This window comes from Sphaerodactylus townsendi, linkage group LG01 (genome assembly GCF_021028975.2).
Source record: "Sphaerodactylus townsendi isolate TG3544 linkage group LG01, MPM_Stown_v2.3, whole genome shotgun sequence".
In the NCBI taxonomy this organism is placed as follows: Eukaryota; Metazoa; Chordata; class Lepidosauria; order Squamata; family Sphaerodactylidae; genus Sphaerodactylus; species Sphaerodactylus townsendi.
In genome coordinates this window covers 164954048-165068586 of record NC_059425.1, presented here as the reverse complement: position 1 = coordinate 165068586, position 114539 = coordinate 164954048, and the positions used below count along the sequence as shown (strand labels likewise).

Genomic DNA, 114539 nt, shown 5'->3' with positions numbered 1-114539 from the left:
TACCGAATTTTTTTAGTATTGACCAACCCTAATGCCAAGAGCTAGAAGTATTGCAGAGACATTAATGCCCTCAGATGATAACAGCCTCTTGCATTACAGAGACCTCTTCAGTTGGCAGTAACGTCCCAACATTAATCTTCTCTGATGAGTTAATAATCCAGTTAAGGCAGTAAAAGGAAATGCCTTAAGTAAAGTGAAGGGAAAGATATTATTGCAGCCGACTCAGGGGTCAGCAATGACAGTTAGCAGCTAACAATGGGGGAAGGGGGAATCGAATGATGGATGTTACTTTGCAAATACCCACAGCACTTGACCTCAACTGGTGAACAGTTAAGGATCGATGGTTCAGGTAATCAATTTATTATTTGCTTCAGGAGGTCCTAGTCACTCGATTTGCAGTAAGAACTTCAAATGTAGAACTTTGGGGATGCCAAGCAGATAGTGAGAATGAAACCACTGGCTGGATTGGGAAAGGGAAGAGGGCTTTGGTTCAGCAGTAGAATATCTGGTTTGGACAGTGGTGGGATCCAAAAATTTTAGTAACAGGTTCCCATGGTGGTGGGATTCAAACAGTGGCGTAGTGCCAATGGGGCTGGGCGGGGCACGACGGGGGCGTGGCCGGGCATTCCGGGGGCGGGGCATTAATAATTTCTCTGTTACTGTAAAAAAACCTCTTACTGTAAAAAAAAAAAGTTCCTAATTTCCAGCTGGTCTCTTTCTGTCCATAATTTAAACTCATTATAGCAAGTCCTCTCGTCTACTGCCAACAGAAACAACTGCTTCTTCTCTAATTGACTGCCTGTCAAATACTTAATACTTTCAAATACTTAATTTTGTTTCTAGAAATCAAAAGAAGGATACTTTCCTTAAACAAGGAACTTCACCATATTTCTAAAACATGTTTTCAAAACAGCCCAACAGGGAGAATTATCCCGTTTTCTACCTTCCTTAACCAGCCACACAGGAAGTAACAGGACTTCATGATTTTTGGACCTAATGGAATTTCTAACGGAAAAGCAGACCCAATTAGTAACCCCCTCTCGGCACACACAAATAATTAGTAATCTGCTGGATCCCACCTCTGGTTTTGGATGCAGAGGGGCCCATGATCAGTTCTTGGAAATCGTCAATTAAAAGGATCAGCTAGTAGAGTAATGTGAAAGACCTCTGAGACCATAGAGAGCTGCTGTCATTCACAGGAAATAATTCTGACTGTGGTGGTCAGTTTAAGGTAGAGAGAAAGCCAGTGTGGTATAATTGTTAAAGTGTTAGGCTAGGACCTGGGGAAACTGGGTTCATAACCCCAGTCATGCCATTGAAGCTTACTGGTAACCTTGGGCTAGTCACATATTCTCTGCCTGACCCATTTGGCCATGCTGGAAGGGGCTGATGGGAGTTGTAGTCCATAACATCTGAAGTGCCAAAGGTTCGCCACCACAGTCCTATGGGGTCGCCATACATCAGCTGTAACTTGACGGCAAAATAAAAAAATGAGGCACGGGCATATGTCTGAATCATAACTATAGCTACTGCCAAGCAGCAACAGTCTTTCCTCTGGGAAGAGTCAGCATGTATGTGCATATGCTGATTCCCAGCCGAGCAAGTAAGTGCTCCCCCAGCAGTCTCAGGCTGTTTCAGTCACTGCAAACAGCACAGCAGAGAAGGCAGAAATTCCTCCTCCCATGTAGAAGTCCTGACTTGAATTGAGCTCTGCTGCACATTTACTCACAAGGTGCCACCAAAAACTAGCCAGTACTGTAAAGCTGTAAGTCCCCATAGTGAATGTATGCAGATTGTAACATCAAGTCAGGCTCAGAGACTCCAGCACCTACCACCCTGTTCATTCTGAGGGTCAGTGATTCTAAATATTGTTATGCTTTTCCTTCTGTCCATTAAAGTACTGACAGGCCTACAATTGTGACAAATAATGAGTGATAGAAAAATCTCAGGAATGTAAACAAACTGGGATTTGATATAGATCAGTGAAGCAAGAAAGCAAAAGAATGAAAATAGGGGGGAAATATTCTTTAGGTGCTCCCAATTGTTAGATGCTTTGAGTAAGTGCAATGCCTTTAACAAAGTAAGAGCATACTGACTAACCATACTAGAAACACACACCTTATGCTGTGGTGATCCATGTCCTGAGTGTTGTGAGGATTCAGTAAGAAGCAACACACAAATGTTGCATGAAGTCCCAAATGTGAAAATCCAAATGTTCATAGTAACAGCCAGTCGATGATAACTCTGCCAGTTTTGATTCCAGGTTCAATTACCACCATCCATCATTGATGAAGTCAGTTTGTAATGAAGTCTGGTCAAAGAAATAGCAATCTGTTTCACTTGAAGTGTGGTGTCGTGGTTGAGAAGGATGGACTCTTATCTGGAGAACGGAGTTTGATTCCTCACACTTCCATACAAGTGGTGGAGTTTTATCTGGTGAACGGGATTTGTTTCCCTGCTCCTACATATGAAGCCTGCTGGGTGACCTTGGGCTAGTCCAGGGGTCAGCAACCTTTACCACCCAAAGAGCCATTTGGACCCGTTTTCCACGGCCCCAAAGATCTACCGAGCCGGAGAGGCAGCTCCACATGGAGCTGCCTCCAGTTCGGCCCCTCCACTCACCTTTCCTTCCAACGCTGGGAGGCGGAGGCGCTGGGCAGGGAAACCCCCTCTGCCCGACGGAGAAGGCAGCCACCTACTCTGTGGGGCAGAGGGGGGATGGCAGCTGCGGGTATGGCAGAGGTGGGATGGCGGCTGCTATGCAGGGGTTGGAGGGCAGTGTGGGCGTGTCCCTCCAGCCCTCCAGAGCAGCGCTGGAAGGAGAGGTGAGTGGAAGGGATGCAAAAAGAGGCGCCCTCACACACAGAGCCGCCTCTGGTTCAGCCCCTCCACTCACCTTTCCTTCCAGCGCTTCTCTGGAGGGCTGGAGGGACACACCCACGCTACCCTCTGACCTCCAGGCCACGTGGAGTCACAGTATAGAACTGAAATAGCCGCATGCAGCTCCGGAGCCGCAGGTTTCAGACCCCTGGGCTAGTCACAGTTCTCTCAGAAAACTCTCATTCCTACCTACCTCCCATGGTGTCTGTTGTGGGGGGGAGAAAGGGAAGGAGTTTGTAAGCTGCCTTGAGTCTCCTTACAGGAAAGAAAGAGGTATAAATTCAAACTATTTTTCTTCTACATCCAGTCATATTTCAAAACTAAGGCATCCACTAGTGGCATTGGATCATTAAGTTTTCATTAAATATAAAAATGCTCAATTCCTCTCTTTGAAAGAAAGATGACAGTATTCAACCAGCCTTGAGTACAAACACCTAAGTGTTCTCAAGAACTTTGGGAAATGAGTCATGCATGTCTGATTTTGTTCTCTTTTTATATCTTGATATTCTTCGTTCTTGAAATAAATAGTTGCTGTAAAATCTGACCACCTGTGAAATGGCTGGAAATTAAGGGTCTAATTCATGTCGCAACACACCACAGGAGGTGGTGATGGCCACTAACTTGGATAGCTTTAAAAAGGGCTTGGACAGATTTATGGAGGAGAAGTCGATCTATGGCTACCAATCTTGATCCTCCTTGATCTCAGATTGCAAATGCCTTAGCAGACCAGGTGCTCGGGAGCAGCAGCAGCAGAAGGCCATTGCTTTCACCGCCTGCAGGTGAGCTCCCAAAGGCACCTGGTGGGGCCTACTGCGAGTAGCAGAGTGCTGGACTAGATGGACTCTGGTTCTGATCCAGCAGGCTAGTTCTTATGTTCTTATGTAGAATGTATTTTGAGTGATTATTAACACCTGTGAGATACAACTACCAAGGAAATGTTTTGTGCATCTGCTGTTTTGTTGTTGTCATGATCATTACTATTACCCAAGCCTTGTAAAATATATTTTTATTAAAGGGGTTGTGATGTTTTTGACCTGATGTGGAAACTCTTCTGGCCCTTTACACACAGCACAAGTAAAATGTCTTTTTACTGCACCTCCTGGGGAGGAGAAAAGGGCGAGGTAGGCTGTTGCTGGGCCAAGCAAGACGGTGCCCTGCTGCTTCCACTGCCTTGCTGGGCCCTGCTTGCTCCTGAGGGCGAGGGCAGTCGGCCTGGATGAATGCATCCCTTCTGACACTTCAAATGGCCCCTGGGTCGTATGCCCCCTCTATCCCCCCAGTTACGCCACTGTTCCAGCTAATTCCAACAATCATAAAAGGTAACAGAAAAAAACAATTCAGGCAACACCACTGTCATATGACTTGCTTACTATATTCACACATTGATTCTTGTTATATTCTCACATTTATGACCATAACTTACTTCAGAAATAAATTTGTGTGTATACATTATAAAGGCACAGAATAATCTTCTTTAATTTCCAAGCTTCGGCATTGCATGCAGATGGTGTAGACCCTTCCCCGGCAAATAAAACACAACAAGGACTTGGAAATAGATTGGGCCGCAGCCCAATTTATTAATTAACAAACGTAACACTCAAGAAGCTGGGAGACAAACGGATCGCAACATCAGCAGGTCAGCACCGTTGCTGACCCGACCATGCTGTCCCCAATCCCTATTGGGGCATTGGCAGGAAGCCGGGAGCCACCCGGGAGGTGGATACCCTTGGTGTCAACCCTTTTCCTGCTGGGGTGGCGGGCACCAGCTTAAACCTACCGCGCTTGCATTACCGGCCCGCCCCACCCCCAGTGCCAGCTTCCTGTAAGGGCACCAACCATGGGCGGGAAGACCGGCCGCCCGGCTAGCTTCTCCCCACGAGATGTTAAGCGATCTCCGTTGATACAACCCGGCCGGGAATTTCGAAGGCCAAAGGAGTACAGAGTATAACAATAAAACCATTTATAACATGTCAACCATTAACAATTGTAACTAGGGAGGGTGGGTGGGTCACGTCGCTCTTGAGCCTCGGCTAGCCAAGAAGGCCGAGGCTCGGGGCGTGGCGCTTATAAGCGCTCTGCTGTTCCTGCCTTTGCAGCTCGGGCCAATCGGTGCAGCTCCCTGCAACTGCGCCCTCAGAGCTGGCTGCCCCATTCCTTTTGCCTCGTGCTGCTCACCTCTGCCGCAATGGCTGCCACCGGTGACTCAATGGCTGCTATTTGTTTCAAAGAGTCTAACATGTACAGCCAAAATTTCTTTTTGGATTTTGTTTAAATTTAAGAATACTCTCGCGGGGATCAGAGTTACTGCTAAAAATGGGATATGTAACACTGTATTCCCCCCCCCCCCCGAAAATCTCAGATATAGAAATCATGTACTACAATTTTATTAGGAGCAGCTAAAATATCAATAAAGTTCACTATATCCATTTTTAAAATCACATCATTTCTAAAATTATCTTTGGGTCTATGCATGTTGATATGTCCCTTTCATACAATATGTCCCTGCAAGTGAAGGAGAAGAAAAGCCTTTAAATTATTGCTAGATGACATCAGACGGTTTCCCCTTCACCCTCCCTTTCTTTCTTTTCTAGCTGGCTTCTCAGCAGAAATGCTGTGATGAGGGAAGATGAGAAAGGATTTTTCCACTTTCTAGTTTATTTAAAGACTGAGGGATTGGGCTAATGCACACTTTCTCAGAACTTCTTGAACACTCAAACTAGGAAAAAAAACTTCAAAGGAATAAACTAAATAAAATAATGTTAATAATGCCAGACTCCCACAATCCTTTATTGATTTGCTACAGTCTATAAGAATTTTATTCCTTTAGCATGGTGCCCCATTCAGGAAACTTCCAGTGTTGAGGTTGTGTACCTAATGTTGAAATTGAGAGATTATGAAATTGGGATTATGATGGTGCACTGCCTACCCTGCTGCCTAACAGTCTCCCTGCATGAGTTGACCAAATGCGTATCTAGGGGACAACAATGGGGCATACAAGGCCAGGTGTCACTTTCAAGGGTCACATGGGGGCACATTGGGCCAGTCCCCCCCCCCAATTGCTTCTGCCTGAAGATAGCATGGCCCATCGCTGCTGCAATTGCTTTTGTCTGCCCCTCCCCCCAGCCTGCTGCAATTACTTCTGGTCACCTGGAGCAAGCAGCGGCCACTGCTCACCCCCTGCAACTGCTTCTGCCTATCTCCCGCAATTGCTTCCATCCTCTTGGAGGAAGCAGGGCCCGGTACTCACCCACCACCACTGCTTCTTCCACTGCCCCCTCCACTGCAATTGGGGGGCCCCCCACAATTTCAGTAGTTTCCAGGTTCCATTTTATGCAGGTGCATCACTGGAGCTGACAGAGGGTTTCTTGGGGTGGTATTGATCACCCTTTGGCTTCTTGTCCCTAGGAAGTTCAATCTATCTTGTCATGAGTGACTTAGAATTTCATGGCCTCCATGACAATCATGGATCTGTCTCTGGTAATAACTTGTCTTACACACTGTGCAGGTAACATTCTTGATCTGATCTTTTGTTCTGGGTGAGAGGATTGCAAGCTGAGGATTTCATGGTGGGTTTTGAACAGGATATTGGACTCTTGGGTCCATAGGGAACACCCAGAATCCCCCCACAATGCCAGATTCCAGATTCCAACTTCTAAAAATATATTTTCACCAACTGTCACCACAGTGGGGCACCTTCAGTGAATATTTGGGAGAAGACACCAGATTTGCCTGAGCTTCTGGCTACATCTGACTCCAAAACTGAAATAAAAGTTGATTTCAGATGTTTTTAAAAGCGCCTGAATTCTCAACAGAAACATTTGAGAACAACAACAAAAAATTATATCGGTATTTCCATATTTCATCTAGGAAGATGACATGCTAGAAAATTGTTTTGAAAACAGCCTGTCCACAGTGACCTCAAAATATCTGCTGGCTTTCTAGACTATTTATAGAGCTGTATCTAAAATATAAACTATGAAACACACTTTAAAAACAAAACAAATACATTATGTAAAATGTTTCAGCCAGATGCAGTACTAATTAAGGCAGTGAAGGAGCTTTGGATGAAATCCATATGACCTTAAATTAGGCCAACTTGTGTCTCACATCCAGTGCCAGATAACCTAGTGGCAAAAGTAACATTTTGAAGGGCCCCACACTAAATGTTTGCAAGCTGTGAGGTGAAATCAGCATTCACCATATTCTGATGATCTGGTAACACTGTTGCTTACATGTCAGGGAAGCTGCATGCTACCTGGTGCGTGCAAGTATATGTTACTTGTGTCATGTGCACCGGCATAGTGAAGTATGTGTCATGTGCACCGGCATGGTGAAGTAGTACTATTACTGAAGTGTCACACATTTGGTGTATTATCTGGATGCATAGCAAATATGCAAAAAAGGAGTAGCAGTGGCGTAGGAGGTTAAGAGCTCTTCTTCTTCTTCTTCTTCTTCTTCTTCTTCTTCTTCTTCTTCTTCTTCTTCTTCTTCTTCTTCTTCTTCTTCCTCTTCTAATGAAACAAAAATTGAATTGCTTTACTATGCCCCTACCCTACAAGGATGTTGTTCCCTGTCCTCACACCTGGAACCCCAAGGAACCTTCCTAAAACCTTGACAAAGCCGTTGAGTCCCTCCACTATGTGTTCCAAGGTGATTCCTGTTTATCCAATAACCAAACCAGATATAATACAAAGACGTTTTATTTCTAAAAGTTAAGGAAAGCAAAATAATTAAAATTCAAGCACATCCTCTGTTAGGCCCAAGAGTGAAAAAAATAACAAAACCAAGTCACAAGTAATACATGGGATACCTGCAATGAAGACGGTAAAACTTATGTGAGCAAACGGACAATAGTGAGCAGAAAATAATCCAAATCATGACACAATACAACATACTAGCTTTCGCATCAGGTGCAGACACCAGGTAGGTAGACAAAGGGAAAACAGGAGAGGAAGAATTCACTCTAAACTCGAGGCTGAGAATGGGTGACTGGTCCAAGATCACCCAGAAAGCTTCCATTGCAAAGTAGGGATTCAAATCTGAGTTTTTCAAATGTAAGGCTGACACTGTAACCACTGCACAACACTACCTCTCCCTATGGTTTTCTTTGAAGTCCCCTTTCTCCCCAAAGCAGCATTCTGAAGCATGAAGGGTGGCACAGGAGAAAACACATTGGGTGGATAGACGCCTCTTCCATCTGCAGAATTTTCCAGGGCATCCAATGTCTGTTTCTATCCAAATCACACCCTTTTGTTTGCTATTTCAGATGTGACAATTCTGTTAATGGTTGGGCTCTGCTGAATTTTATCTTTATGCCATAGAAAGGGTTTTGTGAATACTCCTGAGGCACTGTTTTGAACTTTTGCTCACACAGCATCGCCAGAAACCCTTGGCTTGATTCCAGAATTTCAGTACTTCTGCTAGACATTAGACAATCACTGGTCAACAAGAGTAGTTTGCAAACTGGAGCCAGATCAGTTTGACAGGCTCGTTTGGATATATATGACATGAACGAATATAGATAACAGAAAATGCACAGACCCTGCAAAATACAGTCTCGACATATTTGCATTGCAGTGTTCACGGTAAAATCCTACTTGAGCCAGCTCATCTGGATCCACAGACGTTCTTGTCTTTGTGCTAAATCCAGCCATCCTCAAAGCCGTTTCAAAGAGTTGGGGATCATTTTAAACATCTTCCTGTCCCCCGTTCCCCCCACCATGTTGATAATTCTGGTAATCTACCCATGCAGGGTCATTAATTTTAAGCCAGTGCACAGTTCTAAGATATGGTCAGGGAGAATAGCAAGAGACTCCTTCCATACAACTGTTAGAAGAGTGATAAATACCTTTTAAGGTTTCCCATCAAGACAGAGAATGCCTTTCACACGAGAGTATAAAATTATCTTGTGCAACCATAGTTCAAGGTTTCTTAGGGGAGGAGTTTTACCATAGCAGCTACCAGAGATTGGGTCTTCGGGTTTTGGCCCTGGTGTGACAGAGGCCAGAGGGCCCCATTAGATGTAACAAGAAGGTAAGTTTGTGCATCAAAGGAAATAAACCGTGTGCGCTAACTACAGATCCATGGCCTTTACTGCCTGAAATGTGTTTCTCAGATTGGTGGTATGAATGAAAAATGGAAGCAGGGGCAAACATTGGGTTCACTGGTGATCTTTTGCCTGGGATTATCCCAAGTGTCCTTTCATGGAGACTTATCTTGCTTACATCCAACCTATCTGGAGTAGCGCATTAGCATTTGGGGAGTGTTTCTTTAAATATATTCCATTTCTTTTGTAGTTCATCTTATAAAATAGTTAGAGGAAAGGTTAAAATTTTGTGATTGGACAGTTGGGTTTTTTTAACAGCCTTGTGAGACTGAGAGGTTGAAGCCTCCCCATGACGTATCAGAACAGAACTTACTCTCCTGATTTATTTCCCAGAATGCACTGTGATTCTTCATCAGCTTCAGTAAGGATGTCAGAGGCAACAGGGGAAAAGGAGGAGAAAGAGATTCTCTGCCTGCACCATTCCCTTGCCCAGTTTAGCAGGGCTAGACTGGCTATAGTAACAACCTTGACACACAATATAGTAATGGGGAGAGAGGGACAATATAAATAAGACTGATGAGGAAAATAGCAAAAACGAATGCAAAAATTGACACCCTCATGGAGAAATAGCATGGGGTCTGACAATGGAGCCCCTTCCTGTACCAAAAATGCATCCCCAGTTCAAACAGTTCTTCTCCACCCTTGTCCTGCCACGGTAGCTTTTAAATACTTACAAGAAGAAACATAAGGCTATTTTTCATTTCCGAGGCTTTCAGTAGAGTTTGAGGTTTTTCTTAATTGATGTGACAATATGATTGTTGGAAGATATAATGTTTTTGATTGGTGTTTGTGGATTTGAAGGTGATTTTATGATTACTTTTATATTTATGATTGTAACATACCTGGAAAAGACAATAATGCTAGGAAACAATTGAAAACAGTAGAAAAACAGAAAAACCTTAGCATGAGATGGATTGATTCAGTAAAGGAATTCATTGCCTTCAGTTTTCAATACCTGAGTAAGACAGTCAACAATAGGATGTTTTGGAGGCCTTATTTTGTAGGGTTACTATAAGTTGGAAGTGACTTGATGGCACATAACACACACATACTCAAGGTCCCTACAGTCTATTATTTTGGAGCTTTAAATATTTTGAAATGGAAGGAAGGAAGGAAGGAAGGAAGGAAGGAAGGAAGGAAGGAAGGAAGGAAGGAAGGAAGGAAGGAAGGAAGGAAGGAAGGAAGGAAGGAAGGAAGGAAGGAAGGAAGGAAGGAAGGAAGGAAGGAAGGAAGGAAGGAATCTGATCACAGACATCTGAAAGGAGAATCTTATTTGTACAGTTCAATTATAATAACTTATAATGATACCATTCAAGTATTTTCTTGAGTAGCACTTTGTTTCTCATTGCACATCCAGGATTTTTTATTCAGACTTCAATAATAATAATAATAATAATAATAATAATAATAATAATAATAATAATTATTATTATTATTATTATTATTATTATTATTATTATTATTATTATTATTATTATTATTATTATTATTATATTTTTATACCTCCCCATCCCCGAAGGGCTCTGGGCGGTGTACAACATGTAAAACAGTACAATTAAATAGCATTTAAAATAACATTTAAAAGCAGCAATAAAATCTCCTAATACATTTATCAGATATAGGCCCAGATTTAAATTTAATTTAAGATTCAAGATGTGGGTTGGTTGGCGTCCAGCGTTCCAATAATATAAAATCCCTCCCTCCCTACGATAAAGGGAGGCATGGCGAGTCTCAATGATGGATTAGCAGCCCAGATGTTAAGGGCCAATGACGGGGCACTATTAGCGGCTGGATCCGCCAAAGGCCCGGCAGAACAGCTCCGTCTTACAGGCCCTGCGAAACTCCCCAAGGTCCCGCAGGGCCCGGACAGCTGGAGAAAGAGTGTTCCACCAAGCCGGGGCCAGGGCTGTAAAGGTCCTGGCCCGCGTGGAGGCCAGCCGCATTGTCGAGGGGCCAGGGACCACCAGTAAATTGGCCTCCGCCGATCGGAGAGGTCGCCTAGGGACGTATGGGGTGATGCGGTCTCGAAGATACGATGGCCCCAGGCCGCGAATGGCCTAGCAATTACTCACCATTACTAATTTTCCTGAGCTCAGGGCATTCTTAAGGGAAATTTAGAAACTCACAATGTTTATATAGAATATTTCCTATTGTAATGCAAGCTTCCTCCAGTGGAATATCGGTGTACACTGAATTAACATCAAGGGTCACAAGAATTGCACCCTCAGGGATTGTCAACCCCTTAATTTTATTAATAAAATCTGTGCTGCCTCTAATGAAAGATGGAACTTTTCTAACAAAGGGTCCTTGCTGTTAATTGGAAACAAGCTGTGATGATTCTTGTGCTACCACTTACCTTGAATATATTTAAACTGGGTTTAATTAATGTGTTCTCTGAGATGTATATGAGCATTTGAGGACTTCTCTGTAACTACAGGCAGCATATCCCCATATGAGAGATAAGAAAAACATATACTAAGTATGCTAGTTTTCTTTTATTTATATTTCTGAACTATTTATTATTACCCTGCCACTGTATTGTATTATACTTAGAATTACAGCAACCTTGATGAAACTATAAGATGGTGGGTGCATACTCTGAAGGACATTTGCTTGTGAAGCTCTTCCTATGAAGATTTATTGTTATGAAAGAGATGGATATACAACTTGATTTTGATGACCTTCCCTGAAAAAGAATATATTCAAAACAGGATATAACTGGGCATCCTGTGGCAGAATTTGGACTTGGACTTTATATTTCCTTTTTGTATTAGATTTTACTTGTTCTTTTATGTTCTGGTGGTATAAAGATAATAGTACAGTATATTTTAGTTGGTGTGATGTTAATACTACGATATATTTAAATGTTACTGGATATTTCACACACATTTTGTGGACTTCTCATACTGTTTATAGGTGCTTTATTGAATTTTACATTTTAGTTTAGTCCCTTTACTTCTCTACTAATCCCAAGTGGGACCTGGAGCTCTCTTAGAAATTACAACTGATCTCTAGATATAGAAATCAGTTACCTTGGAGAAAATGGCAGGGTGGACTCTATGGCATTAGAAGTTTCTCCCCCATGAACCCTGACCTCCCTAGGCTCCACCCCCAAATTCTAGAGGTTTCCCAACCAGGATTTGGTAACTGTAGCCTCAGTTTTTCTTAATCCACCCTGTTGATTATGGCCTGAGTTCTTCAGAAGCTTTACCTTCTATTTCTTTTACTTTCTATTACATGATATTATTTTCCATAATATTATGAGGCATGCTGCAAACTTCAATACTAACTTGATTGCCAGCTGAACTTTCCTCAGCTCTCTTGATTACATGCCAGGCAAGCTCCCGGTCAGTTAATTTCAGCACTGGTCCTCAAAGTTTCCTGCCACTGCTCCCCCCCCCCATACTCTCCCCAACTGATGCACCTGGACTGCTCACCGAACAGTCAGCTCAGTGCTGAACCCAAGTAGGGCTTGACTTTATCCATCACATTTTAGATTTACTGACACAATACAAACATTTTAATCACTCAAACACTGAACAGTGTTCTCTTTTGGAATTGCATAGTATTTTCTTGAGCAGCACTTTGCTTCTCATTGCATATCTCAATCTTTAAAATAATTATGGCCCTTTCAATAATTCTTCTGGGACTTCATTTTAACCTCTGCCCCAGAATTTGACCAGTCTTTTCTCTCATTAATTACAGTGCTTACACTGGCTAGGATCTAGTCAAAGTTAAGTACTTTTTAAACTTCGGAATTTCAACAAGATTTAACCATGCACATAGTCTCTCCCCCTGAAATCAACACAACCTTAAAATGCCTTTTTAGCCTGTTTGTACTGATTAACATTTTTAAAAGTTCTTTAGTTCAAAAAGAATAAAAGACTGGAAGAAAGAAACATAAAGGCAAAAAAAAAACAGCACTCCAGCTTTCACAGAGAAAAGGACTCTATGGTTGCCAAAGGAAGTGTTTTGTGAAGGTTATAGTGGGTTAGTGGAATTTGCTGACTATGAACTGCCATCCCTACCACCCCCACTGCAATGTGCCAGTGGACTGCAGAGATGAATGATACTAGCAACTACCCATCTAGTGAACTAATTACTGACTTGCTAAAGCATATGATGGTACATTTTTCAGGGAATGATTCATTGGCAAGGAGGATACTGCCTGAGCCCATGCAAAATTCCAGAACTCATAATTGAAGCTATTGACTTCTGTAGGCTTGGAAGGGAGTCAGATACTTGCAGTCTGGATCAGCAGTTATCCACCATGTGCCTTCTGTTTTTGTAGCTTTGGATACATGTAGTGATGTGGCTAATATATATGCAGGTACTATCATTTAAACACCTGCTGAACTAAAATGAAATGAATGTCTATGGGTCCTGTGGACAACTCAAACTGTCAATGAGACAAGCAACACTAATAATTGCATCCTAAGCAAATTTACCTGTCTAAACCAGTGGTTCCCAAACTTATTTGGCCTACCGCCCCCTTTCCAGAAAAAATATTACTTAGCGCCCCCTAGAAATTAATTTTTTAAAATTTTAATAGCAATTAAACAGAAAGATATATGTATTAGTGTTTCTACCTGTGGCCATCACCGCCCCCCTGGATTGCTGCAGCACCCACCAGGGGGCGGTGGCGCCCACTTTGGGAATCACTGGTCTAAACTGTATTTTAATTTTTGGGACACCTTGAGAACACAGCTCTGGTCGGTATTGGATTGTTCTCTGTACAGAAAATAGATCTTCTATATTTTTCTTTACTGATTGCCTCTTTAGGCTCACCTGAAAAAAGAGACAAACACCCTAAAATGGGCTTTCCAACCATTACCTATAAAAGTAGACTTGCGTTACCCACATTTCCTTTCATGTTTTTATCAGATGTTTTTTAAATGTTCTACCAGCTGACCTCTGCATAGCCCCATTACCATCTCATTACTTGTGAATCATCTCTTTTGAAACCTCCATCATTATTTAGGCGTGCATATTTGAATAGCAAATGAAAACTATATCAAGTTACCTTCCATAACAGGCACTCTCTACCTTTCTGATGTCCTTTGCTAAACCATGTTTTTTTTAAAAAAGAGGCCCCCAAATCATAATTTTGTGCTCAAATTGCCTCAGTATTAGTTCACTTAATGTCTTTCATCGTCCCATCATCTTAGTTTAACAAATGGCATTATAAATAATGCAGTCTACCTCAATTGCTCTTATTTGCAATTAGATTTTTCCCTAGGACTTCATTTTATGAATATTTAATATTGCATAACCTTGATGGAGTGACTGTGATCTGGAGAACCATCATAATGAATATTCAGAAAGTCTTCTTTGGCAATATCAGTTTTAGATTTTAAATGAGCATCCAGAAAATCTTTCTATGGACAGCTCAGTAAGTCCTTATTGTTCTTCAGCTGGAAGTTCAGACTACATCAAAATTTTTGTTTGAATGTCTTTAGGTCTCCGCCTCACATTGGTTACTGAACCCAATGTTGATACTTGATATAGAAAAGACAAAATAAATGTGAGTAACTTCCTTTTATTGTTCTTATGCATTAAGCATTTCATTCTGAAAATACTCCTACCTGGTGATATCTCAGACTAGTCATATCCTGAAAACATTCAGCTTTCAAAGGACCACCAAATGCTATAGATATGGGAAATTCTCACAATGGAGAGATGTAGGGAGTGGTGTCCCCCAAGGATCCGTATTGGGACCAGTGCTCTTTAACCTATTCATAAATGACCTGGAAGTAGGGGTGGGTAGCGTGGTGGCCAAGTTTGCAGATGATACCAAATTATGTAGGGTGGTGAGAACCACAAAGGATTGCGAGGAGCTCCAATAGGACCACAACCCGGTGAGAAATTAGGTGGAGTGGGCTAAGAAATGGCGAATACGGTTCAATGCTTGTGGAATAGCAAAATTGATGCACGTAGGGGCAGAAAGTCCCAAACTTCACATGCATTATACGGGGATTAGGTGCTGTCGATGCAGACCAGGAAAGGGATTTTAGCGTCTTAGTTGATGATTTCAGCGGGAATATCCAACTCAATGTATGGCAGCTGTGAAAAAGGCGAACTCTATGCTTGAGGATGGTGGGGAAAAGGAGATTGAGGCCAAAGAGCTGCAAGAGATTTGTGGCCCTTACACTTATATAAAGCTTTGGTGCGACCGCACATGGAATTACTGTGTTCAGTTCATAAGTCGCATACACATCTCCAAAAGGATGTTGAAGAGATAGAAAAAAGTGCAGAGAAGGGCGGCTTGAGGATGATTAGGGGACTGCACGGCACCCAGCCTTCCTTATGAGGAAAGGCTGCGAAATACGTTTACAGGGACTCTTTAGTTTGGAGAGGATATGAGTTGAAGTCTGTAAAAAATTATGCATGGGGTAGAAAATGTTGACAGAGAGAAATTTTTCTCTCTTTCTCACAATACTAGAACCAGGGGGCATTCATTGAAAATGCTGGGGGGAAGAATTAGAACTAATAAAAGGAAACACTTCTTCCATATAGCGTGTGATTGGTGAACAAGGTGCCATGCAGGAGGTGGTGATGGCCCACCTAACCTGGATAGCTTTAAAAGGGGCTTGGACAGATTTATGGAGAGGAGAAGTCGATTTATAGCTACCAATCTTGATCCTCTTTGATCTGAGATTGCAAATGCCTTAACAGTCCATAAGGAGCTAGCAACCACAGAAGGCCATTGCTTTCACATCCTACATGTGAACTCCCAAAGGCACCTGGTGGGCCACTGCGAGTAGCAGAGAGCTGGACTAGATGGACTCTGGTCTGATCCAGCTGGCTTGTTCTTATGTTCTTAGATATTGACATACTGGGATTCATTCCGAAGGAATCCCACTGCAGGAAGATCTATGTGAGTGTGATGGGTTTAAATCTACCTAACTGTGAATATGAAATCATTTATATTATTTTTTCCAGAAATAAATTAATATAGGGTACAAGATTTAACAGTGACATTCATCAAGACCTTTTAGGAATCCAAATCTTAGGCCTCAAATCTAGAAATAAGTCGTTACTCAGTGATGAGGGAAATTCACTTAATAAACTCTGAGAGGAGGAATTTTATTCCACATGTTCCTGAATTAGTTTCTTGCAGTAATAATACCATATATACTCGTGTATAAGTCGACTTTTTCAGCATATTTTTAATGCTGAAAAAGCTCCCCTCAACTTATATTTGGGTTTTATACTCAAGCATATACAGTAACTGGATGTAGCTAAGCTCTGTTTGTGTAACCCAGGGTCTATTAGAGGGAGCTATAGAGCTCAGATTTTCCATATAAGGAAGGAAAGGCTCCATTTCCTCAGAATTGTTAAGAGGACTGTATTTCAGGTATGAGAAATGTTTGTATTAATTGTTGAGAAGGGGATATTGTGTTTATATCGATTGACTATTAGTTTGTATTTTGGCTTCCTGTTATAAAAGGTTATAATGGGTGCTGCCTGTAGCTGGAGCCAGTCAACTTCACAGAGTTCAGTTAAGAGGCCTGGAGCCTGTATACAGCTAGAGAGAACTGTAAAGGACTGAGACCCTGCCAGTCTGTTTTGCATAGCAGGCCAGAACTATTATATGTTGATTATTGTTCCTGTATTGGTTTGCCATATTTCATACTGCACACTATTGTTTATGAAACAGAAAACAGATGTAAAGTTTCTTTTGTTGTAAGTCTGGTGAATGTTAAGGGTCACAAGGTGGGATCACACTGACAAAGACTTGAACTCCTTTTCCATTTCTGATAAGATCCCTCTTAAAATCTAAGTTGGGTTACATTTGGACATACAGATGATGATGAGGAATCCAGTTTTGAAGGATTTTAACTCTTGTGTTTTAGCTTGGTTGCTGATTGAGGCAAGGTTTTTGTACTTTTAAAGTTATTGTTGATACCATATTGTTTTTGTTGACCCTCTTTCCCACTTATAGAGTTAGTTTACTGTTTTTCTTTGAAATAAATGTTCAAAAATATTTAACCTACTGATGCCTCAATTAATGTAATTTTATCGATATCTATTTTTATTTTTGAAATTTACTAGTAGTTGCTGCATTTCCCACCCTAGACTTATACTCGAGTCAATAAGTTTTCCCAGTTTTTTCTGGTAAAATTAGGTGCCTCTACTTATATTCAGGTCGACTTATTCACGAGTATATACGGTAATAGCTTTATGACTGTGTTCTGCTCAAGCTTCCTGGAAGCTCCTTGTTCTCATCTAAATCCTTCATCTTACATCCATTAACAGTCCTTCATTAGTTCTTTATTCTCATTTCAAATACTGGAACTGTACAAGAGAGCAATGAACCAGTGGTGGGATTCAGCAGGTTCGCACCACTTCGGCAGAACCGGTTGTTAAAATGATGCTTGTAATCAACCAACTGTTAAATTATTTGAATTCCAGCACCGGATCCGGTTGTTAAATTATTTGAATCCTACCATTGCAATGAACCCATGAACGATGTGACAGATCAAACAGTTGTATCAAACGCCAGCAAGCTGTTTCATTTTCATTCATTTTTTATAAATCATTTCATTAGTTTTTTTACAACTATAACAAAACTAACATAAAAAGGAAAAAACAGAGGTGATCCAACTACCCTATTCTACTTACACAACAAAGGCTTATACTACATACACCACATATACTACATAACCTACATATAGCCTAATTGACTTCCTGCCCTGATCCTGCTGACAATCTTATCTATAACATTATTTCATTGTATATTTAACCTCTTTTTTTCCAAAACCTTTTCTAATATCAATTTGCAATTTGAGGCAATTTGAAACAAAAAGAAAAAAAGCATCTTATCCTCCTAATCTAATTTCCCATAGTCAAAGATTTTAAAGATAATTTCACCCTTCCCTCTCTTTCCCCCTTCTCTTAACCTTATATCTGAATTTACAGTCCCAACTTTATTTATCATTAATTTCTAATAAATTAATGTTAAATCTAATAAATTAATTGCTAAATCACTAATAAATTAATTGCTAAATCACGAATTAATCTAGCTGAACATTTTTATGCATGATCTTTTTTATCTTCTTGAAGATCTCTTTGTTGTTGAAGTAATTATTTGCTGTTGACTCTTGTAAGTGAAGAAAACTCCTTCCCATCTAAGCCATGAAAATCTTATCTGGTTTCTTCTTAAAATGTCCACCAAAAATGCATAATCTTTCCTTTTCTGTATGACTCTTAAAAGGCATATCCCTCATCATGATAATGGTCTTGTCCTCTATCTTGATTGTTGATTTCCTGTATATTTCCAAGATCTGATCTGCCATTTCTTTAGAATAAAAGTAGATCACAATGTCTTTACACAATCCTGTCATTTCTAGATTTTTTAATGAGACTATATATTTTTTTCAATCTTTGACACTATTTCTTCTTTTTTGATCTTCAAGAGACTGATCAGGCAATTTTCTTGTTTTCTTTTGCTGGATTTGGATCTTTTGGTACCTTCCTAAGTCCCAAGGGTTTTTCTTTAATTTGATACTCCAGTTGAACAATGGTTTGATCATTTATGTTAACCTCTGATTGTACACAGTCCACATCTTCTTTTAAGTTTTTCACTTCCTATTTGGTCTTTTCCATCTTCTCTTCTATTTGTGCTGTTTTTTAAAAAAATTCAACTTTCATTTCTTTAAAATCCTTTATAAACTTAGACATCATCTTGGGAATGTTGTTATTAACAGAGTCTTTCAGAGAGTCTATTTCTACCTCAAGACTCAGCCTACTGGCAGATATACTGAATATTCATGGCCATCTTGCCTATTTCAAGGGACACATAGTAGTTGCAATCCCCATTAAAAGGTGCTGTTTTCACAATTTCCCAAAGTTTCCCCAAAGTTTAATGGAGAGATCAAATCCTTCCCTGGTTGCTGACATATTCAAAGATCGTTTCTTTTCTGGTTTTGTTTTGGCAACCCGGCAACTGAGAGGGGAATCACTCTGGAATCTTTTTTGCCTTATAACAGCTGTCTCACACTGGTACCTTCTCCTCTGGGAATATATTTTAATATAGCCTTATTTAAACTCTTTTTCTGCAATCTACATTTGCTCGTCATTCCATATTTCTTAGAAAGATCTCCTGGTTTTTGTTGGGCTTGTCAGCAGCAGAATATTTATTTGTTTGTTTATATTTTTAGACCGTCCTCCCCTGAAGGGCTCAGGGTGGTGTACAACAAAAATACAATAATTTAAAATATAATTTATTAAAACCTTATCATGATTAAAACAATGATGATTAAAACAATAATATGGACTCCTCTTTCAATCTCTTTATGTTTTCATTCCACCCATAAATGACACACGGCTTGGATGTTTCCTCCCAAGGGGGATGACATGGGCAACTTTAGCAAATAGTGGGCACCGGGGAGGTCTCAAGCAGCAGAAAATGGCCAGCAGGAGAAAACAAAAGTGAGACCTTTTTTGACTGGGACAGAGAAATAAGCCATTTTCTCCTTAGATGCTTTTTTTTGTCCTGTCTGGACAAAAAAATAAGGAGATGGTTTTTTTAAAAGATGTCTCCAGGGCCAGGATGTCTTATTTTGGTTGTGTGGAAAGGGCCATTGTGGTATAATTGTTAGCATGTAAAGAGTGCCCGGTTCAAATCCCCATTCCCCCTCAAAGGCCAGTCATTTCTCTCAGCCAACCCACCTCACTGATTTATTGTGAGGATCAAATGGAGAGAAGGGATAAAAATCTAATAAAATAAATATGAGACATGAACTTTCCCCAGGGCTTGTTACCAGCAAAATAAACAGGAAAGGGTTTGTTATGACAGCTGTATCAGAAGTATTGCTCATAGTGAATGCAAATGCCTCATCAGTCTTGTCTGCATCACAAACTGAATTCTTGTAACAAAAAGTGAGTTTAGGAAAGGCTACAGAAAAGAAAGATTTGTTGCTCTCTGCAAGGAATTTTAAAAAATGAAATGATGCTTCCCTCCAACTTCCAGTGATCCAAGCAGTTTGTTGTAACAAACATTTGTGGTCTGGACAATTCCACCAGCATTACTCCTGTGTTTTCTTTCTGCGTTGTCAGTCACTGGCCTTACTACAGACAAGGGTGCTTGTTACATGGTGGGTCAGTAATTTGTTTTTATGAGGAGGGTGAAGCTGAACACTTAAAAAGCATACGCCCAGTGATGGGATCTAAAAATTTTAGTAACAGGTTCCCATGGTGGTGGGATTCAAACTGTGGCGTAGAACCAATGGAGCTGGGCGGGGCACAACAGGGGCATGGCCTGGCATTCCGGGGGTGGGGCATTCCTGGGCAGGGCTGTGGCAAGGATGCAGCCACTGTGCTGGTCCATGGGTGGGAAACGAATGCACGCAGGCGCAGGCTGCCACGCACGCCGGTGCACCTCCTGCTAGACTGCTTCAAGTTCTGCGCACTACTGCTGAGAGGAGGGGCATAACTAAGGCAAAAATCACGTGGCAAAATCACCAATTAGTAACCCCCTCTCAGCACACACAAATAATTAGTAACCTACTCTTGGGAACCTGTGAAAACCTGCTGGATCCCACCTCTGTATATGCCCTTAGCTAAACATGGTCAATATGCTTCCAGGAGCCATCCAAGCAGGGTGCACAGGTCCCTCACCATAGGAGGAAACCTCCTACTCACCACCACCACCAGTATTCTGCCTCTGCACAGTAGACTGGATAGGGGAGAAGAATGGGAGTAGAATAGCTTATGGCACAAAACTACAGAAGTGACATCATTGTATTAGTGATGCCATTGTGTTGGTGGGATGCCGTGAGGTTCCGGAGGAATCCTGGAGTGACTTGCCAGCCCAGTGATATCACTTCTGGCAACCCCTGTTCCCTAAATCTCCCATCAGTTGCCAGCGCTGCATCCCCTGCATCCAAGATGTAAAATGTATCTGTTTTTATCATATCCATCTTCCAAAGATGCAGTGTCCAGGCATTTCTGCCACCCAAACAAAGCTATGAAATAAATTAGAGAAGGGATCTGGTCCAGTGTGGTATCCCAGTATCCCAGTTCCTGGTGCAACACTATAATCAGGATATAACCTTGGGTCTCCTTCAGGTGGGGCCTGGAGATCTCCCAGAATTATAATTGATCTCCAGGATACAGGCGTGAGCTCTCCTGGAGGAAATGGCAGTGTTGGAGCACTGAGATGCCTTTTCTTTCCTCCCCTCCCCAAACTCCACCCTGCCCCTAAATATCCAGGAATTTCCCAAGCAAGAGTTAGAAACCCAGTTCTTCTTATGTACCGCACACGTACATAATCCTGTGCTTTCCACAGGAAATCCTGAGACCTATAGTTCTAAGGATTGGAGATCTCTAAAAGAGGATTCTTAGCAGAACATGGGAAGAGGAAAACGGTTTGTTAAGTAACTCATTTGTTCTTTCCATTGACATGCTGCATGCAAACAATGAGATCAATATCTACTGTGAAAGTTTATACTCTTAGCTAAGATTTCGATCATTTAAGATTGAGACCATTTTTAAAAAACTTTAAATTTGCTCAGATTTAAGTTGTAAATTCTAATTTGTATTTCTGACCTCACCATATGAAATGTATTTATTTCCAATTTACAACCTACCCTATCCCCACGGGGCTCAGGGCGGGTCACAACTGAATAACAATTCATTAAAAAAACATTTAAAATAAAACCATATGAAAATGAAAACAATTAAAACAGTAGTACAAAACGCCCAGTCACAGTTTTATGATCGTGAGTTGTTCCAAAACTGATGGCAAAGCATAATCCCTTCCAAATCATCCTGTTCCCCCTTTCCACCCCACCCCCCAGAGACCAAGGCCCTTTCTGCACGGGCCATGCGGGCATCCCTGCACCGGTGCAGGGGTGGGGGCCGTTCGCACAGAAGCGTGCGAGTGGCCCCTGCAGAGGCCGGCGCAGGAGAGGTGGCTCTGCATGGAGCCGCCTCTTCCCCGTCCCTCTCCCACTCACCTCGTCGCCTCCGTCGCCCTGCTGGCCTCCGTAGACCCGCCCACGCTGCCCTCCGACCTCCAGGGGTCGGGGAGGGACAGCGAAAGGGAGAGTGTTCCGAGAGCCAGCTTAGGCGACTGAGGCGCATGAAGAGAGTGGGAGAGGCGGCAGCATTCTTCTTTGTCCTGGCAATGCCGCTTTGGCACAGAAGCAGCCTCTGGGAATCGCGGCTGTTGTGCCAAAAACCTCCCTCCAGGAGGGAGGTTTTTGGAGGCGACCTGAGGCCGCCCTGGGGGAGGGGGAGGGGAGCCAGGTCGGCGCTGCTGTGTTTTTGCAGCGCCGCCTGTGCGAACGGCTCCCTGGGGATGGCGTTTTTGCCGTCCCCAGGGCGCCGTTTATGGCCCGTACGGAAAGGGCCCAAAAGAAGATGGATATATTCTATTCAATCTATTATATTCAGTGAAATTATTTTGGTTCTGAAGGAGCACAAACACCCACATTTGCTGAATAAAAACACATATCTGCCCATTTAGTTTGCCTGCACGTAGACAATCACAAAAATATTGAGAGAAGGCCTGTCAGATAACAAAAGCTGCTGCTCGTCAGCTATCAACTCATGTCAAATATCAAAAACCCGATGTCAGTATAATACAATGCAATATTATCAGCTGTCAGGTAAAGGCCATTTGGAGAACATTCTCCATATATTTACATATATCCAATAGCTGTGATTTCAGAGGCAAATGGACACAATATGTTTTAATCCCAACTTTGATAGCACTGACCCCCTGGAAGGCCCTGGCAAAAGCAGAAGCCTAGTAAGGTATGGGATTATTATGTCTGCCTTGGCCTGTTTCCCCACCCATCTCACTTCTTCTTATGTTCTTCTTGGAGCAGCAGTGGCGTAGGAGGTTAAGAGCTCGTGTATCTAATCTGGAGGAACCGGGTTTGATTCCCAGCTCTGCCGCCTGAGCTGTGGAGGCTTATCTGGGGAATTCAGATTAGCCTGTGCACTCCCACACATGCCAGCTGGGTGACCTTGGGCTAGTCACAGCTTCTCAGAGCTCTCTCAGCCCCACCTACCTCACAGCGTGTTTGTTGTGAGGGGGGAAGGGAAAGGAGATTGTAAGCCCCTTTAAAAGCAACATGCTTTTAAAACATCCCAACAGGGAGAATTATCCCGTTTTCTACCTTCGCTAACCAGCCACATAGGAAACAACAGGACTTTATGATTTTTGGACCTAATGGAATTTCTAACGGAAAAGCAGACCCAATTAGTAACCCCCTCTTGGCACACACGAATAATTAGTAACCCACTCTCGGGAACTGGTGAGAACCTGCTGGATCCCACCTCTGCACATGGGGGTAAAAAATGACCTGGAAAATAACATCTCATTGAACTTCTATCCAAGTCTTTTGGTAGCCCTACATTTCATCAGTTCAGGCTGCAATCTTATGTGCAGTCACACAGCAGTAAATACTGTTAGAGTCACATCTGTGAATGGTCAAACTGAACTCCCTAGCCACTGAGTTGAGAAAGCTTTTTAGCAACAAAAATTAGCAATTTTGTGGGTTTTTTTAAAAACTGTTAACTAAGTTTACTTACTATATTGCATAAAAACAGGCAAAATAAGGTGCTTTTAATCTCTCTCCTGTGCTTTTTCTTGCCAGATGAAGAGATACTGCGGAGAGGAAGCAGAAAGAGCCCCCCAAAGGCAGTTTCAGCCTTTAAAAGAAATTGTTTTGGAGGAACATGAAAATCTCCAATGAAAAAGAAAGCTTTTAAAAATTGGCTGCCACCCTGGTGCTGCAGAGCTCTTAAAGGCACAGTGCAGTAAAGTCCCTCTGCCTTATAAAGCACTTGACAGGACAAAAAACACCCAAATGACCCCACTTTAGCTTAATCCAAAATACTGATTCATAATAACTACAATAACATTACCAAGGTTGAACAAACAACGTATACGGAAAGCAAAGCTTTTTGAGGCCCTGCTCTAGTTATGGTTGCCATGTTCCCATTCATTTCCCCATCATCAGCTCCAACCCCCTGCCCTGGAGAAATTGAAAAACAGGAGGGAAAAGTGTCCTGAAATGTCCTCTAAAACTGATGCTCTGGGAATTTCCCCCTATCTCTATTGGTTTTTACTATAAAGATTAGGGGAAATTTCTTCAGCATCACTTGGAAATGATGCCACATCCTTCCCAAACTCCACTCTCCCTAGGCACCAACCTCAAAATCTCCTGGCATTTGTTGAGCCTGTGCTGACAATCCTACATCTAGTTTATCTGTGTGAAGTCATTACGGACGACGCAATGAAGAGACGAGACGCAGCAATATCAGGATCCAGTGGAGAGAAGCCAGTGGCAATCTAGCATGATCTGTGGATCTGGCTAATCTGCCAAACTGGGGTCTTTGGCACCTTTTATTAAGGGTTTGGGAAGGCGGGAGAGCGGGAGAAAGTTGCGCAATTCATGACTCATTGAGGGCTGCGTACCTGCGGGAGGAAACATTCCTGTCTGGGTCAAATCCACATTGGGGTCTTGTGACCCTTTGTCTGGGGCATCTTGTGACCCATGAGTCAGAGGGGTCTTGTGATGGGTATGCGTATGCACCCAGGAGGGGACAGATGGCGCAGGCATTCCTGTGCACTTTCTGAGGCTCTACTGGGTCCGCCGATGCATCCCTACACCTGTGTATAATAATTATCAGTTAAGTGAGATGTCTAGAGATATTGACGTCAGTCCTATAATCAGTTTTCTTGGAGTAAGCCCAAATGAATGAAATTGAACACCTGCTTGGGCTTTCACCAGAATAAGTTCTTTGACATGAGACCAATATTTGCTAATATTGGAAAATTGCCAACTTTTCTACTGTTATTATTCCTTGTCAGTGAATTTTTTTTTTAAATAATCCAAATTTGTCTTTTGAATATGAGCTTTTTTTCACAAGGGCCAGAGTTTTACTGAAGCAACTGAGTCCATGGTGTAGGGGTGCCAGCTGAGTTTGGACAACCAGCAGAAGTTTTAGAGGGTGGGGACATTCACATGGATAAAACCATAGAGGTTTTTTGGAATCCTAGAGCAGTGTTGATGCACCTTTTGCACTGGGCATGTCAAAAATTGAGAAAATGCCTAACTTGACTCTGCTGATGTGTCACAACCCCCCTCAAGAACCAAAGAGAAAACAATTCTTTACATATTCTTTTATTTTAAAAAAATGTAGTCCAATCATATGTGGTGCTATGAATTATATAAAGAAATGTCAAATAATTACAAAAATGACTTAAAACAGGGAGAATAATTGTTGGGTATTGGTGAATGCTGGAGTATTGTCCAAAATGCTATGGCATGTCACTTTTGACACATGTGTCATAGGTTTGGCATCACTGTCCTAGAGCATTGTGTCAACTCACTAACCTCAGTTCTGGGCACCAGGAAGCAGAAGGAGGGGTATCTCTGCACCGACAACATTGCTGAGACCAGCATATCAGCCAACAGCCTAATGTAATGCAAATCCCTGAGATCCTCTATTCACCCCTATTTTGTCTACCAGCACACCAACATCTCCTCAGGAATGCTTTGCAATTTTTTGGCCTTTGGCACCTCTGCTTTACACTCTCCTACATTTAAGTCTTGCTGAACTATCAAATATGATGATGCTGGATAGGAATCAGCTGTCTCTGTAGTGGTGGGTTGTCACACGATTGGCTGTGTGCAAGCTGTACCTTGTAGAGGTGCTATCAACATATCTTTGTAAGCCAGGGCACATTCTCAATTGCAGATAGATGACATGGGTGTACTGTTTCATCAAAACCGAGGCTGCTTTCCCTGATTCTGCACTCATTAAAATTCAATCTAAACTATCACAAATTAAAAGCTACATACATTCCAAGGACTGCCAGGGAGATGAGTCTGATATACAATGATAATATACCATCCCTCTTCCTTCCAAGTCAGGCTCCTCTTTGATCATTAAATTATTGCCTTAACATAGTCAGGAGGGATTCCCGAAGACACAACGATGAACTCAGAACGCATTTTCATTCTGTTTCTGAAATCGCAGCACGTTTCAGGCAGGGGGATGTTGCTATAAGGCTGATGAGACCTTTACTCAACACAGGTAAAGCACATTACTGAAGAACTGTAAAAAAACACATTGATCTAAAGTTAGCCCCTACGCTCAAGTCAGCAAGTGTTTATTTTTACAGATGCAGTAGCCTTCTTCAACCTATTATGGAAGTCAGTGGCAAAATCAGGAGTTTAGTAGACAGAAAGAACATGGTACTTATTTTCAGGACAGGCATTTTGATTCTAAGTAGGTACAGGATTAACCTGTATAAATTAAATGGGCTTGCACGATGCTGGATTGGCTCCAAAGGTCAGGGTCGTCGCCCCCCCCCCCCGCTGTTTGAAGAAGGAGGTTATATCTGCACTGTATTCTTCCCAATGGCTCCTTGTCATTCCAGAACAGCATTTTGGGGATCTCTCTAGGGAGCAAAAAAGAAGAAAAAGAATTGGATTATATCCACCCTTTCTCTCCTGCAAGGAGACTCAAAGAGGCTTACAATCTCCTTTCCCTTCCCCCCTCACAACAAACACCCTGTGAGGTAGGTGGGGCTGAGAGAGCTCAGAAGAGCTGTGACTAGCCCAAGGTCACCCAGCTGGCATGTGGGGGAGTGTTCAGGCTAATCTGAATTCCCCAGATAAGCCTCTACCGCTCAGGTGGCAGAGCGAGGAATCAAACCCAGTTCTCCAGATTATTGTACACCTGCTCTTAACTACTACACTGTGGCAGGAAAGTTCTGTTCCACTGTTAGAAGTGCCCTCCAGTGGAAAAAAATTGGTTTCAACTTTGTATCAACTGTAATCTCATTTTAAACTCTTTTCCTAATCTTTTCCTGATGAAAAATATATGAAGTAGATGACATTGTGTGGTGGCATGGGCTACTCTAAACATCTTTGCCTTCCTTTGACTTCAGCTACATGTTCCATGCATGCCCAGCACTTTTGGACACCAGAAATGCAGTCACAGTAGTTTCCTTCTGCCACATGTAGGGTAGCTCCAAAGACTTATTAGACTGCCCCAGGTTAGCCTATAAATCACCTCTTAAGTGCATGTCTAAGTGAATTTGTTTGGGAGGAAAGGTTGGGATCCACCCCCACCCCCATCTCTATGGGTCGGGAGGATAGCAGTTTTGATTTAATGAACATTTTGCTCTTAGGAAAGGTAACCCATTAAATCTCTCTCAGTCCAAGTACCACCATTTAGAATGGTAGAAAGGTATTTCTGCAGATCAGAATAAGGGTCTTTTGCAGGCATCTAGGTTTGACAAATCATGACCAAGACTTGCTTCTTTGGCATCAATATTTCAGGGATTCTGCAGGTGTGGGGAGTTACTTTTTAGACGGGTTGGAAAGCATGAGGCTTGTTTTCAAAACTCCTACCAAAGGATCCAAAATTAAATGGAATAGGCAAGAAAGATCAAACACTGCATCTGGAATGAAAAACACTCATTTCCAAACCAGCAAGTTGCATCTGCCAGTAAGACTGCTTGGATCTCTGAAAGATATGTCTTCTTTTTTTGTAAAAGGCCTGATGGACTAGAATTGGATTTTGGGAGATGTAAATTCTCACTGAAGTCAACAAGAAAAAAGAGTTGGCAATAGATTTAAAATTGGCTTTTGATTAGCCTGCCAGATTTTTTGAGGCCTGTCTGGTGCATATTACTTATGGCTCTGCAAGAACATGTTCAATTTAAATTAATCCAAAAGGATTACATTGACCTTAAGGCATGTTTCAGAAGACGTGTTTTACTCTGAAGTCCTGCTTCTTGCCAAAAAATCAGCACTTGCTTATTGTTCATTTAAGGCAGTGTTCACTCAAAATCAAGCACTTACAGGACATACCAGCTTCAGAGAGAAACTAACACTGCAGCCCTGAATAGATTCCATCCTTCTCAGACGTCAATAGACTGAGAGCAGAAGTTTAAAATGGCATTGCAGCCCTGGCATCACCACCAGGGGCCAGGCGGAACAGGGGCTTAGCTACAGAATATGGCACCCAGGGCAAACGCTAAAATTGTGTATGCCCCCTGACCCCACTGCCCAAGCACAGCCTCCACTGTAGGGACATGGAGTCTGAGTGGGGTCGATTGGGGGTGCCGAGCTACCCTAATGTGTTAACAGGAAGGAAGGAAGGAAGGAAGGAAGGAAGGAAGGAAGGAAGGAAGGAAGGAAGGAAGGAAGGAAGGAAGGAAGGAAGGAAGGAAGGAAGGAAGAAGAAGAAGAAGAAGAAGAAGAAGAAGAAGAAGAAGAAGAAGAAGAAGAAGAAGAAGAGGAGGAGGAGGAGGAGGAGGAGGAGGAGGAGTTTGGATTTATATCCCCCCTTTCTTTCCTGCAGGAGACTCAAAGGGGCTTACAATCTCCTTGCCCTTCCACCCTCACAACAAACACCCTGTGAGGTAGGTGGGGCTGAGAGAGCTCCGAGAAGCTTTGACTAGCCCAAGGTCATCCAGCTGGCAGGTGGGAATTCAGTTAATCTGAATTCCCCCAGAGCTCAATAGCTATAGGCGCAGAGCTGGGAATCAAACCCGGTTCTCCAGATAGATATCATTCTTAACCCTCCTACACCACTGCTGCTCTTTAATGGAAGGAAGTTAGAAGGAAGGAAGGAAGGAAGGAAATAAAGAAATAAAGAAGGAAGGAAGGAAGGAAGGAAAGAAAGAAAGAAAGAAAGAAAGAAAGAAAGAAAGAAAGAAAGAAAGAAAGAAAGAAAGAAAGAAAGAAAGAAAGAAAGAAAGAAAGAAAGAAAGAAAGAAAGAAAGAAAAGAGCTCAATGCACAGCTCAGTTAAGTCCAAATACCTGAATCAGGCAATATTTAACATTATTTTATCCAGCTTCCCTGTGACGATCCTGAAAAACAATTATCCCCGAATAACAGTATTAAGGAAAGAAAAGGGATGAGAGATAATCAGCTGCTAGTGAAGTCATAAAGAATATCCTATGAGGGGGGTTTCTCAGGTCATCTTCAAAGGATTTATTTTTTAAAATGAAGTGGTGTAGTGGTTAAGAGTGGTGGACTCTAATCTGGAGAACCAGGTTTGATTCCCCATTCTTCCACATGAGTGGTAGACTCTAATCTGGAGAACTGGATTTGTTTCCCTGCTCCTTCACATGAAGCCTGCTGGGTGACCTTGGGCTAGTCACAGTTTTCTCAGAACTCTCTCATCCTCACCTACCTCACAAGGGAGAGGAAGGGAAGTAGTTTGTAAGCTGCTTTGAGACTCCTTACAGTTGAGAAAAGAGGGATAAAAAAACCAACTCTTCTTCTACTGCTTTCAAACACTTGATTTTAACTGGACCAAGCCAACATTTCATACCCACTCACAAACCATATTTTTATCTCTGCAGTGCACAGGTAATCCATGTGGTATAGTGGTTCAGAGTGGCTGGAAGACCCAGGTTTAAATCCCCACTCATACCATGGAATCTTGCTAGGTGGCCCAGCCAATCTATCTCAGCCTAACCTACCTCACAGGATTGATGTGAAGATAAAATGGAGGACAGCCACTTTGGTTCCCCATTAGGGAGAAAGGTAGCATATAAATTCATTTAATAAATTAATGAAATGGTGCCCTTTTGTGCAATTTCCATGCAGAACTGTGTGCAAAGAAGTCATACTATGGCTCTTTCTGCACAGGAGTTTGGCTTCCACCAAGTCTATGCTGGTGGAGGGGTGGGGGCCATTCAGATGGGAGCGCAAGCGGGTCGGCTCCCCGCAGAAGCTGGCGCAGAAGAGGTGGCTGGCTTTGCACGGAGTCGCTTCTTTGCCTTTCTCTCACTCATTTTTCGCTTCTCCAGTTGCCGCCTGAGGCCACGCCGCTTCACTCGCCCCTCCCCACCCCTGGAGGTTGGAGGGCAGCGTGGGCGGGTCCCTGACAGCCTCCAGAGCACGCTGGAGGACAAGGTGAGTGGAGGGGACGGGGGAAAGTGCCGTCTTCCCAGGGGACGAGCAAGGTTATTAGGAGCGGCTTCACGCTGCTCCTGGGCGGCCAGGACGGCGCTGCTGCGCTCCAGCAGCGCCTGTGTGAACAGCTGCCCAGGGACGGCATTTTTGCCGTCCCTGGGCCACTGTAAATGGCCCGTGCGGAAAGGGCCTATGTCAGTGTGATTTCAAGATGAACAACCAAGTATTCTGTCCTAGTAAACAGCAGCTTCGTTTGGCATGGATGTCATGAAACGGTGTCTGCTTCCTCTAGGGATGGAAATGAATTGTAATCTATATGATTTTAGATTGCACTGTATGCAAATGGATAATTTGTTTAAAATCGAGAAAAACCCTTCCATGGCTAAATGAAGGATTGCGTTTAAATGAACTGCACTTATCCAAGGATATTTAATTCATCCATCAGCATTCCAAACGTCAATCCCTGCCTAGTTTCATTATGTAAGTAAATATTCAGTCTCTACGCCACCGATTAAAAATACTTCCACTATTGATGCAAATGTACAGCAATTCATTTCCTTGGTGACTTTGTTAAAATACTGAATATTTGCCTCCTTTTCGATGCTTTACAGATTGGAAGCATATTCCAGTCCACATGCCATATGATTTAATTAAAGGACGTACTGAAAGAATTCTGTGTATCATTCAAGTATGTGATCTAAATATTTGTAAACAAATAACCGGCTTTGCAGTAGTGCATTCCCAAGAGTGCACTACACAATTGTGTGTCCAGGAGCCTGCCAATTGCATCTATGCACAGTTGCCACATTGCCTGCAAAGGGCAATGCTCAGATTTTGTATAACTGCTGAACATTCTATACCCCCACCCCCATTTCAGAGTCTGATGTTAAACATACTGAAGCTGGGTCTGCCAATTCCAGATTGGAGAATTCCTAGAGATTTGGCGATGAAGCCCGGAGGGGCTGGGTTTGAAGATCTCAGTGGGGTATAATGTCATACAGTCCAAATCAGCCATTTGCTCTAGAGGGAACTGATCTCTGTTGTCTGGCGATCAGTCATAATTCTGGGAGAACTCCAGTCCCCTCCTGAAAGTTGGTGACCTTAGATGTTGGAAAACATATGACTGCTAAATCATATGGCATAGTGGTTAAGAGCAGGCGCATTCTAATCTGGAGGAACCGGGTTTGATTCCCCGCTCTGCTGCCTGAGCTGTGGAGGCTTATCTGGGAAATTCAAATTAGCCTGTGCATTCCAACAAATGCCAGCTAGGTGATCTTGGGCTAGTCACAGCTTTTTGGAGCTCTCTCAGCCCCACCCACCTCACAGGATGTTTGTTGTGAGGGGGGAAGGGAAAGGAGTTTGTAAGCCCCTTTGGGTCTCCTACAGGAGAGAAAGAGTGGGTATAAATCCAACTCTTCTTCTTCTTCTTCTTCTTCTTCTTCTTCTTCTTCTTCTTCTTCTTCTTCTTCTTCTTCTTCTTCTTCTTCTTCTTCTTCTTCTAAATCTTTTGGTTAGTGATCTCTGAATGAATGGATGCAAGGTGTAAGATACCTCTGAGCATCCTGAAGAATAATTGTAGCAAACTTTGTTTCATTGATTCTGGGGTTTAGTGTAGGCAAAAGGTCATTTCTTCATAAGTTATCCTTCAAGGCTGAAAACAATGTTAGGTAAGACCATGAAAAATGCCTCAGGTTTACACAAAAATCTAAAAGCAAACTTTCAGGCCCAGACGCGTAGTGGCAATGGGTACACCCAAGGCAACTTGTTCCAGGCGCCACCATTGCCGTCACATGTCAGGGGTGGGCCAGAGGTGTTTTGGGGGTGGGTCGTTTTGGGGGCATTTCTGGGCAGAGCGGGGATGGGAGGGGACGCACAGACAGCTCATGCCGCGGGCACAGTTCCCCCTCCCTGTTCAGGCCTACTGTGTCAAAACCCCCTAAACAGTGATTTAAATAAATTCTCTAACATGTTAAGCCTTTGATGTTCTGTTCCTGCTATTGCTTTCTCTCTCACAGTATCTAGAAATTTACATCAAGCTTCCTTTTTCTGATGGCTTCATTCTTGATGTTTGGATTTTTCACATGGAACCACATGAAGCGGCCTTACGGTAAATCAGACCTGTGATCCATCAAAGCCAGCATTGTGTACTCAGAGTTGCAATGGCCCTCCAGGTTCTCAAGGGGAGGTCTTTCACATTACCTGCTACCTGAGACTTTTTAAGAGAGTTTGAACCTGAGACCTTCTGCACACCAAGTAAATGCTCTACTAGCTAGCCACTGACCCATCTCACAGCCTTTTTCCTGGTGGCCTTTCTTTAACATATTAATGTGTATGATATAATTCCAGAAACACATCCTTAATTCCATTCAAGGGATTCTGTGGATCAGATTTCCCTCAAGAGTCAGCAATATCTTATCGTTATGGCTTCTGGCTCACACCTATTCATTCTGCAGACAGATAAATAAATTTCATTCCTAGAGAAGCTTAAAGCTTCTGAATTCTGAGGTGTTCCAGTTGGTGAAATATAGCCAGTGGCATAAATACAGACAGGAGAGAAGATTATAAATCTCTCCACAAGGAACATGATGCATTTCTTTTTTCAAGAGAAAAACGGGAAGAAGAAAACAAAATATAGGCAGATAAAGTCATGCTGTGCTTGTGTAAGAAAGAGAAGTATAAAATATCATGGAAATGACTGTGATTTCCCATCTACATAGGGTTTACTGGATGTTTTTGTGACTGTGCTCACTTCACTTGGGAAGACTTGGGCAATGGGCTTTCATTTTTCAGACAGCAAGACAGCAACTGACAGGGTTGTCGCTACTGGAAAATTCTCTCTCTCTCTCTCTCTCTCTCTCTCTCTCTCTCTCTCTCTGACAAGCATAATTTATTGTATTGTCGAAGGCTTTCTCAGCCGGAATCATTTGGGTGCTGTGTGGTTTCCGGGCTGTATGGCCGTATTCTAGCAGCATTCTCTCCTGACGTTTTGCCTGCATCTCTGGCTGGCATCTTCAGAGGATGAAGATGAAGATGTCAGCCACAGATGCAGGCGAAACGTCAGGAGAGAATGCTGCTAGAACACGGCCATACAGCCCGGAAACCACACAGCAGCCATAATTTATTGTGTTGGATTTTACAAAGTACAAATACAATATGGAACTCATGGATCCAGATCTTCCTTGTTTCCTCTTGTCAGCAACAGTCTCCTATGACTGCTGAAAAACTGGAAGACCGAAGAGGGAGTGATTTTGGCAGGTTCCCCTTCAATGCAGCCCTCACATCTGCATAGCATTTTGTCTGTAAGGCTTTGGTGATGTCGGCTCTTCAGAGATCATAAGGTATCACTCCCATTCCTGGGAAAAGAGGATCAGGAAAGGCCAGTGATTGAAAGCATGTTCCAGTCATGATTTGTAACAGCTGATCCATTGTAATTTTGAAAGCACTTTCATTTGGCTGCACAACATTAACTTGTGGATAATCAGGAGAGTTCCATAAATCTTTAAAATAAAGGCCAACCTTATTCTCTACATAGAAATATGCCACTTAACCTAGCGGACTGATTCATACATGTAGCCCTGAGCCCTATTGGGAAGGGAGGGAAATAAATAAATAAAATATATAAATAAAATAAATATGATAGATAGACAGACGGACGGACGGACGGACAGATGATGGATAGAAGATAGAAGATGGATGGATGGATGGATGGAGGATGGATGGATGGATGGATGGATGGATGGATGGATGGATGGATGGATGGATGGATGGATGGATGGATGGATGGATGGATGGATGGATGGATGGATGGATGGATGGATGGATGGATGGATGGATGGATGGATGGATGGATGGATGGAGGATTGAGGATGGAGGATTGAGGATTGATGGATAGATGGATAGATGGATAGATGGATGATACATACATACATTCATAAAATACCCAAGGCCTGATCTCTCAATCCTTCTTTTCTCCACAGTTGGAGGTGAATTTTCATTATTGGAAGATGGCAACATTCTGTACTAACTTGAGTGTGTGAAAGGGTCATCATTTATCTAATACCACAGAGTGGATTATCACATATCCACAGTGGAGACAATCCACATCTTCAGCAGCCAAAGATCTAAGGCTGATTTACAACAGTGCACTCATCACTTGGACTAGAGCACTAGTTAATGACCTGTATGTCTGAATGGTGTATCACAGATGTAACACCACTGAGAGAGTTTTCATTTTCTATCACTACATCTCAATCACCATGCTTTTCAACAGAGTCAGTTTGCAGATGTAACATCTTGGCAAATATACATTGATTATGTAGAAATCTCATGTGGTGAGCAAACCGGAGTGTAGTATCCATTAACTGAACACGTGAATTACCTACATGAAGACAGGTACATTGTTTGAGCTGATATTGGGTGCTATCAGGAGCACACTGGGAGAGGAAATGGCCTGTGAAAAAACCACTGCCCCTGCTTCTCTTACCTCTACCCCCAAAGGAGAGAGTGGGAGGAGGCAGAGCTTGACCAGTCACCCCTTTTGCCACAGAGGGCTTAGCAAGGCTGCACATCTCTTACCCCATCACCAGGGGATGGGTTGGCAACCTCTTGGCCTACCAGGATTTTCCCCAGTAGTCTAAATACCCAGTCCACCCCTGGTTACCAAAATGACACTCCTGGATGTCAAGATTTATGGATGTTTTTATAAAGTGTCACTCTGAATGACGGCGACATTTACCTGGTGGGTTTGCTTCCATTTCTGATTGGAATTGCACAGTTTCTAGACATTTGTACTCCAGTTTGCTGCATCATTGCAGTATGCATTACACCGAGGAGTAATATACATTGCATTATACATTAGTATTGAATATAATATATCAATAATACTACTTTAATGCAGTTTTCTAATTTTGTAAACCAATTTTAGTGGGTTGTTGGTTGTACACCTTATACTGCTCAGATTGCTTTGTTTTTAACTGTATGGTCCACCTTGAGCCTCAGTGAGAAAGGGAAGCTGTAAAAGAAGTAAATGCTACTACTGATGCTGTTTATTATTATTATTACTATTATTACTATTATTACTATTACTACTACTACTATTATTATTATTATTATTATTATTATCATTATTATTATTGTAGATTTCACAGCTGCCAGATCTTTAGCTGGTTGTTGGCTTTCATTACAATTCGAGCCTCACCCAGAGGCCTAGGAAGTTGTAATGTATCGGCATTATTATTGTTGTTGTTGTTGTTGTTGTTGTAGATTTCACAGCTGCCAAATCTTTAGCTGGCTGTTGGCCTTCATTACAATTTGGAAGCTCCTCACCCAGAGGCTCCATAGGGGAAGTTGTAATGTAATTTCGGCGTTAGTAGGCCTAGATGCGGATCCCAGCAGGGCTGCCTTCTGAATTTGACAGATGTTAATTTTGTCAATTCTAAGATGTTTCAAGTGCTGCCCTAGTGTTTTTTTTTTGGGATTACTTCAGCCCAAGCGTGCTGATTACCACTGGAGACGACCTTCAGCTGGTTTGTGCCATAGTCACTGAAGCACGATTTTCAAATCACGGTATCTAGTGAGCTTCTCGTGTTCTTTGTCCATCAATGACCCTGCTGTCACTGGGGACTGCTATGTCAATGATGGTCACTTTCTTGTCCTCGATCATGGTGATTTCTGATGTATTGTGTTTCAATACTTTGTCCATTCAGATTCGAAAGTCCCACAGGATCTTGACCTTCTCATTTTCCATTACTTTCTCTGGACAATGTTCCCACCAGTTCTTAGCTATTCTTATGTTGTAATTCTTGCATACATTCCAGTGGATCATCTTGGCCACTGAGTTGTGTCTCTGTTTGTACTCAGTCTGGGCAATCTTTTTGCAGCAGCTGAAGACATGATCTACAGTTTCGTCAGCTTCTTTGCACAATCTGCATTTTGCATCATCTGAGGATTTTTCGATTTTGGCCTTGATTGAATTTGTTCTGATGGCTTGCTCTTGGGCGGCTGAAATCAGGGATTCAGTTTCCTTTTTCAGAGTTCCAGTTGTTAACCACAGCCAGGTCTTTTCGTTATCCACCTTGTCTTTGATTTTCTCCAGAAATTGGCTGTGCAGTGTTTTGTTGTGCCAGCTTTACTTGATTCAGAAAGATCCAGCCAAAGGAGCAACACCTGGAAACTACAGGCCAATAACATGTTTACCCACAATGCTCAAACTGCTCACTGGCATAATAGCAGATAACATCATGGACTACTTGAAAGCAAATAGCATCCTGCCAGTGGAGCAAAAAGGGAACAAAAGAAGGAGCAGGGGTACAAAAGATCAACTCCTGATAAATGATAATGGAGAACTGCAAGAATCGAAGAACGAATTTGCATATGGTCTGGATTGATTACAAGAAGCTGCATTTGACCCACTGCCCCATAGTTGGATCATGGAAATGCTTGGAAACAATTGGCATCAGCAAGAAACATCTCGCGTATTCACTGAAAAAAAGCCGATGGAGACCACAGTGGAAGAAAACTGAACTGACAGTCGAGAAAGCTGAAAACTTTGAAATAGGTCCAACATTAAGCAAGGAATTTTCCAAGGTGATTCACTATCACCTTTACTGTTTATCACTGCCATGATCCCACTAACAGTAATTTTAAAGAAAACAAAGTTGGGCTATCAAATGGCCAAAGACTCAGAAAAAATCTCACATTTGCTGTACATGGATGATTGGAAGCTGTATGGGAAATCAGACACAGAAATCCAGTCACTAGTAAACACAGTCCAAATATTCAGCACAGACATTTCGATGGAGTTTGGCCTGTAAAAGTGTGCTACTGTGGCAATAAAGAGGGGCAAGATCACCGAGAGTGATGGGATTGAAATGCCTGATGGCCAACTCATCAAGTGCAAGAGGCAGCTTATAAATACCTGGGCATTTTGCAGCTGGATAACATCAAGCACAGGCAAGTGAAGACTGTTGTCAGCAGCAGAGAGTACCCCCAGAGGGTCAGGAAAATTTTGAAATTTAAATTAAGCAGCGGGAATACCATCAAGGCCATCAACACCTGGGCCATACCCGTCATCAGGTACACTGCGAGAATCATCAACTGGACACAGGCTGAGTTGGAAGCATTGGATAGAAAAACTCGGAAGCTTATGACAATGCACCATGCCTTACACCCACGCAGATAGATTATGCCTTCCCCGGAGATCTGGAGGCAGGGGCTTACTGCAAGTACAGCAAACAGTGGAAGAGGAGAAGCATGCACTGGATGATGATGATGATGATGATGATGATGATGATGATGATGATGATGATGATGATGATGATGATGATGATGATTATAGTTTATCATTCTTATGTCTATTTACAGAGCTGCAACTGGCAACATTGTGAAGGCATGGGATTATGATGATATACCTTTAAGAATTTAAGTGTTTAAATTAATGGGTGAAGTTAAGAGACCCAGGAAAAGCAGTTGTAGCTGAGACTTAGAGCAGTCCAGACTAAGAGCTTCTGCATAGCTGTTTTTTATTTTTTTTATTTTATACTTTTATTTATATCCCATCCCTTCCCAACAGGGCTTAGAGTTCTAACTAGTAACCTATGTTAAACCCACAAGGACCCTCCTGTCATCCTTCACAACAGGGACAGAAAGGCTGTGCCGTCCATTGGCACATGATTCCCTGTTTGATCCACATGTCACACATGGGGTAGATTTAGTTCCTCTTCATAGTGCTGTACATTGTCTCCCACTCAAAGCAATTGAAGTCCTTCACTTCTATGTGAAAATGTCAACAGCCCCAAATAGTCAAACTCTTCTTATTCTTCTTTTTAAATAAAGCAGTAAGAAAACAGGTCACATCCTTGGCTTTCACAGCCTCGTCCTTACAATACACGTGATTTTAAAAAATAACTCTGAAACTTGATAAGGAATCAGTAATCAGTAAAATTGGCTTGAGGCTACGTGTTAAAGGCACACATTGTAAAAGAAGCCAGCTGCACACTTATTTACCATTGGTTGGCCTTGTGCAAATTCAGAACAGGAATTTCAATTAACTGGTCATGCAACGCCTGTCTGTGGCCATGTTTCATAATCAATCATTTAGAAATGTTATTTGCTTACTACTTATGATCCATGTTGCTATAAAGCTACTGTGGAAATAAAAACTCTTAACAGGCTAAGGGGAAAAATATGAACTTCCCAGCATAAAATATGATTGCCAACATCTCTTGAATTTTGTTGACACGATAGCATGGGACATAGATGCTGTTTTGACTCTGTTTTTTGTATGCCTTTGCTCTTTTGAATGTAAACATACACAGATTAAAATCTGTGCTGCTTTGCTAAAATTTCAAGCTGCCATATACGGGAAAAACCAGTGGTAGGATTCAAATAATTTAACAACTGGTTGTTTACAAGCACCATGTTAACTGGTTCTGTCGAAGTGGTGCGAATCTGCTGAATCCCACCACTGGGAGAAGCCCTATCATATTTATTCAACTTATTTACATTTAACTTAAACAGGTATATGACAGTCTGAAACAGGAAGACATGTTGTTTACAGCTACCCTGATATGGCTCCATCTCTGTTTTTTCCTCAATTCAGTCATCTAGGGCAAAGGCATAGCTAGGGAAAATGGAGCCCGGTGCAAAATCTGTTTTATGCCCCACCCCCCATGGGCAGCCGCTGTGATGCTGGAATCCACCCCCAAAGAGCATCACTTTCAATGGGGTTTAAGCTAGGGAGCCCAGATTCTCCTTTTAAATCCACCTTAAAGGGAGAATCTGGGGTCCCCAGTTAAAACAACATTGAAAGAGATGTTGTTTTGGGGTGGATTCTCTCCCACCCTGAAACAACATCACTTTCAATGTTTAATCTGGGGACCTCAGATTCTCCCTTAAATCCATGCCCAAGGGGGTGGATTTAAAAGGAGAATCTGGGGAAATTTGGAGGGTGCCTGCTGTCAGGGGTGCAATTGTTAAGCTAGCAGCACCAAAATTTCAGGGTATCTTTAGGAGACTCTCCTGATGATACCACCCAGATTTGGTGAAGTTTGGTTCAGGGGGTCCAATGTATTGGATGTTCAAAGGTATAGCCCCCATCTCCTATTAGCTCCCATTGGAAACGATGGGGGATGGGGCACCCCCTTTGGGAATCCATCGCTTTGGACCCCCTAAGCCAAACCTCACCAGACTTGGGTGGTATCATCAGGAGAGTCTCCCAAAAAATCTCTGAAATTTTGGGACTGCTAGCCTAAAAACTGTACCCCCTGCATGCCAAAAACTGAAAAAACACTAAAAATACCAAAAAACACAAACGAGCTTGAAATTTTTGCGCCCTCCTCAAAGGGGCTCCTGGTGCAATGCACACACCCTGGTCCCCTGGTAGTTTCACCTCTGATCTAGGGTTGGTGAAATTGAGAGTGATCAGCAGAGCTAAGGCTATCCAAGGAATTTCTCCATTGAACTTTGTAATATATTTTGTTCCACGGTTAGTCCAAGAGAATGAGGAATGACTTAAAACAATTTTAATATAGGCAACAACTAAAACATGTTTTGCAGTAATCTCTAAACCTTATTCAAGAAAAATGACAGCCGTGTGTTCATAAAGCAATCGACAAATTACCAGTTCCTTATCACTGTAAAATATAAGGGTGTGTCTCTAAATAGTAATTTCTATCAGTATAAGCATGGAGCCCCAGGTTCAATGTCCTATCAGCTCTTTCCTTCTGAGGGGATGCCTTTTGAATTTGTATTCAGTTGGGGTGTTTATGAAAAGCATTAAGACTATCTCCAGGATTAGCATTAAATATATCCTATTCCAAGTGTGGCCGCCGGGGCCATGATGAAAATAATGGATTTTTATTATACCAGCATGATTCTTGGAACCGGATTTTTAACAAAACTGAAGCAATTAACCTTTTCATGATAAGGTCCCTCAGGGAAGAAAACGTGGAGACATGATTTCCTATTGAATACAAACTTCCATAGAAACTTCCAGCCTTGACATTCTGTCAGCTACTGCGCTTCTCTCACACAACGTAGCCTCTCGCACAACAGGATTTAAGTGCTCCATCAAACGATTGCAAACTGTTTACTTGGTTTGTTTGTTTGTTTAACCACCTTGAACAGTCTGTCTCTGGAAATATCATTATATTGCTGCACACTGCAAATGGCTGATTCACACTAAACAATAAGGGTATTTGCTGTGTACACAAGAGAACAAAGTAGGAGGCCAGAACAAGCAGAGGACTTCCAGCCAACCAAGCACAGAGACACACAAAGCTGCTTTGTATTGAGTCAGATAATTTGTCTATCAGCGTCAATGTTGTCTACTCAGACTAGGGCTGAAAACTTCTAGGGCGCTTGGCGTTTTTGGGGAATTATAATTTATCTACAACCTCCATTGCTGCTGGTCTGTGCTTTGGATTACACTGTGAACGTCGCAGAGTCTAAAACTGGCTCAGCATCTTTCACCAAGGTCCATGTTTATTAAACGGCCAACCGTGAAAACATAGATTTCTTTTCTTCTTCTTTTTAATGTTCCCAGAAGTCTTGGGGTAGATCCTTCAGATATTGACAACAGTAGAACATTGCATTATAAAGTGCACTGGTCTTCAGCCAATAGTCCTTGCCAATTTACTACAGAGCAGTTAAACGGGGGAATGTATGAACTCCTCATAAAATCCACCTGTCGTTGTGGAAATTATTTTGTGCCTCCTCCTCATCCATCACTAACAGGCACTAGGAGGGAGAAGATGGAAGTATATGAGCTGCCTTAGAAAGCCCCACTCTAATCAATTTGGGAATGGCCATAGATGCACATGAAGCAGAAGTGAAGATTCACATTCTTGTACTGACTTGAAATATGGTGCCATATCTTTGGCAGTATGCCTCTTGGCCATTTTACTTGCAAACACACACAAACTGAACGTCTTGCGGATGTTCTTTGGTGTTTCTTTTCCGGATTGCAGCCAGCCTTCTTTGCAGAGAGAGAAACTTACATATTGCCGCCCCCACCCCTTCCTGGGCTAACAGCATTGCAGGTGTACAGTTCTGATCAGTGAAAGAGCACAGGAAGAGGTGCTTAACCCCCTCCCCCATGCAATGGCTGCACTTTGAATTGGAATCCTCCATGACTATTTTTGCTAAAAATGCTGGAAAGGTCAACACAGCTTGCAATGGAAAAAAATACATTTTTTTTCTTGATTACTTCAAATTAGTTTTGATCTCAATGTACCCATACAACCCTGCCCTGGATAACTCAGGCTAGTTCGGTCTTCTCGTCATATCTAAGGCTCATTCCGCACATGCAGAATAATGCAGTTTCAAACTGCTTTCAGTGCTCTTTGAAGCTGTGCGGAATAGCAAAATCCACTTGCAAACAGTTGTGAAAGTGGTTTGAAAACACATATTATTCCATGCATGTGCTTGGGGAAGGGGGCCTACAATGCATGAGCTTCAGTACATAGTAATTTGCTTAATGGAAGACATGCCATTAGGAAAAATCTAGGTTCACTGTGGACAGGCATAGGCCTCTTTCTTTGAAACCCCTACAGGGCTGTTACTTAACAGCAAATACTAAAATCCCTTGTTAGGATAGCTACTGCCAAATCTCACTTTTCCCCAAGGAACCCTTGTTCTAGACTGGCCTTCCTGAGCCCACAGTGGAGAAAGGCTGTTGAACTAAATGGGCTATTAGTCTTTCAGTTAAGATGTAGGCATACTTACACAGATCCTTTCACGATCCTCAGAGATAGCTAGTGATGTAAAATGGGGGGCTGAAAATTCCACAACGTGGTGATATCACATTTTGCATCAATCCACACAAATGTTATTGAGGGGGTGGGGGGAGAGAAAGAGAGGGAGAGAAGGAATGTCTTCTTTTCTTCCCGAGAAGAAAATGACCTTCCTGAACAATATTTGTAAGAAATATTTTAATACTGTACATACCTGAAACATGTAAGCAAATTTAAGGTAACCCTCACTTTTTCTTAATGGTACACCTGAAAAACAACATAGTCTTCTTTTTGGATTAATCCTGGGTCTAGTTCCTAAATTAAACAAATCTGGTCTTTAGAAACAAAGGGGCTTTCCCCACTCACCTTCTGCTGCGTGCCCGCTTCCATCGCCAGACCCCCCTCAGCTGCAAGGCCCATTTTCCTGAAAGCCCATGCTCTCGGGGTTCCTCCCGACCCCGCGCTCCTGCGCTCCATGCGCGGGGTCATCAAAAGGTGCTGTCTTCTTCAGCTGCCAGGAATGACGCTTATCCACTTCAAGGTGGTGCAAGAGGCCGGCAAGCTTGTCGGGAGCTGCGCTCTTGTACGTGGTTGCATGTGCCTCTTGCAAGTGGGGAGCTTGCTGGGACCCCGCAGCGCTTACTTCTCCCGCTGGAGTAGCAGCAGAAGCTAAGTGGGTAAAACCCCAAATATACAGAGCACTGCTAGGAGACAAATGATGTGGTACTAGATTTCCTCTTCAACTGAAGCACATATTTATTTTTAATTACCACATTGTTAAGTTGGGCAAACTAGTTTATATATATAACATATGTATGTATGTATGTATGTGTGTATGTATGTATGTATGTATGTATGTATGTATGTATATATTAGCTTGTACTCCTGCAACCAGCCAGTGTTCAATTTTACATATAAATGATAAGACGATATGATTTACAAAGAATGCATACTCACAAAATATCATTGGTAATGTCAAAGTTTTATTGGTGTTGAGGTAGCCTGCCTTATTGTGAAGTGGTTAGCGGAGAGGGTTGCACAGTTGGCCCACTGAGAAAGTATCCCAGTTACTGAAATTTTTAACAATCCACAAGCGAAAGAACAGCAGGCGGTATTAACAAGAGGTCACAAATACATTGCTATCATCGTTTTTATTCAGCGGCAAACGTAATGATGGTAATCATGGCAAGGAAGCATTTGGCAAAGTTAGGCTGAATCCCAAAAGCGGATGCTTCAATTCATGGGGGAGGGGAACATGAAAATCAGGTCATGTGGTTTAGCTGATTCTATACAAACCATCTTGCTGGCCAAAAGTATAAAATGAGGCAATCAATGGTACGTATGGCTTCTTTTTGGGTGGAATGGGGAGGGAGGAGTTGGTGCGAAGCTGTAACAGCGAATGCACAATAAGCTCTAGCAACATCTGCCAGCACTGCCTCATTTTTTTTTGCCACTTACTGCTCACAGTTATCTCCCCTGGGGTTGCATAAGGGAGAGATCCTTTAACCATTCTGAATAGCTGGATGCTGAAGCATCTTTTCAATATGTGTGGATGCTTTTAGCTGTGCTTAGTGCCAGAGGTAACCAGCAGACTACGGGTCCGGTCACAGATGGGTCTTCGAAGAGACTAAAGATGCCCGTTCTATATGAGGGAGACAAACATATTTTTAATGCCGAGGCTTGGTGTCTTCAAAGTCAACTCTCATACATGGGTTCATTACCTAGTAGGAAACAACTGCTTGGGATGGTCATGGGAAGTTACGTAATTCATATCTGTTTTGTTTTGTGAATGCTGGTGCTTTTGAGGTTACCAGAACTTTTATCGTCTTGTGAACAAACTCAAAAACGCAAACACGTGAATTATGTCTTATTAGGATAAACCAAAGTCACACAAAACAGTGGACACGGTGTTGTGCCATTTTGGTTGGTCCTCTTGAAAGGTGTCACGTGACTTCCACGCTTGATTTTGCTTTGGACCAGCTCTGCTGTCTACATTCTCTTTTGATTTTGTGAATAAATAATAATTCTGAAGAACTTTCGACACAGTGGAAATCATGGGATGTCATGATGATGTCACTATGATGCAACATTTCCCCATAATACTAGCAATCCCACTTCCCGCTCAGCCTCTCCCTCCTAATCAACATGATGATCAAAATACCATCATGAGAAATTCAGCCATCAAACATCAGCGTTGCTTTCCTGGTGTTTCTAACTTGCTATTTTTAAACACTGAGCTGGCATTTTTAAAGTAATTTCCCAGTAGATGTGTGTATGTAATCATCATCATCATAAAATTCCCATGATAAAATTAAAAAAAGTATAACATTGGACATGATCCAGTTCTTAATGGGATCAAGATCCTGACAGAGCTTTAAAGAGTCCTGTTTTTCTTTCCCCTTGCCCATACATGTGAAGGTCATGCAAGCAGCCATTAAAAGAAATCAGCAGTCAGTTCACAATCCTCTTATGTTGTAACCAGACAACATTGTGTGGCTGAAACAGTGGAATGCCCAAAGACTTTCTATTCAGTGAAGGGCTTTATGCACTGAATATACGAATGTGAGTATGGAAGGGGGAAATAGGTCATATCAGATCCTCCATACATGCACATGGCATTCACTGTGGACTGGAGAATGTTCATGAAAAAGTTCCAGTGTTCAGACATTCTTAACTTTGATTTTTTTAAAATGTTTTATTTCTTTAGAACTTGCTATTTATATATGGCATTGTTTCCCACAGTGTTTCCCAACATGGGTCAGAAAGCTAAGAGGGAGATTATAGACAGGGAAACCTGCAACTTTGAACCTGAGAAAGGCCTCTCCAAACGTTCTTTCCTCATAGAAACTGTATTTGACAATGGCATTTTCTTCCTCTGCTTTAGGAAGCCATCAGAGCCTTCAGAATTTCATCAAGCATTATAATATTACCAAGCTTCAATCTCACACTTGTTTGCATGCCTAGGAACCATCATGCATCATACCAAGAAAAGAGATTGCCACATTTAACAAGCCAGGAAGTGAGCGTTCATGAATGAATACAGGCCTACAGTTCAGTCAGTACACAACCTAGTGACCTGAAACATAGGCTGATTCTGCATGGGCCAAAAACAGCAGTGTGAAAACAGTATAAAGCCTTTTATACCATTTTCACACCGTTTTCACACTGCTGTTTTTGGCCCATGCGGAATCAGCCATAGGGAAGTAGGAATACATTCTTCAAAACTGGGGACAAACTGCCCCCAAATTCAGACAGTTCATTTTGCAAGCTCTTAGCTGTTTCTAAACTACGTGTCCATGGACCTATGTGTCCTTTTAATCATCGAAGAATGCTTCCAAGCATAAACACAAGAGAACACACATGCTGCCTAATTAGCGTAATTTAACTGAGATTCCAAATCCTCCCACCTCCCCGCCAGCTCTCCATGTAGTATTTTTGAAGTTGTAGGAGGGCCTGCTCCAAAGTGTGGAAAGAACAGGCATTTGCCAAGGCCTTCATACTGGAAGAGGGCTCACCAAACCGTAGAGAAACAACATTCTTTCAGAAAGTCAAAGGCAGCATGCCAGAATTCTCAGTGTGCCTGGTCCTTTTTCCAGTTTAAGGGCATGGGCTCTGAGTTGTCCTAGAGTTCCCCTAAATCCTGATGTGGTATTCCTATGGTGACCAGACGTCCCGCTTTTGGCGGGACAGTCCCGCTTTAAAACAATTTGTCCCGCGTCCCGTGGTTTTTTTTAACTGTCCCGGTTTTTTGAAGCCTGCCACACTGCCTTCTGAGGTGCGCCCCAGAAGGCAGTGTGGCAGCCTCCCGCGCACACGGCCGCAGGAGCACACTGCCTTCTGGGGCGCTCCTGTTTCCCGCCCTGTCACAGGGCGGGAAACAGGAGCGCCCCAGAAGGCAGTGCACTCCTGTGGCTGCGCGTACATGCGCCCACGTGTGGCCGCCCGCCCGGGTCCCAGCTTACAAAGGTGACAAACTGGTCACCTTAGGTATTCCAGATGTTACTAATCCAGTTGGGGTTAAAACATGGATATGACCCCCTTACATGGTAGAGTCTCCATCAATATTTTTTTCAGACTATGCTGAGAATGCATTTTAAAAGGTGGACTCTAATCTGGAGAACCAGGTTTGATTCCCTGATCCTCCACATGAGTGGTGGAATCTAACCTGGAAAACTAGATTAGATTCCCCGATACTCCACATGCAGCCTGCTGGGTGACCTTGGGCTAGTCACCGTTCTCTCACATCTCTCAGCCTCACCTACCTTACAAAGTGTCTGCTCTGGGGAGTGACGGGGAGAAGGGAAAGCGACTGTAAGCCGTTTTGAGACTCTTTTTGGTAGAGAAAAGTGGGGTATAAAAAACCAACTCTTCTTCCTTGCTAGTTAATGCACACAGATGCAAGTTTACTACCTAAAATGCAAATTCCTGGAAAGAAGGATTTCTTCTCCCTCCCAGCCACCATTCTACCACTATTGACAGCCACTTTATCATAAGACAAAGTTGGCCCATTATCCCCAAATCTTGTACGATTTCCAGACTCTCATATATCAGCATGTCAAGTAAATTCCTCTTCATCTAAAAAATGAGGAAAGCACTGGACAGTCTGTACCTCAAGTGACCCCAACCTTCTTAAAATGCCACAGACTGCATCAATCTTTATGCCAGATATATTCTTGACGGATTTATTTATCCGTCAAGCATTAGTCTTGATCTTTTTCTGACCTCTTTTAACCCCCAAATGTTACAGTTGACCCTTTCGATTTTTTGTTAAACGGCTCTCTGTGGTTAAGTAAATAAACTAAATAAAAACCTCATGGATGTTTTCTCAACAGAATCCATACATTGCTTTAAGTCCAGCCTCCTTAGATACATTTATTCTCCATTATCCCCATTTATTATCATTCACTTTGTACCATGATACATGCCCAACTCTTTCTGGGTGTAACCCAGCACATACATATACTAATTACATCCAATTAATGGCTGAGTAGCAGGTCACTGGGTATGGGAATGGGTCAAATCTTAAGGGTCACAGCTTCTGAAAAGTGCAGTACTTAGTTCAAAGGAAACTACTGCATAATATTTAAATGGAAGAATTTAAGTAAGAAATCAAAGTGTATCCACAGCCAAGCTCTGCCTGACTCTTGTTGAGTTTTCCATTGTCCGCTCTTTTAAAAGGAGCTTGGGGGAAAAACTGGCAATTACTAGACGTAAAGTGAAATTCACTGGCAATAATTATAATGAATTTTATCTTCAGAGGAAGCCAAGAGCGTGCGTGTGCATACAAATGGAAGCGTTAAAAAAGTATGACCGTTTTATCTATACATCCTAGCCTCTCGGCTCCTTCGAAACATAAATGAAATTGAGGTGAATTAGATATGAGTAGTTGTTGTAAAATATATATTGCAATGAGATGACATAAAAATGAAAACAGAGTTCTCTGACAGCACTTTCATACCCTTGATTTAAAATAACCAGGAATATTCTATACTAATGCTCAATATAATAAACTCAGACTAATTCTGCCTGCCTGCCCACCTTCCCTTCTGAAGCAGTTTTGATAGTAGGACAGTTGGAATACTACACCTGAGAGAACTATGAGTGAGATGAAAATAGCAGAACTATGTCAAACTACATGTGACGTTCAAATCCTGCGATTAGAGATATAAAAGTTCCAGAAATTCTAAAGCTCCAGAAAAAAAGCTTTTTTTTTTTGGTCAGGGAAAGACCAAAAAGACCCAAATTTTGAAGGGAACTGAAATATAAGCTATAGTTATGGTCCTATCAAACCGAAACTAAAATTAATGCGTTGGCAATATAAAACGTTTATGACTTAGCATATAAAATTGCTATGTTTGACATGTTTATGGAATTTAAAAGTTATAAATGTCAGGCAGCGCAGTACACAGGGGAGGGAGGCAGATTTGTGGGGGCAGGGAACGGGGCTTCCGCTGCACTTCGGTGCTGCCTCCAGAGAGGTTTCAGGTGGTGCAGGATAGTGTAAGCCCTCTGACCAATCCTATAATATATATATATATTATTTCATAATATTTTCCTGTTAAACTACATAGGCAGAAGCCACCTCTCATATTTTTGTGTGGTTAGCAGAGTGTCCAAGCTGAAAGCAGGCCCCAGGCAAAAGGTCTGTTTGCAAGATTAAATCAATGGATGAGTTACCCCAGCATAACCTGGAGGTCTCATTTTGTTTGTGGGCATGATCTTGATTACCACACCTTGCAAAACAAAGAATATGGAAAGCCACTTTAGCATCAGTTGCTGAATTTCACTATCTCTTTTAGCAACAAAGGGTTGCTTCTCTGCATCTCCTCTACCTTTGTTATGACTCCTAAACCACTCACCTTATCCTGATCTAAATGTCTCAGCTAAATCTGAATACTGAAGGCAGAGACTGTAAGAGTTACTTTGCATAAAGCCATTCTGTGCTTCCTGATATAATCTAGGACCAATTGACTCCCATTGTCCCAAGGTGTAGAACAATAGAAGAGTCGCTAATTAGCTCACCCAGCAAGCCCAGCATGGGAAATTCCAGAGAATTTAGAAAAAGGAAACTTAAAACTCACTTGTTCCCGCCTCTTCCTGGGGAAAAGGGTATAAAAGTTCAGCTCACCCCAACACATGTGCTCTTACTAGCCTGTACCTCCCTTGGTCTGGTCAGTTTGAGACACGATATCGTCCTTCGCCTGGATTCAGATGCTGGTCATTTGAAATCCTTGCCTTCTACAAGATCTTCTTCAGCTGAATTTAGGTAACGTATTTCCCTGAAAACCCCCCTCCATTTCTATCATCCAATCTATCTTTAAAACCTTTTTATATCTTAGGAACTTGAATGTATGCGCTCTTATGTCTCACTGTGTGTTTGTATTTTTAAACAAATTTATATAAAACTTTTAAATTCAATTTGGACTCTTGCATTACTCTGTGGAATATCCATTGTCAGAATTCCTTCCTCGTATCATACAGTCTAAAAGATCTCCTCCTGGCCCCTCTCGCTGCCAACGTGAGAGCTCATTCCCCTTTGCTACTTTTAAAATCCTATGTGTGCTGTTATATTTTTAGCAGCTGGTGGAGAATCCCTTTAATAAAACCCCTACCCCTGTTAAGGCCGTAACAATAGAGAAACTACAGATAAATCCCTGTCCCCTTCCCCCAAAAAAGAAGAAGAGTCTGGATTTATACCCCACTTTTCTCAACTGTAAGGAGTCTCAAATCAGCTACCAAATTTCTTTCCCTTCCTCTCCCTACAATGGACACCTTATGAGGTAGGTGGGGCTGAGAGAGTTCAGAGAGAACTGTGACTGGTCCAAGGGCACCCAGTGGGTTTCATGTGTAGCAGTGGGGAAACAAATCCAGTCCCCTAGATTAGAGTCTGCCGTTCATGTGGAGGAGTGCGGAATCAAACCCATTTCTCCAGATTGGAGTCCACCACCCTTAACCCCTACACCATCCTGCTCTCTCCTGAAAACAACCATAGCACCCAATGGGCTACGCCACACGTTTTGGAGTGTAAGTCAGTAGCCAGCGGAAGGGTCATTCCCAGGCTGAAAGCCTTTTAGAAGCCAACAAAAGTCAGCTCCACCCCCCAGAATACCCCGTGGTGGCATGGGCTCCTGCAACAGAAGAGCACCAGTGCAGTGGCAGGTTCTGAGGTCAGGCACTGCAGAACCACATGGCAAACCACCACTGGTATGAACCCCCATGTAGAGGAATTGTCACATTAGCTCAGCCAAAGTCATGAAGGTTGTGAGTTTTGGCATAGCAGTCCTCAGAAAATTGCTTGCCTTAGCTTTTTCCCGATGCTTCCCACTTAACACTGAACAACAGTTAATTGAAGATCATGGACCAGCTGCATCAAGTTCTCTAACAAAGGATATGTTTGGCACCCAATGAGATGAGTCATACTACCTGTTTGGGTTAATTGGTGCCAACTCCTGATTAGGTGATGTCTTCTATAACTGCCTCTTCAGGATGAGTTCCATTTATCTGTTAGTTCCGCTATCAACAGTTGCTTTGCAATTATGTCCTTTTTATGCTTAGAGCTTGTATAGGATTTATTGCTTGCTTAAGGACTTAACATCCGTATTTTTCAAGGATGTATTTTATGTCTGGGTTTTTCATTGCTGGCCCTTCGTGGACTGATTGTTTGCCAGTATTTTTGGTTTATTAAAAGGACTTTATAGTCAACAAACCCTTCAAAAATATTTTTAAAGGATTTTCTGTCTCCGAGTTGTGAGTTTTCTCAAGGTCCTGGCCTACGCAGAAAGGAGAGTAGTTATCTCTTCCTCTACACCCCCACAATGGCATATTTGCCCCTGACACTGACAGAGGTGGCACCCATGTCACCGCACCCTCACACCACTTCCAGGCTCTATTCACACTCATCCCATCTGTGGATTGCTCTGTTAGTTTTGTACAAGAAGAATAGCAAATGTACCCAACACTTGAGAGAAAACTGCAAGCTGATGCACACAATGGTATCTTAGCACATGTGCCTTAATTTTTGCCCTCTCGTTACAGAGAGCTCTCAATGAAAATGTCTCTTTTTCTGTGAGGTTTTGGTGAAGCTTCTGCCCCACCTCCTTCTGATCTTTTTTTCTACCTCCTTCAAATGGAGCAATAAACTTATTTTTACCCAACCTGTGGGTATATGTGTCACAGTGATTTGAGGGAGTGATGAAAAGATCAACCACAAGTCAGGTCCAAAGGACATAAGAAGGTAAGCAATAGCTAAAAAACCAATGACAGCCCTACATACTCCCCTACAGAAAATCAGCTAATCTTTTAAGTACAGAAATGCATCTTGGATGTAACAGTTGTGAATGTCCACAACATGCCCACATTGTCTTTAAAAGCATTTTGCTAATTTGAAAAGAGAAAATATTTCATAGGAGGTTTTTCTTCATCACTCCCTAAAATTTCCAATTTTTCCATTGGAAAAATTAAATATAGGGTCTCGGGGGGAAAGGGGTACCAGCCCCCATATTTTCCCATTTTTCCCCAGAGCTTCACATCTCTATTATGACTAGAACACCTGCCATGATTTGACCATAAAAACAGTTGTGGGGCCTTTAATGTGGTACATGGGGAGCAAAAGAGGGATGGTAATTCTCCCCTCTGCATAGTTTCTGCATTAAAATGTAGTCCCAAGGACTCCTTACATCTTGGTAGGGAAAAAGATGGGCAGAATGTCGGTTCCTATCTTTAACCCTAACTAATGTGATTTAAAGTGATAGAGGACATTGTTGATTAAGTAAATGGCACAAGATGAAATGATGTCCTTCCCCATACAACCCCATGAACAGCTGGGTTTTTTATGTATAGCTAAATTACATCCTGGGGCATCCAGTCACAGAACTCTAAAATCACACAGAGTTTGTTCCTAAGCTTGTGGAATTCTTTTCCCTAGTGAACAGCTAGGGAAAAGAAGCACAAATGCCCCAGTTCTAGGGGGAACCAGTATGTGAGGATAAATTAACTGATACATGGGTTTGTCCCTGAACCACAGCATCAGAAGGAATTTTCATAATTACAAAAATGCAAATAATTTTGTCTATACAGCAGCCTAAAAAGCCCAGAGTAGGCTGAGCTTGCCAGTACTGGGAAGCTAAGCATGGTTGGTCATGGTTAATACTTGGATGGGAGACCACTGCAGAAGACCAGGGTTTGCATGCAAAAGAAGGCAATGGCAAATCACCTCGACTTCTCTTTTGCTTTGACAACTTCTTGAGGGATCACTATAAGTTGGTTGGGACTTGATAGCACTTCATCAATTATTATAAAGAGGTAATGCAGACTGCTGACTACCTACCTGAAATGAGAACTGCACCACGGCTATCATAACACTGCCCAGATCTGTCGGGAAGCCAGCTGCACACATTAGTTCTTTGACGAAGTTACTGGCATTTATGATAACATGACCCAGGAGTTGGACAGCTCAAGCAAATATCAGCAAAAGGCTTGTTAATGAAGCCAAAATTTAGCACTGATGGAAGGAAGGGAAGTACTAATGGCAATTCTGGCATCATCTAAGACAGCAGTAGTTTCCAAACAGACCTCTCCCTACCCTTACTGCTGAAGATCAGCAGAAAATGTAATTATTTCAGAGTCTTCAGCATCAGCAGAAAAGCATGATCCAAATTATACTGCAAGCCCCTTTTCTTGCCCTCTTCCTAAGAAAAATGCATCTTGCACAAGGCAAACAGAATTCAATGTGTGTGAGGGGGTGGAGTATACTTATCTACATTGCCATGCTAAAGGAGAGTAACTCAGAACATGGAGATACCAATTCAGAAACAGTTTCTTCCATGTATTTTATTCTATGCCTATGAAAACGGTCTGGAACCTTCAGCTGGTCCAAAATGTGGTAGCCAAGATACTGTTCAGGAAGGATATGAGGATCATATCATTATAGTACTACATGCTCTGCATTGTTTACCTTTATGGCTAAACTGCACATTCTGGTTTTTAAGGTTGGGTCCAGGTTTAACAGATGTAGCTCAGGTTCCCTACAACTTCACAGCAGCTGTGGAAATTAGCTTTTTAAAAAAAAAGAAAAAAAGAGCCCAGATGGGTTTGGAACAACACATTTTTCTCATGCTGAAACGGTGCTGCCCCATGTGTACAAAATAATCCAACCTCCTGTCCCACTTGAAGGAGGCTGTTGGCCCCAGAATGTGGTAACATTGATGGTCAACTGTTTCAAAAGACCATTGGCGCTGGAAAAATGTAACGGAAAAACCCTAAATAATTTATATAGACGCTGGGGCAGAGGGGATGAAAGTGATCTGTTAGTTTACCCCTTGAGGGAACTAGAAGTAGAAAGTGGAGGAGGAGAAGTTGGATTTTATACCCTGCTTTTCTCTACCTTTAAGGAGTCTCAAAGCAGCTTGAAATCACCTTCCGCTCCACACAACAGATGCCTTGTTAGGGGGGTGGGGCTAAAGGGAGATCTGAGACAAGTATGATTGGCCCAAGGTCACCCAATAAGTTTCATGAGGATGAGTGGGGAATCGACCCCTTTTCGCCAGATTTGAGTCAGCCATTCTTAACTTCAAGTGTGTGCATGGATGTAGCAATACCTCCCCCCACTGCCACACTAAATCAAATTAATCAGCCATCTATGAAGGGCCTATGGAGGGTGTCATATACGCTGCCTGTTTCGGGCTGCAAAAATTGTGTGTCAGACTTGGGAGGGCACAATACTGTGCTTGACTTAGTGAATCCCAAACTGGGGTCTAATTTGATCAAGACATAACTAGTATTGCCTTAAAACTGAAGAAACGTTTCTGAACAAATGCCTTCTGCAAATTCATGGTAGATTTTGACTTCCACTGAAATTCCTGGCATCCAGCACATTCTTGCCATCCATAACAAGCACGTTAGGCCTGCACTAGCTATTTGAAATCCCTTTTGTGGCCTGCTTTCCCCCAAACTATCTCTGAAATGTTAATTACACACCTCCTTCAATGTTATATAGCTACAGTTTTGTAGAGAAAACAGCAAAGATTGCAAACAAAAAGCCGGGGAACAGAAGCTGAAGTTTTAAGCATTCCATTCAGGGAGCTCCTGACAAGCAGAGCCGCATTCCCCAGCCTAGAGCTCACATTGCAATTTACAACAGAAGCTCTTTGCATGCGCTGCACATTCCTGTAATGCAGCAGTCCCTCTACGCATTCCGGCACGCAGTACATTAGCAGAGATTAACTCAGGTGCCAACATTTCTTAACGAAATGTAATAGCATTTTGACAGCTGTCCAATCTGCATGTATAACAATATAGGTATCTCAATCATGCACAGTAGCAATATGTTCAGAAAGGGCAGGGGGGATCAAAACTCTAGCGTCAACAACATTATTGACTCTGTTCTTGCAACTAATTTATTTAAATGGGGTCGTTCCTCCCACAGAAAGCCATAGGCAATTGTATTTGCCTATTGACTTCATGTACTTGAGAGATCATTAACTCATCTTCAGTCTTACGACTACTTGCGAGCCATTATTTTCCTCTAGAGCTGCTAAAATGCTCTGCTGTGAAGCCATTTCCAGGTTTGATATCACCTGTCCCATCTGGGGGGGATCAAGAAAAGCACTTCCATGCTCCTTCAAGGTCAGGGGTGGCAGTGCTAGTTCATTCATGCACTTGTTGCCTGCTCTGCAGGGAACATACATTTCTTTTAGGCCCAATTCTTGGTTGAGCATACATTTTCCCCGCTCCTGAACTCACTGCGCTGCAGATCAGAAAAGCCCCAATGGCTTCCAAAACCATTTCAAGTGCGACATTTTCTTTCTCTTCACTAAGAAAACAAAGATCTTTGTTGTGTGTTCAGTTTGCCTCAGCTTTGCTCGCCTCTCCCCCTTCCTCCACCCATCCAACAGCCACTCTTGGCCACCAGAGCAACCTGAAGGGTTTTCTTTGGTATTATTTCCTCGACTAGAGCAAGGTGTAACTCTTTTCCGTCAGTATATCTTCAAGATGGCTTCTCTGGTATTCCACAAAATGAGCGTTGCTGTCGATTTTGTCCTGATACAACTGATACACTTTCTCATATTCTGGTTCATTGTTCAAAATACAACAACATCAGAACCGATTCGAGAACTGTGTTACCAACAGGATTTATGCTCCTTCCTGATAAAATAAAAATGGCCAAGCTTCTAAATAACTCTAATGTTGAAATCTCTGAAGCTGTTGCTATATTTTTACTCTGTGCACTGCAAGTTGAGCAAATAATGATCTTTTTATTGTATTTGAAATTCTTGGCACTGGTTTTATGCCTAATAAAGGTTTTCGATTTCGATTGGGATTATTTCTTTTTTTAAAAGAGAAGGAAAAAACAGCAGGCAACAAGAGAAGTGGTGGGTAAGGGAAATGGCAGCTGACTCAGCTGGGAGAACCCCCAGTTTCAACTGAAAACCACAGGAAAAACCCACTGCGAAGAAAGGAACCACAGGGCAAGTCCTGCATGTATAATAGGTCCTAAAGAACAGCAGTGCTGATCTGCTCTTGGTTCCAGTGCTTAAAGGGGATCACTGGGATTTTAGGGGAGGAGGCAGGATATTTTGCAGTATTTATGCATCTTAGAGAAGGGCTGACATCCCGTTGGAAAATGGAGCAGGAGGAAAAGAAATATACCTCCTCCTCCTCCTGTGCCAGTACGTCCTGAATCATGCAGCCCTGACAACTATAATTCTTTTAGATCATGAACACTTGAGGAAACCAGTCACAGAATTATGCAAGTAAAAACCTAAGACTGCTTTTGTGTCAGGTGTTCTTTTGCCAGCAAACAGTTTTCCTCCTGCTGCCAGTGTTGAAAAATGCTAGAGTCAAGACAGTGTCTAACCAGCTCCACACAAACACAGGATGACCATAGACAAAAGAAACAAAGGCCAGGATACTTCTATTCAGATGCTCCCACCAGTGACCTTGCTATCTCCATTGACACTCCCATGCTATAGTCTTCATTGTTACTCATACTTCTATTCAGATGCCCTCAACTATTGACCTGGTTGCCTTCTTTGTTACTCACAGACTATGTTTCTCCACCCACCCTGGACACTCCAACAGATATATATACTCCACTTGCTTTCCCAACATCAGATCCTCTGAAGATGCCAGCCACAGATGCAGGCGAAACGTCAGGAGAGAATGCTGCTAGAACACGGCCATACAGCCCGGAAACCACACAGCACCCAAGTGATTCCGGCAGTGAAAGCCTTTGACAATACAGTTTTCCTCCTAATGGAAAAGGAGAAAATTCCCCCTTCTGTTGCTCACCTTTGACTCCCACCCCTCATGGCATTTCTGGGGGGTCTCCTGCCCCCTAGGAGTACCACAGAGGGCATTATGGACTGCAGTAAAAGGGGTGTGTGAAGAATTCCCACTCTGCTGACAGGAAGGACCTCTATCAGAGGAGCAGCAGTGGCATAGTGGTTAAGAGCAAGTGCACTCTAATCTGGAGAACTGGGTTTGATTCCCTGCTCTGCCAATTGAGCTGTAGAGGCTTATGTGGGGAATTCAGTTTAGCCTGTGTACTCCATACATGCCAGCTGGGTGACCTTGGGCTAGTCACAGCTCTTTGGAGCTCTCTTAGCCCCACCCACCTCACAGGGTGTTTGTTGTGGGCGGGGGATGGAAAGGCGATTATAAGCCCCTTTGAGTCTCCTTACAGGAGAGAAAGGGGGGTATAAATCCAAACTCTTGTTCTACTTCCATTAATAGAGATTTACTGTAGGATCCAAGCCACGTTCTCAGCCCAAAATGAAAGAATGCAGCTACAGCACCCATGTAGCCCTCTGTCTACCAAGTATCTTTGTGTCTATCAAGCTAGAGAGAAGGCAACCACATAGCACAGAGTGAAAGAGAAGACTACAGGCCTATACCACAGCCAGGGCTTCCCTGCTTTGAATCAGAAATGACAAAACCTCCCACTGCCAGGACCAGTGAAGCCACTTGTATGACAGCCGACCATCCATGGACCCATACAGAGATGAGGGCACATACAGCCTTTCCTTCCCATCTATGTAACATGGGGACAAATGACTCACTACACCAAAATCTGCAAGCAAGCTAAAGACTGAAAATACATTCATGCTTTTAACAACTCGAATCCTGAAACTGGAGAGGGCCGGAGATGGGAGTCTTATTTGAGGCGGCAAATGTCATCTGCAGTTATGGTCATTACAGCCAGCCTGTCTGCAGCACGCAATCAATGCAAATGCAGGAAAAGGCTAGAGTGCTACAGAGTACAGAGTGTGATGTCCCAGGTTTTCTTTGGGTGTAGATAAGGCACATTTCTGCTTGTATGGCTGCAAAGTCAGGCATGAAAACATGTGGCCACAATGCTTCAAAATCAAAACAACCAGAGACAGCTGAGGAAGAGAAGAAGAAGAGTTTGGATTTATACCCCCCCCCTTTCTCTCCTGTAGGAGACTCAAGGGGGCTTACAATCTCCTTGCCCTTCCCCCCTCACAACAAACACCCTGTGAGATAGTGGGGCAGAGAGAGCTTAGAAGAACTGTGACTAGCCCAAAATCACCCAGCTGGCATGTGTGGGAGTGCACAGGCTAATCTGAATTCCCCAGATAAGCCTCCACAGCTCAAGCGGCAGAGCTGGGGATAAAACCCGGTTCCTCCAGATTAGAATGCACCTGCTCTTAACCACTATGGGACTGCTGCTCCAGAGGAAGATGTCTGCATCTGAGGAAGATGTCTGCATGGGGAGGCCATTATGGGGGACTGCAGAAGACTCTCTCTTGACCAAGAAGAATTAGTGACATGCACAAAATGGCAGTTTGATTAGTTTGCCAAATTTATGCAACTCACTGAATCCAATTTTTCACAGCTTAGAAATCTGCCTTTCACCTAACTCTAGGATATGGTAAGGGATGACTGGCCATCTCCTTTATTAATGAAAAGCCTCTCCAATGTTACCCCAAGGGAAAATATATCGAGTCTCTTTGAGCCTCATCCCACAAGAAAGTTGACTTTTTTTCCCTATTTCACATTACAAAGATTACTATGCTTTAAAAAGGGCAAGGGGAAACAGCCAAGCAGAAATAATTTCAGATAAGGGTATCAGTTCCTGCCAAAATTCACTCAACCCCAAGTATTTTACCTAATTTGTTATGATTCAAAAGTGGCTATACTCAGTATGATTTAGCTAAAATGATAAATAACTTCAACTCAAGTACAGGAACTCCCAAGGCAATTTCTTATTATCGGCAAAAATGATTTTAAAAAATCATTTTATTTCTTGGATATTTCTTTCATCTCAGTAATATATTCCAGTCTTTAACACACATACCCCCAAGAAATTATACGCAAAATGGACATTCCGATTTATAGTGTAACAGAAACCATTCAGCAGACCAGAAGTCCAAAGCACTTCTGAAACTAATGCATGAACAGAAAATGCCTCTGAGTTTAACATTGTTTTCCTTTTTGATGGTTAAGGGAGCTCACATAGGCTTGAAGAATTTCTTTTTGGATTGCTGGTCTTAGATTTGCATATTGTACGATGCGTCCCAAGAGGCTGCGCACTGCTTGTGAGTTAAGCATACAAACAAAAGATGACAAATCATATCAGAGGAATCCTATTTTCACCAACAATTGGAGAAGGATTGAAAATAAACCAGCCAATGTCGTTGTGTTCCTGTAGAAATCTGCGGCATAGCCTCACCTGGAATACTGTGTGACCGTTCTAGTCACTGCAAAAGAGTATTGGACAACTCAGAGGAGGTGCAGAAGAGTGTAACTAGATAATTAAAGAGTTGGAGTGCCTTTTCTATAAGGAATGGCTAGAGAGTTTCAGCCTTCCTGTTTACAGAAAAGAAAACTAATGTGGGAGGAACAAAATAGGGATGTATAAAATATGTATGGGGTGAAGAAAAGTAGTTAGAGGGAACTTATCCTCCCTCACTCACGGCAAATTTTTTGGTCAGCTAGTAACTAATGGATTGGTTGTATTTAATGTCCAATAGATGGTATTCTGTTATGGTTACCTCACGAGTGGTTTCATCCAGGGCAAATCAAAGAGATGGAACCTCAGAAAACTGGTTTGGGAAAGAAAGTCAGGCAATGCATTGGAGATTCCTTGCCATCACCACCCCTACTCACGCCAAGGAGCTGGAAAGAAAACTACAGCTGAATGAACTGAAGGAAGGAACTAAAGGAAGTAAACAGAACTGACAGGAATTTAAGTGAAATGAGAGAACCATGGACAGAAGCAAGCTCCTCCCTCCCAAATTACCCACCTGGCTTCTGAAAATCTAAATGTCTTTAACTGTCTAATAACAAATCAGAGAAAGTTGCTATTGCGTTAGGCAGAGTTTATTTTGATGTTTTCTCCAGTCCGCCTCAAGAAGTTTCTTACTGTGAATATCCTTCTGCAGCATATGAAGCAAAGGGATTTCAGGAAAGGAGACTGCAGGGCAGAAAAATTGCTAACTTCCTTCTAATGACTTCCTTTGCGCCGTGACTGGAAAAGATCTGGAAAAGGTGAGGGAGTGTACGTGCCAGACACCGTAGCCTCAAGGCTTCTGAGCCGTGATCTTCTATCGCTTGGTCATACCAAATTGAAGGATGCGGTCATTGGGGGCTTTTTAAAAAGGGTGGGGAGGGGGAAGAGATGTTCTGTGCGCTGAAGTGTTGTAATGGGTTTATAAAAGCTGTTGATTAATTTGAGAGCATTAAAGGAACTTCACCTGGACTTCAAGCCAATAACTGTCACTTTCAACTATGGCTGCAAGCAGATAGATGGAGCTGTAGGGGATTGTTAGGATGAGTCAGCGCACTGCTTACTGCAGCACTCACACACACACACCAAGGTTCTTGCCTTGCCCTTTAGTGATCGCCTCTCACAAAGCCTTTTTCCAAAGTGATTTGGTATTCTCAAGCTTACATACCAACTGAACTGACTTTGGGTGTCTAGGAATATCCTGCCCCTGCCCAAGAAGTAACATCACGTTTTCCAACAGCAGTGACTTCTCAACTTTCAGTATGTCGGTACGCAAGCTACCCGTTCCCAGAAAAGGTCAGCCAAAACAACATCTGGGGGTAAACGTGTGGTGATGGAAGGTGGAAAAGAAACCCTGCCCACGTTTTACAGCCTTGATGTATGGCTCAAAAAGTCCTTTGTGTCAACTGAGTTTCGGCCAACTGTCTTCAATAGACGTCACCATATGTTCAGGCAAATCAAGACCCACTTGTAGTCATTCAAGAAATATGGTGGATTCCTCTCCTCTCCTCTGTTCAAACAGTCTGTCTCTTGCTTGGCAGACCCCCAGAATCCTTTCAAAACTCTCCTACTTGACTACGAATCTTTCATTCCAACTATTTAGCCCAACCCAAGAACAGCTCCCAAGAACACAGATGCATTTGTTCACACTCATCCTGGTTAGTTTCACCTGGCAGGGTGGGCAAACATGTCAGTGCGGGAACCTGCTGCTCCCACAACCTGTTCCGTGCACCCCTATCTGGATTGGGCTGTAAATGTTCCTAAAAGACTTCAAAACATTTTAATTTCTGACATTACAGATTGTTGGAGAATGAAAGGAGAAGGAGGTAGTTAGAAACTGCAAAGAAAATGCTTTCACCAGACAGAGACTGACAGTAGGGAATGTCCTTTAGGAAACAATATTCCCAAAGAACTAGAAAATATTTAGGCTGGTTTGAATTCCAGCTCCCTCCCAGACATCCCTGCCTGGGGACAAAGGATCCTGTAATCCAAGTTAAACCACTGGCCATTTTGTCCGCAGAAGTATCATCTAAAGTTGTGGCTGAACACATCAAACTGCCTCATAGTAGTCTTGCTGACAAGTTAACAGTGCACATAGGTACAACTTGCAAACAGCGTGCAGTTGATTGTTCTTTATCTGTGTGTTCAGCAATATTCATGTTACATTCAATGCATTTGTAGATCAACGTGTGATTGAAACCTTGCAGTTTTTCACACATCGGTTCCCAATCTCATTTATGAAGTGAATGCCTGGTGGCCCTTTCTTAAAAAGAAATGGACATGAAGAATGAACGTGTGCTCATTGTAACTTGTGAACAAGGTTACTTGAGTCAGATCATTGGTATTTACTCTGGCAGGTATAGCTCTCAGGCAGAGAAAAAGAAGAGTTTGGATTTATACCCCATCTGTCTCTCCTATAAAGGGGCTTACAAACTCCTTTTCCCTTCCCCTTTTCACAACAGACACCCTGTGAGGTAGGCGAGGCTGAGAGAGTTCTGAGAGAACTGTGACTGGCTTAAGGTCACCCGGCACGCTTCATGTATGCCAAACAGATGTCCTATTTCTGAGCCACAACCGGTCTTAATGAAACTTCATCTCAACCATACAAGTGTAATATACATCATCCCTCTTATCATTTTGGAGACCTTAAGGGGCACCCGCAGAAACTAAGAAGAGAAGAGGAGTTTGGATTGATATCCCCCCTTTCGCTCCTGCAGGAGACTCAAAGGGGCTTACAATCTCCTTGCCCTTCCCCCCTCACAACAAACACCCTGTGAGGTAGGTGGGGCTGAGAGAGTTCCGAGAAGCTGTGACTAGCCCAAGGTCACCCAGCTGGCATGTGTGGGAGTATACAGGCTAATCTGAATTCCCCAGATAAGCCTCCACAGCTCAGGAGGCAGAGTGGGGAATCAAACCCGGTTCCTCCAGATTAGATACACGAGCTCTTAACCTCCCACGCCACTGCTGCTCTAAGGAAGTTTAGCAAAGGAAACTCAGGTTTTGAGGCTCCCTAGTCATCTCAGCAACAATATATACAGCAGAATCTCTATCAGCAAGTGAGAGCATCTGGAATTCTACATTCCACACAAGAGACAGCAATTGCACTATTGATTAACAGGATTTATGCCCCAGTGAGTCTTGCCTAAACAGAAGAAGCACACTTTACTCAGATCTAGCTCTACTAAGCCAGAAATAACTGATTCTTCTGTCTTGTAACTGTAGAATCACTGTAAAAAATTGTTTTACTATTGACATTGAAAACAATGGCTCATTGGGGACCATTACAGATCAAAAGGCTGTATACAAGGACTTTATCAGAACTGCGCTGGATTCATATCATATCACTGTACATTTAAGAGAATAGTAATGTGCCAGCATGGGTTATAAAAGAATGAACAGCCCAATTGGAATCTCGAAGATATCATTGCAATAGGCAGTGTATCTAAAGCAGGGGTCTGCAACCTGCGGCTCTTCAGAAGTTCATGGACCACAATTCCCATCAGCCCCTGCCAGCATGGCCAACTGGCTACGCTGGCAGGGGCTGGTGGGATTTGTAGTCTCTGAACATCTGGAGAGCCGCAGGTTGCAGACCCATGATCTAAAGCATAGGACATTACCATTGGACTGAATTTCTACCCTTCTCTCAAGCACAGAAAAAAGAAGATAGAAGTTAAAAAATTGAATGGTCTCCTTGAAAGATTTTTTTAACATGCAGAGACAGTGTGACAGTTAGTCTGGTGTAACGGTTAAAATGTCAGACAGGTTCCAATCTCCACTCTGCCATGAAAACTTGATGGGTAAGTTTGGGCCAGCCACATACTCTCACCTAACCTACCTCAGAGGGTTGCTGAGAGGAGGAAAAGGAGGAGGAAAGGAAAACAGTGTAAACTGCTTTGAGTCCTTATATATAAAGCCATACATAATGGCAGAGGATAATTCCAATACCACTTTGAAACATCACAAGTTTCAAAGGTATATGAACAGATGGAGATCCAACCAATCCATAGAACTTGCCTTGTTGTTGTTTATTTCTTATTTCTGAGTTTTAAAAGTTCAAAAGCAGTGAATAATTTGCAGTTATTTACTAGAGCTTTAGGAACTTTTCAACTGATCATCTGAAAACCAGTCACTGATGTCAAACTGCAGCATTAAGGGTTGTGTTTTCCTCCTGGAAAATGTGAATTTTGCATGCAAATTTTGCATGCGAATTTTGCAAATTAGTTTTGTAGCCCAACCTTTTGCTTGCTGGTAATGAGTTCCCCTGATCTAGCTCGCGGACCTGACTTAAATTTAGCCATCATATAACAGAGCCCGGTCTTTGACCACTTAGATGTGTTCATACAGGTAGCTGACAGGCAGCCCCATCCCTGCCACAGCACAGCAGCCCCCAAAGAGACTTCCTGGCAGTGTGGGGAGGTTGAAAACTGGTGGTGTGGGGAGCCTCTCCACTGCCAAGAAGTCCCAATGGGTCACACCACACTTACGCTGAGTTAAATGCGGACTGTGGCCTGCTGACATACTGCCAGTCCCACACCTTGGTCCACCTCTGTTATGCCAGCAGCGATAGGCTGCTGGCGTGGTGTTTAACCCCATGTTCCTGTGTCGGGGGCAGCAGCCACCACATGCTAACAAAGTTAACCCCTCCACTAGGATAAGTGCCCCAGGGAGGGCAAATCCCTCAGTGCAGCAGGCAGGCTGTTCCCTGAAGAGGATTCCTCCTCTTTCTGTGAGGCTCTTAATGAAAAATCCTAAGCAGGTGTGCTCAGAATCTTGCTCAAGTCTAAATTGGGCCTAAAAGGTCATTATCAAGCCATGCAGTAATGCCACATCCCTATGTTTACTAGGCAGACTACATTAACAGGATGGTTTGCCACTGCCTTCCCCGGTTGTCTATACTTTACCCCCAGCAAGCTGGATACTCATTTTGGAAGGACGGAAGTCTGAGTCAACCCTGAACTGGTTACCTCAAACAGGCTTCTGTCAGGATCAAACTCATGTCATGGGCAGAGCTTTAAGAATATAAGAACATAAGAACAAGCCAGCTGGATCAGACCAGAGTCCATCTAGTCCAGCTCTCTGCTACTCGCAATGGCCCACTAGGTGCCTTTGGGAGCTCACATGCAGGGTGTGAAAGCAATGGCCTTCTGCGGCTCCTGAGCACCTGGTCTACTAAGGCATTTGCAATCTCAGATCAAGGAGGATCAAGATTGGTAGCCATAGATTGACTTCTCCTCCATAAATCTGTCCAAGCCCTTTTTAAAGCTATCCAGGTTAGTGGCCATCACCACCTCCTGTGGCAGCATATTCCAAACACCAATCACACGTTGCGTGAAGAAGTGTTTCCTTTTTGACTGCAATACTGCAGTTTACCACTCTGAGCCATGGGGCTCCTCAATTGGGTTGACTCCCAGAAACATGTTCTTAAAATTGCACTGTTTGAGGGGAATAGTGCCACTTTGTAGGCAGTCTTCTGGTCTACAGGAGCCTCATATAATCAAGTCAGGTGACCAAAGCAATACCATGTGGGTAGGTTTGGGATGTGGTCAAGCAGCAAGGCTAGACAGGAGGTATAAATAGCACGATGCCTAAAAGAAAACTGTTTTGGGTCAAGGAGGTGTCCCAACCATGACTTTTGGAGTTAAGTCCCCGATTAACTTTAGAGGGAAATGCCAACACATTAGTGGCAGCTTATTCTGAGGATCTTTGCCACACAGATGCCCAGGAACAAAGTGAGAAATGGAAGCAAATCAAGCTTCACATTGGTAAAGAAACGTCACATGATGAGGGAACCAACATGGAAAAGAAAGCCTTTTTGCACATTATGCTTTATAAATCTTAGGTACCTCTTCTGCTTTCAAAAAAGACATGGGTCTATTCAAGTGGACACCAATGATAAAAATAAGATTCTACCTCGGTATTGTAACCTATGGCTAAAGTGGCCACAGGGGGCACTGTGAGATTGTATTAGAACTTTGTGAATGTATTTTGCATAGTTCTGCTTGCTCAAAACCGTGTGCAAAGACTAGCAGTTTCCTCCGTATAATATTAAAATGGTCTAAAATTGGTTGCACAAGATCTTCCACAAATGGAAACACATGTGAGGGTAAAATAAATCATCCTTGGTGCAAGAGGCTACCGTGATCTTGTTCTTGCATATCTGCTGCTGCAAGAGCTCTAGTGCAAGCAAAAATTCTGCACTGGATCCAAAATGATTTGTGGAGCATCGACCCTGGCCACAGCAACTTTTCAAATACTATGAATATTTACAAAGTTTTGGAAAGGACAGTATGAATATCCACATAACTTTTCCAGAACAAGATATTCCTTTGATTAGGATCTGGTATTTTTTAGCAGTAAGGAAATAAGCCCATAGTTATATGTAAGTCCGAAGGACCCAATCTTTGCCTTTACTAGATCATGTGTTTCTTTATTTATAGCAGAAAAGCTCTTATTAAAAAAAATTACTAATTGCTCAGCAAGAACACGTCCAACGGACGGTTCCTAGTTTCTAACCTTGGCTAAAGATAGAATTCGAATTCTTTAGCAGCTTTTAATTGTTTCTGAATCGTTATGTGCCATTTTAATGCCACCCAGCTGATGAACTTAACAATGGGTTGGGGGGCATAACTCACTTAAGTTGCTTGAAGTCACCCAAGCAACTTGACAGCCTCAAAGAGAATGGCAGGGCTGTGCTAATTTGCTGCAAAGTCCAGAAAAGGGGTGTGCTCTTGAGCCTCATTGGCAGTAGATTCTGCACCTCGGAACATTCCTGCTAGGTGCACAATGTGATTTTACAATGATGCTCTAACACCTTACAGGTAATCACAAGATCTCTCGTGAACATCAGTCACCTGCTGATATCCAGCTAACATCATTTCTGTATGCAGCAAGTCATAAACGACAATAGAACCACACGTCCGGGTTCAAATCTAAATAAATACATAAATCACAATAACTTCCTGTAACAGCTTTAGTAGAAAACTAAAACTGCTTCTCTCTTCCATTGTGCAGCATCTGTCACTGTCGCCAAAAGAAACACAGGGAAGATATAAAATGTGGCTCAAAGGCCAAGCCGATACCTGACAGCTAGCCTGTTTGTGCAGTCTGAATGAGCCCATAGTACCAGAGAAAAAGGAAGCATTGTGCTTTTCCAAAACTAGAACTGAATATAAAAGAAAATAAAACACATTTCCAGGTGCAGGAATGAATGCACTCCAACGACCCCGGATGCAGAGACATGCAAGTCCCAAGCCTACTATTAAGGCTCTACATATTTTTATGGTCTGCCGACTGAAGTCCACTTTGCCCGCTATCACCATTAGGCACTGCACCTTCTCAACAATCATTGCATAAAGTCTTGTGAATTTATGGAGGCTGGCAAATCAATAGTTCTGTACAGGACCCAGGAATTGGGCTATATGGCTTTTTTGGTACGTTCTAGCTCTATGAACCTCTACAGAAAAGTGACTCAAGGCAATGATTTGGAAGGATCAATATGGTTGATGTGCCACTCACCATCTCAACTAAGGTGGTCCCTAGGTCATGGCATAGTTAGACATTACAAGCAATGACAAAGACACATGAATAACTCAGGTCTGAACTGAGAACACTTGCATCCCCCACCCCCCTGCCCCAGCCAAATGCAAGCTCTGTGTCTCTCCCCAGGAGATATCAGAATCACATTATACAGGAAGCACAATGAACTGGTGCTTTGTGCGGTACACCTAAAAAATTTCCTTCTCTGAAGAAAGCCTAACAGATCTGCAGCCAAGGATTAAAACCGGTGCCATAATGAATAGCCACTAACGTTGCTTGTTAATAAATTCCTGTCCTATTTTAGGAAATGCATTTGGCTTCTAAGTGAATATAATTTTACATGCACTTGTATTTCCTTTCAGGAATATGCACGTGTAAGAATTTCACTACATTGCAGTGTACATCTTAGGTGCTAGCACTTTGCCATTTCTCAAGGAGCAGTCATTTCAAACCAGACATCCTTTAAAAGGCTATCACCCTTGGCTGCAGGAAAAGAGCCCTTAGTACCAGTTTCTTAAATCACATAAAGATTAAACCACCATACACTGCTTAGCTGTCGTTAAGCCTCATCTAAACAGTAAAGAATGTGTGACATCATTGGAGCAAATAATGCACTCCTACGGCAGAGAGCAAAATACCCTGAGATTTATGTGCTCTTAATAAAGGTGTGCTAACTGGATTTTAGAAGGGGGAAAAAACAGTTGTAAAGAGAAAAAGAGATTCAACTCATTTTCCTGTACCATTCTGCAAAGATGTTACGTTATAAACATCCTCAACATCTTGGATGCTGGAGGCGTCCGTTGAGTCTTGATCGTTGGCTACAATTCCTACTGAAGAAAGACTAGAAATAAAGGAATGCATCCTTTTGGCATAAATATCCCTAATATTAAAATAAGGAAGCTCGTTTGTCTTCTCCGGCGGGTTGTTGTTGCAGGGGTCCGCATCCATGTCCTTCTGCTTTTGATAGTATTTTGAGAACTTGTTGAAAATGATGGTGATAGGGAGAGCCACCACTAATATTCCACAGATAATGCAAGATGTTCCAATGATCTTTCCAGCTAGGGTGACTGGAAAGGTGTCCCCGTAACCAACGGTGGTCATGCTAATGGTGGCCCACCACCAGCAGATGGGGATACTCTGCAGCTCTGATGTCTCGTCATCTTTCTCCACTGAATAGGTCAGAACGGAAAAAATAGAAATCCCCACAGCCAGGAAAAGAAGCAGAAGTCCGACTTCATGGTAACTGTGCCTCAAAGTGGCACCCAGAGACCGCAGTCCAACCGAGTGCCTCGCCAGCTTCAGGATACGGAATATCCTCATTAGCCGTAGGATCTGGACCACTTTGCCCATGTTTTCAATGTCTTCATTTTCTTCCTCCTTTGTGTCCACTGCCAAGGTGGCATAGAATGGGATGATGGAGACAAAATCAATGATGTTCAGTGGATTCTTCCAGAACTTCTTCTGACTTGGAGCAGCAGCCAGCCGGATCACGAGCTCAGAGGTGAACCAGATGATGCATATGATCTCCACAACTTCCAGAGCAGGGTTTTCAATCTCTCTTTCATTGGCATCCAGCTTTTGGAACTCCGGCATGCTGTGGATACACATGGTCACGATAGATGCCAGGACCACACTCAGGGAAGAAACAGCAATTAGTTTGGCTGACAAACAATATCCAGGATTCTCCATTCTTACCCATATGTTTCTGCGCAGGTTCCCACACCACAGCTTATCGAACTTCTCAAGATCCTTCTCAAATACAGAAGACTCTTCTGATGTGGAGTCCGCACTTCCATCATTACTTTTCTGTTCCCAGTCCTTCTCAGGACCATCTTCTTTCCTTTCTTGGTACTTATTGCTACAGCAGGAATCAATGAAGAGTTCATTGATCCCCCAGTATTCTATTTCTTGGCTGAAGGAGAAGACACAAAGCTCTTCCATAACATGGAGTTTACCTGTGTAATAAAAGTTCAGCACGTATCTGAACAACGAAGGGTTCCGATCAAAATAATACTCCTTGTCCGCAACACTATAGTCATCACACAGTTCCAGAATGGCCTCTTCTGAATGACATTTGAGGAGCTTTCCAAGTCTTGTATGGGGAAATCTGAGCAATGTACTTTGACCAATGGACTGCTTAAAGCCACCCACATTCAAATTGATGAGCTCCTCATCTTGTCCCGGTCTGTGGAAGAACTCACCATACACCATTTTGAATACCGTCAGCTCTATGGCCTACTTTCAGAGCGTGTATTCTTACATTGCATCTAAAAAAAAGAAAAGAAAAGAAGGCAAGATGTATTTAGGTAATTCAATTAAGTTTTGTTCTCACTGCAGATACTTTTAATTTCTATTAACTGTGAAAAGTCATTCAAAGCAAAGAAGAAATACAAACTTCAAATGCAGTGCTAAACACATCCAATGGGGTGATATTAAATTACCTGAATGGTTTGTTAAATTAGATTTAGCTACCTGAATAAAATCAAATCTGGTTCTGGCTCTGGAAGTCGCTTGAAGAAAAAATATTTAATTCAGTTGTCTTGTCCTGTAGCTGTATCATATTTAAATTAAAGTTTAGCCTTCAGATAATTAAAAAGGGAATCCAAGGAAGGCTTTTCTAAGAATGAATCTCAGTAGAACTTTTTTTAAAAAAATCAAGTTCATAATACAATGGTTTCCCTATTTCACATTTACATCCCTGAAACTATTTGGCCTTGTTTAAAACGTTAATTAGATGTTAAGTCCCTTTCTTGTGATGCAGAAACCAGAGGGTACTCTAACTTCTCATCACAATCCCACCCCCCAATGATGTGACTTAAAGGCTTAACACATGGTACCTTTTTCCCTATGATTCCCCATTCCATTAGTGACAGAAAAGTCATGCTTTATGCATGAAGCATTTATGCCATATTGCAGGAAGTGTGTGTAAGGGAGGAAAAGAGTATGCATGTGTTCCTTTGCTACTGAAAACTTTTTGGGCTAAGCCTACAACTCTAGTCACCAGCAGTTAGCTGGATACCAAATCTGGAAGGTGGCATCTCTACAGGATCTGCAATTGGGTCCACAGAAGTGCTAAGTATAGATTCTGATACTGAAGTATAGATTCTGATACTCTTCAGTATTGCACTTCTAGAACGTTGAACCAATATCATGCTGGTGACCCTACATCACTACTAGGTATTCACTGGAACTAAGATAGTGCCATTGTCATGTCAGTGTGTACTGTCATTCCCTCTGTCCCTGTACCTCCTTCTCCCCATACCTCCACTGGTTGTCAACCCTAATATAATAACAGAACAGGACAAGATTAGGATACTACTCATAATACAACTTAAAAGATGAGGGTACTATTCATTTCCCCTTCTCAGAGGAAAGGGAAAGATCCAGGGACAGGCCAAAAAGCTGTCATAAGGATACATGGGTTCATTCTGGCTCTGGAATTCTTTGGAGCACGTTGTCAGCTATCAGTGAGCTGTCCATGGTGCTGTAGATTTTGTCTCTAACTTGTCTCTGTTCTTGTTTTCTTACTGTATTTTGATGCCTAGTTTCTTGTATGATAATACCTTCATGTTTATGAAGTGGTCTGCCCTTGGTTGATGGGTCTTGAGTGAAATCACCCCTTCCCACCTTGTAAATTCCACCCAGGTATGGGTGGATACCATTTCAACCAAATAAATCCAACTCATATATAAAACTTGGCATGATTAACAAAACTATCTTGAAGAGCCAATGAAAATGTTGACCTGAGCATGTGGGGCTATCCTTAAAGCCTCACAGACATACACTTCTTTCCTATGCTCTCTCTGAGCTTGACACAGGAGTCTATGTCTGAAGAGATATCCTAGAATGTCCAGACTGAATGTTACACTGAGTTCTCCGTTATTACTTTGAACAAATATATTTCTGATTTTCACATACAAAGTTGTGAAGATCTTGTGAAAATCGATAGAATGTGGAGCAGACTTTTATAATTCCTATGCAAATGTATTTGGCTTCAATCCCTAACTGAATTACATCAACAATTTACCAAAAAGAAATCAATAGATGTATTTGCCAGTTTATTTTCTGAAAGGGAGGGGTTTCAGGCAAAAATGATCAAGTTACAGCTAGTTGGAATCTTTCAGTGGAGAGCAGATCTGGCTGATCACATTTAAGAGATTACCAGGAGATATAGGTCAAGGGCCATCTACCCAATAAAGAAAATGAAATAAATAAATACAAGTGCTGTAGAGCCCATGTGGTAGAGTGGCTAGAACACTGAATGAAGATCTAGAAAATCCAAGTTCAAATCCTCGTTCAACCCCAAAGCTCTCTGTGTTGCTATGGGCTAGCCCTTCTCTCTCAGTCTAACCTACTTCATAAGGTTGTTGTGAGGATAAAATGGGCTGCCCTAAAGTCCATGGCTGAAGGGCAGGATTAAATTGTGCTCAATAAGAAATCCATTCAATCTGTTAAGTTACAGCATCTTATTTTACACCTATAAACAAAACAAATTTATGACACACCATTCCTTAAAAGAACAGTGGATATCGTCACCTTTTTTAAATGGAAAAGCAAACTATGAATGACATTTTATTTTTCTTCCTTCCCTAAGTATCTATAGAGATATCTTACTATGAACAGGAGAGAGGGGGTTGTGCAATTAACGTTCAAAACCAAAGCAATTTGCACAAAAATGGCTAGCAGTCAAAGACTGAATAAATTAACAATTTACTAATTCAGCAATGTGAACAGCGTCTATAATGGGGCTATATTACACATCATGCCCCTCCAACATTCATGTGAAAACATCAATAACACAATAAATGGCCAGAGTTAGCTGTGCAGAGATAAACATGGTGTGATTTGAACTGCATGGAAGTCTTATTATGGGACCATTTTGATGTATATGGAAAATATTATGATCCCACGAGCCATTTAAGGTTCTTCAAAGCCAGACTTATACCAGAATTTGGCTGCTCATTCATGGGTTTTCACATTAGTTTAGAGAATTTTGCGCATATGACACAAATGATGATGTGCTATTGATGTTTTCACATGAACGTTGGAGGGGCATGATATGAAGTATATCCCCATTGCAGATGTTATTCACATTGCTGAATTAGTAAATTGTTAAGTTATTCAGTCCTTTGACTGCCAGCCATTTTTGTGCAAATTGCTTTGGTTGTGTACCTACAGACATACCTGGCAGAAATGGGCATCTGAACCAATATGGACTACTTACCCAAAAGATCTTCTTAATGGATTTGCCAGTTCCAGAAGCGTTCCCTGTTATGGCAGATCATATCTAAAAGCTTATTCGTAATGGATACAAAGTTGGATCGAAGTGGCATTTCTGCACATGGCACCTTCTAGAAATACTCAGGTTGAGCAAATCAACAGGGCACCTGTAGGCAAAGAAATTGTTTTTATTAGCTGCACATCTTTTATGAATGGCTGGCATAGAGACATTTAGATAGGGAACATTTTGAGAAGGATCCCTCATATAAACAGCTCGGAATTCCCTGCAGACACATCTAAATCTGTTGCCACTTCACTGATCTTACAAGGCTTATACAAGAGAATGAAGCTATTTCCTTTTTGATTTGACCAGGAGAGTGTTTAAATGGTAATCCTGGGCTATGAAGACTATAAATACTATGTCAGGAAAATTTACACACACAAACCTGTTGAAGTCAGTATTACTACAGGAAGAATTCAGTGCTCAGCAATCTTCCTGAATTTATCTGGATGTAATTCATTGTTGAGACTTCACTGTTAATACCCCTGATCATTCATATATTGTAAAATTCTGGCTCACTCTGTGTGATGCATCCATCTAATTAGTTAATGGATATGAGTTTAGACAACGTGACAAGTTCATACTAAAAAGGCTGGGAGACAATGTAAGTCCACCTTACTTAGGAAAGAGAAATTCTGATCATCTATCCATTACGTTATTACCAACCATCTGTCAAGAAGATCAAGGCAGGGTGCTTAGTTCTCACCTGTCCATTTTATCCTCACAAAAACCATGTCAGGTAGATTAGGCTGGGAATGACTGGCTTAAAGTAGTAGAAAGTGCCATCAAGTCACAGCTGACCACAGGGTTTTCAAAGTAAAAGATGTTTGAAGGTGGTTTGCCACTGCATGAGGGCTAAGAGAGTTCTGAGGGAACTGTGACTGGCCCAAGAACGCCAGCAGGCTTCATCTGGAGCAGGGGTAGGGAACCTGCGGCTCTCCAGATGTTCAGGAACTACAATTCCCATCAGCCTCTGTCAGCATGGCCAATTGGCCATGCTGGTAGGGGCTGATGGGAATTGTAGTTCCTGAACATCTGGAGAGCCGCAGGTTCCCTACCCCTGATCTGGAGGAATGGGGATTCAAATCTGATTCTTCAGATTAGAGGACACCACTCTGAACCACTATACCACACTATACCACACTGGTTCTAACCTTATCTGCAGAAATATAATTGAGAAGGGGAGAAAAGTCTCCTATTTCTTTCCCCTCAACAACAAAACTACAGGGAAATTTTCCTTATCCCACTAACGTTCTATCCTATCAAAAAGGCAGGCTAGAGCTTTTTGCATTGGGCTTCCCATGGTGTCTTCTGTTTCTATCTAATAATGCTAAGGTAATGCTTAGCTAGGCTAAGCAGCCTTTCTTATTTTTACTACAATGTTATGTTTTCCTATTTTCCTAACAGCCAAATAATGACCAGCCCCATCCAAGCAGCTGGGCGGTCAGACACAGTGCACAGCCAAGGAGGGCTCAAGGAACCAAAAAGGCAAACAAAACCCACCACCACTGGAAAGCTTTCCATAGAGCTCCCATGGACATACACCACCGAAAGATCAGGAGCAGGGCGCCAGCATGTCCAGCAGCAAAGCAGTGGTAGAAGCTGACTAACACCAGTTACATCCTTGACCACACCGCCAGAATGCCCCCATGACACCTGTGTAGGCAGATGGGGAGGGTGACGCTAGCATGATGTGCACCACCATATCCAGTCATTTCAGCAGACCACAGCAGTCCCCCCCACCATGGATTCACCCCTCCACCTGGGCAAGTGCCCCAGGGAGAGCAAATCTACCAGCATAGGCCCGTGCCACTTCCTCCAACAGATTTGCCCCCCCTCCTTCAGAGGCGCTGTTAAGATACATTTGAAAGATCTTAGGATGAGGAAGCTTTACCGTTTCACCTCCAATACTAGCTAATGATCATTGTTTTGGTTAAAGAAAAGTTACATGTAAATTTCATAAATGTGCTAAACAGTACCATTCTAGGTGCTGTGTGTGTATATCTCTCCTCTTCTGTAAGGAGACGTGTGTGTATATCTCTCCTCTTCTATAAGGAAACTCAAAGGGGCTCACAAACTCCTTTCCCTTCTTCTCACAACAGAAACCTTGTGAGGCAGGAGGCGCCAAGATTGTTCTAAGACAGTGATGGCGAACCTCTTTGAGTACCCAAATTGCAACCCAAAACCCACTTATTTATTGCAAAGTGCCAACACGGCAATTTAACCTGAATACTGAGGTTTTAGTTTAGAAAAAACGGTTGGCTCTGAGGCGTGCGTTACTTGGGAGTAAGCTTGGTGGTAGTCGGTGGTTTTGCTTTGAAGCAACCGTGCAACTCTTCCAATGGGTGAATCACGACCCTAGGAGGGTTTACTCAGAAGCAAGCCCCATTGCCAGCAATCAAGCTTACTCCCAGCTAAGGGATTGTGCTTTAGTTCTTCACATGAAAATCAGTGGGGTTCAACAGAGCTTAACAGGGTTACCTACACTGCTTCCCCAAAACTAGGTCTTAGGCTTAATGCTAATAATCGAGCCAGCGGCCCAGGCCAGCCTAGAAGTGTTGGGGCAGGCATTCTGTTTGTGCGTGCCCACAGAGAGGGCTCTGAGTGCCACCTCTGGCACCCGTGCCATAGGTTCGCCACCACTGTTCTAAGAGAACCGTGACTACCCCAAGGTCACCCAGCAGGCTTCATGTGCAGAAATGGGGAATCAAGCCCAGTTCTCCAGATAAGAGTTCACCATTGTTAACCAAGTAATACAGCTAGTGTAATTTTAACGAGTATGAATTTAATATTCATTTTTCCCAACTCCCTCATCAAAATGTGAGGGCACTGAGTTCCTTAAAATCTTCAGAATTTCCAGAAATTTTACATCATGCCCCCTTCAACTTTCATAAGCATTAAGAACCCCATCCAAAGAGGGAAATGAATCCACTCATGGGAGTGGCAGGGCAGCCATGCCAGTGGATTCACCCTCTCCAGAGCACTTACCCCAGCATGGAGGCGAAACCACCACTGTGAAGCCACTGCTGTCCTCCCTGGTGCTGGGACATGCACTTTCACTGGTGGCAGCATAGCATGGGCAGGCCGAGGGCATGGCTGGGGGAGGAGCAGATATTAGTCAGCTCCCTCCCAGCCATCTAGCATGTTATGCTGGAGGCTGCGAGGTGCAACTTACGCAACTGTTTTGAATGAGGACTGGGTCAGAAAGGGCTGAGTGAGCTCTGGTTTTCTTTTTCTTTTTAAAGGGCTTTTATCAAAGCCACATCTTTTAAAAGGGGCTTGGACAGATTTATGGAGGAGAAGTCAATCTATGGCTACCAATCTTGATCCTCCTTGATCTGAGATTGCAAATGCCTTAACAGACCAGGTGCTCGGGAGCAACAGCCGCAGAAGGCCATTGCTTTCACCTCCTGCATGTGAGCTCCCAAAGGCACCTGGTGGGCCACTGCGAGTAGCAGAGAGCTGGACTAGATGGACTCTGGTCTGATCCAGCTGGCTTGTTCTTATGTTCTTATGAATGGCGTAAGCCTATTGCATACTATGGGGCTTCTCAGTGGCGGGGAGGCTGTCATGCTTGTGAAACCTCACCCGCAGCTGGGAAGCCCCTTTGGCAGCAGTGGGGTAGGGCAGGGCAGCCACAGTGCCCCCTCCAACCCTCCTAAATTCATGGATTGTGCTGCCCTGCTTGTCTTCCCGACTATGCTTATGATAATATGTAACCTCTTTTATCACAAAAGCTGCTGCCCTAAATTCACTTACTAGAGAGTAAACCTCACTGAATGCAGTGGCCATAGTAGTGGATGTAGACAGGATCTTGAGATGATTGATGGCTGGTGCACTGGATCCTTGCCCTTTCTGGGTGTTAAAGCCATGCAAGGACCACATTAATGAACCTTTTCTGTCCATCATAAATCAGTCACTAACTCATGCCTTCCCCCAGCTGCTCAAGTTATTCATCTGCTACTTTAAAAAAATGTCATCCCTACAGAAAAAATCATGTGGTCAATTAGTGCCCAGTCTGTAATGTGACCTTCCAGGAAAAGGTGATGGAGAAAGTAGTAGTGAACCAGCGATAGGTCTTTTGGGATAACTCATGTGCTCTGGAGACCTTTCCAGTCTAATTTCAGGCTCTCATACGGGACAGAAACAGACCTGGTGGCCTTAGTTGATGATCTCTGTCTGAATTCAGACAAAAGTCATGCTTCCTTGCTTATTCTGTCTGCAGCTTTTGATAACAGTAGATGATGCCATGGAATGATGTCTGGAAGATGTCTGGAAGCAGAAGGAGGTATCAGTGGATGTTCCTTGGACTGGTTTAAATCATTCTTCGGGAAATGGAATCAAAGGTTTGCTGTTGGAGACCAGTTATTTTCAGTATGGGAACTGTCTTGTGGGGTTTCACAGGATACAATTTTCTCTGCTGTGTTATTCAATCCTTTCCTGGATAACCCCAAGCTAACCTGATCTCATCAGATCTCAGAAACTTAGCAGGTTGACCCTGGTTAGAATTTGCATGGGCAGTCTCCAAGGGCTGCATGAAAAATGAAGGCCAACAATGGCAAACCACCTCCAAAGTCTCTTGCCTTGAAAACCCTATTGAGTTGTCATAAGTCAGCGGTGACTTGATGGCACATACACATGCAAATGTTACCCAATCTTTATGTAAAGGCTTTAGGAGAAATCCTTCATAGCTTTGGAACTGGGTGCCATGAATACACTGATGGCAAATAGCTTTATATATCTCTTTCCAAATTCCCTGGAAATGTGGTAGAGTTCTTGAGACAATGCCTGACTGCTGTGATTAAATGACTGGAAGTGAACAACCTGAAACTGAATCCAGACAAGATGGAAGTGACATTGGTCAGAAAGGCAGCAATCTTGATTGGTACTGTGTTTCCCACTTTTGATGGGATTCAGCTGACCCTTTCTGGCTCAGCCAACAGTCTATAGAACATACTGTACCCACCACTGCTGTCGGAGATTCAAATCAATACATCTGCTTAAAACACTTTCTTGCAACACAGTCTAGTCCAGAATAATCACCCCAGCTTGATACAGCCAATGTGGCCACTTGGATCCACATTAAGCATAAGCATTTTATTGTCATTGTGCACGCACAACGAAATTTACAGCAGCATTCCTCGATGCACACAATTTCAGACTCATACATCATCCTCACTTTCCCCTTCCTCCACCCATCCCTACATAGCCCCAAACACATCAACACAAAGCAGCGGAGTTTAGCATAGCCACAGCTCTAAAGTAGAAGCTGTCTCTAAGCCTCTTTGTCAAGACTAACATCAAGACTAGATTACTGTAATACACTATACAAAGATCTCGACTTGAAGTAAACTCAGAGACACCAGCTAGTGTAGAATGCTGCATCTCAGTTAGTAACCAGAGCTAGGAGGAGAATGCATATCACTCCCATTCTGAAGTCACTCCACTGGCTGCCCTCCTGTCAATTCAAGGTACTGACTACTACATATGAAGTGCTTCAAGGCCTATATGTACAACTGCCTCTCCCCCATCCTCTCCCATGATTGGTTTCCTCAGCAGAGCAGGGTCTCTTTTAGGCCCCCCTCTGTAAATGGGCAAGATCAGCGTGGTGTAGTGGTTAAGAACAGGTGGATTCTAATCTGGAGAACCGGGTTTGATTCCCCTCTCCTCCACCTGAGTGGCGGAGGCTGGTGAACCAGATGTGTTTTTGCACTTCTGCGTTCCTGCTGGTTGACCTTGGGCTAGTCACAGTTCTTCAGAACTCTCTCAGCCCCACCTACCTCACAAGGTGTCTGTTGTGGGGAGAGGAAGGGAAAGGAGCTTGTAAGCCACCTTGAGTCTCCTTACAGGAGAGAAAGGTGGGGTATAAATCAAAATTCTTCTTCATCAACAATGGCCCATATGTACACATTCATTGCTGTGGTCTGCATCTCATGAAGTGGCCTGCCCTACTGACTTTCTGCAGACTATGCTAAACTGAATTATTCAGGAGGACTTTTTAATGCAGGTAATTAGTTCTGTAATTAGTTCTGTACAGTAACAAAATGTTTCAGAAAGTTGCCTTCTACTATACACCTGGGCATAGTACATACAGTCTATTGCTGTAAGTGTGATCCCTCTGTGTAATTTCTGCATCGTTTAACCTGACATGAATACTAGATTTTTGTCTCAGCTCAGAGTTCATATTTCTGCTTATGTTTAGGTTTCTGAAACTTAATGTTTATTTTGTTTACGTCCTGTCCTGTTGACGGCATTTGACTTACAGTGTGTAATTCGTCTTTGGTCTCAGTAAGAAAGGTGGACTGTAAATTGTGGCCAAATGTGCAGCGGCTACTGAAATAAGCACAGACACGGCTTGGATTGAAATAGGGCCACAGCCCTTTTTATTAAAACAATGCTTAAAGAAGCTGGGCGATCAAGAGGAGCGCATCTTCCTGCTGATCAGCCTTCCTGGCTGATCCAGCCTTCCCCCCTATCAATTGGGGAGGACAGAGGTTTTGGGCCATGGGGCATCCGCCCCATTCCCTGTGGCCCTGCCAGCTGGGGCATCGGGCTCGCCAGCAGAGGCCCTTATAGGCATGCTCCCAGAGCCCTTCCCCATTCCCAGCCTCTTATGGAGGCCTCCCTAGGCGGGGAGGTCCGGCCTGCAAGCTCGGTCCTCCCCCAAAAAGATGTGCTCCTCTGCTCAAACTGCCCCCAAAGGGCTGCAACGGATGGCTTACATCTCATTAAAGACAGTGTAACTTTGCTCAGGACACGAATAGATTCGAGTGAAATTTAAACGGAAGTCCTCTGCCAAAGGAGAAAATAACTCTAGTCAATGCGGTCTAAATGTCACATCAAACACCAATGTTGTGAGTTGACAATAATGACTTAGATCCACTGGAAGGTTTCCAGAAATGGAAGGTAATTCTTTCTGCAGTGCAATTTCTCTGCTTCCCCTCCCACTACAGTCCGAAATGCCCACTGAAATGCTGCTCCTAGAAGACAGGAGACTGCCAGTAAAAGCCAGGTGGGAGGAGCTGGAAGACTGCCATGCAGGGAAGGGGGGATGGTAAAAATCACCCCCCCACACACACTCATATGGAAATGCTATGGTGGATCCAAGCCAATGGCATTAATTACATGGTTTAATTGGGATTTAAGAAAATGTGAAGGCATATGCAAAGCTCTGAAATAGTAACAGAAGCATCACGGCTTTCTGAAAGAATTCCGCTTCAACTTCCCCCTGAATCATTTACACGGGAAGAAGTATGTGGCTTCTCTCACAGGTCTAGAAGAATCCAGAGACGTGAGACCATTTGGCATACATTTGCTCCAAGAGATCATTGCCCAGTATTTATCCACCAACTCTTGCTTGGGATATTCATTTACAAGGGGATTGATGAAAAGAGGCATAAAGTAGCATTTGTTTGCATGAGCTTTGTAAATGATTAGAAACTTGTCAATACTTCTTAGGGAACTACTCAAAGCTCCAGTCACAGATAATAAATACCAGTCAATGATTTTTCTGCCACTTCAGACATGTATACTGGGAAGCAGCTGGTCGATCCTCAGATATCTATCACTGCCAGGAAGTCTGAACAGGTGACAATGTACGTATTTCACATGTGTGTATTGCTTTGGTGTGCAAGAACCAACCCCTGGGTTTTCCAAGGTTCTGGGTTCATGCATATCACAGCTGTACATACAAGTACAATATGCTTGTTCAGAAAATATGGTGACTATGGGTATCAGAAGCTTTGTGGGTAAGGAGTGGCGGAGCAGCAGTGGCGTAGGAGGTTAAGAGCTCGTGTATCTAATTTGGAGGAACCGGGTTTGATTCCCAGCTCTGCCGCCTGAGCTATGGAGGCTTATCTGGGGAATTCAGATTAGCCTGTACACTCCCACACATGCCAGCTGGGTGACCTTGGGCTAGTCACAGCTTCTCGGAGCTCTCTCAGCCCCACCTACCTCACAGGGTGTTTGTTGTGAGGGGGGAAGGGCAAGGAGATTGTAAGCCCCTTTGAGTCTCCTGCAGGAGAGAAAGGGGGGATATAAATCCAAACTCCTTGGAAATGTGGAAGTGTTTTAATATAAATCCAAGCTTGCATTACTCATAATCTTGAAACAAGATGAGCAGTCCAGCACTTTCAATCCACTTTCACTTTGCACTTTGCAGCTGTGCGGAATACCAAAATCCACTTGCAAACAATTGTGAAAATGGATTGAAAGTGCATTTTTCTGCATGTGTGGAAGGGGCCTAGGACCTGCAAAACCCAACTTAAATTGTGGTATTGACATGCAACTTGCCTGGTGACCTTGGGCTGCTCATTTTCTCTCGGCTTAACCAACTGCACAGGGTAACATGGGAGAGGGGAGGTGAGGGGGATTTGAGAAAACAGAGGGAAACTGTACAAGGAAAACAAATGGGCAGTGCAGTTGTGTGGATGCTGGGAAATAATCCACTGCAGATGGAAGTCCACACCAGAGCAAAAAGCTTGTCTGGAAGCAAGGGCGTACTGCCCATTGGGCAAAGTGGGCAGTTGCCTAGGGCGCCCCCTTGTGGTGGGCACCAAAAATGCAGGGTTCATTTGTGGGGGGGGGGGTTTGGTATTTTAGTGGGTTTTCCGTTTTTGGCCTGCAGGGGTCGCTAGTTTTAGGCTAGCAGCACTAACATTTCAGGGGTGTTTTGGGAGACTCTCCTGATGCTATCAGCAAGGTTTGGTGAGGTTTGGTTCAGGGAGTCCAAAGTTATGGACTCCCAAAGAGAGTTATGGACTCCCAGTTGAGGCCATTGTTTCCAATGAGAGCTAGTAGGATATGGGGCTACACTTTTGAGGGTCCATAACTTTGGACCCCCTGACCCACACTTCACCAAACCTGGGTGGTATCATTAGGAGAGTCTCCTAAAGATAGCCTGAAAGTTTGGTGCTGCTAACTTAACAATTGCACCCCTGACAGCAGGCACCCCCCAAATTTCCCCAGATTTTCTTTTTAAATCCCCCCCTTTGGCATGGATTTAAAGGGAGAATCTGAGGTCCCCAGTTTAAACATTGAAAGTGATTCTTTTTCATGGTGGGGGAGAATCAACCTCAAAATAGCATCACTTTCAATGTTGTTTAAACTGGGAACCCCAGATTCTCACTTTAAGGTAGATTTAAAAGGAGAATCTGGGCTCCCTAGTTTAAACACCATTGAAAATGATGCTGTTTGGGGGTGGATTCCAGCAACACTTGTTTAAACTAGGAAGCCCAGATTCTCCTTTTAAATCCACCTTAAAGAGAGAATCTGGGGTTCCCAGTTTAAATAACATTGAAAGTGATGCCTTTCCCCCCAATTGGGGGGACTGGATACAACACCATAAAATGTTTTCATAGCAGTAATAAAACATTTTGAAAGCATTTTGAAAATGTTTTCAAAAAAAATATTTCTGCTGTGTGGCATGGCCTATTGCTGTGTTCAGATTTGTGTGTTGGGGCATGTTCTATCATGTGATGGTGACTTTGAAATGACCTGGTGAATTAAATCATTGCTTGGTCATGATGGGGGAGGGCGGCTGCCCATGGGGGGTGCCAAACTTCAGTTTGCCTAGATACGCCACTGGGCATAGCTACAAGGGGGCCGGGCGGTGCGCATTGCACCGGGCACATGCCCTGGGGGGGCATAAAACTCAAGTTTTGCCCAGGCCTCCAGTTTGCCTAGTTACGCCACTGTCTGGAAGACATCAGACAGAACTTTTTCATTCTCACCCCTAGCACAGGAACTTGGGATCACTCAATGAAATTGGATGGACAGTAGATTTAGATGATTAGAAAAGGGGAAGTACTTCATACAACATATTATTGAATTAAGGTTGGGTATAGCCTATTTTCTTAATGCCACCAATAATCTCTTCCAGGTCAAGTATATAGTTTGAAGATTGCAGACTTCCTACACTTTTGTGATCAACGCAACAATGCAACAAAATAAAAGGCTTCACTATATAATTAGTTCAAAAAAATCAATAAACCATGTTCAGTGTATTTGCACGTAAACACACACACACACACACACACACACACAAATTCTCTAACAAAAACAGAACCCTGGAGTTATTGCTTGCTATACATTTTACTGTGACAGAAGAGCCAATGATCAGAGTTGCCATTTTCAGTCCCAATTCAATTTATAATCCTATTTGATATCACTCAAGATGAAATAAAACTAATAAAACCACAAATCAGATTAATATAGTGTATTTTATTCCAAAGAAAGTCTTGTCTATTTCAGCAATAAGACTTTGTACGCCATTAAGACAAATGCTAGCACAGCACAGCATGGAATTTCACATCCTTCAAACAGTTGTACAACTTCAGCTAATAAGAAACAAATGTTCAGGTATGACATAATTGCCCTGAGCTGGATGGCCCAGGTTAGTCTGATAGCAGATCTTGGAAACTAAGCAGGGTCAGTCCTGGCAGAGGTGGGATCCAGCAGGTTCTCACAGGTTCCCGAGAGTAGGTTACTAATTATTTGTGCGTGCCGAGAGGGGGTTACTAATTGGTGATTTTGCCACGTGATTTTTGCCTTAGTTATGCCCCTCCTCTCAGCAGTAGCGCGCAGAACTTGAAGCAGTCTAGCAGGAGGTGCACCGGCGTGTGTGGCAGCCTGCGCCTGCGTGCATTCGTTTCCCGCCCAAGGACCAGTGCAGTGGCTGCGTCCTCGCCACAGCCCCGCCCAGGAATGCCCTGCCCCAGAATGCCCGGCCACGCCCCCGTCGTGTCCTGCCCAGCCCCATTGGCGCTACACCACAGTTTGAATCCCACCCCCATGGGAACCTGTTACTAAAATTTTTGGATCCCACCACTGAGTCCTGGCTAGAATTTGGATGGGAGACCACCAAGACAGGGAAGGCCATCGAGCCCAGTTGAGGCCAAGCAAATGATTGCTTCCCTTCAGTGACTGGAAGGACAGCAATTGGTGGGGGGGGGGGGTCGAGCAATGTTGAGACCAGGCAGAAGAGCCAGGAAAGAAGGGGAAGGTAATCAACAGGAAGTCACATACTTCCCTCTCTAAATGGTGGGATGGCCAGTACCACTGGAAGGAGAGGGGTTGAAGGTCAGGAAAGACCACCGCACTCTCCCAGGCACCTCTGGCTAGAGCCCATTTCACTGCAATCTGAAATGGCCTTTGCTGCTAGGCCATTCAATAAAATTCAATAAAAACATAGAAATACACCAATTCAATAAATCCAATTCAATAAAAACATAGTAATTCAATAAAAACACCAACAACATGTGACAACACAACCAAGGAGGAGAGTATTTGGATTACATCAAATAAAACAAAAAAGGCTGGCTGACAACCACAGAAGAAGGCAGATGAATCTCCCTGAAGAAGTTCCAAAATTTCAGTATGATGGTCAAGATTGCCACCCAGGTGGCTTCAGATGGCCAGGGCACCCAAATCAGGCAGAAGCACACCCAAGCTATGAACCTGCTCCTATAAGAGAAGTACAACCCCATCCTGAAGAGGAGAAATCCCAGTTCCTGGGCCAACCCTTCCCTTATCAGTAGCACCTCCAGTCTGTCAGAATTAAGCGTCAGTTTCTTAGCCCTCAACCATCCCGAAACTGCCTCATAAGTACAAAGTTTCCACAATTTTCCCCGTGATCTACTGAAAGGAGTGAAGTAATTTCTATCAATTCCTCACCATCCTTCTGTAGGCCTCCAGTTTACCTCTCCTGGTGTTCCTGAGGGCTCCCTGTCTTTTAGGAACATCATTTCGAGACGATCAGAAGGCTTACAGCAGGTCAGGAGAGCAAGTTCCAGTGACAGAAATGGCCTGCATGAGCAGAATATTTAGTCTGAATCCAACCCACAGCCTATTGTTACCCTCCTGCAAGGAATGGCACAGAGGGGAATATTTATGGGAGAGCTCAGCTGCCTGAATAGAGTCATTCCTCCATTTCTGCCATAAGAGGAAAGGAGACCACTGTGTTTTCGTATCCCACGATCAACTAAAACTCTTTTTCTTACTTAATTTGTATTACAATCACAGATCAGTAACCCTTCATGAATATCCCTGCTGCATACTCAAAATACTCTGAGAACATTTACGAATGTTAGACGGAAAGCTAGCAAATTCCACGCACGAATACGCGCACTGGTATACATTTGTTCGGTTCACCCTTTTTCACAAACCTTATCTTTTTTCAAAGGAGTCTTTTTAAATAGCCTGTCTTTACTCTTCCCAATTATCTGCAGCGTGACTCTAATTTGAGCACAACTGATCATGTGCCAGCAGTGGTTACTGGATACCCAGCTAAATGATGATAAACATTACTAGCCAACCTGACACTTGCAAATACATTAAAATGCTTCTTGTTCGAGGACATATTAGCAGTCTGAAAATAAAGGGAGCAGCTCAAATCCAATGAAAATGAGCCCTGTAGAAAGGGCAAGTTTGATTTTCAAGTACATTTAGTTTCCAGGATCACATTATTGTTAGTTTTGAGATTGCTTTGGAGAGGCCAGGATACTCCCCTCTGCTGAGTCATACCTCCACTTCTTGCCCTTCTATGAGCATAAAACCCGTATGATCATTCTTATCTAGTCCGCACACGTAACTAAGTTCGTGAATCATAAAAGATATTCCATATATGTGTAGGAACCAATTTTCTGTATCTGCTTTTCTATGGCATTACTTACGTGCCTAGCTGATAAAAGTCCGCTTAAAACGTTGTTCCATAACACACTTCTTTAGCCCATTCCTGGCACTGGAATGTCAGAGACCACAGAACAGAGATGCGTGATGCAAAACACACTCCTCCAAATCATGGAATGCAACAGGGGCCAGAGGAGAACAATTTGACTAAGCCCTGAGACAACCTGCAGTAAACAACACACTATTCGAGCTGGTGCCCAGTAACAAGCATTTGAACTGGGGCGTTACTAGTCGACTTAGCTATTGCCACACCATAGACAGCTTTAAAAGGGAATTAGACCACAGAGGACAGATCTATCAGAGGGTACTAGCCATGGCGACTTAGTGGAACCTTACCGTTCAGAGGTTGAGAACCTCAGAACCTCAGAGCTAGAAGGCATACCCCCAATACGCATGGTTGTCAACATCCAAGTTAATGTGGATAAGTTTCAAAAGCTCTCCTGTCTAACTTTTGTAAATGCAGAACAGCAGCAGCACATATTCTGTTTAAGGGTGCATCTGCACTAGCATGAAATGGTAGACTGGTTTTATGTCAGTTGCATGCCGATATGCAAACAGAAGAAGAGTTTGGATTTATATCCTGCTTTTCTCAACTGCAAGAAGTTTCAAAGCGGCTTACAAACTCCTTTCCTTTCTCCTCCCTGTTAGGTAACCCTGTTAAGCGCTGTTATGCCCCACTGATTTTCATGCAAAGAATTAAAGCGTGATCCTTTACCTGGGAGTAAGCTCGGTTGCCGGCAATGGGGCTTGCTTCTGAGTAAACCCTCCTAGGGTCGTGATTCATCCATTCAAAGCGTTGCACGGTTGCTTCAAAGCAAAGCCACTGACTACCACCAAGCTTACTCCCGAGTAATGCACACCTCAGGGCCAACCTTGTTTTTTCTAAACTAAAACCTCAGCATTCAGGTTAAATTGCCGTGTTGGCACTTTGCGATAAATAAGTGGGTTTTGGGTTGCAATTTGGGCACTCGGTCTCGAAAAGGTTCGCCACCACTGTCCTAGGACTTCCAGGATAGTGACACAGAAGCAGGCAGGCAAACCAACTTCCAGCGTCCCTTGTCTTGAAAACCCTATGAGGTTGCTATAAGTCAGCTGTGACTTGATGGCACACACACACAAACATATACACACAACATGAAACAAGAGAGAAAAGGGTAGAAAGAAGAGAAAGTCAGAATGTGAATGACAATTTATAAAAAGAAATCAGGGAGAGCTTAAAGAGAACAGGGAATGATTGAGAAGAGTCAATGTAATCTAATGGACACAGAGTGGCTCTTTCACCTGGGAGTTTTGGCTTTGTCCAAGGACTCACTGAACTTTGGCAAGTCTGTCTTGTTTGGACTCAGTTCTCTGTCAGTAAAATGGGCATGACTGTTGCCTACATCACAATTGTCTGGAAGATACATCATAATACAAAATGCGAATTAGCAGCAATTAGCAGAAGAGCAATTAGGGCTGCACATAAACTAAGCAATGGAGCTCTGAATCAGGAAATTCCCTGTTCAAGTCTTGCCTCACCATTTTTGTTTTGCTCTGTCTCCAGAAGATAAAGATTTTTCCATCAAAAGATGCTACATCTATTTTAACTTTTCATTTACGATCTTCTTTTACACTTGCCTACAAGGTGTCTCCCAATTCCTACAAAAACTGAATAATATCACCTACAAGCTTGCATTTTCTAAGCATCCTCTAAGCCATTTTTGTATTGGTTTACCATAGAAGGACAGATAAAATATTCAGATGGCATGTTTAAAGTACTTGAAAGGAATCACATGGCATAGCAAGAAAGCACCTAAATTATACCAGCACTGCAGACAGTGTAAAGAGAGCAGTGGTAAATATCTGTATGTGCGGCAAAATATCCAGCTTGATTTCCTATAGTGGCTACCTGCGGAATTCTATACAAACAGATGCCACTGAGCATACAAAACTTCAGTCAGTTCTTTGACATCATGGGATGAAATAGTACAGAATCAAAGGTATCTCAAGTGAAAAACGAGGAGAGGGTGGGAAAATCAAAGAAGCAGAAGCAAATAGAAGAAGAAAAGAGTTTGGATTTATACCCCCTTCTCTCCTGTAGGAGACTCAAAGGGGCTTACAATCTCCTTTCCTTTCCCATCCCCACCTTAACCCCTGTCAGGAGGGTGGGGTTGAGAGAGCTCAGAAGAACTGTGACTAGCCCAAGGTCACCCAACTGGTGTGTGTGGGAGTGCACAGGCTAATCTGAATTCCCCAGGTAAGCCTCCACAGCTCAAGTGGCAGAGCGGGGAATCAAACCCGGTTCTCCAGATTAGAGTGCACCTGCTCTTAACCACTACACCACTGCTGCTCCCTTCTAACATTTACATGGTGCTGTGGTCAGTACTAGACCAGGATCTGTGAGAGCCATTTTCAACTCCTCTGTCAGAGGGGCGGTCCATCACAAAATAGCTTACATCCTTCTCTCTTCCTGTTACGAAAGCTTACCAGGCGATCTTGAACAGCCACACGCTCCCAGTCTAACTCACCTCACACGGTTATTGTGAGAAAAATATGGAGGAAACGAGAATGGTGACGGCCATTTTTCAGACCCCATGAGAAGAAAGGTGGGTTATAAATGAAGTAAACAAATAAACAGACTTGGGAGGACTGATAGACTTAGTGAACCATCATATCATCTATCACAGTGGTGGCGAACCTGTGGCACTCCAGATGTTATGGACTACAATTCCCATCAGGCCCTGCCAGTATGACCAATTGGCCATGCTGGCAGGGGCTGATGGGAATTGTAGTCCATAACATCTGGACTGCCAAAGGTTCTCCACCACGGATCTATCACATAGCTAAACTCGGATGTTCCCTGGAAGGAAAGCATTTGATCATCCACAGAACCGAGCCATGCCAGGGCTTCCTTATAAATGCAATTCATAAGTGATGTCGATGAGGCTGGTTCCAGCTTGGGAAGGTTTTGTTTAATCATCAGAATGCTCTTGAAGGCCCAGTGCCAGTTATTCAATCCATTCTTTCCTCCTTCTCTCTTGAGAAATGGTGACGTGTCTTTGGAATGGTCACTGTGGGAATGTTTCCTGATACAACATCACACTGCCTTCACACAGGGTCACCGAGGGATAAATTATGACTTCATGTTTATATGTCCCTCCAGAGAATTACTTGACTTTTAATCAGAAGTTCTCATCTCTTTTACTTCTTCCAGGAAGGAGAATGCTGACTTTACAATCCAGTCATATTCTTGCTGCTTACCGCTATGAACCATAGATTTCGTACTTACCCAAAGAAAGTAAGAAAGGAACATGGTTTGGCAGAACCCTTAAAAGTTTTTTTCCCTTCTACATGGAGGATGAGAAAAATCTTAGCAAGACCTAGGCTCATTCCACACATGCAGAATAATGCACTTTCAAACTGCTTTCAGTGCTCTTTGAAGCTGTGCGGAATAGCAAAATCCACTTGCAAACAGTTGTGAAAGTGGTTTGAAAACGCATTATTTTGCGTGTGTGGAAGGGGCCCTAGTCATTCCTAAGACCAGATGATCCATCCAATCCAACCATCATATTTGATCTCACTTTTCCACTAAGAAGCATGCACAGTTATCCCTTCTCTTCATTTATCCTCATACAAATCTGTGAGGTACCTTAGGCTTAGAGAGTACGGCAGAGCCAAGACCATCTGGTGAGGTTCATGATGGAGTAAAGATTTTAACCCGTGTCTCTCTACAGACTAAACTTTGCACCACATTGGGTTTCATTTAAATTGGATTTTAAAGACAGAGGGGTTAAAAAGGGGTCTCCAATGCTGTGTTTACTAAAGAACCATTTCTATATTTACTAGAGGGCACCCAAGCCATTTAAACATGCATGAACCATTTAAAACAAATGGCACTGTGCATATTGCCACTAAAACTCTGCTACATTGTGGTTCCTTAGTTCTCAGTGTAATGCTACAATCTGGTGCATGTTTAAAGGTAAAGTTTCCCCTTCAGTCGTGTCCGACCCTGGGGTACCACTGCGAGCAGTGATTTCATAGGCAAGCCTGTTTTTGTGGGGTAGTTTGCCATTGCTTTCCCCAGCTATTCTTTACCCCCTAGCTATGAGCTCATTTACCAACCAAGGAATGGATGGATGGCTGAGTTGACCATGAGCCAGCTGCCGGGATATCTGACCCACAGGTGGCTCAAACTCCTGACCATGTGAGTGGCAGTGCAAGCACTTAACCACTACACCACACATGTCTACCAGGAATAAATCCCTAATAAACATGGCAAGAGCCAGGGTATCATCAGCACCCAAAAACAATAAATTGTTAGATTTGAGTCCGGTAGCACTTTAGAGGCCCGCAGGATTTTTGGAGTCTAAGCTTTCGACACTTAAAGCTCTCTTTTTCATATCTACTTGTAGCTCTTGTGGAAGGGCATTAATTGATAAAGCTGTATACATGGTGGGTGGCAAAGAATGAAGAACCACTGAATGAACAGAATCATTTGAAACAACAGACATTCTACAGAGAAAGGCAGAGGTGCGTTTGCACACGCCGAATAATACTCTTTCAATTCACTTTCAGTGCATTTAGCAATCATTTGAGAACTGACTTTGCAATTCCGCACAGTAAAATCCAGTAACAAAGTGCAGCATGTGTGAAAGCACCAGAGACAGAAGTCAACATGCCCACGTTTTTCCTACATTGTATCTACTACTGGGTCTAAGGGAAATATGCTTTTCTAGCAGGACCTTTTTGTCACTTGTTACTTTTCAGTGTTTTTGCTGACAAATTGGACCTTGTTCTCAGAAAAATAGCATGGCGAGCGTTGGATCTTGCCAAACCTGCTACAGCAATGCAAGCCAATAGCTGTCAAACGAGATGCCAGCACCCATAGAGTACTTCTCATCCAGTAAGGTAAATTAATAGAGAGAGAAAAATCACAACAATTAATTTCTCCACCTTCTTTCTACCCCCACGAAGGAGCCTTGGGGAACCCACCTAATATTTCACACTGCCATACTCTGCAGGACCTAGAATCCAATCTTCAACCGTAAACTGGCACGACAGGGGTTGAAGAACGGTCCACTCATTCACAAGTGCTTCTGGAGTGGAGTTTAAGGGCATGACTAGTTAACTAACCTTTGTGGAAAAATCTCAAAGAGGCACCTCCAAATCTGAGGTATATTTGTCACAGAGCACAAAAATCCAAGTTTGTCATTAAGAGCCCATTTAAGAGGGTGACAGCCAACGGTCTTCTGACCGAGGGGTTCCTAAGCTGATTACATAACGTTTACAATTGTAAGAAGCACAGATAAAGTGTCCGCATAATAACATAAACGCTTGAAGCAACTAGGAGGTGAAGAGAGAAATGGGGGTCTTGAGGTGCTCATCCTTGTCTCATAACTGTTCATAATCATTATTGTCTGTCAAAGGCTACTAAATGTTTCAGATCTCGTTTCTCAGTTCATCATTTGTTAGCCAGAACATTTCTACATTTGGGCAAAATCAAAGTAAAATGATTAAGGGATGTTTCTTGGAAGATCGGTGGTTTTGGCGGTTGCTTTAAATAAAAGCCGGAATCAACCAATCTTTGCTGGCTACTGCCTTCTTCCTCATAATTGTTTGAGTATACAGATTTCACGCCAATTTAGTTTTATATTTGACGCAAAGGCAGAGACTGCAGTGATCGCTGGTGGTCGAATTGGGGTTTGGAATGTGATCAGCAGCCAATTTCCACTGCCTCGTTAAAACACAGTTAGAAATTTTTTAAAAAAAAATTAATAAAGCAGCACATCTTGATGTGAAGGTTATACATCCACAGGGTTTTTTTCACTGACCCTGGGATACTATTGCTTTAAATCCATCTCTAGACTACTATTTAAATCCGTGTTGCTCATGCAGGACAGACCTCTGCAGTGTGAAAGAATTCTGAAGGACTTAATTGATATCTGAAGGTGGAACCAACTCTGTGTCCCTCAAGAGCAGCAAGAAGTCGCCAGTGAGAGAAACTGACTAGCCCCGTTTCCCAATCCTCCACTTTCCGCTCTCAAAACACAAAGAGATGTAGGATGCTCAAGATGCCAGCCTTTCTAACCCTGTTTCAACCCAGAAGACACATTTCCTACCAGAAGGACTATTTATTAAAGAAAGGTGATCAAAGCTATTTCTAGGAGATCCCCCCCCCTCATGCCCCAATGGTGCCTTCCTCACCATTACGCAAGAGCAATTTTAAAAATCTGTGTTCTGTCCAGGGAAAAAAAAGTTCGCCTCAAACTAATTTTGAAAATCCCTCTCCTCCCCCCTGTTTTTAAACCAGTTATAGAGCTAGACACAATTGACAGAATCATGTAATGATGAAATGAAGTTCAGCTCAAGAGTATGTGCCTGTCTTAAGTTTCCTCATGCTTTAGTGTCTACTTACACAGCTTGGACAGCATGGCTTAGATCGCCCGTGCACTGAGTCCCAGAACAACCCAGAGAAGTTCCCGCACGGCAGTCCTCTCTGGACTCAGTCCGGGCTGGCATAAATAAACAGCATCTTGTCCCCACCCCACCCTTCCTTCCATGCAAGGATGAAGAGGACATGTACCAAGGGCGACTATACTTCCCTCCCAACCTCCTAAACGGCCCACAGTTGTTAAGAGGGTCGTCAGATCAGCGGTAGAGCCTCTTGGTCCCGGGTTCGATCCCCGGAACGAGCCGTGACAGCAAGAGACCCTGCGGAGCAGCTGCCAGTCAGAGTCGGGCAATCCTGACCTTGGCCTGACTCGGGACCAAGCAGCAGCTCCCATGTGTTGAACAGCACAGCAGGGGACGGAGCGAAGTTTGGTGTGCGGGGACGGGGCGCGTTAAGCAGGAGCAAGGCGGGCGGGCAGGGAAGGAGAGAGCCCCGTGGAAAGTTTGGTGCAGCCCCAAGCTCTGTCTGTTTGCGGAAGCGAAGAGATGCAATCGGAGGGGTCGAGGCAGGCAGCGAGGGGAGCGCAAGCCGTCCGCCCGGGGAGGCGAGGAAATACCTGGCACGCAGCGCGATCCCGGAGCCAGGGCAGCCGCAGCGGGTCGCCTAAGGCGCAAGTCCCCCGGAGGAGCAGCCGCTGCTTTGCGAGACACTCGCCACGAGTCGCGGCCAGGGAGGGGAGGAGGGCGGAGACGCTGGGGAGGGGACGGGGCGGGCTTAGCCGAGGCGCCCTCCCTTCCCCGCCGGACCCCCCGCCGCCAGCGGCACTGCGGGGAAGGCAGGCGGCCAGGGAGGAAGGAGGCTGCGCTCCGGAGCAAAAGTGGACCCTGCTCCCTACTGCAGCTGTGGCCCCAGTCTGGTTTCAGCAGCTGGGAAGCAGCGGGAGCCAAACCGGTCTGCCGGCTCAGGGGGACCCTTAGACTGCCCTATCCCCGAAGGGCTCAGCGAGGTGTTTTTGCGCGCCCCCCCCCCCCCCCCCCGCGCCCGGTTCAGCCAACAAGTAGCCGAGGACAGCGGCTCCATCGTGATCCTGCGCCAACAAAACCCGGACTGGGACAGCGGGAGACGAAAGGGGCGCGTTGGAACGCGCTGACCTTCGGCACGCTTTGGAAAGTCGACCCTGCAAGAGCGACGTGCAGAGCGAGCGGCCGTGGGAATACCCTTGGCGCAGCCGGGGAGGGGGGCAGAGAGGTGCTTCGGCAATAGGTGGCGGTCCCCTCGCTCAACCACCAGCCCTCGTCTTTCCTAGGCGGATGAAGTAAATGGAGTTATCTATCTCCCTTGCCCAGATGTTAGAACACCTGGATGCTTCCCCTTCCCCAGTTTTCCCCCCAGCCGTGGAAAACTGTGCTCTGAACCACTGCAGTTGCACAAGAGGCGGTGTTTCTCCCCTATGCTGAGAGGAAGGGAGCATAGTCAAGCCCCCCACCCTTTACTGAGGTGTTTTAAAATGTTAAAGGCACCCCCAGGCTGTTTCCTACTGCAGCAAGGCCTTTCTTGTCCTCCTTTAAGTTTGTATGATTAATCCAGCTGCTGAAACAAGATTGGGGCCACAAATGCATTTTACAGTAAGGGGGGTGGTGAAAATTGTGCACCCAGCCTCTAGACTCCCCCGCCCCCCCCGCACTTCAGCAAAATAGAAACCTTGAATCAATACCGCTGTGCAGACAAGTGGTCCTAACAGTACAAGCACCGGAGATCACGCAGCCTCATTCCCACTCTGTGCTCATGAATAATGGAAGCAGGTCTGCCTTTTCAGTTTCAGGAATCCAGATGAAATTCTTGCCGAGTAGTTGCCTCTCCCCACATCCCTAAACACAGCAGTTGGGGGCAGCTGGGAGATGACTGAGCACCGGCTGGAGTCTTTGGAATAGTTGCCTTATTTACAGACCTGTGAGCAAAACACAGGAAGGGCAAATGTAACTTCTACAAGCAGGCAGCGTCATCCAAGCTGTACCCCAAATTTTGCTTGGGGGCAAATTCATTGGTGATCTGGGTTCAGAATTTAGGATTCCTTCCAAAATTCCAACTTTAGAATATCTCCCTTGATTTGTTTCTAAAGTGGGAAAAAATGTTTTCCTTTTCTTTTCTTTTTAATTCCAAATTTGGTATAATGGAGTGCATGTGGAGAACTCCAGCCATCAGATCCTGTGCATCTTCTGCATTATACGCGGGATGTGGAGTTAAATAAAACACTGCAAACGAGAGTTCACACACTGTTGTCAAGATTCTTTGGGGCTATCCCCACTACAGAAGGGAGCTAAGGTCGACTCGGTTCCCTTCAGTGGAGGGCGATTCCAGGCTGTCCCCACAGCAACTGAGTTGGCCCCCTGGAACCGAGCTAAGTGGGCGGGATCATCTTGGTGCCTGTTTCGCTCCTTGATTGTGATTGGAGCTTGTGTTACAGCGGGAAAAGGGAGCGTTCTTTTTTTTCCAGTTTTTTCAGTTTACAGTTACATGCGCTTTCTGCCCGCCATGACTCTCCCGTTCTGCGCTTGCCACAAAAGCGGCTCATGATTGGTTGAACGGATGAGGTGTCATTTCGATGCTTCCCCGCTTCGAAGCAGTATCGACCTTGTTCCGGCAGAAAAGTGTAGTTCATAACTGCGACAAGGATGTCGCAGTTCTGGGGGGGAGGGGGGGAACTGAGACAAAACAATGTTGAGCTCGGTGGCAGTGGGGATTCACTGAGGCAAACCTAGGTAGAAACTAGTTCAACTCTGTCAGTGCAGAAAGCCCCTTTGTGTGGAACATTGTACTGATACATAGGAGTACATGCAGATGATAACGGTTGCACAGTCTTATCTGCACTATCACCTCTCCTGTAATATTCTGCCACAATAACATCACTTCTCTGAGCCAGTTTAATTGAAATTAAGAAATGGAATACTGTGCAGATTGAAATTGTAGGTGATCGGAAGAATTAAACTCCCAAATCCACATTTCCTTAGGGGAACCTTCAGCTGGTCCGGAATGTAGAGGCGCCGGTCCTAGCAAGGGTCTCGTGGAGAGCCCATACACAACCAGTTTCCACCAGCTCTACTGCTCCAGATTGAGTACCAGATCAAGTTCAAGGTTCTGGTATTAACTTTTAGGGCCCTAGATGGTCTGGGATGATTGTATCTTTAGCACTGCCTTTCCCTATATACCCCTCAGAGAATGTTACACTCTTGTCGGTGGTCTCTGACCCTATAGTAATCCACCTGTCCTCGACCAGAGGCACGGGCTTTTCAGCCCTGGACCCAACCTGGTAGAACTCTCTATAGAGACTTGTGCCCTTTGGGATTTTGTACAGTTCTGCAGGGGTTGTAAGACTTGAGATGTTCCATCACACCTATGGTTGAGGACAACAACAGAAATATATCTTGAGCTTATCACCCTTCCTTCCCTTCCCTTTCCATTCATTCCCTTCCTCTTCCCTGCCTCCCTTTTTCCCTGTTGTTTTCCTTCCCCTACTGTGTCCATCACTCTGGAAAAATAGGATCATGGCTATTTGTCAACCCCATACCAACATTCACTGGGTGGCCACTGCTAATTGAATATACTCCTTAAGGTAGAACAGGTTAGTTCGGTGCCAATTGTATCTAAAATACGTGTATCTAGCTTTTATTATTCTAATTGTGTTAAAAATTGTGCATGTGTGTGTTATTAGCCACCCTGAGCCCTGTTCCTGGGGGAGGGCGGGGTATAAATTAAATAAATAATAGTTCTGAAGTTGACTACCCAGGTCAGTTTTGACTCTTCATACCAGGCATGCTGGCATTTAATTGATTTACTTAGAGTCTTTCCTTTCCTCATCTTTCTGCTGGCACACCTGGGACCCAAGGTGGATAATTTGAGAGGCTCCGTTACAGCTGCTTTAATTTCTTTTGCAAGTTGCTGCTGCAAAGTGCTGATTTGTATGAGGGGGAAATTAATAGTTCCACCTGGGCTCTTTTCACACCAATTGACAGAAACACTGCTACATCCCTGTCGCTAACATCGCCCACCGGCGTAGCTCCAAGGGGACAGGGGGGGTGCACGCGATGCACCGGGTGCACACCCCTGTGGGGGTGTGGTGGGGGTGTGGTGGGGGCGTGGTGGGGGGTAGAGGACGCACCAGTGCACCGGGCTCTTTTCCCCCTTGCTACGCCTCTGGCATCACCTACTTCCCACTTGTCGCAGTAGTGGTAAGCTCCAGATGAAGGTCTGCTGGGTTTAGCTGGTCCCTGTGTAGATAGTCAAATGCACATAACGGAGCCAGGTGTAGCTGGAACTCAGGGGTTTGCAAATCCAAGGGAATCCATACATTTGGAGAAAACGTATGTTTTTAAAAGGAGCAGCAGTGGCATAGTGGTTAACAGCAGGTGTATTCTAATCTGGAGGAACCAGGTTTGATTCCCCGCTCTGCTGCATGAGCTGTGGAGGCTTATCTGGGGAATTCAGATTAGCCTGTACACTCCCACACATGCCAGCTGGGTGACCTTGGGCTAGTCACAGTTCTTCTGAGCTCTCTCAGCCCCACCTACCTCACAGGGTGTTTGTTGTGAGGGTGGAAGGACAAGGAGATTGTAAGCCCCTTTGAGTCTCCTACAGGAGAGAAAGGGGGGGGATATAAATCCAAACTCTACTTCTTCTAAAAGTAATTTGGGGCTTACATTAAATACAAAAATAGCAATGGAACAGGTCAACATTGTGCAGGGGTGTAAGAGTTGGACTCCTTCCCTCCACGCCATGTTCCTGATTTAACCCCACCCATCGATAGGAAAAGATATATTTAACTTGGTAGCTGCGTGTTTTCTCTTGTACAGTAAATACTAGAAGGAGTAAAAGGATTAAAGTGGAAAAATGGCAGAGAGATCAATGTTAGCCTCCCCTCACTTGTGCGCTGCATATTGGATCGGGTTCACAGTCCTGGCAAACACTACGAGATCCTGATTTGTTTATTTCTTCAAGTAACGTTGTGCTGCTTTTCTTCTGCTAATTAGGGCTCAAAGCAGCTTACAAAGTTAAACAAGAAGACAAAAAGATCCCCTCTGACATTTTGTACATGTCTTCATCCAGATATTTCAAATGAGAAATAGTTACTGCTTGTAGACAAGGCAGTGTGGTCTTATGCAAATACCCAAACTCCCGAAGGATCAGTTCCTAAAGCTTTAGAGTGAAACACGCAGCAGGGCATAGCAGCTCCTTGAACTTAACTGCCAGGAAGATGGTACAGGTGGAAATCAGTACCCTTGACAGAATATTCTCCCTGAAAGAGAAACTGATCATTGATTTCTCTAATTACATACAATTTGGTGTTTACTTTAGCTAACTAGCTGAATGCTCCTCTCTCTCTCTCTCTCTCTCTCTCTCTCTCTCTCACACACACACACACACACACACACGCACGCGCGCGCACGCACACACACACACACACACAGACACACACAGAGTTCCCCAAACTGTGATTTCTCACATACATGTGTGCTTGCCCTGTGGGAAAATTGCTCATGAAAGAAACATTAAACATCTTTTGTTTCCCTCACTTCTATCAAGGAACAGTTTAGCCAAAGCAATAGTGATAGATGAACTCCAAAGACTCAAGACAGAGCAAAATCACAGTAGTAGAAATGGAGCTTCTAGAACTTTTTTCCAATCTTGTGTTTATGTCACCTGAGGCCAGGGGAAAATAAGGATAAGCCACAAGAGCAAGGAAACCCAGTGCACTTCATGGCCAAAGAGAAGGAGGAGAGTTTACACCAGGAGAGAGAGGGAATCTGAGAAAGGAGAGCTCATTTGCAAAATTGGGGAAGCCTGTTTGTGTGTGTGGAAGGGAGGGGAGAATAATAACCTTTTTTCATTTTTTTTCACCACCACCACCACCACCACCTCCTCCTCCTCCTCCTCCTCCTCTTCTTCCTCTTCCTCTTCCTCTTCCTCTTCTGCTTCTTCTATGCTTTGTGTATGTTCGTTGCTTAAATATATATTTCTTGTTTTTATTCTTTAATAAAAACAATTTTCATTGTACAACTGACTACTTGTTTGAGAGTTTTCACCCAGGACTATCTTTGTATACATAGGTTATAGATCCCTGTTACCCTCTCTTTCTCCTTGTCTCCAGTTAATTCTTCCTGATTAAAGTGGAGACTGCCTACTTAGAATAACTGTTGTATTAGCAGAGTGAATTAGCAGAGCAAATAATAAGGCATACGAGTGAGTTGTTTTGTAGAACTTTACTAGGTAACAAATGAATTCACACTAAATATAGAAACAGCAAACTCTATGCAAGTGTTCAGTCTGGGTGTCTGTGCAGTCCGACTGTGCCTGTTTGTCTGCCTTTCCTCCTTTGCCAGAAGAAGAAAGGAAAGAGACCTTTCCAGAAGTTGATTCTAGTCATGCGACTTCAGCAGTTAACTCTTGCAGGCACTTGTAAAATCCTAACAAGAAGGAGGAGGAGTTGTTTAGATTTATATCCCCCTTTCTCTCTTGTAAGAAGACTCAAAGGGGCTTACAATCTCCTTTTCCTTCCTCCCCCCCTCACAACAAACACACTGTGAGGTGAGAGAGCTCCAAAGAACTGTTACTAGCCCAAGGTCATCCAGCTGGCATGTGTTGGAGTGCACAAGCTAATCTGCTTCACCAGATAAGCGTCCACAGCTCAGTGGCAGAGTGGGGAATCAAACCCAGTTCTCCAGATCAGAGTGCACCTAAGAGAAAAGGGAGGAGGTTGGATAGGGTTTCAGGGATGAATGATAGTTGTCAGTCTTGAAGAATGTCCAGGGAAAGCAGCACTGAAAAGGAAAATGACCAGTAGTTCTAAGAGCAAAAGGAAGAGCCCATACCGAAGTTGGGAGCATGCACAGATCCAGCACGAACAAACACACACACTATGAATGGCCAAAGGGCCAACATTTATATCCCAGAATTGGTCCTGAGGCAGTAGGAGGTGAGTTGCCAAGAAAGCCATGGACATAGAATTGATTGCTTTTCTAGGGTTCCAACAAAAAGAGTTGATGAGTCATCAGGACCCAAGACAATGCTTGAGCTATTTTCCTGAATACTGATTGATTGCTGAAATGGATGCAGATAGAGTAAGTGTAACGAACTAGCAAAGTCCAGGCCAAAGTAACCGTTCTCAGTTCTTTATTGTGCTGGCAGTCATAGTCAGATACAGGCAATGCGAGAGCCTCAGACCTCTGATAGTAGATTTTACACAGTGGCATTTCACGTTCCCGCCAATACAGAATAAACAAAGCAAATACTCAAAGCAATACAGAATAAACAAAACATAGTTTCACACAGGCAAGTAGAGATAACCTACAAGCAAAAATCCCCATCCTAGGCAGAAAGCCAGTAGCAGCTGGCGGCCACCTCCCAAGGACAGATCACACACTAACCACATCCTGACAGTAAGTAATGGTCTACTCAGAGCATGGACTAAAATACCTTATGGTGACACACACAACAAGGATTAGTTAGCCCCATTTTCCAGCCAGGCACACCTTGGTGCTGGTGGAAGAGGTCAGTGATTCCCCCACCAGCACTGTACTACATCACCCCAATGCTGTGCACTGACAGAACACTGCTTAATAGGTGAAAAATGGATGCAACTCATTCTTAACCCAGAAGAGTTTTAAAGCATAAAATGCATTCAAGAGGAAAATCAATCTAGCTAGTATCTCTACTGCCATTTTCCCTGGGAAGTACCTCTGCTGTAATAAGTTCTGCACTCTAAAGAGACTACAGCAGAATTGAAAACAGACTTCTTTGTGACAATACAGGACTCACTGCTATCTCACAACTGTTCTAAGAGTAACTTTGGGACTCAGGGCAGTGCTTGGAATATATCTGGAATATGCAATGAATTTTTTAGAGCTCCAAAATCAGTTCTGGGACCGATTATAGACTAAATTTAAAAAAAGTTTAAAAACAGCTTAAAACAATTTAAACAAGGGAGTTCCTCTCATGGTTCCTACGGTCGCCATCTTTGATTATAGACTATTGGTATATATTCATTGAAAAATAATGCAGATCACAAAACACATTTCTCTTGCATCGTATCAGAAACAATGCTTAGGTGCAACTTGTAGGGTTGCCAACTCAAGGTAGGGAACTTTCAAGGTAGGGAGATTTGGAGGTGGAGCCTGAGGAGGATTGAGGGAGGATATGGAGAGGGCATGAAAATTATACTATAGAGTTTGCCCTCTGAAGCTGCCCTTTTCTCCCAGGAAATTGATCTCTATGGTCAGGAGATCAGGCATAATTCTGGGAGTACTCCAGGCTCCACTTGAAGACTGATAAACCTATGTGCAAGCCTTTTAAAAACAACATCATCCCCCCACCCCTTACAACTAACTGAAAGACTTTCAGTCATATACTATGAGCAGCAGTGGCAGCAGTGGCGTAGGAGGTTAAGAGCTCGTGTATTTAATCTGGAGGAACCGGGTTTGATTCCCAGCTCTGCCACCTGAGCTGTGGAGGCTTCTCTGGGGAATTCAGATTAGCCTATGCACTCCCACACATGCCAGCTGGGTGACCTTGGGCTAGTCACAGCTTCTTGGAGCTCTCTCAGCCCCACCTACCTCACAGGGTGTTTGTTGTGAGGGGGGAAGGGCAAGGAGATTGTAAGCCTCTTCGAGTCTCCTGCAGGAGATAAAGGGGGGATATAAATCCAAACTCTTCTTCTTCTTCTATACTTAGTTGGAACTGTAATGATAAATAATGGTTGTTAGGCTTGGGAATTTGGATAGTTCTAAGGTTCAAGACACCTATCAGGGAAAGAAGGGAAACCAAATCTTTCCAATGGAAAGAAATGGTTTCCATGTATTTGGAATTACTCTGAATCCCTTTGAAGATTGTTAAAAATCTTTGAAGGCTGCCAGTAGATATTTCAGATTTTTCAGCACCTCTCAAGGGATGACAGTTCCCATCTACATGGAAGCCGTGCTGATATCTTGGTTTTGAGAAACCCTCCTCAGATGGTTCATATGTATTTAGCTCATACTCACCACTCGCCAGTCCTCTCTATTTTCAAATATCTCCTACAGAATAAATCCATCAGATTCAGTTGATCTTTGAAGCATTTCCTAGTTCCAACCACGTAACAATATTTGCTTGTAATGCCTTTGTGTGCATTCATTTGATGGATCAAAAACTTTGGTACCTTCAACACTTTTTCTGAGATCCTATACAACTGGGGAGGGGGGAGTTCCCTTCCTTCCTGTATTTCAGAACACCTCTGATCATTATTCCTTAACGCTAACATGACTGATTGGCTTTCTGGTTCCATCCGCCTACTGCTTTAAGCAATTAAATGGGTTTATGATCAAGATATAAATGCCAAAGGCACAGATGCTTTGCTTTGGGGGAAAAGTGTGGTGTGTGTATGTTCCTGACTGTTCCTCACAATGTTACTGCATTTCTTATGAGGCACTAAACATCTACAAAAAATGCACTTTTCCCCTATTTTACATCATTAATATATTCCATAATATATTTCAGCCTTGCTGAGAATCGTGTCTCTCCCACCCACCCCCAACACTACCATGGGGATTTCTTTGCTTCTCAAAGCAACCACGATAAAACAGAGACTTTCCTGTAGATCAGAAATTTGATGCAATCAGTGCAGAAGCATCAAGCACCATTGCGGGAGCGAAAAACCCCTCCCGGTAGACATCTAGATGTTTGGAAAGGAAAATTAAAAACAAAAACTTTATCTCAGTTTTTTTTTAAATGGTTTGTCTTACCACACCATTACTGCAACAACCAGAGCATATAAGGGGAGACAAATTAGCAGAGCTTGATGAGAAAAGTGACAGAGTGGCAATTAAGTTGAAAACAGACACATTCCATTAAGGCTACAGGCCTATATTGCCCATATGTACTCCTTCCACTCAGCATATAGGGCAATCTTTCGAGATTTTACAGCCCTCTAATTCTTCTCGTCTCGCCATCATCAGCTTCATTGGTTAGCAAGTATTCACAAGCCTTCATGGAACATTTGGCTGTGTCTCATTATGGTATATTGTAAACTCATTCACAGAAAATGAAGATCTAAAGATCTTCAGTGATGGGATTTTCTTTCTGCTTCCATCTACTTAAATGCCTGCTCATAAAATTCTGCCCAGCATCAATGCTTTTGGTATTTTTATTGTAAAGTTGCTTATTATCCTGTTACAGAAACATTTTAATCATCACTTTCCAGAACAAATAAGCCAGAAGGACAGTCGGTAAAAGTTCTTGATATAGCAGTTACTACGTAGAAAATCGGAATAGAGGCACTTTTGTTTTCACCGTTCTTTGCTTGTCGGTTTTTACTCACTTTGATGCTTTGTGTAGAAAGAAATGAAAGAAGGCAAAATTGGCCATTTTGACATAAGCCAAATGCCTTTGGGATCCCATCAGAGGTGGGCTGCAGCCTATTCGCACCTATTTGGTAGAACCGGTTATTAAAATTTTCTCAGTTTGGAGAACCGGTTGTTAATGATTAACTCCACTAGGGACAAGGGGGTAATCTCTGTCCCTGGGTAAAACAAATCTCGTCAAGTGGGAAATGCAAAATCGCCCCCCAGGGCCCCCTGCAGCCCCCTTCCCGCCATGGCACCCCACCCCTACCCATCACCCCACGGCGCCCACCCCCACACACTTACCTTCATTTCAGAGCGAGATGGGAATTGGCAGACAATCCCTAACTTGTTTCTTTTCTGCAGCAGATAGCTTTTGCTCTTAACAAAAATGGCTACAGTAATAGCCAAGTAAAAGGGAACTGCACCTGGGGCGCATGTGCCCTGCGTCCTTGCCACAGCCCCACCCAGGAATGCCCCGCCCCCGGAATGCCTGGCCATGGCCCCGTCGTACCCCGCCCAGCCCCACTGGCGCTATGCCACTGTTTGACTCCCACCACCATCGGAACCTGTTATTAAAATTTTTGGATCCCACCACTGGATCCCGTGAACAGGATTCATTTCTCCAGACCCAATGTAGACACTTCCTGTCTTACAGTTGTGCTAACACTGCTACAACATAGTTGGTAATGATGGCCATTTTGTCCCTTAGTTCGTTTCCGCATGGTTCAGATATCCCAGGGGCTGGGTAAAGCAAGGGAAATATCCCAGTTTGGCCAAGAAGTTTGCATGGTCCTGGCCCTAAAACAGGTTTGTCCCGCAATATTTCCATTATCCTGTTTTTTTCAAAAATCACCAAAATGGCAACCTTTTCAAAAATCCCACATTGAACCCAGAACCGTGCAAACACAATGAGAGCAGAACCAGTTTATTTTTCCCGCCCTGCCGCCTGATCTCCCCACCCTGCCACTCACCCCAGATCTCCCCCCCCCGGTGTCATCCCAGTTTTCAACTCTGCTGAGCTGCCAACAGTTGCAGCCCCCCCCCTTCCCAAAACATTCCCCCAAGCACGTTTTCTGCTCATGGTATCTATCGGGTGCCATTTCCCTGGGTTCATTGGGAGTGGATTCCCAAAATGTCCCCGTTTTCTTTTCCATACATGTACCGGTTGCTTGGAGTGGATAGCTACATTTGGGCCAAATGTTAGTGGTCATATCATGGGGGGGGGGATCTCTCTTTTCCACAAAGGCATGAAAATGTGAGTGGGAATGTGATGTGATGCTGTACCCCCCCCCTTTTTTTTTTGCTGCCTCTTGCCTACACTGGGCCCTATCCAGAACTGGCTTTGTTTTCCAGTGCTTGCTGTGGGTTGACCAATCAGAAGCGCAGCCTTTTTGTGGGGGTGGCAACAGCCCAAAACAAACTTTGGATAAGCAAGGAGGGAAAACAAGGAGTACTGGTTCAGCATGTGGGGAGAGGATGGGATCCCACCATTAGTACAACAAACCGTGCAACGTATGTGTTTACCTAGAACAAATCAACGTGTTGCACGTCTGACCACATTATACAATTTAATAAATATCATATAAATACTACCTCTCAGTTTGCATAACTTACAATAATATACATATCAATGGTTATCAACTCAATCAATATTGCAGACTTTGCATTATGGATTGAGTTGATAACCATTGATATGTATATTATTGTAAGTTATGCAAACTGAGAGGTAGTATTTATATGATATTTATATGATAGTTATTAAATTGTATAATGAGATCCCACCATTAGTCCCATGGGCCCTATTTGCATATTCTAATAGAAAAGCATGGCCCTGAGGATACTTAAATCCAGAGATTGGAGCAATGAACAAAGTTTTTTTTTTCAACAAACCTGAAAATTTTTTCAGATTTGCAGAAAAATCTGAAATCTTTTTAAAAAGGGGTGTTTTTTAATAGATAACGGAAAAGCCTATAAAAGGCAGGGGGAAGGGTAGGGCCATTTCCAAGGCTGCTTTGGCCTTTGACGGATAATTCTTTGGGTCAGGCTCAGCAGCAACCACTGGTCAATTTGATACCACTGGAACTTCATTATTCACCTTGGCCTGGGTGCTTGTCACTTTTTAAGAACAGATACCCCACAAGAACCAGTGCAGTGTAGTGGTTAGAGTTTCAGATTAGGACCTTGAACCCCCATTCTACTATGGAGACTGACTGGATGACATTGAATCAGTTACATATTCTCAGCCTAACAACCCTCACAGGGCTGTTGTGAGAATAAAATGGAACAGTGGAGAATGATGTGAGCTGCATTGTGCTTCATTGTGGAGAAAGGCACAATATCTGAAGGGCTGATAAAAGGTACATTGGTGAGTGAGTAGGGATGAGGATATGAGAGTTGCTAGGATGAAGGAAAGTCAAAATAGTGTGGGGAGGTAATGCTGGTCACAGTGAGGTGCCCCCCGCAAATCTTTGCATGTCTGTCACCCCTCCCCACCCAGCGCACGCAAATAGGCCCAGCTCAGTTGGTGCCACACAATTGGATCATAGTTTTTCTATGGAGAGGCTGTCAGTAGGATGAAATGACAGCTGAAGAGAAGAGGGCAAATGAAGGTAGGTAGACTAGTGGGTAGAAAGGACAGAAGGACATGAACCACTAAAATGTCAAGGCTAGGGGATTTCAGGAAAAGGAAAGAGGGAGAAGTTAGGGAGGTAGAAATGAAGTGCCCTCCAGAAATACTTGTGCATCCCCTACTTGTATTCCTCGGGGATTGGGCGGTTTATAAATCCAAATAAATAATTAATTAATTATAAATAAATAAATAAATAAATAATTTTTACCCATTACTATATACAGTTATGGATATTACTGTCACAGAAGAAATTAGATGCCTCCTGCTCATAACTTGCTACGATGACTCTTCCAGCAAAAATCTGACGCGTCACTTTCCAGGTGGTGTGGGGGTTCCAGTTTATGCAAGACTGCAGACATGTTTGTGCAGCATCTGGAAAAATTAAAACAATTCATTATATTCTGAGTGTACAGCAAAGTCATAAATAATTAAATGTCCATAGCACAATAGTCAATAAAGATATATTTGAAGTATTCAGTAATGAAATTCAAAATCTCTAAGGAGAATGATTAATTACTATCATGTATTATTTAGGAAGCAGCTCTTATGTGGGTGCCAGTGCGAAGGTGTTTTCCTTGACTGTATAGTTAAGAACAAAAGAGAGAAAGTTCAACCAAGAGAAAAACAGGAAGTATGCTGTTACACCAAAATCCAGTTTTACACTGACAATCTGTCTAGAATGGCTTGCTTGCTAAATATATTATTAACTCTACCTACATCAGGTAGCAATGAATAAAATAAATAAATAAATGGTAGTGCTTGTTTGAGACCAACACCATTGGAATACCAATTAAAAGAGGTATGAGGTTCCCTCTAGAGGGCACCTTCAGTAACTACAATTTAGCATGCCTTTTCAATGGATAAGAACTTCCTTCTCCATATTTTAACGCTTGCTGTCAAAAATCCTTCAAAATTGTTTCAGGCAAATCCCTTCAAATGGCCACATCCTTGTGGCATTGAAATGAAGAGACTTTAGCCCATGTGTTATTATTTTGTCACGAACACTGATGTAATCAGTGATGATGGTCGAGATGGTTCAGCACAAGAACACGTGAATCTTTTCCTTTATGGAGAAAATGTCCATATTACTGACAGACTGACTGGCTTCTGGTACTTCTGTTATCACTCAGCAATGCTTGTATTGAGGATTGTAATGTATGCCATTCTACATACATGTAATAGTTTAGCATACACACATTGGTTGGGTGTATATTGTGTTGTGATCCCCCTGAGACTAATTCCAGTTTGGGAATGTGGAATATAAATAAAGTATTTATTATTATTATTATTATTATTATTATTATTATTATTATTATTATTATTATTATTATTATTATTATTATTATTATTATTATTATACACATAACAACACAGCACAAGTGTCTGGAATTCATCTCTGAATATCGAGTCCTTCAGACTTATTATTATTACTATTACTATTGTTGTTGTTGTTGTAGATTTCACAGCTGCCAGATCTTTAGTTGGTTGTTGGCCTTCATTACAATTCAAGCCTCACCCAGAGGCCTAGGAAGTTGTAATGTATCGGTGTAGTATTTGTGCGGATCCCAGCAGGGCCGTCTTCTGAATTTGACCAATGTTAATTTTGTCAATTCGAAGATGTTTTAAGTGCTGCCCTAGTGTTTTTGGGATGGCGCCCAGCGTGCCGATTACCACTGGGACGACCTCAGATGGTTTGTGCCATATTATTATTATTATTATTATTATTATTATTATTATTATTATTATTATTATTATTATTATTATTATTATTGTTGTTGTTGTTGTTGTTGTTGTTGTTGTTGTTGTTGTTGTTGTTGTTACCACAATCACGTCACAGCCACCAGATTTTCAGCGGGTTTTGGCCTTTAGATGCATCAGGTTCTTTCCAATAATCTGGGATGTTGCTCAATCTTTTCCAACCAGTGAAGTTAAATGGGCTGTGATAGACTGAGGCTGATTTGCCTGAGACTAAAATCGTGATTCATTCAGAGCCCTTTGAAGAATGGCAGCTGCACGTGCCGTCTCTCTTTACCAAAGACCGTAACTCCATTCACAGGGCACATGAGATTCATTAGTGCCTTGCTCCCATCACAGCCAAAATGGCCTTCTCAGGCATCTTTTCATACTTCTTCCCTCACCACCATTGGTATTTTCCCATGTCAATAGAGTCCTCTTGACAAGTGTTGTTCCAGGAGAACAAAAGAAGCAGTTAGTCAAACCACATCGTTCAGCCAATTACTAGATTGCAATCAAAGACCACCCAGGGAAGGTGAAAAATATGGCAGTCTAATTGGGACTTAAAGTAAACATTCCTTCTAATTCCCCTGCTTCCACAGAAAGGAGCCATCCAGAGCCCATTGTACTCTTTCTCCCAAATGGGAGGGTAGGCTGTACTGAGGGTTGTCAGCTGATGGCTGGCAGCCAATGGGAGATGGTATGGTTAAAGAGGGGCTGTGGCTCAGTGGAGGGGTTTTCTTGCAATTCCTAGAGTAGTAAGATGTCACTTCTGGTTTTCCCTGGAAGTGACATTATGTCACGCGTGATGATGGCAAATTCTTGAATCCTTGGTCCAGTCAGCCTAACCTACCTTGCAGGGTTGTTGTGATATAAAAATGGAGGAATTAACAACATAAGCAGCTTTGGGTCCCCACTGGGGATGAAGACTGGGTATTTAATTAATTTATACCTGTGGAACTCAGCTTATAGAATATATCAAACTGTTTTTTAATTTCCTTGTTCTTTAATAGTGTGACCTAGTTCTATTGCGTTGTTCATGGGAATGTATTATGCTGTTCTGTATTCCCTTGTTTTTGTACCTCTCCTATCTGCCTTGAGGCTCAATGAGAAAGGTGAATGATAAGTGAACTAAATGCATAAATAATATTTTATTAGGACATATCCAATACTTCATGTCCAAGACTGCCCTATCCCTAATGATCTCCTAACAAGTTAAATAATTTATCTGCAAAAAAAATAGCTAAGTTGTACAGAGCTTACTTTCCATTAAGGTAGAATGTGATACTGATCTTCTTAATAACATATTGCTGATATTTATTGAATCCTTACCTTGCTTGTTTCACATTCCCAGACAAGACAGAAGCATACTTCACACGTTATCCTTGCTTATCAGCTGTGAATGCTGTGGGGGAAAACCTAGCCAATGTCTACACGAAAGGAAATGGTTTTGTGATGATCTATACAACCTTGGTAGACATCCGTTGCCTCAAAAATTCATGCCAGGGACCATGTGCTATGTGTAAAACATCTGAGCCAAAACATTAAGAGAGCAATCCAAAGCAGGCCCATGTAGAAGAGAGTCAGCATGATGCCATGGTTAGATGTCATGACCAGCACGATGCCATTACTACAAGTCTTGAATCCCTGTGGATGCTTGCTGCACCTTGGGCCAATCACACTCCCAACTTTCCTCTCAGGATTGTTGTGAAGATTAAATGGAGGGGAGAAGAAACACTCCCCTGTTTTTGAGGACAGGATTCCTTGGCCCAAACAAAACCCCATAACAAAAGATACTCTCTTTTTGCAGAACAAGATACAAACGGTACAAAAGCAAAGGTAGTTCCTTGTGCAAGCAACTGATCATTATTGACCCAAAGCAGTGGTGGGATCCAAAAATTTTAGTAACAGGTTCCCATGGTGGAGGGATTCAAACTGTGGCGTAGCGCCAATGGGGCTGGGCGGGGCACGACGGGGGCATGGCCGGGCATTCTAGGAACAGGGCATTCCTGGGCGGGGCTGTGGCAAGGACGCAGCCACTGCGCCGGTCCCTGGGCGGGAAACAAATGCACGCAGGTGCAGGCTGCCATGCACGCCGGTGCACCTCCTGCTAGACTGCTTCAAGTTCTGCGTGCTACTGCTGAGGAATAGGAGGGGTGTAACTAAGGCAAAAATCACGTGGCAAAATCACCAATTAGTAACCCCCTCTCGGCACACACAAATAATTAGTAACCTACTCTCGGGAACCTGTGAGAACCTGCTGGATCCCACCTCTGACAGGGTGATGTCACGTCATGATGTTTACTAAATAGACGACATTTTCAGAGCGGTTGCCATTGCCTTCCCCAGTTGTCTGTGAGTAACGGATACTCATCTTACCCACCTCGAAAGGATGGAACGCTGAGTTTATTTTGAGCTGGATACCTGAAATCGATTTCAGTCAAGATCGAACTCAGGTTGTGAGCAGAGCTTTGACTGCAGTATTGCAGTTTACCACTCTGCACCACAGGGCTCTATAACAAATGGTTAAACTTGAAATTATTTCCAAGCAGGGAGTTGCGGGGGGGGGGGGGGGGCAGTTTAAGGTTCAAAGGCCTTCAAGATTAATTTCAATAAATAAATAAATCTGAAGCTATAAAATTTAGGAGAATTTTTGTGGTTATCATTTAATGCCTCATATAACCCAACGATTATTGATCATCTCAGGAATAATCATACGCTATATGAAGGAATTATTCTCTGTGGCTAGAGAAGTTCTATTTCATTAAAGGAGGTTCCTTATTCCAAGAAAGTATGTTTAGAACTGAGATAGTGAAGAGGGACAGGTGTATGTGTTTGCCTGGATAAAAAGGCAGAATAGTAAAATGATCACACTGGCATGAGCTTGTTGGCATATATATATATATATATATATAAAAAGAAAGAAATTAAACGTGACTTAACTTTTAAGGCCATGCTACCTTCTACAGCAGTGGTTCTCAACCTTCCTAATGCCGTGACCCTTTAATACAGTTCCTCATGTTGTGGTGACCCCCAACCATAAAATTATTTTCGTTGCTACTTCATAACTGTAATATAAATATACGTTTTCCGATGGTCTTAGGCAACCCCTGTGAAAGGGTCATTTGACCCCCAAAGAGGTCGCGACCCACAGGTTGAGAACCGCTGTTCTACAGGCTAACAATGCTGAACACAAGAATGTGTCTCTCATTAGCCCATTCTCACCCCAGCCACCTTTTCCCACTGTGCGATATACACTTTATATTATGCTGCATAAATGTATAGCCCATATGCTGTGTCATAGCCAAAAGTATGGAGGGGAAGCACTCACTTGATTCTGATCGTTACAGAATTCCCATCTGCACTGCAGCAACATACAGATTCTTTTCCTTGTTCTGATACTCAAGGGCAAAAAGGGGTCATGCTCAGAGGTGGGATCCAGCAGGTTCTCACAGGTTCCCGAGAGTAGGTTACTAATTATTTGTGTGTGCCAAGAGGGGGTTACTAATTAGTGATTTTGCCACATGATTTTTGCCTTAGTTACGCCCCTCCTCTCAGCAGTAGCGCACAGAACTTGAAGCAGTCTAGCAGTAGGTGCACCGGCGTGCGTGGCAGCCTGCAGCTGCGTGCATTCGTTTCCCGCCCAAGGACCGGCGCAGCGGCTGCGTCCTTGCCACAGCCCCGCCCAGGAATGCCCCATCCCCAGAATGCCCAGCCATGCCCCTGTCGTGCTCCGCCCAGTCCCATTGGCGCTACGCCACAGTTTGAATCTCACCACCATGGGAACCTGTGACTAAAATTTTTGGATCCCACCACTGGTTGTGCTAAATCAGTATCAAGGAAAACTGCCAATGCTAATGTTTTCTTCTCACTCTGCCATGTGATGTGGCCTGTGACTTTAATTATCTGCAAGTTAATTAAGACTTTGGCAGGTTTGTAGAAATAGGGAAAGAAGCCTTGTTTTTCACTGGGGATGAAGGAAACAGGCATCTGATACAACTGTTGTGGTACTTACTATTGGGATGGAGAGAACACCTAGGCACCAAATACGTTTTGAAGGCGAATGATTGGGTATAACTTGGCAGGATTTCTAAATGCTAAAACTTTCCATTATTTGCACGGATGCTACCGATCCCCAAGGATGTTCACTGCTGAGAACTTTTTTCATGGAAAGGTTCTCAGAAGTGAATATATGTGGATCTAAAAAAAAAAAATGAACGACATGCTCGAAGAGAATATTTTTTATAGTATGCAATTTGTTTTTTAAATTCTCTGTCACTGGATGCTTAACAGCACTTTGAGATGTGACTTTAAACACGTTGCTACTTAGAGACTAGTTTATGATGTCTGAGAATCCTGTCTCACCATACATATGGCATGCCACCCAAGGTAAGCTGGGACCCAGCACAGTGTTCCAGGGGAGATATTCTACTTGTCACAGATTATTTTGGAAGGCCTAACAGTGAAAGGAGGTGATACAATTTAGCGTACCATTCAAGTTGCATCAGGTTGCAGTTTAGATCATCGGGATCTTGACTGTCGCAGGCTGCCTGTGAATGTAGCCTGAACTTTCTTTCTGCTTGATGAGCATGGCACACATTTTAGTCAGCATACAATTCATAGTGATGTTTAACAACGATGTGTTACTCTCAGACATGGGAACCCATCATGGTGCACAAAATATGTTTAAAGAACAGGTGTTCCTTGTGTTTTCAGACACATGTGCATACTGACATGGCAATTACCAAGGCAGGAGAGCATTTCAAATATGACACCTTGCTACTTAAAATCTTTTGTATAGAAATAGCACCCAATATATGCATACCTCATCCGATGAGCCATTTGCACCTGTAAATTGTATGCAGACATACTGGAGAGCCATTCTGAGCCCGTACATAGAGCAACATATGTGCATGATCGTATGAAAAATGTTTTGCCCATACATCTGGTCACAAAGCCCACACATATCACATGTGGGGCACACGATTTTTGCTGAATAATGTGCACATTGCATGGTGAGTAACCTTTAAAAAGTGAGTTGTGACTATATCATGTAGAAGAAGAAGAAGAAGAAGAAGAGTTTGGGTTTATATTCCCCCTTTCTCTCCTTCAGGAGACTCAAAGGGGCTTACAATCTCTTTGCCCTTCCCCCCTCACAACAAACACCTTGTGAGGTAGGTGGGGCTGAGAGAGCTCCGAGAAGCTGTGACTAGCCCAAGGTCACCCAGCTGGTGTGTGTGGGAGTGCACAGGCTAATCTGAATTCCCCAGATAAGCCTCCACAGCTCAGGCGGCATAGCTGGGAATCAAACCCGGTTCCTCCAGATTAGATACACGAGCTCTTAACCTCCTATGCCACTGCTGCTCCTGTAATGAAAGCTTGCTAGGTGGTCTTGATTCAGTCAGACACTTAGATTAACCTACCTCATAGGGTTGTTGTGAGGATAAAATGGAAGTGAGGAGACAAATGTTAGCTGCTTTGGGTCCCCATTGGAGAAAAAGGTGAGATACAAATGAACTAATAAATAAATGCCATTGCTTCCAAAGGGGTTGACTGTGATGAGCCTTTGCCAGAATGTACCTGAACTTCTCACATTTGCAAAGCATGCTTAGAAATCAATGTCCACATAAGTTTCCCTTGCTGTTTGGTTACTACACATTTGTATTCAAACTACACTTCTGGTGCAATTCTGCACAGAGCCACTCCAGGCTAAGCAAGCCCTAAACTTTATTTCTGTTGTTTCTATGGATCTCAAGCTATAACTTATTCATCCAAATAATATGTTTAAGATATATTAAATACCACATCACCTTTTAAGTAAAAGAGTAAGTACAGTGTCTAATTGCTGGTGATCTAATTTACAAGCCACATCTCTTAAACATTTGGGACCTGTCCAGTTATTCAGTCTTTTTGGGAGGAAGTAATTACTCATATCAATTTAGTATTAGATTATTCATTAACTATCTATCTGTCTCTTGGAAAGTAACTAATGGTCAGCTAAAATGGACCTTCTATGCCCTTGTGGTTCCTAAAAGACTTGTATCACAACACTACAGAGAAACGCCTACCTCCCACAAGCCAATGGGCTGAGGAATTTGCAGCCTTTAAAAAATTTGAACATATGACACATATAAACAACAATTATGCATGGACATATTTATAGATATTTGGGAACTTTAACTGTTGCCTATATAGAGACATGTTACCATTGATAGTATATTTTGTTATTTTTAAATTTTCATTTTGTTTGGATTGTGATTAATTTAAAAAAATATATTTTTTAAAAACCCACTGACATCTAAGAGTTTAGACTGGAGTAACCATACAGAGGATTGCAGTGTCTGTTGCCAGTTGCAAAGCTGTCCCATGTTTATAAAGGAGTAAACACTTTCTGGCTGAAATAGGCCTAAAACATGCTGTTTATTGGAAAAATAATAATCTTTCACCTAATTACTGACATTGGACAGAAGGTAAACATAAAAAATAACAGTAATAGTAACAGTAATAATAAAAAATAATAACAATAGGAAAATAACTACTTAGTATTATAAACCCATACAAAGAACTTAGAAAGAAATTGTATTTTTGTAATTTTACTTTTAAAGGCTTCTTGTGGCTACTATAGCATGTAGGTTTTTAAAGACTATTCTTCAACTAAGTATACATACTTTTTCCCTTCCTGCTAATGTAAAGTGCCTACTAACCAAAACAGATGATTTTGAAAAATGTACATTTTATTTAGACTCCATGGATGACCTTGTCAAAACATAGCCCAACAAATGAAATTGGGTCAGCTGTTAACAAAAGAAAGATTCTCAAGCAGAATTGGTGTCTACAAATCCCACCAGAGACAACATTGCAAAAAATTGTTTCTGATTCCAAGAGCCAAAGACCATAAGAAAAGCCATGCTGAATCAGACCAAAGGCACATCAAGTCCAATATTCTGTTCACATAATGGCAAACCATCTGGATGGATCCCGAATCATCTGAGGTATTCCCAAAACAACCAACGGCCTCTTTATTCTGTCACTGGGCATCTCCTCAGAGCAGAAAAAAAAATTCTGTGGAATAAATTCGCTATTATCCAAAATTCTGTCCTTTTGCCGTGGATGTGGATGAGGGCTGGGAATAAAGCCGGATGCTTTTGCGTCTGGGAAGAAGGATCTTAAACTTTCAAGTCTCTTCAGGGCATTTGTGCCTGTTTGACACTGTTCAGCAGGTCTGTGAGCTCACTGATGTACTTGATGGTGTATTTCAGTGTCTGTATCTTGGTGAGAGGCTGCCCTCTTTGGCTGTAGATAGGAGGCAGATAGTTGCGTAGGGTGTGCAGGGCTTCAGCCAGGGTCCTCATTCTCAGCTTCTCTCTTTCACTGGCTTTCCTCCTGCGCTGGGCTGACATCCTGACTTTGGGACCTTTCTGGCCCTTGCCCTGTCCAGGGTGTGGCAGATAGATGGCAGGAAACTCCACCAGGGTATATCCCATCAAGCTGTTGTCACTCCTGCTGCTGCTGCTGTTGGCACAGGGCACCTCCACAACAACCGGACAAGGAGAGGATGAATAAGATTCAAAGGAAGGAGATGGAGACAGGCTCTTGGGGGATGGACACTGCCTCAGCATCACAGTTCCTGCATTGTTCTTCCAGTCCCAAGAAGAGAGGAAGGGTGAATTCTCAGAGCTCACGTTTTCTTCCATGCTATCCCAAAGCCTCTTCTAATTTGTCCCGTCTGGAACAAGGATTTGGGGAATAAAGAAGCAATTCCTGTCAGCTGTCAGCAAAAAAAAAAAAGTCTGTGGTCTCAGACTACAGAGACCCTTTTATGAGGAGGCAGGGGTGGGGAAAGACGAAGTGACAGAATGGGAAACGGTGTCAGGGTGTGGAGAATTCAAAAGAACCCAAGTGCTAAGATGGAAAATGAACTCTTGATGTGCTGTCTTCTCTATGATAATTATCAACCTTCAGCTAAAACGCATTTAATCTAACAGGCCACGGTGAGAAGGGAGGGGGGAGGATTATCATCTTGTAACGAAAACCAATTGAGCCTTCTTATCTACATTTAACAATGCCCTGGAGAATAACTGACACCGGGGAAAGGAAACAGAAAAAGCAGGCCACGAGTTCAACACCCAGGTTTGAATTTTACTTGCCGGAATTAGAGTTGAAATGGTCATGGACTAAAAAGAAAAAAAGAAGACTTCTATTAAGTAAAATGATTCCTGTGGGATTGTTTTAAGGGAAATACAGTCCACTGTAGCCAAGGGGAGATACTTTTATCTCCCATGATGATCCCACATACTCCACTTACCAAATGCAGCAGAGAAGTACAAAATATTCCAGAGTTTGCACCTCAGTTTTGTGTTGTTTCAGAATAATTCAGAATCTAAACTGACCATGGTTCTGAAAACTGTTTCCCAATATACACTGACAAAAATTTTAATGTTCCTTTATGCACATATTTGGGTAAAAAAAAAAAAAAAAAAAAAAAAAAAAAAAAAAATAAAAAAAAAAAAAAAAAAAAAATTGGACATTATTTTAAAAACTTTCTAAATTTATGGCCTTTAGTTTTAGAGAACTTTTAATAAAATAATATATAATGCAAACTTACGGATTTCTGGAAGCAACAATAATAGCTAAACTGTTTTAAATTAAGAGGAATACTCCCTAAGGGTGTTTTCAGAAGAGATACTATTTTTGCTAAGTACGCATGAAAGGAAGCTCTTCACCAGAGTTGCCAGCAGCCTCCAGATTGGGCTTCGAGTTCTCTCCAAATTGCAACTGATTTATGGAGAGCCGCCCCCCCCCCCCCCACCGGAAGAAGTGGCATTTTTGGAGGGGACTGTATGACATCACATCCTTGCTGAGTCCGCTTCCTCCAGACTCTGCCATGTCCTGATGCCACACCCAATTTCCCAAACCGGAGCAGGCAACCCCACAAAACACACAGAGATCCAGTAGCAGCAGCAGCTACATGCCTTCGTTCTATGCTAAGTCCTGGGATAGAGCTAGCCCAGCCATCCCAATGCTTGTTTCAGTATGCCAGGCAGCATAGAGAAAATATCTCTACTCCATACTGGACCACTGAGCAACCTAGGGTTGCAGACTGATGTACGCTTTTCCTTGGACAGTGTTGGAAGTTCACATATCCATACCACAGTAGTCCCAACTAACATATTGTGGAGTGAAAGAAAGGGACTGGAAGAAGGGACAGCATTGCCAGCTCCATGTGCACAAACACTGAAAACATTTATATCCTGCTGTCTTTCCTTAGAACCAAGGCTACTAACAATACAACCAGAAGTTGGAAGACCACACAAAGCATATCCATGAATAAAACAGAAATATGAACACATGTTAAAAACATTTTTAAGTATAAATTAGAGAAAAGGTTAAGAAACAAGCACATGGATTAAAACCAAAAAACTACATCTCCCATACAAGGTTGCCAGCAAGGCAGGAGAAAAATACCCTGTTCATTTAATAGCAGCACAGGGGGATGTTATTTACATGCATGGCATTAAAAATTCCAGCCGCCCATTTCTACACATTAAGTCCCTGCTGAGAAGACAGGAGGTTTTTTTCTGAAGGCATGGCTTGGAAACCAGCTGGAAATGGGGGATAGGAATTCTGGATTGTGGGGAAGGGATTGGTGTCTTCTGTACATCCCATCCTGCACAGTTCAGAAGTGACGTCATCACACCAGGGTTATGTTCTGTTATTTGGCTCAAACTCTATGATTTAGCCATAGAGTTTGGGATGAAAACTAGAGCATCACCCCATATGATGATGTCACTTATGAGCTGCATCTGAGGCTATGTCATTGTGCTGGGGGATGCTGATCACACTCTTACATTTGACCTGCACATTTCTTTTTACCACACTGCTGATCAACAGCAGGCAACAGCTGATCAGGAGATTCCCCACCACTGTCTGGAAACTGCTCCCACCCAGTAAAGCAAGTTAAGAGATGTTCAAAACACAATTCAACAGCCACCGAGGCAGGGATGGCCATAGCAACCTTGTTAATGACCAGACTCCTCAGAGCTTGCCAGAACCGGGTTCC

At 43.1% G+C, this 114539-nt stretch overlaps 2 protein-coding genes across 2 annotated transcripts; both read right to left on the bottom strand.

Moving 5' to 3' along the window:
• Positions 1-42601: 42601 nt before the first annotated feature.
• On the bottom strand, positions 42602-90472 carry KCNS3 (potassium voltage-gated channel modifier subfamily S member 3). Its single transcript, XM_048498964.1, has 4 exons — positions 90366-90472; positions 70636-70798; positions 66152-67678; positions 42602-43268 (listed from the first exon to the last, which is right to left on the bottom strand). Exons 3-4 carry the CDS (start codon positions 67620-67622, stop codon positions 43231-43233), a joined length of 1509 nt encoding a protein of 502 aa, XP_048354921.1. The 5' UTR covers positions 67623-67678; positions 70636-70798; positions 90366-90472; the 3' UTR covers positions 42602-43230.
• A 20501-nt stretch (positions 90473-110973) lies between these two features.
• Positions 110974-112235, bottom strand: MSGN1 (mesogenin 1). The gene has a single exon (XM_048511704.1). It carries the CDS (start codon positions 112171-112173, stop codon positions 111664-111666), a length of 510 nt encoding a protein of 169 aa, XP_048367661.1. The 5' UTR covers positions 112174-112235; the 3' UTR covers positions 110974-111663.
• Positions 112236-114539: the final 2304 nt, after the last annotated feature.

What these genes read in the sequence shown, in the direction of transcription:
- KCNS3 (XM_048498964.1), bottom strand. Translation starts at nt 67,622, where the DNA reads ATGGTGTATGGTGAGTTCTTCCACAGACCGGGACAAGATGAGGAGCTC. An exon ending in CGTAACATCTTTGCAGAATG is followed by an intron (nt 43,269 to 66,151) that starts GTACAGGAAAAT and finishes TCCCTCATATAG; the next exon opens with AACGGGCATCTTTAGTCTCT.
- MSGN1 (XM_048511704.1), bottom strand. Translation starts at nt 112,173, where the DNA reads ATGGAAGAAAACGTGAGCTCTGAGAATTCACCCTTCCTCTCTTCTTGG.